Genomic DNA, 112,898 nt, shown 5'->3' with positions numbered 1-112,898 from the left:
ATCATCTGCCGTAACAACAATGCTGCGTGAACAGTGCGCGAAGGAATATGCCACGTAGGTCCGAGTCGGTGACTCCGTGAAGAGAAGCGGTGAGCGTATATATTTGAAAGCGAGTCAGATACACAACGATTGCGCCGAAGGGATGGGATCTTGTGCTGCATCGGAACATTTCGCAGTAAGCAGAAGACGCCCAGACTTCTTCGCAACTATGCCAGCGCGTAGGCGAAAGTAAAAAGGCTTCATGAGAAAGAATTTGTCCCAAACGCATTGGGCATCCCATTGCTATCATCACCAACATCGCAAAGAAGCCCCATCTTCCAAAAAAGCTAAGAATGAGTATGATTTCGCTAGTTTCGCTATGCAGTGCAACTGAATGCTTTCGCTCTTTCTAAATGTAATAACACCCAAAAACACCTCCTCAATCAAACAAACAACAAAAACAAAGATAACGCCGCGGTCCAGTTTTCCCATATCCAGTCAATTCGTATCATTAGTTCGTAGCAGGTGTATTGCTGTTGATATCACATCCGTCGTTCCGATTGGCAGCACCTCTGCTCTATTGACTCCTCCAGCGTTCATTACGTTCAGCGGCGTGGTAGTCGTCGCATCTTCAAGACTCGTTCGTGGGGCTGGTGGGATTGGAGAAGTTGGGTGTGGCAGGCGCGGAGTAAGTCTGAGTGATGGGCTCGCAGACGTTGCGGTGGGTCTTCCAGTCGGACTTTTGGCAGTTGCGGTCGCAGTAGTAAGCTGCCTTGCAGCGGGAGCAGCGGCGGCGAGCGGGTTCGCCGGAGCATGTTGTGCACGCTGTTTGCATGTTAGCATCAAGTTCACAGCATGATGAAGTTTGCATCAGGTGAAGTGGTGTTGTAGTGCGAGGCCAGTAAGGCGGCCGGCGATAATTGTGGGATAAAGTGGAGCGCCACATGTGCGCTAATGCAGCCCAGCGAATCAAATCGGGGTTCCTGCATCGCGCCACATGGGAGCTGGAGATAGGAGTCCAAACTTACGTTTGCTGTTGAATGCGCCGTTTAGGCTTTCGGTGCTGGCCATCGGACGCAGGGAATGGAAGAGTTCGGGTCGGTTGAATGCAGGGAGTGGTGAGGTCGTCGCTGGTGGTGTGGCTTGCGATGCGACAGAGCCGTCAGAGGACCGTCTCGGAATGTCTAGTTTGCAAAGTTAGTATGCATCGCAATAACGCTTTCAAAGTCTGCAATTGCAACTTCGAAAAGGACTCCAACATACCACTCTGCGCGCTATCCCTCCGGTCCATTATGGAATGTCGACCAGTGTTCACCGCTCCATTGCCATCGCCAAGACTGGACGTAAACACATTCAAACACACGCTTCGGGGTGGCATTTCCTCTTCTCTTTCTGTTTCGCAACGTCGTTTCCTTTCAAGCAACCGGTCAAGGGCAAGGTGTTCTAGAAAAGAAAGAATTAGGAGAATAGAAGGGATGTCTGGTATTTCAAGCAAAAATGCGGTCGCTGCGCTCCTGCAAAGTTTCGCTGAAAAGCGGTGTGAGGTGTGGAAGCACAGATCGCAAACTAGCCCAGGAACAGGCTAAGGCTTACCGTTCCGCTGAAACGCGCGGTCATGTGTCTCAGCCTTGGGTATCAATTCACCGTATCATCTTGGAGATGGACGTCTTCTCTTGCATCTTCTGTGCATTGTGTGGTTGTTGCAGTGCTTTGGGGCTTGAAAATGGTGGTTGTAGTTCACGTTGCGCGACTGAGTTCCGATCATCGCGGGATCTGCAAAAGAAATCTCCGACTGTCTGGAGCGCGATTGAGTTTGAAAAGCAAGCAGCTCGATGCACATCCCCATTAACGGAAACGGCGAGACCGCCAGTTTGTGGGGTAGTCAGCGGCTGACGGTCCCCGTGGAAGCTTTGCGTGTACATGTCAGCAACAAGCTGATCAGGTATTGAGTGTTCGCTGTTCATCTACAATCAACGCTGGCGCGACAGTAGTTTCTTTTGTCAAACGCAAGGGTGATGCCGGACGCGATGGCGATTGAGGACCCCTATTTCGAGCTCGACACTACTGGCCTGCCTGGAGATCGTCACAACGCCCGCATGCCGCGAAGTCAATTTCAGCTGACCCTGAGCTGCCGTTCACCGTGTTCGTTGTTCTCGAGAACAGGTTTGTGCTGATGAAAGGCCCAGCAACCGGTGAACTTGGTAAGCTTTGCCGCTTACTACGGGAACAAGTCAGCTTCAGATCTGGACAAGATAAGAGAATCGCGAAGTATTGCCGAATTGATCGCCTCTATCGCCAGTATCCAGTCGATTTAGTAAGCGCCACGTCCGAAAGTCAAGTGGTACGTGATGTCGCGCGGATGAAAGGGTGCGCACGTGACTGACCCGCTTCGCGTGGTCCCACAATCTTATCTGGACCCTCCTGCACTTGTCAGTTCAAATGCGGCTAGACGGTGTTATTAATCAGTCAAACCAATACTGCATACTACTCCACACTTTGAGATGCTAACGTACATACACTTGCTAATGTCACGAGGTACGTTGAACGCGAAGACACATGTCAAGGCCAGCTTCTAAGAGCATTGAGTGAGCGAGAGGTCACGCCAGCCGACTGGATTATGGGGCACGCCGGCATTCCGACGATATCCATCGCCTGGTACCTTATCCTCAGCTATGACGGCGACTTGTTGCCTAGTCTCTGGTAACGCAGATTCACCGAGGGCTTGATCCAGACCACGGCAGACCTACTCATATCAGCTGATCACAAATAACGGAAGATGCTTGGGCATGTTAGGAGAATGAAGCAGTGGAAGGATACTCCAGCGACGTGCGCATCGAAGCTTGTTTCCCGTAAGGCAACTGAGACAATTCACAAAAAGCGACGGAGCGTTCCATCCTCCGAAGTACGACATGTGGAGACAAAGATGCCGTAATTCCTAGGCTTCGTAAGACGCCTCTGTGGCGCCAGGGTATGGCGTATTTCTGGACATCGGATGCTAGTGGATTCTGGTCGCCATGCATCGTAGCCTTAGAGGGTCTTGGTGTGGCATGGAAGAGCTTACGAGGTGGGAGAATGACGACTGGAGTTTCTATCGTGTAACTAGCGGCATTGTGTGGCGGTGCAGAGCCGACGAACCGGTGTTTGCGGCTGTCATGATGAGCGACATGGCGCTAGAAGCCATTAAATCTCCGGCCAAGGCCAGTGACTTGATCATGTGCCACTAGAAGATGCCTACAAGCGGGACTGACAGTTTGATGGCTTGCTCCGACATACGGGGCGAGCCGACTGTCGAGTCGCAGTCGGAGTCATAGGAAAGCGCCAAGAGAGACACCGAGAAGTGCCAAACGGGGCACATTTGACTCACCGTTGGCAAAATCGAGCGACAGCCAGGTATGAAACTTGACTATCCAGGGCCCGTCCACGTGTTTCCCGTGATGAAACACTTCCGCTGTATACCGAAGGATACATTGGTAACCAGGGCCTGCTCAGCTCGGTGGGGTGGGCGCGAACTGCTGTACCAGCGCGCCGATAGTGAAAAGAGTCACCAGAGAGCCCAATTGACGAATGACGAGGTGTCAAACTCCGGTCAACCAGAATGAGAAGAGCTAATAGATCGGTGGGTGCGTAGCGCTATGCACGTTGTTCGGCAAGCGTCGAGTAACAGGGTGTCTGATGAGTCTTTTGCAGACACGCAAACAATTTGCATGTTCGGCGCCCTCGACTGGCGCACATTGAAGGGCGTAGACCCTTTAGCACAGCCCTAGGTGAAATGTTGTGGGTCTTGTCGTGGTTGCAACCGCCGGTCTGTAGCATGGCAGCCACGTAGAGTGCAATTTTGCAGCGATTCGCACAGTCGCACAAGGGCTTCAACAGCCACTCTGCGCTGTGCATTAGTTGACAGACGGGTTGCGGGAAGTTGTGGCTATGCGCGAACCTGTGTAGCGGTGAGATTGTGGGAGTGCTGCGCAAATGAGAAATCGATGGTGGGGAGGAAACAAGTCTAGGCCGGATTGGGTGTGGCTGATGCCTCGAGAAACAGGCAGCGACCACCCGCCCACCCCTCAACACCCTGCGAACGCGGCCAGCGACATGAGGCGCAGCGTCGAATAATCAGACCCCATCCACGGAAGCGGCCGACCTCGTTGGAGAGACAGCATAGGTGTTCTCTCTGCCCGACTGGACACGTTGACGGGCGCCAGGAGTCGGTGCGGCGGGTGCTGGCACTGCTGGACCCATCCTCCGACAGCAGTGCGCGAAGCGACAGCTCACCATCGCCAATGACAGCGCCCTCGAGCAGCGGCCGTTGGCGGCCCTCTGACTGACGAAACATGCGTCTAGCGGCGGTTCCCAAGACATCGTCGTCATGCACGGATCGAGAGGAACATTTCAAGTCACCGCCCTCGCTAGCCGGCCATGGCCCCCCCAGTCTGGGCACTAGGAGCAGCTAACCTAGCCCTGCTGATGGGCGCAGGCAACCCTGGCCTAGCTCAGGCTTCCACCCACACCCTGGGCATGCGGCCTCTGTACAGAGACAAGACATATATTCCATGGCACCCGCACCCACCATGGCCCCTCCATTCATACCAACTCACTCCAGACGACGACGACCTGCTATCTACATAACAACCAGTCTTCGCCTTCCCATAACGACCAAAGTCAACCAACGCTTAACAACACCACACCAATATCACCCTCCCACACGGGAGTGACTTCGCTACCATTCCGTACCTTGGCAACAACGTCACAACGGCTTACCCCAAGTCCATTTTGAAGACCTCACCCCCTTCATCGCCCAAGATGCCTTCCGCACGCACAAACCAGCCTACCATCGTTCACTCGCGGCCTTCCACGGCCAAGAAGGAGCGCGTGGTCGGCTTCTACGAGGACCCTGTCGACTCTTTCTCCCGCCCCGTCAACACTGCTGAGAGCTGGGCCGCCTACCACTTCGAGATGCACGCCAGGAAGTGTGCTTACTGCCACAACCCTTACGAAGTCCACCGCAACCACGAGCAGCTCTGCGACGTCGGCCACAGTCTCGCTCAACAGGTCGCTCGCTACATCTACCAGAAGTCCGATGGAGCCACCTACTCAACTGTCGAAGAAGACAACAAGCTCGTCCGTGTAGAGATCCCCGCCGGCTACATCGAGGTCTGCAGCCTCCTCAAGGCCATTGAGCGTAGCATCCGTCACCGATCCCGCAAGCCATTTGTCTCCATGGATCGCAGCTACTACGTTGCCCCCCGCACAGCACCCGCCTCTCCCCGACGAAGCCACTCCGTCAAGGTTGAGCAAGAGCCAAAGACCAAGAAGTCATCATCACGACGCAACAGCGAAATCGTCGACTGGCCACAGCACTCCACCAGCCGGCCGAAGCGTCCAATCGCCGAGATCAGCAACACTCCCAACTCCAAGCGCGGGTCGCTCTACGAGGAGGAAGTGGCTAAGCAGCGCCGGGCTGCTAAGCACTACGCTGTCGAGGTCCGCGAACCATCATCACGCGACATCCGCGAGCACCGGTCGTCTGGCTACTACCGATGAATGATGACTTGAAGACTTTCTTTGCGCCTTACGAACTACGACTTATTGAGTAATACGATACCCACAATACCATCTACGGCTACGAGGCCTAGCGGCCACGCGGTCAACCGATCCGATCCCACCACGACGACATCCGCGGGCGGACGCTGCAAAAGCTCCGCGCCGGTGCGCGCCACCGCCAAACACACGTTCATACATGCTTTATCGCACGCGTTGCTTATGCGTTGCTTATACATGCTATTGGGTGCTGGAGGAACGACGGTGGAATGATACCTGCAAAGGATCACAGTTGCATGCCTCCACCTTTGCGGTGTTTGAGGAGGGAATGGATGATGCGCTCCAGGGTAATGGACCCTGGATGATGCGGAGGAGACTTGGAATGACGTTAATGGGCTGAGACTAGAGGGTCTGGCTAGATAGCTAATAATGGAGACATCTCCTCATCACTCAACATCACTGTGCCATCATGGAGTGACTTTGCCCCATTACCCAAGAATAATACTAACATCATTTCTACAGCAGTCTAGAATGTCTTTGCGACAGATAACTACAAGATGCGCTATCGGAGCGCAAGTCTTGCTCCACACACACAGAATCCCACAGAACCACGCTACTCTGAAACAGTCACACACAAGACATGCTGAACCAACAATGACTCCTACAAGACACACACCTCGGCTGCTCCCCTCTGGCTCCTCCCTTTGTTACGCCTGAGACACGACCAATCAGACCCCAGGGCAGCCAGCAACACCTTGTCTTATCTCCAGCCAAGTTCCGCATCATGTGGCCAGGAATATATTGATCGCCGGCGCCGGATACGAGTGCGTGAACACCCTCTCTAACCAAGATTTCCGCGCGTGTGCGAATTGGACCCTGATGTCTGCCTGGCGTGCGCAAGCACCCTCCCTTATCGCCAGGCGAGGTGAAGTGGGTTTCGATACACCCTCCTGGAGTATCAAAGTGAGACTTGCATTTGCGCAACTGCTAGTGTATACCAAGGTTGCGCAAACATGTCATGCCGTCGCGGTTGATTTCAAATGTGCAATACTGAGCCACAAAGCCACTTTCTTACATACATGACCTCAGCCCCGGAGTGAAACCAGGACGACATCATCGTCAGCTGGACTGGGGCCCTGGTCGGATGTTTCTGATGACAGTCGGGATGCTGGGGGTCGTTTGCCCATGACGTCTTATCAACATGGTTCACGACGGCAGAATTCTGATCTTCGTCAGGGAGGATTCCAAGGTTGCGATGCGGGGCAATGATGGCAGACGTCAGGGTCCAGGCAGGAATCTTGCAATCTCACACGGGACGACGGAAGTCAAGGGTCTGCCAAGTTGGGGGCAGGCGACGGAGGTACCGTGATCGGTGGTGTTCGAGAATACGTCTACTGTGATCGTTGCCTTGGTAGGAGATTACTAAGAGTGGCCTGGATGGCTGGTAGCGATGGAATGTGGTGTTGCGGGGTACTTGCGCTGGACGGCAGCCGGCAGATAGGCAGCGGCCTCGCCGGCTGTGCTCGATCTTCAGCGCCGTCTGCCACAACCAGAACTCAATAGAAATTCTCGCCACTACCAAAAATACAACCCTGAATACAACGGCGATATTGCCACAAGCCGAAAGATCTCAATAGTAGGAGCCTCACGATAATAGCACCTGTCTCGCTTCTTCCCGCGACACGAAGATCGAACGAGAATGTACGAACGTTATTGCGCGTCCGCCGCAGAACGACCGAGTCCCCAATATCGGACGTCACATATCGTCAGCACATGTTTGTCATCGAGCGATGGTGGAAAGAGTAGACTGCAAACCTCAGGAGAGATGGAGAATTGATGAGCTGCACTTCGCACTGTCCAGCCCAAAAGGCCCCGCCAACCCCTCATACTAGCCAGACCTGATAGCGACATCTACAATCCAGAACACTTCTCCATCTTTATTATCGCGCATTGACAACTGTCCCAATATCGCGGCAGCTATCTGTTCTGATCAAGGACGTTCCCGACTGCGCATCCCCAGAGCCCGTGGGTGATGCCGGTAACCGCACTCCAGCCAGCCCCCAGCCCCACCCTGTCTATAATCAGGATGCCATCGTAACTGGCCAGCCCAGCACAACAACGACAGTTCAACGAATGCGCGACTTCATCATGGATAATTGTCGATTGCATATGATATGCATATTCTTATTCTCCAGTGGAGCAGGCCGCGACTCCATTGTCACCGGTCAATATGCAGCTAGCCCTCTAGTCCACGTCGTAGTAGGTGCAGCGTGCATGCACTGCAGCCTCACCGGTCAACCAGAACGAGTACCTGTACGAAACCCACAGCACACGACGGTCTCGAATCAACCATATCATCACAGCTCCTGCATCGACGGAGCTGCCCGTGTCAGTGTTTCAGGACAAAAGCAGTGCGCAAGCTGTATTGCCAGCTCACCAGCTCCCCCGCATTTACCAGGAGCTGCCCTTTGCCCATCCGGCGAGGCTGGTCTTGCTGGCCAACGTGTCTAGCTGGATTCCCGTGTTCGTGTCGACTCACACAGAACAGCGCCAGCGCCAATATTCTCCCTCGTCCGAACCCAACCTCATCCCAACCACCCGATCCGATATGCTTCCCCACAGTCCAATACTTTAGTATTTTCTAATGTAGTCCGGTGCAAATGTCAACGTGTCGACCTCGCTTGCTGGGGTCCTGCCCCCGAGGAGTCATAGCGGCCCTGCCCAACTGTGGACTTTGGTGGTCAATCTTCGCCTGCTATGGGCCCGTAGCCGAGTATTGATGGGTACGTCGCTGAGCTGGACAGGGCTACGCTGGTCGCAGGTACTGGCAGAAAAAGTGTAGGTCATTGGGCAATGGCTTTGTCGTCGAGGCAGGTGTTCGGTGGTCGATGCGTGGTGGTTTGTCGCATGTCCGCGTGTTGCGGGAAGCTATCGTTCGGTGGGTGGTGGTGGGTGAGGCGCAGCACCGCGTTCACAGGGCTGAGCCATCAGATTGTCGTCCAAGGCGTCAAGCCACTGGTTCGATGCATGACCACCGGTCAGAACACCATCGCACCTGATCCCGCGGCTGATGAAAATCGATAGCAAACATACTGCACCGGCGCCCTCCGACACGCATTTGTAATTCGTAAGCCGCAACGCGCCCATCTCCCCATCGCCAAAACGGCAAATGCGACAACCATTCTCAAGACCTCCTCCCTAGGGGCCAAGTCTCGTATTACCGCCTGGTCTCAGGTACCGCCGCCGCGCCAGCGCCAGCCTTATGGCCCCCATCCCATCGCGCCATCGCTTCCTTCCTTCCTCCCGTCGATTGCAAAAATAGCCCCCCGACGTTCATGCGCCGCATGCTGCGCCGCCTCCATGTCTGTTACGACATCAAACATTTTGCTGAGCCAATCGCAACAGCCTTTTCTGCCAGACATGGGTTCGGTTCCTGAGATGTGCGAGGCGCCAGGTACGCGTCGTCAGGGTCGGTTTACTGGGTTAAAGTCGCTGGGGTAGAAGGCGTGGGTGGTATGAGGATGGGGCTGGGAGAATTGGGGGTTAAGACAAGAGAGAGGGTGTGACGACGAAGACATCGATGAGGGGAATGATGTGCGTGGTTGCCTTGAGTGCTGATGTGGACAGATTGACAAGCTTTCGCTGGAGTGGACTCGGATGCTGGCAACGTGCGGGTGCTACCTTGGGCTAGGAAGTTTTTCGCACTTGTTCGATCACCATGCGGGTTCGATCGTCTACCATGCTTTACTGCTGTGCCTGACATGTGAGAAGCGCCACGCTTGATGTCACAGAAGCATGACTGCGCTCAGTGACGGTATAGGCTATGTGAGAAGACCCTGGCGTGCGATGCGCGAAGCTCATACAATCCCACTTGCGGCACTGCAAACGGCGTAGAGGACACCACTGGGCATGCACGATCAATTAATACCTGCATCTAACGTCCAGCATTCAGCCGGCATGATGGCAAGCTGTGATGCCGTACCCTAACCTAGCACCATGTTGTGTTAGAGGCGCTAAGAGATGTTGTATTTGTAATAAGTGCATGTCCACAAGACGTCCTCACTATGAACGGGCAGAGCCCCTTAGACGCGCATTTTCAGGTCTTCGATTACGTTTCAACTCGACGATGCAGAAACGAATGTATTGTGTATATGAAATGTGTGTTGTTCAAGTGAGTGTTGGACGCTTCTCTTTCGAGTGCGTATACCTGAGCGTCTCCTAGTCATGCCATCCCCTGCTAACCCTACAGCATCCTTCCGCAAGCCCTCCTGATTCGTGGCTAGAACCGCGTCTTATACGGCTGATGGTCTTAAGCAGCTTCGTCGACAGTAATGACACCATCGTTGTTCGTGTCGTGCCTTTATCAAGTCAACGCCACATCCAATAGCAATAACAAAAATATTAGCACTTACTCGTTAAACCACTTGACCCAAACCTCACTATCTCCCTCCACCGCCATATACTCCAGATAGCGGTCCAAAGTGATACTGCCCGTACCTTCTGTATCAGCTTCCATGAAAGCTGTCATGGTAGCGTCCGAACGATCAGCCAGGTCGAATGCCTCGGGAAGGTCCCGTTTCCTGTGACGACAGCCGCCTTTGCAGGCGCAGCAGAATATGTTGCATTTTCCGTATCCGCAGCATGGTGTACTTCGAGTGCCATCCGCACATCGGACGTCGTCGTCACCGTTACAGCATGCGGCGGTAGCCAAGGGAAGGAGAGCGGTGAGGCATGCGATCCAGGACAGGGACAACATCGTAACTTTGGGATTTCAGATTGTGATTGGGGTAATGTGGGTATGATAACGATGCTTTTGGTGTGCGGAGTGATTCTGTTCTTTGTGGTGGGAACCAAAGCTCAACGGCGAACGAAGAAATTTATACATCTTTCAGAGTGACAATTGCCGTCATGTTATTATGTTGAAGCGACAAGTCAGTCGCACAGGTAGCCCCACACAACACCTTTTCGTTCAAAGTAAATTGTGTTTAATTTGTTGCTTTGCAGCAACGACCCCAACAGTCAACATGATGGTGCTTCATTTAGGCTGAGTTGTGTTTACTTTATGACATTGCAGCGACGACCTTAAGCAGTCAGCATGATAGTACTTCATCTGCAGTCTTCTATTGGTACCAAATGGGCTGTCGATAGATCTATCCTACCGCCCATTGACCTGCAGTTCTTCTCACATGTCGCAGATTCGACGTTCACTCGTATCATATGAACAGCCTATGTCGTCACTGAGCGGGATACATTGCTTCTCGGAGGTAAGGGAACGTACAGCCCATGCGTTCGGGTGCCGTTGTATACCTAGCAGCTTGCTGGGGGATCGTATTCCTGGTCTCCAGACAGAGAGCTACCACTTCTGCATCGACGCGTTGAGTGCCTTCTAATCTCACTATCGCGATGACTAGTTTGGTAGCTGAGGGGAGGTATTAAATTGGCAATATCAGTATGAAGAGACACAGATTTTAGGCTAAGACAGCTAAGCACTGCGCTCCGCCACTAGCGCTGTCTTAGTATTGCGGCACAGTCTGCGGGCGGGCGGGCCTGTCCGCATGTTCTCCAGGAAACTTTCAATTTACATTCAAATCAGAATCCCGTAGACAGTCGAAATTGAATGCTTCGGTTGCGCTCGTGCATAACATCCAGCGCACAGGGGCAGGCGCACATCGTAATATTTTCGCAAGGGATGAAGGTCTTCTGCCGACGTTGGAAGCCTCAACTTTGGTAGCCACCCGAATAGCCTCAGCCACAAAAATGCAAACGCCGCAGAACCCTGAAGTTTTGAGCAATGACAGCCCGTTCCATGCGCGCTGTCTAAAGACTCGCACCAAGCGGTGCTTTCCCATCAAGCTTAAAGTACCCTGGTTGCAGGTTCTGGAAAACTTGCATCGGGTCATACCTTTGCGATATAGCGCTTAGTCTCGCCATGTTCTCCTCTCCATACCCGGAAACCACAGGCTCATATCCGCTGCTGTACGGCATGTAGTAGTACTCGTTATCGACACCCAGATCCCTAGCCATACCCTTGGACGTCTCAATATAGGACTGGGCAGCCTCCATCATCGCTGTGTCGTCGCTAGACTCGTTCCACGCCATATACACCAAGACATGGAAGAACGGGCCGTTCTCGGGGTACAACCCTAGGGCGTTACCACCTTTCTTTTGCATCGCTTGTAGCGCTGGCTTGGAAAACGCTTGGAATGCAATGTTCACGGAGACGGCAGGCAGACCAGGTGCTACCTCAAAGAATCTGTCGGTCATCTTCTGAATGAGCTCGGCGCTCATTTTGAATGACGCAGACCACATGGAGGTGCGGAAACCAGATGGCATATCGTCGCTTCGGTGTGGCGTCAGATCTTCGAGGGTACTGTTGCTCGTCTTGTCTTGCATGAATGGGATGCTGAGATACTCCCTGGCGATTTCGGGAGGGTTCGAGAGGTCGACTGGGAGGAGGTATTCGAGTTCGGTAAATGCGAGCTGGTAAGTATCGTATGTTGTAAATGACACTACGTGTGCGAGCTTCGTATCTTCTTCGGCATTATTGATGGCGTTCTCAAATGCAGTGATCAATGCGGGAGTGGTGCTGGGGTCGTGGATACGCATCCCACCCCACATGGGTGGTTGTACAATAGTCTCATATTGGAAGGTTGTGACAATACCGAAGTTGTTTCCGCCACCGCGTAGGGCCCAGTATAGATCGGGGTAGCGACTCGGAGACGCGTTGACAATAACGCCAGACGCGGTAACGACTTCGTAGGAAGCGACATTGTCGCAGGCAAGACCGTATTCGTTTGTCAAATCGCTGATGCCTCCACCTAGAGTCAGACCACCAACACCGACTTGTGCGGCCTAGAAGATGTAAGCGCACTTCATGGAGAGTAGCTTGGCGTCCGAATTGAACGTACTCGGCCACCGACTATCGTCAAGTTGTAGGGTGTGAGATACCGGTATGCATCTATCCACCGGTTACCTGGCCCAATAGCGACAGTCTTCTGGTCCGCAGACAGCTTGCGCACGGTGAAGTCTTTCAAGTCGACCGTAATACCTCCATGGATACTGGAAGCACCGGGAAACGCGGCATGCCCACCACTCTTTACCGCAAAGGGGCACTGGGTAAGGCGAGATATCAGTATCAAGGATGACACCTCAAGAGTGGCCTTGGGAGTAAAGGTGCAATACGGCACAACGGCGGCTTGTTGGTTCGACCAGTATTCGGCATTCTGTCCACGGGCAGTCTTTTCTTTACCGAAGACGACTTCGAGCGAGCCACACTGTCGTGGAAGTTAGCTTATGCTGCAGAGAAGCACAGCGCCAAAACTCACTGCGATGGAGCAGCCGCTTAAAGACGATCGGATGGCCAAGCCCGCCAATTCAGGCATTGCGGAAACATTGACCCCATTCTGGATCAGGGCTTCGGTTACATTGAAATCAGGTGCTTCGAACGTATCTTGGGCCGACGCCCCTACCATTACGGCAAGGGTGCCACACATAACCTTCTCAATAAATTTCATGGTGGGGAATGTTGTACAGGACTCCAAAATAGGATGAACGACGAGGCTACCTCGTGCTTTTACATTTGGCCGTTGACCACAGATGTATGTTCATGTACGAGTAAGTAGGCGAAGAAGTCCCTCGGATTAGTAGCCTGCATCTACCGACAGGAGGCTTCTGGCTCACACCTGCGTTCACCGTGGCTCTAGCTAGGCTTTTGTTAGCAAAAGGACATAGCTTCCTTGGATTACACCCAATCGGAGTGCAAGCCTCACTCCGTCGTAAGGGTTGACAGGATGCGAACCGATGCCTAGACAGGCCGGATGAGGGGCTGGGTTCATATGGAGACAAGTGTGAGCTGCCGGCCCTGCATTAGCATACGCTATAGGGTGCATATATTCCGTTTGTAGGATTGCCTCCTCAGCGCTGGTATGGCAAGAGTGGTTGAGTAAATGTGGCTTCCAGGAGGAGATGGGGCACATTGCTGGACTTCAGAGCCGAATGACAAGTCGCTCGTGCGTAGCTGTGTCATCATGGCGATAACTCTCCTGCGCCCAGGAGCAACTGGTTAAGAGGATGAGGGCGAGCGAAGGATTCATATTGGAATGAGATATGTGGAGTGGGCGAGCGGACACGGAAGGTGGGAAAGGCGCGGCTCGTTGGTTGAGGACCGTGCCGCATTGCCAAGGTGGCACGGACACCGGTCATCCGGCTTGTCGGGCTCCGGGTGGTGCGATATTTCAGTTTAAGCATCGCAACAAGACTTAACAACTATAGTCTACAAGCCTAATGTTACGCTGCAGAAGATATTATAGTGTATACTTATAAGCTTATTAATTACTAGTTTACTTAATTTACTTATTACTTTTATTTACTTTAAACTTTAACTAAAATATATTTTACTTATTTTTATACTTTTCTTTAAAATTTATTTATAAGTATATTAATAATTATTTTATTAGTAGTAGTAGTATTATTAGTAAAAACTCTTTTATAAAGTTATTTAAAAGTTTTTAGCTTTATATATATAAAGAGTTTAATAATATTATTAAAAGTATTATTAAAAATAAAGATAATAGTAACTTTATAATAAGTAATTACTTAAAGTAAAAATATATATTTCTAGTTAATAGCTTCTCTATACTTAGTAATATAGCTAAAATACTTTTTATTAAAGAAGTTAATAAGCTTAATTAGCTTATATTTATTAGAGCTAAGTTTTAATAGTATTATATATATATAAAAGTTATATTAAAGTATTTTTAAGTACTTAGATAGAAATAAATATAAAAAAATTAATAGTAGTATAAGTATAAAGATTTTATAATTTTATTTTTTTTAAGTATTAAAGTAGTATATAACTATAATAGTATACTTTAGTTATTAAGTTAAGATTTTTCTAAGTTTTTATAGTTAAGAAATACTAAAGCTTAAGGCTTACTTTAGATACGTAATATAGTCTACGAAAAACTACTCTGTTTAGAGAATTCACGCACTAATCAGGTTATACCTGTTAAGGTCTAGAGCAATGTGACAGTGCGGCCGGATTCACTTCACCCGGCGGGTGGCCCCTTCCGCAGCTTCGGCATGTCACGCACCGACTCCCGCATTGCGAGTGTACTTCCGTGGATGTGCTGCTCTAAACCATTTCCAAATTTTCAAGCGCTTGAGTAGCGAAGCAAGCCCAACTTCTATGAGCGCGCAAAGAAACGACATTAGCGAAGTAAAGCATGTTCGTCGACAATCAAAGCATTGCGCATTATCCTGCAGTTTGCAGAGAAGGGAAAGGCCGCCAAAGGCACCAGGAGACATATACAAAGAGTCACGAATAGCAAGCATTGCAATTTGGCGCGCGCTGTATAGCGCGTGGCGCCTACGATGAACATGGGCGGAACGGAGCGTCTACCACGAGAACTTGGCAGCGGCAGCACCAACAAAGGAACGCTCTTGACGATAACGCCATTTACCGGATCACTGGGGCGTCAATCACTCTTGCCGATGCAGGCATGTCTCAGACATCACAACAAGGAGCCTATAGCCCATATGTAAAATGTCTCAGCCGTGTTGATCTCAGGCGTTGATCATCACATATAGACTGCGCCCCATCACTCGTCTGTCTTTTCATCTCTATTCAACTCGTTTTCACCAACTCGTTTCCTTTTTTTAGATGCTTCAGGTCTTTTTGCACATCTATCACGATGCCAGACGCTCCGCTACCCAACGGCAACAGCGAGGGCATCAAGAAATCCAGTAACTCGTTCTCGCAGACGACCGTACTTACGGTTGGCTACGTCGCCGTATCTGTTGTCTTGGTGGTCATGATAGCTCGGATAGTGCTCCTTGTGCTGCGGCCGAAGAGGTTTGTAGCGGAAGACTACTGCGTCTTTTTAGCATACGCTTTCTTCGTTTCTCAATGCGCACTATACATTGCGATTGCGCCATTGTCAGACCGCGTCGTGGCAGTCCAAGAGGGAAGAGCGCCATATTATCCGGAACTGATCGATGAAGGTTTCTTGCTGGGAAGGCTGTACTTCCCCGCTCTTATCATCTTCTGGATAATACTTTGGCTGGTTAAGTTTAGCCTGCTGTTCCTGTATAGAAAGCTTCTGGTAGGAGTGCCAAGTGTCTACAACAAGATCTGGTGGTTCATCGTGGTGTTTTGTGCCATTGTAAGTCCCCGTACAGCTTCGACCCTGATGCTACCTGCGCTCAAAGGGATCGATAGACTCAAGTAGGGAACTACGTCTGCTATATCGAATCCTGCGAGACTTTAAAAGGGTTCTTCAACGGTGGCTGTCACGACAGGGTGCGTCAGTTCATGAGTGTCTGGTATTCTTTCGCTGCTGACACGCTGACCAACATCATGAGTACGTGCGAGCACACAATACATATACCATTCAGAGCTTCATCTGATCAACGCTCTTTACAGTCATTGCGTTTCCCATGCATCTGACGTGGAATCTTCAATTGCCACGAGGACAAAAGATTGGGTGGGTCATAAGCCGAGTTGACGTTCAGTATGCACTGCTGATACCCTCGCAGTATGTGTCTCCGCCCTCAAACTTCAAAAAACACAGCGGAGTTTGAGCCATTCAATGCTTGATGTTGCCAATCATAATGTATGATACCCTGGAAGCTGACAGACGGGCTAGGCATCAATGCGCTTTTCGCTAGTGCTGTTCTTTGCATCATGATATCTACACTCCGAGCCGCCCAAATTACCGCAAACACGATCAATACAGATGCCGACACAGACGGAACATGGCTCGCAGTTTGGGGCATGGCTGAGTGCGCCGTTGGTACGTCCGCTGTCCTTCATTCCACGATTTGGTTGAGCATGACTGGAAACTACCGATGGCAATGTCGCTAACCAGATCGACAGCCGTAGTCATCGGTCTAACCCCATCATTTGCTGTCCTGGTTCGCGCAGGCCGAAACGCAATAAGAAGACCTGATGCGGATGAGCAAGAAGTCCAACTCACTACCATTGGTGGCTCGGGTGGATCGGGGAACCGCAAGGAGAACCCATCAGAGACGTGGCTAGCGATGGATGATAGTAGGGAAGAGCTTGCGACAGCACATGACGCGGCGTCCGTAACCACAAGTGTACACCTTGAAGAAGGTAGCCTTGGCCTCAGACGGTAGGATTATAAGAGTGTCCGGCATGTACTATGATCTTTCAGTCTCGAGTGAAAGGAGGTTGATCGAAGAATGTCTTATGGTGCACATGCTATATCCCAGAATTTAGGTACATGGAGCCAGTAGTTGAAAGGTCGCGTCCTCAGCATACGTCTTACCTTGATGTATGAGTGAGTAGGCAAAAAGTCCGCATGCACTGATATTGTGCGAACGACTCCAATGCGGGCTTCCGGTCGTGCATTAGTACGCGTTGAAGGAGGTCCCGATCCCACTCATAGGATCGCTTCCCCGGCTCTGGTAGTTTGATAGCCGCTGGCCACGTTCACAGCGCCCGACGGATGACGAAGGTACACTGGTGCCTCCCGCGCGATGAACTTCTGGTACGCTTCCGAGACATAATGGCTATGGAATTCCTGTGAAGCAGCCAAGGAATCATGCAAGTCGAACGAGTGATTGATGTAGAGATGAGTTGAGTGGGGCGCGCGAGCAGACACGGCAGGTGCGACCTCGAATGGGCGCGTCGGCTGAGGCCCGTGCCGCTTTGCCAAGGTGGCCCCGTCCTCGCGCGCATCATTGCAGTTTTCCCCCTTCAGGACTCAATCAAAACATCGTTCTTTGCGACGCGCCCGCAAGGTACTGGACTGTAAAACAAGCATCCTTATCGACAGGGTAAAACGGCGAAGCACATAAGGCAGGTCACGGGTCGGGGCTTTGCGCGCACGCGGCGGCACTATGCTAGCACTCCTTACCTTCGCGGATGCATTCTTCCGCGGCATGAGCAAGTCACATTGTCGCGTCTGGACTATGGCTCTGCAACTCTATTGCACATACCGCTCTGGTAGCAGTGTCCAGATAGCTAACGGGACAGCATTAAGAGAGAGTTCTGCGATATTTCGGACACCTCCAGAATTGCCAACGGCCGCTCCTAACATCTCTCTAGACATCAAGCGCTCACGACCCTAGCATCTTGCCGTAACGATGCCACTTGTCGACGAGCCAAGACAATTTCACCAGCAATGACGAACAGAATGTATCGTGGTGTGGTGTACACAACACAGCGCCTTTGATGAGCGCGGGCGGTACGGAGCGTCTGTCGACCAAGCTGGGCACCAACACCAAGAAAGATTGCCTGGATCACTAATCACCTACCGGAACACCGGACCATCGATCGGCCTCACTGCTACAATCAGAACCTAAGTTGAATACCAAGAAGCCCGCACCCAATGTTTGAAGTCACATGATCGATCTAGCTTACGACCTCGCAAAGTGCACAGCGTGAACGTCGCGTATATGCGTCCTAGACATAAGCAACACGTATCAAGATTCAGATCAACATCTTCCATTGGATACCTTCTCTTCGCAGGATGGCGCTACATAGCTCAAGCCGACGATGGCCAGCAACCTAATCTTTACATCTGCTAGCCGAAGGTTCATGTCAAATAAGGCACACAACGTCGCTTAGCTATCTATATGCACTCTGCCGGGCGTAACAGGGACGCAACATGAACAACCACTCGTAAAGCTTCAATTTCCACAAGCTCGTCGCCGGATGCCGATTTACCGTGCAATAAGTATGCGACGGCAATGTTCGAGGCTCGATCGGGAGGGTGATGTACATGGACAGCAAGGCTTACAGCGAGATAAGGCATGTAAGCAGGATATGACAGAAAGTAACAATGGTACCGTACCACTCATTCATCTTTCCGCTAAACGTGGGATGCACGAGGAGTATTGATTTTGGCATGCGAGGGAATAGCAAGCTGTATCCAGTCCTGGAGTGACAAGATATGCCAGCGTTCGCTGAGATGTGCTATAAAAGACGGACGAGGAAGCTATGAAGGGAATACACACAGCAACTCAACCTCGGTGAACTCCAAGCATCGACTTCTTTACCCTACTCAATTTGCGTACACCATGTCTGCCATGGAGGGGACGTCGTCAGACATGGGTGAGAGCACGGATGTCTCTACACCCATCGACAATCATCCCACATCTAAATTCGTCACAAGCCCATCAAGGGCCGCAAAGAAGATCCTGTACCATGCCCACACCTTGGTCCTCTTCACGTGCGACAACCTAAAAGACGTGGTCATCCCTCCCGCAGTTTTCGGCGTGCTCGCCACTCTTTCCGGCCCGGCTTTGGATCTACCATCCCAAGACGGTCTCGCGGTGTTGCGAAGAGTACCAACAACGTTGACATGGCTTTGGCTGATGTTGTTGCCATGCTGCCTGCAAAATCAGTGTCATGAATCCTCACTCCAAGAAGACGCAATCAACAAGCCCTGGCGTCCAATCCCAACAGGAAGGATCAACACAGCGCAGACTACAATCCTGATGATTGCTGCGTACCTGGCACTTGCACTTGTCAGTTACCGCCTCAACGTAGTGCCGATGTACGTCGCATGGGTTGTCTTCAACACCTTGTACCACGATATGGGCGGAAGCGACTTCAGCGGCATCTCGCGCAATGCCATCTGTGCTCTTGGCCTCGTATGCCCTTTCAGCGGCGCTCTACGCATCGCCCTCGGCCCGGATACTACGATGAGCTACGCAGCATGGCAATGGATCTTTCTGGTCACACTTGGTATCATCGGCACAACGATTCATGCCCAAGACTTTCGCGACGAAGCCGGCGATCGAGCCCGTGGCCGGCGTACCATTCCAATTGAGTTGGGTAGGAGACGTGCGCTGTGGACTGTTGTGGTGGCCGTCGTTTTCTGGACATTTTATGCACCGCTGGTCTTCTTGGGTGCTCGCTGGGAGGCGGCGGTAGTTTCGGTCTCTCTTGGCGGGCTTTTGGTGGGTACGGCTATGCGAGCGGTCGCTATACAGGATGGAAGGTTGGATCGACAGATGTACAAGCTTTGGTGTTTTTGGATGTGCTCTTTTGGCGGACTACCGCTCTTGGCTACTGTTTTCCCTCTGCGAACATAGTCAGGGTCTTATCGGGCGCCGATACGAGGCATCCTCTACTTCGCACGTGCAACACCACCACCGAATGCAATGCTCATCAAAGCGTCGGTCTCATCTCGAAGCTGTAGTGACGGATCGTCTCTTCATGTTCGCGAAATGCAGTGAATATGAACATCTGCATCGCCTCCAAAGGGCAGGCAGCTGTATCGCGGCAATCTCCAAAGCGAGGCGGGGAAGGGCCGAGTGACCTAAAGCGGCAACGTTATGCGGCTCCGCACCTCCAGTCCACAATACCATCAGTATTGCGTGCGGTCGCACCACATATTGGGGCGGTTCTTTCTTGATCGGTTGCGCAGTCCCGTGAGGGGGTGATAGTCTCGATGTGGAACGCAGGACCCGTATATAGTGTGCGCCTAGGTACCTGAGTATCTGCGACTTTGTCACCCTCCAGATAACCTCAAACAACCACCTTTTGTTCCAAGTAAACCATCGATAAATTAGTGTTCATAATGCCGTCCATCCACCCCGCCATCGACAACGGTATCAAGAAGGGCGACCCCAACTTCTCCGGCGGCAAGCTCTACTGCCATTGCCCCACCAAGAAGGTCGAAGTTACCCTCGCTGGCAACGTCGCGCACAACCACGCCTGCGGCTGCTCGAAATGCTGGAAGCCAAAGGGCGCGCTCTTCTCCGTCGTTGGCGTCATTCCAAAGGACAACGTCTCCGTGACCGCCAACGGCGACAAGCTGCACATCATCGACGAATCAGCGGCCATCCAGCGTAATGCCTGCAAGCAATGCGGCGTCCACCTCTTCGGTCGCATCGTCGTCGACCATCCATTCAAAGGCCTGGACTTCGTCCACGTTGAACTCAGTGACAAGAAGGGATGGCAAGAGCCGCAGTTCGCCGCCTTCGTCAGCAGCATCATCGAGCAGGGTTTCAACCCAAAGGAGATGGACGCCGTACGCGAGAAGTTCAGGAAGGAGGGTCTGCAGACATACGATGTACTTAGCCCAGCGTTGATGGATCTCATCGCTACCTACACGGCGCAAAAGAGCGGGAAGCTGTCTTCGAAGTTGTAGGGTTGGGTTGCATGGTTCGGCGTTCCTGGTGTGGTCGGTGGGGATGATGTATTAGTAGATGACGAGGAAGACTTAGACCGAGGCTTGGTCTCATAGATGTTCAAGAAAATCGTGCACCCGAAATACTGGCAAGTGCAGGATGTTTGGTATTATATTGCATGCGACTGAGCACCGTGATCGCGCGCTAAACCTGTCTAACAATACACGACACCTCTTATTCATGGTATTCGTCATGTCACTCGAAGAAAATTGGAACAAACGGGCTTTGGAACGATAAAATTAGTCATTAAAAACTGGGTATCTACAACGGCGCACACTCTTGCTGCGTAAGCGCATTCGCATTAATAAACTCCACCTTACTCTCCCCAACCTCAATATCAAACGTAGAATCCAGCCCCCTCTCACTCAAAACCGTCGTCGCAGTGTAATACACATACTCCGCCGTCTCCTTGCCCGCAGGGCTCATCTCGACAATCGTTGGTGTAAGACGAGGAATAACAAGGCCCTGGACCTTGGTCTTCTTCGACACGTTGAGCTGTGGTGTAGCACCGCTCTGGAGGAGGGCCTTGGAAACGGCTGCGGTGATGGTCATCTTCCACTCGCCTGTTGTGATATCCTTGGCTGTGCATGACTGAGTTTGTTGGTAGAGAACGTTGGGGTTGATGGGGTAGCTGCCTGTGCCGCCGTTGTCGTAGGTTTCGTCGTTGACGCGGATGGTGAAGGCGTCGAAGACGTCGGTGGTGTTGAGTGTCTGGGTGAATTCGAACCACTGGAACACTTCGTCTAGGTATCCAGAGGACGTTCCTAACTTGTAGGTAGCGCGGTTGGCGACGATCTCGGCGGATGCGCTGCCATTGCGCGAAACTGGGATGAGAGAAGCTGTGAGTGTGTCGCCGTCGCGGCCGGTGACTGGTGTGGTTCGGACACGAAGACGTCCTGTTAACTCGACTGCTCCGTCCTTGAGTTGGTATGTTGTGATGTAAGGACGGATATCGGCTGGCTCCATGGGCTCCGTTAGTGTGACATCTCCTGGCACGAGGTGAATCAGCTTTTCGAAGGCAGCTTCACACTGCGACTTGAAGTAAGCCTTGTCTGCAAGCTTGCGCATAGTCGCGTTGTCGTCGGCAAGGAAGATGCGCTTGTCGGAGTTCAAAGTGTTGTTGGCGTTGACGACCAATGGGTTTGCCGTCGAGTTGTTGAGGTACTCTGTTACCACAGCGTTGTCCATTTCTCCGCTGGTGGTATCGAAAGTCGCCTTGTTCTCGGCGGTAACGGGACCGGAGACGATCTCCGGGTGATCGACTGAGTGAACACCTCCAATGCTGTGACCGCAAGCAATCAAAGTGATCATCTCCTTCTCTGTTAAACTGGCAGTTTCAAATCTCTTCCTTGTGGTGTCGAGGTCGGTGTGCGCTTCCGGTACGCCTTTGATGCCAGCCTCTGCCGCGTCCTTGCGGCCCAGTCGTAGAGGCACGCGCATGTCAGCGCAACGAGCCACAGACATGACCAATGACAAGGCCAAAACGTCGGCTGCGGAGCTCCGGATGTTGACTGAACTGGCCATATCGGATAAGGTGTTGTTCAACGCGGCACCAAGATTCTCTGTTCTATCGAGTTCGTATTGAATCGAGGCGTCCAAGCCTCCGATCCCCGTTGAGGCATCGTGGGTGACGGCGTCGTGGAAGTTCGTTCGCACCCATTCTGCGGCCTTTTGGATGCCTGGTTGGCGAGCGCCGAATGAGCAGGTCTGGACCTCTGTTGTTGTGTAAGTTGCAGGAGGGATAAAATGAGGAGTATGGGTACGTACGATCTGAGAGTTCTCCGTTCCTGATGTACCCAGATTGCAGATACAGTAGGTCATCGAGCTGGTCGTACTTGCTGGGCCAGACGTAGGCTTGACAACTCGGGGCAAGCAGCGCAAGGCTGATTAGTTGGTTTCTCCTCATGATCAGTGCGCTTGGATTTTCTAACGAAGGACTAAACGAATGTCAAATGATGATGGTGAAGACCGTTGCGCCGAGCAGCGGTATATAAGGCCTCTAGAATGCGCAATGCTATTAAAGGGTACCAGTACGGGGCTTCTTAAACGGCGCATGATCAATGCGCATACGGGAAAGGCTGCCATAGTGCCCGTTGCAGCGACTAAGTTCGTGTTCAGGATACGATGTAGGATGGAGCATGGAAGGTGTGGGGTTGCGGTTACTCTCACCGAAGAGCTAAGGACAGCTTCGTCTAGAAAACGATCTTAGACCGTTGTCATCTAATTTTGGCATCACGAACCATGCATGATTGGTATTTTCTTGTAGCCAATTGGTCCTGAAAATCTCCGGGTCGTGCACGCGACATGAAGTGGTCTGGGTTCGCCTTCTCTCGGCGGAATTGCTGACGGACACAGGTACCCATAATTTGGCGGAGCTGTCTACTCGTATACACAGCACAGTCTGTTCAGCACCACAACGACGACGACTGGACGGCGTGGGTGTTCATTTTTGTTCCTTTTCAGTATGTTTGCGACTACGCAAGAATGATCCATCGTGTATTTTGGGATGAAGGTCGTTGAATGGGGTACCGCGCGCGCCTGACTTCCGGAAAGGGGCAACATCCTCAACCGAGGCATGATGGCCAGCAAGGCTATGCATGCGACGTCCCCATTGTTCTCTGCTTTTGCTTATCGTATGAGGAGCGCACTAGTCAGACGTCTTTGGCGAAATCCGTTCGGCGGGTATCAGCGTGCATGTGTATTGTTGTTGCTTCCATGTTTGACAGCTTCTGGCCGGTGCGACAGCTGACAGCTGAAGTCTGGCATCACGATCCCGTATATTCGCAAGGAATGGCGATGCGATAAGAAGAAACGTCGCTGGTTTGCGCACTTTCTTCGGCGCTGGAAAGATGCCGGTGGTAAAATGGAAGCCCAAAGATTTGATTGAAACTGGTGGGAGCTCTGAGTGGAAAGACGCCAGGGTTCGGCTTGGCAGAGTGAGCTGAGTAAGCAAATCTCTCCCTCTCCCTCAAGGTCTGTCATCTGCCCACAATGAAGAGACAGGAATGATTGAAACATTAAAACATTGCTGTATATCCCTTTACTCATTCACAGTCGATTGTTCTAACTTCCACTCGATTCCGACGCCTCGTCCTTGCACTGAAGGTGTGAAAGGCGCGAAAGCTTGCTCTACAGCAAGCCAAATGGGAGTTCGCTGGAATATTCATGATTCATTGTATCGATACAAACATCAAACAAGCCTTTCACTCATAAAAGACAACATCTGCTCCGTTGGCATACGGGGTCCGACATGTCATCTCAACATGGAATCGGACGGGTATAGGACCGAACTACAATTTCGTCACACATACCTTGAATACATTATATAAGCAAGCCTCCGACAGCTACACTGATGGCTCAGCCCTATTATAGGACAGAGTCTGCGCATTATACCATGTCATCTGGAAAGTCATTATCAGAAAGGTACTGAGATCCGCGATGCATCTAGGCTATCGCTTTCACCGGTGCGAGCGCGAGGTAAACCGCAGGCGTTTTGATTCGGGTGAAAGTCGAGATGTGAGCTTCTGTGTGATCACTCCTCATTTGGACCGATGGATGGCGACCTTGTTCAGTCACACATCTCTCCCCGACACGATATAATCCCGCGAGCTCCTATATGATCACAGTCTCTCCACACCAACCGGCGACTCTCTACGACCCAAGCAAGGTATTGCAACCGCAACCAAGACCATCGCAAGATCCTGTCAATCGACATCAACCATGACACCCAACGCGCAACTGTCACGGTCTCCTACCCCCGAACCAGTCATCAACGAGGTGATCAACGAGATCTGCAGTCGTTGGAATATACAACACGTCCAAGAAGCACTTCCAAATGGCCTAAGCTATAGGCACACCAATGACATCGAGAGATGGGGTGAGGAATTTCTAATCCTCCTCCTGGATCTAGCGAGGCTCACGACAGGAAAGCTGGACGAAGTCAAGGAAAAAATACAAAAGCGTATTGATCAAGGGCGGAACACAAAGCTCAGTCGCGATACATGTACCACGCGGGGTGATATCATGGCATTGATCTGGCACTATGACCAGGAAGACACTGATGAAGACTACGTGCCTCCCGTGCCGAAAAGGGAACGTCGTTATAATCCTTAGGCTCAGAAGCGAGTCCAATTCGACTGGCATCTTTGCCTGTCATCTCGGCTTCGGTCAAACGTTCATTATGGCAGTCAACGGTGCGTCCCTCTTGAGATGAGAAAGAGAAGCCCCTCACGCGACAGCAATCGGCCGGTGATGGTACGAACCGAGCCTAGGAAAGGCTTACCGATGTTGGAAAGATATGGAGAAGATTGAGATACCCGAATCCAAAAGATTACAGTGAATTACTTGTATGATCTTGCAACGTGACGTCATGTATCCCAAGCTCTTTCCCTTCAAGCAACCTGGTAGAGGCGTGAGGTGAGGAAACCGCTCTAGATTCCCGCTTGACAGGCGTCAGGGTGCCCCAGTATGTGTGCCTGTCTGTAAGGGATCTGGTAGGATAAAGTTGGACCAACACGCCGGAAAGTCGTCCGGAACGCGTAAGTCGCCTGAACGTAAGCTCCTTGACATCGGGTCGTCATCGCGTGCTCGAGAACGCGTTGCGAGGTCGCCGGACCAAACGCGGTGCGTACCAAAATGCGTTTCTCCTAAGTCGATAAGGGCAAAGGTAGGAAAAGTCGAGGTACAGATGTGGGGTAGTTTTGGAGATCGTGAGCTAGCAGCGCCAAGGACCTCGGCTCAGATCCTCAGAACCAGCCGCCCCTCAACAATCACAGGCAAGCGGCACACCATCGTCATCGCGTTATAAGTTCCTAGTCCCGCAATGGAGCTCTCTTCATCTCTGTCGACACTGCCACGAGCGCAATGGTGGACCTCACGCAACATCCCGTAAAGGCCGTGTATGGGCTCGGCGCCCTGGGCTTCGAGCTCGTGCGCTTCCCTATCATCCTCATCAAGTTCCTCGTTCTCGGTCGCCAGCATCCCAGCTGGACTCTTCGACAGGCTATCACCGTACACGCCTTCTTCTCTGGTCTATGGCACGTGTCAAAGGTGCAGGTTGCTACGCCACTACCCCTGACGCCGGAGCAAGAGAAGGAGCGCTTCGTAGTCATCAAGCCGGCGAAGAGCGATGCATACAAGGGGCCATTGAGGAGCAACAAGGACATTGTGCCTGTGGAAATCGGGGCGACGTGGTTTCCTGCGCCTTTGACCACGGGCAGTGATAAGAACACTAAGGTGGTTCTCCATATCCACGGCGGAGCTTTCGTCACGGGTGAGCATGACGTTTCCACTACTCAGATGCGTCCACTAACTCCTTCTAGGGGATGGACGAACAGCAGCCAGCGGACCCATGGCAAAGAAACTCCTCAAACACACACCAGCCACGCACGTCTTCTGCCCGCAATACCGCCTCTCGACCCTGCCCGTCTCGAAGACGTCGAACCCGTTCCCAGCCGCCCTCCAAGACAGTCTGACATCATACCTATACCTGCTGAACGACCTCAATATCTCCCCGAAGAACATCATCCTCTCGGGTGACTCAGCAGGCGGCAACCTCGCCATCGCGCTCCTTCGCTACATCACCGACTACGGCTCCGAACTCGGTCTACCCGCCCCCTCCTCCGCGCTCCTCTGGTCACCGTGGACCAACCCTGCCGATACCTCCGGCTCCTACGTCCACGACAACCGAAACTACGCTACAGACTACATCTCGCCGCCCTTCACGGCGTGGGGCACAACCGCGTATGCGGGCGAGGGTGGGGACAAGGTGCTGTCGCAGCCTTATGTGTCGCAGAAGAATCGGACGTTCAAGACTGGGGTGCCCATGTTTGTGAACACGGGCAGCGGAGAGGTGCTATACTTTGATATTGTGGAGTGGGCGGAGAAGATGAAGGAGGCAGGCAATGATTTGCAATTGGATATTGAAGAGAATGTCCCACATGACATTCTCCTTCTTGGCCATCTTCTGGGGTTTAACCAGGAGGCTGTGAATATGGCTAAGCGGGCGGGCGAGTGGTTGAGGGGCAGAGTATAGGAAGCGAAGAGTTGCATGGTGGCGGGAAGATGAGGCTGGCGCATCGCAATCTCACGTGTGCAGTCTGCTTAGCATCAGGAATGCTTCGCAAGCGTAGGGGCTCGAGCGATGCTAATAGGCTGTGGTGAGCCAATGTCAAACCCCGCAATGTACATTTCGCTTCCCTACCTAATGGATCATCTCTAGGTAATTTGTCGCATGCATTGCATTGCCACTAATATTGTTTTGATGTCAGCTCCACTCAAAGGATGTCGTGGAGTCGTGTTCTTGCCGTCTGCGTGTGCCTTGCCGGTGTGGAGGCAGGCGCACCTGGACATCGCCAAGCACCAGAGCTCGTAGCCTCCAATCGTCACCAGCCAAAACCGCCACACCTCACCGGAACGATGCTTCATGAGAGCATCATTCTGCCTTGCCGAAATGCGCGCAGCATGTCGTGTCACCGCTGTCGTCCTCGCATCGAATCACGGATCGCCACACATCAACACAGCCCTCAGCCTGATGATGGTGGGGCCTGGAACGGCTGCGCAGCTGTACCGCTTCGAACTATAATTATGGTTGGCCGCGTCCCGGTCTGACACGCCTTTGCGATTCACTTCAAAAAGAACAATATCAGAATGGCAGAAAGTCTTGCTGCCATTGGTCTTGCCGGAAACATCATCCAATTTATCTCTTTCAGCTTTGTTCTTGTGTCGAAGACGAGGGAATTGCATCAGTCCGCATCGGGCACATTGGACGAGAATGTCGACCTCAACATGGTGTCTCGGGACATTAGGATTTTCAGTAAAAAGATAAATTCAACTACAGGCTCATCGTCTACACGGCTATCTGAGATCGCGACTCGATGCGACACCGTTGCCAAAGAACTTTTGGATGCGCTTGCGGCACTCAAGCGCAAGCATAATGTATTGGGACCTGAAGATACACCAAGAAGGTGGCAGAGCTTTCGGAAAGCTCTCAAGTCTGTATGGGGAAAAGCACACATCGAAGAATTGAAGGCAAGGCTGGCACTGCTCAGAGACCAGGTAACCATGCATCTGGTGTCTGACACAAGGTAACGTCTCGTCATACTATTCGATACGCGTCGTCATTACTTATGAAACGATGAAAATAGTGACAGTCAAATCCAGCTCATCCAAATGTTCAAAGAATTGGAACAGAAGAATCTTCAGGTAGCCTTAGACATCACTGCACAGATTCAAGCCTTGGCCTCTCAGCTCCAAGCTACTCAGACCCATGTTCTGGGACTCCACGGCGATAGTTTCTGGAAGGCATTGCATGATAGATTTTCTCTGCTTTCTTATAACGTTCATCAGGCCTCCCATTGTCATAGGATCATCGCCAGTCTTCGCTACGAGTCCATGCACACAAGACAAAGCGCCATCAAAGATGCGCATCGAAGAACCTTCTCTTGGATATACCGCGCTCGTGCATTTCAGTCGTCTTCTTCACAGCCAGATACGGGGTTCACTCAATGGCTGCGGTGTGGAAGTGGGATCTACTGGATCACCGGAAAGCCAGGTGGGTCCGAGTGGCTCACAGTCCGTCACTCCTTAACTTACCGCCTCAACAGGTTCCGGAAAGTCAACATTGATGAAATATCTCTTTGACCATGAACAGACTATACGACATCTTCGTGTTTGGTCCGGAGATGCACCGTTGGCCAAAGTGTGTTTTTACTTTTGGTTACCAGGACAGCAGATGCAAAAGTCCTTGGAAGGACTTCTCCAAACACTCCTACATCATATACTTCAAGTTTGCCCCGAGTTGGCTCCAAAATTATGTCCGGAAAGGTGGGATGCTGGGCCTCAATCCCAATCTCAACCTCAAGCTTATGAAATCACATCACTGAGCCCATGGACCCTTCCTGAGTTACAAAGGTCATTCGCCTTGTTCCGCTCACAACCCGCTATGAATACCAGGTTCTACTTCCATATAGACGGCCTGGACGAGTACTATGGGGACAGCTGGGACGTAATTGACACATTGCGAGACCTATCCACGGCTCCGAACGTCAAAATGTGTCTTTCAAGTAGGCCGTGGAACTGTTTCCAAGATTCATTTGGAAAGGCCACTCCACAAATGCTTCGAGTTCACGAGTTTACCAGGCCAGATATCGAGCTGTTTGCACGGGAAAATCTGCTATCGCATGGTTCCTACATGAGATCCGAACCAACCCTCCTTCGGAGTCTGGTACAAGATATTGGAGAGCGAGCGCAAGGAGTTTTCCTCTGGGTTCGCCTGGTAGTCAGATCGCTGCGCAACGGCATCGACAACGAGGACCCTATCCCCATATTACGAGAACGCTTACGTACGATGCCTTCAGATCTGGAAGAGTTCTTTGAGCAGATACTTATATCTGTAGAAGACATCTATCGAAGCCGGATGGCTGGTACCTTTCTTGCCGCCATGCGGAGCCCACATCCCTTGAAGTTGATCCATTACTACTTCCTGGACGACGGAAACACTACTTTCGGGTTCGATATGCCCAGCAAGACGTGGCGACACTCTGAGATCCAAGAACGTGCTTCTCTGACCCAGCGGAGGCTCAACGGTCGATTTAAAGGTCTCTTAGAGACTGCCTCCGCGGATGATATTGGGGCTCAGACTAAAGTGGACTTCTTACACCGTACCTTGAGTGACTTCCTAGCTACGAAGCGCATGAGGGACAAACTTCATGTGTGGGCCTCTCAGGAGCCGAACACCTTGATTGCTATAAGCCGCGCATTGATCGCCGAATCGAAGTTTATCGATGAGCATACGTGCACTACTACACTGAAGCTAGCGGTGGAGCTGGCTAGTGCAGGTGCTCTCGAAACGGGTGATACATCTCATTGTTTTGAGGTTATTGACCAGGCAGAGCTGGAAAATGGGCGCACAAGACCATCCCATATAATGTGCGGACTGGATTGCTTCATGTTGCGGTTTGCAGCTTCGCTCGGGCATGAAGAGTATCTGATATATCGCATGCACACAAGCAGTGTCGTGCTAGACCTCGATCATATCCTCAAGCACGCGATAGCGTGCCCGGTCGATGTCGACATCGGTGAGACATACGACTGGTGTTTACACGCCGTCTCCCCCCAACATGACATGTCAGGCCCACCCAGCGACAGGCTCAACCCATCCACTTCACGCCGAATTGGCGACGTGCCTTCACCGCATTTAGTGAAAGTTTTGTTTGGACTTGGAGCAGACCCTAATGCTGTCGTGGATGGCGCATCTAGCTGGACCATATTTGCAAGCCAAGTAATGAGCTTGATGGACGGCGTCCATTCAGAGCAATGCTTGACCGTCCTGAAGCTTTTCCTCGAAAAGGGCGTAGATGTGAAATTGGCAAATGGGAACTGGGTGGAGATACTCAATCGCAAAGTTTCTGACTCGAACGAGAGTCCGCTGAATACGTTAAGGTATCTCCGATATCTGTTCAGCCATGGTCTTGATCCCAATGCCCCAATACAGGGCACAACCTTGACCAAGGAATTCCTACGGATGATAGCGCGAGACTCTCCCCATTTACCCAGTGCCTCGCAGGAAGGCCATCACAAACTCTTGAGCGAATTCTTACGACACGACGCGGACCTTTCCTTGGTCTACAATGACAATTCCGATCTAGGATGGTTCTCAGGTGTGTGCCAAATATTGTCGCATCCCCAGTTGTCCTGGGGTGATTCGATGCTACCACGCAGCATACAATACCGCATTCTGCTTGATCATGGAATGGATCTGAACACTACGTGCGATGGTCGCACTCTATGGGAGAGTCTCCTTGAAGCTATGCACCGTGGCTTCCAATGGGGCGTCAGGAACGAAGACCCCAACAGTTTCCTCTCCTATATCTTTCTCACTTCCTTGCAGTACGGGGCGGACCCTCACGTTCCCAAAATCCAACAATTGTTGAGGAACGAACCACCCTTATCATCTCAAGAAATACTTGCGGATATGAAAATAGCGGTAAAAAAGGCATCCGATGAGCGGATCCGGCACACTCAGTCACAATTACGTTCACAACCGCGGATAGACAGTCCATCAGGAAGGAGATTAGCAAGATCTTCTGAGAGCCCACCTCCTACTGCTCGGCAAAAGACGCGTCGGACTAAGAAACGTGATCATCGATACACATCGCATAGCACGCATAACTCCATGTCTAAACGGGGTCGGTTCAGTTAGAGCGCAGGGAGTACTGAATCAAACCTGGAACTATGTCTAGACCAGGTTGGCACACTTCGCGGTCTTGAATAAGCCTGGCTATGACCATCATTGTGGCGATAGCAGATAGGAAGATGCGTATTCTTGGAATGCTGCCATGAAGTGCGAATTTTGAGGGATTCTTAAGTGGGTGCGCGGTGTTATGAGCTTCCTTTGGCAACGCGCCAAGCGTCATCCCTTCTGATTCTTGTTTTGATGTGACGTCAGAGCTGTGCCGCCGTCGACGAAGCATCAAAGGAGAAGGGCATGCGCCTCTCATCTAGACTGAAGCCTAAACTAATCCCACACTTGTCAGCGCGCAGTCTCTCTATCAGCCACAGATACCGTCAAATATAACCTGTTGGTGCGCAATCGTTGATCGCATTCGACAGCTACGAAATCCTTACCTTCACCCCAACACGCCTGTCGCTCGAATCTGTTCCAAATCTGGGCTACACGCATCAAGAAGCACTCGCTCAATATGACAGATGAGATCGGGTCATGATAGTAGCAATATCATATCCCTCCGGTTTGAGGCAGAGGAGCTGGAACCCAACGACTCGTTCCAGCTGAACCGCAAACAACGTCGTAGCCTTGGCCACCTCATAGTTACAACCCCAGAGACAGAGCGCCCGATAACTCTGTTTTGCAATGGTCTCACTGTTGTTGGAAGGGGGCGAAACACTGTCCTACAGGCATTAAGGTCTGGACTGTTCGAACTCGTGCAATCTGGTAAGGAAGATGAAGGTGTTATCATGCTGCCATCTTTCACGTCACCTAAGAAAGGCCAGTACAGCATACCCCCGACGGCATTTCCACAGTATCGGGAAGTGTCGATTGGTGTGTCAACTGAAACAACACATGTTGTGTGGAAAGACATCTTACAGCCCGGGCGTACATACGGTTTACGGTTGTCTGAGAAAGCTGGCGAAGTGATCGCATGTTATACGGATGAGTTCGATGGCAATCCTGAAAGCCTCACCTCAGCGCAGAAGCTGCCCGTTCATCGTGAGCGAGCCGGCACATACTACTTCACCGTCCACGACGACCAAGCGCCACCCAAACTTTTCGCCAGGCTGGAGATGCCCAGCAAAGCTCATCTCAATGGTCCAGATCCCTTCACCTTCGTCATCGAATACACGACCGACAGTCCCGAGCCCTTCGTGTTCGATAAATCACGCTCCCCACTCTCGGTCACCAACTTCTGCTCCGGAGACCTGCATTGTATCGACCAACTAATCGATTGTCGAGATGATGATACCGGAGAGAAGGTCGAATGGGGTGCCGTCTTCGTCTGCTACGATTACGATCCCCACCCAGTGTTCCCGGACGATGGTGACTTTGTCGAGATCTCAATGAACAGACCGTGGCGATTTGAATGTACTTTGGAAAGATTGGGCAACGAGAAAGAATATATTCGCAGTATGGAAGGGCTGAAGGCTGGTCGCACGTATAAGGCTCGAGTTAGTGGGCCTTCGGGCTTTAGACGGTGGCAGTACGGAAAGAAAGAGGACTTGCTGGCTGGCACGCGAGAAGAAAAGATGGAGAGGTGGGAGGTGGATATGGAGAAGTTGGGGTGTTTGGACGTCGAAAGGATCGAGGAGGACGTATATTTCAAGACTATTGCATGAGTAAGCGGTCGGTGTGCTTGCGACATGCGATGATTATCTGGAATGTGGATGTTGAAAGTAAAATATAATGTTACTTCAAAACCTACGCCTTCAAACTATCAGCATACTCCCTATATATCTGCTCGCAACTCTCGTCAAACAATAGCCCCATCCTCGTCGCATTCCCAAACTCCGCAGTCTGCGGCCAGCTATCCAACAACCTCTTCGCTTCCTCATCCACCTCCTCTCTCAACAGGCTCAGCTTCTCCTTTCCAACTACCGCCTCGAACGCCGCGTACATGTCTCCAAGCGTGACACTGATTCCCGGCATATACACCGCTCGGATATGCGAGGGCATAGCATCTGATGGGGCCTTCATGACGCGCACAAAGTTCTCGATCATGACGCGTGGCGAGCAGATCATTTGGCGTGCTGATCGGTCGCTAATGGGCACGATGCATTCGAGTCCGGCTAGTGGCTCGCGGAGTAGGCCGCTCAGGAATGCTGCTGCTGATCGCGATGGTGCGCCTGGACGGACGACGACGGTCGGTAGACGCACGGAGAAGGCGTCGATTAGACCGCGGCGATTGAGATCATCGATGTGCTTCTCCATTATGGCCTTGTGGGTGCCGTACACGCCAATTGGCGTCGCGGGCGTATCATCTGTGATGGGTCCTGTTGCCGTGTAAGGCGGTCCGTACACAGCCTGGGTGGAAGCGTAGACAATGCGGGGTTTGGTAGATTGTTGAAGTTTTGAGATGGATGTAAGAACGGAGAGCGTGGCGTCTAGGTTTACTTTGGTGGAAAGCGCGGGGTTCTCTTCGCAGCCGACGGACATGATGCCGTGGAAAAGGAAGATTGCTGACCATTGGGGGCGCATGGAGAGGAGTTTGTCGATGTCTGATTGTGAAGTCAGGTCTCCTGCCGTGAGCTCTAGGTTGGATGCAGAGTCTGAGATGCCGGCTGGCCGTTGGGGTGTGCGCAGGTCGGTCAGGACGATGTTGTTTGAAGGGTCTTTTGCCAACTTGGCGGCGAGCATAGGGCCCAGAAAGCCGGCGCCGCCGGTGATGAGGATGTTGTTCGACATTTTTGGTGGTTTGCTCCCGAGGTCTTCAAAACTCTTGGATGAGGTTTGCGGTGATCAGGGCTTCGATTCTGGAACTCACGATCTTGGATTGAGAGCTATGCAATGCGACGAAGAAGCTGAGAGTATATTGCTTGCACAATGAAGAGATGGGCGATGATAATGCGATGAAGATGCGGCCAATTGAGCATATATACGTGACAGCGTTGCGGGGATCGAGGCGAGTCATGCTCGTCTCGAGGCAGACCTGCTCGCTACGAGCCACAACTCAGATGCGCTAGCCCCAGAGCCTCCGGGAGCCGCATCTTTAGCCTGGGGAACCCCACATAGTGGTCTTTTACGGCCGCTCAGCCATATACAAGCAGGATGCCGGCGGTTTAGAAGTGGCTCTGTGGATGAATGCTTGACAATCCCCACTGTGGTATATTTTCGCCAGCTTTTTGTCCATATGCCACTCATTAGCGGCGCTCTGCAGGGTTTGACACGCCCGCAGAAAAATTTGTTGCGTGCAAGCTTTACCCCTCTCGTTCCTTTGGATATGAAATAGGATCATCAGGTATGAACGTTGAGATGACTAATAATACAAACTACTCTGTCGCAGCAGCATCAAGTCAACACAGCGTACATTACGCTCACGAAAAAAAGTTAATGACAAGCGCATTGAACATCTCCGGCTTCTCCCAATAACACCAATGGCCACCCCAGTCCACCGTCACTCCCTTTGCAAATCCTTCCTTTTCGCCTCCATTCACCAGCTCCACCACCTTGAGCGGTCCCGCAGCTGGGAAACATCCACTTCGGCTACTTGCGACAACCAGCACCTTAGTTTCACTACCGCTCTCTGGTCCGAAAGCATGAGCGATAGGATGTCGCCAATCGTTCGCCGTATGATCAGCCATGAGCTTCCCATACCACCACCCATCGCCTTTCAGGGCCTCAGCCAGGAAGAACGCTTCGTCATCTTCCCACTGTGCCGAATCCGCCGGAGGGTCTCGGGGTCGCGGGTGGGATCTGTAGCCCAGGCACGCTGCGATAGTACCGAGGTGCGCCTCTTTCGGGTTTGCAATCAGTGTCTTTTGCATCGCGTTCAGTGCTTCTAGATTGTTGCATCCGAGATTGCCGAACTCAGGACCCCAATCCTCAAGATAATTCTGCAATGGAGCTTGGTCCACGAAAACCACGTGTGAGAACGCACCAGTCGTGAACAATTCGCTGTAGCTCCATAGGATAGCTGCACCTAGGCTCGTGCCTATGGCTTTGATGGTACCGTCGCGGAAACCGAAGAACTCGATCAAGTTCTTGAGATCCATTGCTAGGCGTGCCACGTTATAACCGGCTTTTGGTTTACCGGAGTCGCCGTGGCCGCGCAAATCGGGAATGATGACATGATGAGCTTTTGCGAGTGCGGCAACGTTGCGCTTGAAGACTGCGCCTGAACCCGTGAAGCCGTGCAGCTAGCGACCAATGTCAGGCCTGGTGGCGGTACGCGCTCGATGGCGGGGAGCTCACCAAGATCAAGGGAGCGGCACCGGGAGAGCCATATGTCTCGTAGTGCAGATGAATACCATCGTTGGCTGTTATATCCGGCATTTCAAAAGGTCGACACAGCGGGGTGAGTCAATAAGATGAAGGTATGCATAGAGCGTAGAAAGTGTTCGCGATACTTAGTAAGCGCGATCCTGTCGCAATGAAGTTTAGCGTCCGAAAGGCTCGGGCTTGTCGCCGCGTACCTTCCAAGGTAAGCGCGCGTCATCACAACACTCCAACGCCCACCCACAACCATCGCGGTCTACAATCTTCCTCGCACGTCCACCTGTCTTCGTAGCGACTGCTTCTTAATTCATCTTCATGCTCTGAGACGGCTCAGCGCTGGCGATCCGGCCCCATCTAACACACATTCCGTGACAATCGCACGGCAGAGAAGTTCACCGTACCTATGAGGAGATTGTTCCCGTACCCGCACGATGTTTCCCTACAGACTACCTTGTCGTAAACGCCTCCAAATCTTCCTATGCCATGTAATCTCGAGGCATTCACACGTACTCATGCTCACGTCTGCACTTCACATCACATAATTTGGTATCATCTGTCCTTTAACACGGGGACGCAAATACCCTATCGATCAGAAGCGGCTGCCTTCTTCACTTCCATTCGAAACGGATCAAGCCTGGTCGATCCTAGCTTTCAGCGATAAATTCGAAGACAGACGCTATCATACCCGGCTACTTTACTGACAAGAGCGCAAGCTTCACCCCGATGGCCATTGGAAGTACAGCAAACCTGCGACCGTTACATCAAGTTATCATATGACAAAGAAAGGTCGCACTGCTGCCTTGAGCTGCTTCTGCTGCGTCGAATGATATGTTTGTGTTGACTTCCTTCGTCTCGCTCCCACGCGCAACGCACAGGGTAGGTGGTACAGGGAACACAAGCTCTTGTGTTGACCATAGTTCTCTTTTCGAGAGGACCTAATTAAATGGGTACATATGAATTTCGGAAGTTGTGAGTCGCTCGTCCTCGTAGCGTCACCGCAGTACCATAGGACGAAGATTACAGGGAACACAAGGGCGTTGTTGCCTAGTGATAGGCAACCCTCCCCCCAATCAAGTTGGACTACTCGCGAGTACACGTGATAACGTGTCATCTTCAAGCTCTTTCGACTTTTGCATATAAAACGCGCTCTTGCCTTTTACTCACAAACTCTACGTACACAGACTGCAGATATGGCTAGCAACGACCGCGACGACGCTCAGGCGGCTGATAACAATCCGATTGAGCCTATCGTTAAGGCTCTCCAGGATATACTTACACATTCCACGTACGCGTGCGGCGGCTCTCTCAGCAGCCCGGATGACGCCAACATCCGCCCTAGCTCGGCGATCACCATCCGCTGGGACTCTTCAAGCGCCATCGAAAAATTAATCCTACCTCTCCAAGTCGGCAGTAAGGGTGAAGTGGATGGTTCACTTGCGAAGCTCCTCGAAGGCACTGAGCCTGCTGGATTCGGATACAAGGGCAAGGACATCATCGACGAGTCGTATCGCAAGGCCTCCAAGCTCGACACCTCTGCCTTCTCCACCAACTTCTGTCCCTATGAGACCGGCATCATCGATGTTGTTGCGCAAGCGTTACTTCCACTGTCTCCGGATCAGTCACAGGGTGTTCGAGCAGAGCTCTACAAGTTGAATGTGCGCGCCTTATCGCTTCCTCCCATTCCAATGATCGAGACATGCTGACAGTCAACTCAGGTATACGGAGCACCGTCAGGTCTGTTCAAGCCACACGTCGATACGCCACGTTCCGAGATGCAATTCGGCTCACTCGTCGTCTGTCTGCCGTGCGCTCACGAAGGAGGCCAGCTCGTTGTCCGCCACAAAGGCCATACCACTACGTTCGATTGGTCTGGCGACGCCAACGTTGCACAGTGGGCAGCTTTCTACAGCGACTGTGAGCATGAGGTCCTCGAAGTCACTGCGGGTCATCGCATAACCCTTACATACAACCTCTTCGTGCGCCGAGGTCTTGGCGAGCTTGCAGGACACGCCGACGCGCTGGATTTCAAACAGCTGCCGCTCTATCGCGAGGTGGCGAACGCTTTGAACAGTCCGGAATTCATGGCCAAAGGTTTGTGATAAGCTTAATCACTGTGGGAACATCACTGACATCATTCCAGGCGGTTACCTCGGAAAGTACTGCGATCATGCATATGCTCACGCCACCAAGGAGGGCTCGAAGGCTCTACCCGCCCTACTCAAAGGCTCAGATTTTATGGCATATGAGGTATTTCGCTCGCTGGGCATCAAGACGCGCGTTCGTCCCGTACTTTTGACTTCGGGAGAAGACGAAGAAGACGAAGAAGACGACAGGTCGGAGAACCGTACCGATGAAGATGACGACCAAAAGCACCTACAATTCGCGCGTATCGGTAAGAAGCTCTCAGCCCCCGTCATGTCAAGTGTTGGTGGCGACGAGGATGACACTTGGAGCGAGATCTACGCCCAATACCCCCACGACAGACTCCATGTTCGATGGTTGAATTGTGCTACTACAACTAATCTACAGTTCGGCTTCCTTGCGGTGAGTAGTTTTACGCACGCGCTCTTGAACTTCTACTGACTATCTACACAGTACGGCAATATGGCAGACATCAACTACTCCTACAGCTCATGTGCTCTCATCTTCGAGATACCTGCTTACAACGAGCGGTGCAAGGTAACTCACCCCACAAGACTTCTTCGGCGCATGTGCTGTTGCTTATCTAGAGTAAGGTGACGAAGTAGCGCCAGACGTTCTACGAAAGCTCGGAGCCTGGATGTAGGATCTTCGCCAAGGTCAGGTCAGTAGTACGCGTTGTCAAGGTCATTTTGACTCCAGGAATTCTTATTGGATTGGACCGGTGTGGTAATATCGGAGCGCTGTAGCCGTCCTACAGATACTTTATACCACATCTGTCTCACGACATCATACTTCTCCTTCCAAATTTTTAGGCTTTGCCAACTCCACGTGATGACCGAGCCGTTCTGAACAATTTGATTGTCAAACAATGCCTGTTTAGTCACACTGTCATTCCTTTCACTCTTACTTTGTCTCAACGCACGGACGCCATTGTTCACAATATTACATCACTTCCACTCTCACGGTACTAGTGTCTAATACAGCGCGCGACACTCGTAGTAGTCGATACCTTACCGCGGCCAGCGTACGCTCAACCTGCTTGCGCTCCACCACAGGTTATCTTACCCGCGCAACACCATCGCCCGCAGCCCGAAAGCACTGGACGAGGCTCGCTACATTCGTTCGACTCTCCTGTATAATCGCCCGCTTTATTGCGTATACCTAGTTGTCTTGAACCGAAGTTCTCGCTCTGTTCTTGTGCACTGTACCATATTCTCGCTTATACTACTGTCATTAATATATGTAAGTCAGGACTTGCGTCGGTGATGTGAAGCACCCCTGACAGTACCTAGTCGCACTCTCACTACGAACCGCAAACATGGCTCCTCGCAAGGACGCTACCGGCGACGTCGCGTGCAAGAAGAACAAGGGCCTGAAGAACCACAAGAAGGCACAGAAAGAGAAGGCGCTGGCGAAGCGCACCGCCGCCGCCGAGAAGACTACCGCGAACAAGGCTTCGTATCCGCCGGTCGCTACCATCGTTATCATCAAGGCTGCACCTGTAAAAGGAGACGTTAATGGAAATGAAGGACCGGCGGCCATGGTAAAAGACTCTGCGCAGGTCATCGTGGAGTCGTCCCATCTTTCTCGAGACGAGTTGGCCATCCAAGAGAAGGCCGTCACCAACGTTGAGGCTCTTACTGGAACACACACCACCACCGGTACCAAGACCGCTACATCGCAACCGCAGCTCTGCACATATCTGCCCGTTGTTGTATCCGAAGACGTCCCTACTGGCTCCAAGAACAACGCTCCAACCAAGGTAGCCAGCAACCAAACCAAAGTCGAACAAGAGCCCAAAAGTATATCTTATCCCAAGACCGCTCCTTGTTCTCTTCCAAAACCCACCACCACACAAGTCAGCCTACTCAAGACTTCTCCTTCCCCTCCAAAACTCACCACCACACACGTCAGCATGCTCAACCCAACCGCCCCAGCATTCCTCTTCGGAAAGATCGTAGTCGCCCAAACTCCACCCGTCTCCATCACCCTCACAAAAGAAGACACCGCCCCGGGATGGCTTACCGAAAACGCAAAAGCGTTTGAAAAGGCGTACGGTGTTGTCGCCCAACGTAAGGCTCTAGAAGCCGCGCTGTACGAAAACATGGAGACGCCGCGCCAGAGGCTGATTCGCTGCAAGTACAGGGTTTCTGTTGACGCCGAGTTCCATCGGGAGGAGCCGGTGTATGAATTGGAATGGGCACATGCCTTGATTGGCAAGCCAGTTCGCAAGTGTTTTGACGACAACGGCTTTGTGATCACGCCGATTGAGACGGGCTTGACTGAAGCCGATTTGACGGTTCCATCAGCTCTCGACGAGTTGTTTGCGAAAGTCAAGGCTGAAGGCATCTCAAAGATCAGCGCTCCCATCTCCACGGGTTACAAGTCCCCCATCTCCGGTTCTGTATCAACAAAGCCGCCAATTCCTTCTCGCACCCTAGCGTCCGTCGAGCACGAAATGCGTCTCGCCGCCCCAAAACGCCCTTCCCACGCCCCCTCCTTCGCAGACCCCGGTATCATCAAGTACACCTTCGCCGGCCAGGATTTCGACAACGTCGGCAACCCGCTCACAGAAACCGTGAGCCAAAAGGTACTTGGCTGGCTTGAAGACCAACCAACGGATCCACCGGAACTCTCACCGGGTTCTTCGCGGCAGCAGAGCCGCGAGTCTACGCCGCTTGAGCCTGGGAAGGGAGTCGTGGCTTTGACGTTTTGTTCAAAGTCTGAGTCTGAGGGAGGACGGGTTTGGCTTGCGCAGGAGAGCTTGTCTTGGGGGGATGGGCAAGATGGGTATACGCATGGGTCTGGTGTTCCGGTGTATCCGTATGTTGCTTCTGTTGTTCGGGTTGATGATGTCCTGCCTGGTTCAAGCGGAGAGCCTGAGTAGCTGTTTTGCGGAGTTTTGTTGTCTTTTAATGCGTTTGTAACTTTATTGGCTGGATGGCCTTGTATATCATCTCTACGACTTAGCGACGGCGTTCTGGGCTGGTGGGATGTGTCACAGAGCTAGGTATTTTCATGTTGTGGTCTCCTTTAGTGGTAGCAAGATTAGCAGAATAATAATAATGTCTGGAGTCTACATTGCCTTGGTATGTAGCAAACCGCTGCTCGTGAGCTTGATGTAGGTTGCAAGACACCTGTTCAATTCTGCCGTGTATGAGCTGTACACATGGGTTTTTAGGGGCCATTGCCATGATTCGAGTGCACACAGGATCATGTAAGAAGCAGCGAGTACGCTTTGGAGTAGCTGTCACAGAACCATGGACGTGGGGGAAGGACCCATCGGGTCTAGACTGCAGGTGCGGGGAGGTGTTGCCGCACGGACTTGGGTGCCAGGGTTCCTGCAAGTAATTCGGCCAGCCGCAACGACCAAAGACTCCTCACATCGCTACCCAACATCGCTAAATAACGTCCAACTCCATACTTCGTTCTAGATACTATTTCTAGCACTACTCGTTATTAGTCATCATGCTCAAGTCAAAATGGGCTACCCAGCCTGACGAGACGGACCAAACAGGAGCGCCCGAGGTCACCGTCGCTCAACCAGAAGCAGCGCCAGCACAGGTATGTTGACTTATACACTCTTTGCCCCTGACGTCTCTCCTCCTTTTGGAGTAGGTCTCTGCTTCATATGCAAGACTAACTCCCGCCAGATGGACAACACGTCCTACGACCCCGCCTTCGACGACCCGTCAATAGATCCATTCGCTCAGACGGCAAGCACAGACGACCTTTTCTTCGACGACGACATCACACCTATCGCCGAGCCAGTCGTCGAGCAGAACCCTATCGAGCTACAAGCTTCCGCCCCCGAGTTCGTTCCCGAGGAAGTACAACCGCCGACCGCACCGCAAGCGCACCTCGCACCCCATGCGCCTCGTGAGCCAAGGAACGCCGAAAGAGGAGGTCGCGGCCGTGGTCGAGGAAGGGGCCGTGGACGAGGTCGCGGCGGGCACAACACCGACATTCGACTAGAAGAAAACGGCAAGAAGGCTCCAGAGGCACCGAAGGAAGCTGCGCCGACCGCGGCTGCCACTGCCGATGTCGCAGACAACTCAGCCCCTCCCTCTGCACCCACCGAGCCCAAGGAGAAGACCACACACGCCGTGCGCGGAGACAGAGGCCTGACTGGCGGCCCTGCACGCACGCGCCTGACAGAAGAGGAGCTGAACACGAAGCTAGCCAACATGCGCATTAAGAACGAAGCCCGTCAGAGCGCCCATGCTCGCGCCGAGGCCGACAAGGGCAATTTCGAGGCACGCGAAGCCGTCATGCAGAAGCAGGATATAGAGCGAAAGAAGGCTCTCGCAGAGAAGCAGAAGGCAGAGCGCCAGAGTCGCCAACAGATGATGGGCGAACGCGAGAAGAACCGCCAGCGCAAGCTCAATGCGCAAGGGGGCAGGGAGTGGGACTTTGAGAAAGAAGATGGCTTCTCTGGCACTGGAGACGAGAAGCGACGAGGCGCTGCACGTGGCGCGCATGGTGGCATCGCACCCTCGAGACCGGTCGACAACGGACACAACGGAGGCGAAGACTACCATGAGCCTGCCGGACAGTCTAGCCGCGGACGAGGCAGAGGTAGAGGCCGTGGCAGCAGGGGTGGCCGTGGCGACTACCGAGGATCCGATGAGAGGCCGGCAAACACTCGGGAAAAGCGCGACAACGTCCCGCCCTCAGCGTCAGACTTCCCAGAACTACCCTCTGCCAAGGGCAAGGCACCTGCAGAGGAGAAGGTGAAGGAGAAGGTGAAGGACACAGACGATTTCGGCCTGCCATCGCCCATGGAGAAGGGACGCAGCTGGGCTGACGAGGTCGGCTCGTAGGAAGAGCAAGAAGAGCAAGAGCCGGAAGAAGCGCAAAGCTGGGTGACTCGATTACAGGAGCGACATCGGAGACAGCATGTCGCAAGCCTGTGGCTGAAGCGTCCGGTCGAATACACTCACAACAAGCGGCCAGGTTCGCATCCCGCCTTCATGTCCGATGCAGAATTTGCGGCTCTGCCAGACTGGAAGGATGTGCAGTACAACAACGCCTACAATACCGCATACCATCCGTCGCCTCTCAGCTCGATGTCGCCTCTCGGCTCGATTACTGATTAGCTGTCAGCAACACATGCAGCAACGTCTCCGCCTGGCTTCGCGCCAACCCCACACTTCGTAGCATCCTTAGACAATTCATCGCAAGTCGCAAGTGGTCCAGCAACTGTCGTCGAAGCTCTCTCGTCGTCAGCCACCCCGCATACACCGGGAGCATGTGTGAACCCATCGCACCCGCAAGGAGCATATGTTAGCCCATCGCAATTGAACAGTGGTCAAACAACGCTCGTTGAACATTCGCCTGCGGCTCCAGTTGTTCCCCCCGTGGTTTCACGACTCAGATCAACACTGCAACAGCTTCGCCTTCTATCTTCAGCGTCGGCTGTGGTATTGAGGGACCAACGGAGATATGCTGAAGTTGTTGAAGTCGAAGGCCCGATGAGCCAGTCAGGCTCAATCGATTATGACATCTGCAGCGGTTCCGAGAGCGAGTCCGACGACCTTCACTTTGGAGATGGCCTTCCCCCACGAAACCCTACGCTGTCTACCATAGCGAGAACCCGAGACGGTCAAAGTCGCGCATGGATAGTCACACCAGGTCGCCTGCCGGCATCAGAAACTGCACGAGCGTATTTCAGCCATAGAGGCATCGCTCCTCAATACTCTCACTACGTCCAAACAGAGCCCTCTCGAGACGACATGATATTCATGCGTGGTGGAGCTGACTCAGAAGATCAGCTGGGCGCCCACAATGGCTCATCCCATACACTTCTCGATCCGAACGAGAGACCCAGGAGCCTACATGAGTCCTCAGCCTCATCGCTCGCACCTCCCGATCGCACTGAAGGCCGCAAGTCTGGTGATTCGAGGTTCACCGAGCTCATGAACGAGGATGGTAGTCGTCTGTATGCAGAAAGTTTGCGTCGTTCTGGGAGTGAAGAGTTGAGGGAAACTGAGGAAGTACCTACACCATCACCTTCACTAGCGCCAACAGCACCGCCAACTCCTTCGAATCGCACAGCACAGCCCGTCCCGGCGGCGCACCAAATCACTCTTTTGCCGCCATTGTCGTCCCAGCGCCCGGCTAATCTGGTGGTTCCTCACGTACCGGCGCGTGCACGTGATCCGGATAAGAAGAGATGGTATGTAGGCTGCGACCCTGACGGCTGTTGTTATCTATGTGATGTGGATACTGAATGTAGCTGTTCGGAGGCTCTCGTTACCGCTTGCTTGGGGTTCTGCCCTATGCAGTGATGGAATATGGGGGTTTGGTAGTGGATAATATATGAGTCTGACGGCTACGTTGCTGTGTTTGATGTGATTGTAAAGAGGTTGATGTGCATGTATCTAGCAGGGTGTAGTGTGAATGTGTGGATAGGATATAAGCTAGGCGGCGACGTTGCAGCGTTTGGTAGGTATACGAAGAGGATTGATATGATGTATCCGCCACGCTACACCTTACCGGATACATGCACACATGAGCTAGACGACGACGTTACCGTGTTTAGTCTTCATACGACGTAGAATTATACAACGTATCCGCTACAGTATACTTTACTAGATACAATTATCTATAAGCCACACAGCGACATCGTAGTGCCTGATATACATACTATACAAAACCACCCAACCCATCCACCACGCCCCACTTCCCCAAATACACACATACACTCGCCAGACAGCGACCTTGTTGCGCTTCGTGCATAAACTACGCGAAACCATACCGCGTATACGCCACGAATAACTCGACCACACCTGTCCGTACAGGAGCTAGACGGTAACATCGTCGTGTTACGCATGCACATGAAGGTGGCATCGGATATGTATCCGTCCGGCTTTAAGGGAAACTAGAGGTAGAGGTATAGTTAGGCATCTACACGTGAATGCGTGAATGAGATGTAAGCTAGAACGGCGACGTTGTAGTGTTTTGCCTTGTGTTTGAGATTGTGAATGGCATGTGTATTCGCTAGAGTCTATGATATCTGCCAACCCGAACGAGACTTGGTATCTTGTTTTTGTTGGCTACTAACCTGTTTATCTTAACATGCTCTCCCTGGACCTAAAGAGAATGTGAGCTAGACGCCGACGAGCAGCGTTTACTCTTGCATTCTGTTTGAGATAACATGATATAGGTACTAATTCTTGGTACATATCCCGCGGTTGACGTATAATTCCGGGTGGAAAACACAGCCTGTCTACGTCAAAGTATCTATTAGCGATGCGTTTAACAAAAAGGTATGGAAACAGGGAGATCAACTGCGGGGACAGACACTATAATAGTAGCTAGAACACGTTTGCTTCAACAAGCAGTCAAGCTCTCGTTAGGGGTTGGGTGGTGTGGTGTAGGCAACTACAAAGATGCAAATTGTGTTTCCACATTGAAACGAGAACATGAATGTCTTACATTTGCACAATATATGATCAAATTAATCCTATAGCGTAATGCATACCAGCCTACATTTAAGAGCCGGAAAGACGGAGACAATTACATCATCACCCCTCCCTCTCTCTCAATCGCATCCCTCTCCTTCATTCCCCCCTTCCCTCTCTCTCATCGGAAAAAGCCAAACCCACCGGAAAACGCCATCCATGCATCCCAAACCCACATCTTCAAAACATACTACACCAACGCTTCCCCAAGAAACCATGATCCTAGTCATCGCTATCATACTCGTCGTCCTCAGCGAGTAGCGCAGGGTACTGGCGTCTTCTAAGATCCTGTTCAAGCCCGCCATCACTCTCTGGGTCGACGTAGCCTCCACCTCCCACCAATGATAGGAGAACGGGGAGGAGAACAAGAGCGTGTGTTGAAGCCCAAAGAACGAGGGCGACCCAAACGCGGAAGTAGTATATCTCGAAGATCTGAGGAGTTGTTAGTAAGGGGGAACGGAAGGGGAAAGTGGGGATTTTGATATGACATACCTTACTCCTCGTGAAAGCCAAGACACCCACGCCGAGGATCTTAGTGATGGTAATACCGCTGATGACGCTGCTTGCGACGTTAACCATGGCGGTCCAAGCGCGGGCGTCACGACCGCGGAAGCGGTGTCTGGGTGCCTTCTCCATGGTAGCGCGGCTGGGGAAGGTGAATGCACGGGCAATGTGCGCTGTGAACTCAACGCTGATACCGACGCAGATGATGAGGTTGACGAGCGAGACGGCGTTGAGGGATACGCCGAGGACAGCCATGGAGCCGATGATGGCAGAGACTGTCATGCCGACCACAAGGGTGACGACGAGACCTGTGGCTAGGGAGCCGAGCATGATGGTGGTGATGACGAGGACGGCGGCGAGGGCGGAGCCGATGAGGGCGCCGGCTAGACGGACGATGGTAGTGTATTGGTCGAAGAAGATGTAGAACTTGGAGTAGGGGAAGACTTCCGTGTCGACGTCCTTGGAGATTTCTTTCGAAATGCGTCGTGCGGCCGTGTAGGCAGAGATGAAGTCACTCTGCGAGCGGAGCGGCGTGTGCGAAGTGCGGAAGTGTGATGCGGGGATGGTGAGGTGCTTCGAGTCAATGACTAGAGCGTCAGAGTAAGCAGCCTTTCCTCCTAGCGGGCAGTCTTCTGTAGTCGGTGCGTCGATCCAGAGTTGGAGATAGTGGATGAACTCCTCGCCTTCGGGCATGCCCGACAAAGTCATGTTCCAAGGTGGTTGACGACCCTGGAAACACGGCTTGCCTTTGTCGTCGACGCAGCACTTCTCGTTCTCGGGGTTGAGCCATAGGAAGAAGTCATCAAGCCAGTTGGCGGCTGAAGCTGCGAGATGCGAGACCTCAGGTCGCTTGCGCTCCGCTTCGATGATGTTGGCCAAGCTCTCTCGATCGCAGGTGGAGAAGCGTCCACAAAGCTCCTTTTGAGGCTTCCGTTCGGTAACGTTCAGCTCCTTGGTGACAAAGTAGACTGGCGGGCCGACATCTAGGTAGTCGTAAAGATCGTTGAAGTAAGGAATGAGATAAGAATCGCTGGGGATAGCAATGCGTTGATCAAGGCCTAGCTCCACACTTGGGAAGAGGGCGAGACCAGCCGTGAAGATTCCAAAGAATAGCGCAATGATGCCGACCTTCGTCTTCTTTCCCAATATCGCCGGAGCATAGGTCTTGCGGATGAATCGCTGAAGTGCGCCTTCCTCACCAGCGCCGTATCCCATGCCGCCGTTTAGGTATCCGGGATCAGCACGACCGACACGAACACACGGGAAGCAGTCAGCTCGGTTGTTCTCCACACGTTGCTGATTCAGAGCTAGAACAGCAATGAACATGGTGACTTGGAGGATAGCGTTGATGAAGACAGCGCCTGCAGCGTACGCGGCGAAGTTTCGCACGGCAGGCATCCCTACGGCACACCCAAGAGCGAATGCGGTGGTCTCTGTGAGCGCAGAGAGCAGAATAGAAGGCCCCATGCGTCCAAGTGCACGTGATACACGTTCTGGGATGCTGCCTTCGGGGTGGCTGATGTTGATGCGCTCAAACTCGTGTACAATGAGGAAGATGTTGTCAACACCAACAGCCAGAACAAGGAACGGAATAACCTCTGCGATGATCAGGGTGACTTTGATACCTGCTGCCGAGAACAATCCGACCGATGCAGACACAGACATGAGCACAATCAGAATGCCAACAGTACCGAGCATGAACTTGGACTGTACGAATGCGTTCGCTGGGTTGCGAAGAACAGATTTTACGGTGAGCGTGGTAGAGCCCAAAGCCAGGGATGCATACAGGAACATGATGATGTAGCTGATGACCACGATCTTGGCATCCGTGTTGGTGCTCTTGCTCAGCTCCTGCTCAAGACTGACCTCAGTGTTGAAACTCAGTCGGAGACCTCTCTTGTGAGCTTCATCAGACACGAACTTGAGGTAGTTCTTCATCTCGTTCTCAAAGTCCATGGCGCGCTGTTCTTCTGGGGTGCCCTTGGGAAAATTCTGCACAACCCATGTAACGACGAGCGCTTTCGCGTCCAGAACGGTCTCGTTGACGCCACCAAAGAGAAGATGAGGGTCGAGCGGCTGCTGGAAGGTTGGCAAGCACTGAGAAGGGTTGTCGACACATTGCAGTAGGTCGTCTTGCCAGCTGTCGGGAGAGACATTGGCAAAGTCGCCTTGGAAGTATCCAGTCACAGACTGAACAACACAGTCGTCGCCTACTGGCTTGAAGCAGACCTTGTCGAGAGTGACGCCGTGCTCGTAAGACTTAAGACGCTGGATCTGGTTCTCAACGCCAAACCACCAATCCAAAGTCTCGTAACTGAGAACGGGTCCGGCTTGTCCGTGGGTATCGTTGACAAGGAAAGCCTGTTCAGCACGGAAGAAGGGGCCGAATTTCTCATCGAAGAAGGTCTTCTCTTGCGCGGCAGCGGAATCAGGAGAGACCCATAGATTGACAGGGTCGGTCTCGATCTGGAAGCGCAACCATCCCAAGCTCATCAGGCCAACCACAATGACGCTGGTGACGATGGTAATGGCAGGGAAGCGAGCGCAGATGTAACCGAGACGGCTGAACATGCGATCGCACCACGTATTGATGAAGTAGTGCTTAGTGGGGCGATCCAGCATGCCAACGTTGTGTACGATATCGCCCTCGTCCTCATCGTCGCTAGGGCTCGTGTCCTGCAACAGGCGCATACGCTCGGTCTTGTGTTTCGAGTGATTCTTGTAAGCAACGTGTCCTGCGACAGCAGTGCAGAGCAAGCCGAGGAAGAAGGAGTAGATGATGATGACAGCGAAGGATAGGCAGGGCAGCAGACCGACGTGGCATTGCTTCTCCTCTTGCACTTCTGGCAGTTCAGTGCATGATCCACCACAGTCGAGGCAGGCGCAACGATACTTCTCGTCGTCAGTGTCGCATGGGTAGGCGTGTTTGTTCATGGCATCCATTCCAGGGAACTCGTCTTCGCTGGGCCGAGGAAAGTTGATTTGGAAGGGCGAACCCAGAAACTTCTTGTCGCCCAGAAACTTCAGGAATTGTGTATAGTTCTTTGCGCCACCTCCAATAAAGTCCATAGCCTTGCCGTTTGTCGCACCGAACTTGACATCCTTACAGCTGTCGTAGAAGGTTGACGCGTACTTGTCAGATACCAGGTTGTCTAGTTCGGTGACCAGGTACTTGTCTCCTTTGGGCTCGGTTCGCGTGACGTTGATGAAGGTGGATTGGTCGGGAGAGCAGGTGAATGTGCAGAAGAGGTTGTAGAAGTTCTCTTTGCAGGCAGGGCAGGCGTTGATGATGGGCGTGGCGCGGTCGAGGTTCGTCTTGAGGGCGTCGAGTTGGTCTTCGTCGCAGCAAATGTCGGTGTCTGACCACTGACTGCCGCAGATGTCGACCAGCTTCTTCCGCACATCGCTGTCCGGCGTCTTGGCCGGGCCGTTGTCAGGGCAGGGCAGCTCTGACCCGAAGAAGCTCTGCTTCCCGCATTGCCCGCGGATCGCGCATCTTCCCTTCTCGTGTTTGGACGTCAGGTCTGGCCCTGCGAGAGCTGATCCGGTGAGGATGGAGAGCAGGCCAAACGTCATGGCCTTCCATCCTCGCGTGCTTGGCTGCACCATCTTATGCGATGCGCCTGGGCGCTGGGGCCGGTCGCGATGCGATATCGTAAGAAGAGCTATATGCGACTGGATATGGAAGAGTGCGAAGGAACGGACGATGTAAGGGCGATGGTGGACGGTGGGTGGTGAGGACTACACGTTCGAGCCGAGGTGGCGGGCGAAGCTGTCGGAAGCTATGTACGAGGCGAACGCGATCCAGCAGCGTCTAGCACTCGCGCGTAGTCATGAAGCTAGTGAATGAATGCGCACGGAATGGGATGGCGTTGTAAAGGAACCGCTCGCTGTGGAGAATGCAGGAGTTGTTGTGAGGCGTGGGCGCACAGGCAGCCGCAAGTGTCTGGGGTGCAGACGTCACTGCTCCAGCTTGGATAAATGGCGCGCGCCGGCCCAGGAACAGGAAGCATGGGCCCCTTGTCACGCGTCTCAGCCACCCAACACAAGATTGTCACTTTTCAACACGTTCAAGTTCAGTGCAGTCTCTATATTGAACATTCATTCATTGCATGGTATCGTAAATCCGTATCTATATCCCATCCCACCATCCCATGCCTAAATCCATCACGTGTGTCTTTCGACGGGTATCCCTCTCTTTTAGCAAAACGAAACCTTCCTACTTGCGCAGATGCTGCACCAGCTCAACAAGCTGCGAGCGCGTCTCGTCCTCGAGCTGGTCCTCAGGCGGGCCGAGAACCTTCTCGAACACGGGCATCAGCGTAGACGTGAGCTGCTGCACCGTGGGCTCGTTGAGTTGGTAGAGCTTGACAATCATGCCGAACACAGGCTTGTTCTCCTCGTAGTCCTCGCGCAGAGGCAGGAGCTGCACCAAGCGGGGCAGTACCTCGGCAATGGGAAGCTTGCTGGGGTGTTTCGCGATGAACCGGCTGACGCATCCAGCCGTGTTGTCAAGAAGACGTGCTTGGTCCTGAGCATCGAGCAGAGGCTCGAGCTTGGAGAAGATGGTAGGCAATGACTTGAGGATCTCGTCGTCATTCGTCGTCTTCTCGCACAGGAGGCCAATACCGTAGACAGCGTTGGACTTGGTCTCTGGGTCCTCATCTGAGAGGCGGTGGAGGAAGAGCTTCAACATGCTAGTGGTGTAGGGAGTGCAGGCGGCACCCATGTTGCCGACACACTCAGCAATGGCGCCAACGGCAGCGCTGCGCTCAGTGGATTCCTGGCTGCTGGCGTACTTGACGATTGGCTTTTCGAACATTTTCCACAGTTCAGCGAACTGCTCGCCAAGTGCGACAGAGAGGCAGGTGACGGCCTCAAGGGCTGTCTCAATCACGAGCCAGTCGTACTCGGAGGATTCATCCATGATCTCCTCCTCAGCCTCGTCGCCGAGATCTTGCTGGCAAGGGTGACGCTTGGTGATGACAGCAAGCAGGTGCTGGCAAAGATCAGGTACAACGGTGCCGTTGTCGGTCAACAAGATAGCCGGTCCGCAGACCTTGAGCGTAGCCGCGACATCACGGTTGATGTCGGTGACAGTGCCACTGGAGAACGTTAGCCAGATTCTCAGGTATACATCGTGTATATGTAGTAGAGTTGGGAGTTGCTCAGTCGTGATTTCGCTTTCACCTCAAGTGCACTTTGGCATCGGAGTGAGCTGGGATTAACGACAGTTGTGTCATCTTTGCAACGTGTGTCAGGAAAGAAAGTTGAAGGCACTTACCGGTCCATCTCGTCTTGCCAGATTGTCATCGTGGCAGTCATGACGAGGTTACCCAGCTTCTTCAGCTCATCGGGAATGTCCACCTTCAGAGGAAGACCAGGCTGCCACTTGCCCATACCATCGCCCTCGGCCATGCCGAAGAGGCAGGCAAAGGTGCGCCAGAGCGTACTGATAGCAGCCTTGCGAATACCCTCGTAGGAGTGGTCAACAAGTTCGAGCAGCTTGGTGACAGTCGACTCCATGTAAGGGATGAATTCACGGCGGGTGTGGGTGATGATGTCTCCGAAGACTTCAGCCGCGATCTCCTTCTCCATGGCAACCGCGCTGACGCCCTCAAGGTCATCCCAGTCATCGTCGTCATCGCCGGCCATGAGAGCTTCGTTCAGGTCGCTGTCATCGTCGTCGTCATCGCTAGCAGCTGCGACCTTGATCTTCTGGCCCTGGATGGTAACTTCTTGGCCGGCAAGGTCTGCCGCCTCCTCACCGAACTCGAGATCAAGGTTGGTCTCCTCCTGCTCAAGGCAGTCGTTGAGTCCCTTGACGATGCCGGCAAGGTACTTAGCGAAACCCTCCTCGTAGACCTTGGCCAGGACACTCCAAAGGATGTAGCTGGTCTCCCTGAGACGGGGGTGGTCCAAGTGCAGAGCTTCCTCGGAGGCCTCCATTAGTGGCATAACGTATGGCTCGAAAGGCTCAGGGCCGACAGCGGACGCAATCTTGGCCATGGAATCGCAAGTGACACCGCGGAGATCGAGCTCGTCTTGGCTGTCCTTGATCCTTACGTATGGCGAAAGCTCTTGCATGGTCTGGGCGAAGAAGGGGATGAAGGCCGTCTCAGCGGCAGAGGCGATGGAGCCAACGGCACCGATAGCTGCGCTCTTCACCTTGAGGTCTTCGTGGTGGAAGAGCTTGCTGAAGCGTGGGATGAGTTCAGGTACGTACTTGCCAGCGTCCTCTGGCTCGAGACCCTCGATGAGAGAATCGATAGCATGGCAGCTACCACGGACAATAGAAAGGTTGCGCTCGTCATCCGAACCCTGCATGTTGTTGGCGGCGAGGTCGAAGTTCTTGATCATGGCGGGGATCAGGCGGGCGTGCTCCTTGCCAACGTCCTCGGCCAGGTCATCAGCCAAGCGAGCGACACCGTTGAGAGCGGCAGCTCGGACCTTGAGCTCAGGGTCCTCCAACAAGTGCAGGACCATGGGCATGATCTCGTTGAGCTGGGTAGCAATGAAGTCAGGCGCGCCCTCGACACACATGCCAAGAGCCAGAATACCGGCTTGACGGTAGTCGGGGTTCTGCGACTGGAAGTAGTTGCCAAGGTTCTTGAGAAGGGGAATGACAACTTGGCTGGGAGGTAGGCTTGAGGCAAGGATATCGAGGAGTCCAAGAGCGGAACGGGCAGGAGTGACATCCTCCTCCTCGCTGGAGAGGTCACCGAGCTCGGTGACGATGTGGAGAGCCTTCAGGGTCATCTCCTCACCAATCCTCAGACCCTGCACCTTGAGCTTCCTGTAGCGAACGCATTGCATGAGGAATGCGAGCGCCTGGGAACGGTAGTCGTCTTCGACGTTGGTGCTTGACGCAAGCTCGAGCATGAAGCGGACGAGATCGCCAAAGTGCTTTGCGAGAAGCGCGGACTCGCAGCCAAGAAGAGTCTGGAAGACCTCGAAAGCTTGCATGGCGCGGTCCTCGTCACCCTCATCGACAGTAGTCTTCAGAACGTTGACCATGCCAGGAATAGACTCCTGGAACAGAGCAAGCTCCTTGGGGCTCTCGTCAGGCTCAAGCAGCATGGCTAAGCGGCTGAGACCAAGCATGGTGTTGATCCTGACTTCAACGCTCTGGGGGTCTTGGATGGTGGAGCTGAACAGCTTGTACAGATCGGCTTGCTTGCCGGGGAACGAGTCGCCCGCTGACTCAAGCGTGGTGAAGATGATGTAGGTACCGACTTCACGGTGGCGCGCCTCGTTGCTGGTGGCAGCCTGCTGGAGGTAGCCGGGTAGGTCAGCCCACTCGCCATCTTCGAAGTCTTGCGACGCGATAGCCGAGATGACGCGGGCAGCAGAGTGCCGTGTGAGAGTCACGTCCTCGTTTAGTGTGAACTGGAACAGCTGGTTGCGAAGAGAGTTCTTCTGGTCCGCAGGCAGGTTGGCCCAGTGCTTCGTCACCAGCTTCCTAGCCTCGACGGCCGCCAGTTGGCGGAGTTGAGGCTTGGGGTGGCCGCAGAGGATCTGAAGGAGGGCATTGAGAGAGGCGGGGGAGTTGTAGTAGTTCTTGTTGAGGGTAGAGGTAGCGGATTTGACACGCTCGGTGTCGGCTGGAGAAAGTCAGTCCAGGTTCTGTGGTAGAGCGGGGTTGGGTAACATACGCTCCATGAGGCCCTCGAGCAGCTGGACAAACTGTTGCTCGTCCATGGCGATGCTCTCACGGTGTGGTTGTGTAGAAAGCAAGGCTGTGGTGATCTATCGCGGGGCAGCGAAGACCTTTGATATTTACAGTTGTGAAAAAGAGCGCCGCTCGATAGAAGAAGGTGGGATTTCAACTTTTTTAGTGGGTCCAAAAATTAGGGTCCAAAAGTTAGGTAAGCCGGTTCACCGACCAATGGCAAACGAGCGCGGCAAACTCGAGAAGCAAACGCTGCACGAGCACGTAGCAGCGCGGAAAGCCTTCGGTGGGGACTCTCCTTTCGGTGTTTCTGTTGGCTAGTGGTCGTAGAGCCTGACCTGGTGCGTCGGTAGACTGCGCTGGAGATCGACTGTGCGAGCTGGCAGAGGTTCTTGAGCTCGAGCATTGAAGCTGCTTCGTAGAGAGACCGAAGAAAAGCCCTATGGAGGAAGTAGTGTGTCAAATGCCGTCATCTGAAGTAGGTGACAGCTCTTCAGGTAGCTAGGAGACGAGGCCGCGGTGGCTGGCAGTGATGCCATGTGCATGCCCGGAGGTAACGCAGAGGGAAGCCATCTTGTCAGAAGCTTGCATGACAGAAAGGAGATGAAGAAACAGCGATACCATGAGAAAACAAAGCTCAATGGATGGAGGAAGCTGGGGGAGCTGGAGATGTAGAGGTTCCAGACAGCTCCAACGCGACTTGATAGGACGCGCTAGGCCAGGGTCTGTGCGGCGGAAAGCTGTTAGCAAAAACAGAAGGAGCAACGGCAGACCAGACAACTCGCCGCTGCCATCACTAAAGAGGAGGCTCTTCCACTACATTCTCTCTTACTCCGAAATTGTAATACCCCACCCTATCTCCGCCGCCCACCCCAGCCATCTGCATACCTCACCAGGACACGTTGCTCGACCCCTCCGCCTCCGACTCCATGGCTTCAGTATGTCTGGCAATTGCCGCTCCAGTCTGACACCATGTGACATCGATACTGACCTCATCCAGCAAGCTCCCAACCAGCCGCGCCCTTACCCAGGCAACTACCTCCCTAATGGCGGCGCTCCCGGCGGTCCCTCAGGCCCAGCGCCTGGAGCTGTCCCGCTGCTCCCCAACCAGGGCCGCGTGATCCAGCAGGGAAGCGTACGAGTGTTGTGCATTGCAGATGTCCGAGGTGAGGGCGATAACAACACCAGAACATCAGTTTCATCGCTAACATCAGCCAGGAAACCTGCAATCGCTAAACCAGCTCGCCGCCGACGCCCGCGCAAACTACATCATCCACACCGGCGACTTTGGCTTCTACGACGACCGCTCACTCGATCGCATCGCCGAGAAGACTCTCAAGCACGTGGCACAGTACTCACCGCTGTTGTCAGATGCAGTTAAGCGCTCTATTGCCACAGCCCCTCCGCAACCGCCTATCAAGGAGCGCTTCGCACGGGAGCACCTGCCACTCTCAGAACTGCCCCTCTTCCTCAACAAGACATACACCCTGAACGTGCCAGTATACACCGTGTGGGGTGCTTGCGAGGATGTTCAGGTCCTGGAGAAGCTGCGATCGGGCGAGTACAAGGTGGACAACCTGCACATCATCGATGAGGCGCATTCGCGGCTGCTCGATGTAGGTGGCGTCAAGCTGCGCCTGCTCGGCCTCGGTGGCGCTGTCGTCATGCACAAGCTCTTCGACAACGGCGAGGGCAGGACGACCATTGCAGGTGGACAGGGCACCATGTGGACTACCCTGCTACAGATGGGCGAACTGGTCGACACAGCCAACCGCGTATACGACCCGACCGAAACCCGCATATTCGTCACCCACGCATCTCCCGCTCGCGAAGGCCTGCTCAACCAGCTGTCCGTCACGCTCAAGGCCGACTTCTCCGTCTCCGCGGGTCTGCATTTCCGCTACGGTAGCTCCTACAACGAGTTCAGTGTCAACCCCACCCTCGACCATTACCGCGGAAAGCTCGCTGCATCCAAGGCCTCCTTCAACGATGTTTGGGATACAGTCAAGACTGAAGTCGAGCCCGCGGTCGCTGACAGCGAATCTCAACAACGCCTGCTGGCACTGGCACTTGACATAGTAAACAAGATGCCAACCGTAGCCAACGGCGGCAACCCATTCGGTGGCCCTGCTCCTGGTCCCCAGAGCGGCCAAATCGACGAGAGCGCTTTCAAGAATATGTGGAACTTCAACCTTGCGGATGCTGCTTACGGTTGGCTCGTACTGGATATTGACAATGGCAGAATCGGTACTGAGATGAGGGCCCAGGGATTCAACTTCGCTCACCGAGGCGGAAAGGTTGCACCTGGCCAGACTCAGCCCGCAGCTGCAAACACTAGCACTGGTCCCCCAGCTGCCGTGAACCCCAGCCCCTCCGCCCAGCCATCGCCTGCCCCAGGTCGTTCAGCCGGACCACCAGCGAACGCTCCTCAGCAGCCCCGCCCTGCCGTTGCGACCCCACCGGTTCCTCAACAGCAGAAGCAGAATGCCGGCCAGGCTGCACGGACCGGACCCTCGCCCGCCCCTGCTGCTGCACCCAAGGAGTCCGTCAAGGCCGCTACACCCCAGCCTCCGGCCAACAACACAGCAGCAAATGCTGCTGAAAAGTCCATTCCAAGCGAGGTCAAGCCCAATGGCACCGGCGCACCGGAGAAGGCTACATCTCCCGCTCCCCGGGAACCCGTCGAGCGCAAGGAGAGCAAGGGTCTCTTTATCGCCGGTGTAAAGGATGAGGAAGAAGCCAAGGGTCTGCTCGCAGAGGAAGACAGGTCCAAGGTCGAGAAGATGGAGAAGATCAAGCACTTCTTCGTCGCCCACTTCGCCACCTCGCAGGACATGCACGGTGCGCTTCGTCGCGTTGCGGACGATGTCAGGAACGCTAGGGGCGGCCCAGACAACAAGACCGTCAAGGTGTACAACGAGCGCGGCCCTGGTCCCAACCAGCCTAGGTACGGAGCCGGCAGCTGGCAAGCCAGCACCCGTGGTGGCGTCTCAGGCGGCGGCTACCGAAGTGGAGGTGCCTCAGACAGCGAGGGTGGTCGCGGCGGTCGCGGAGGCCGTGGCGGTGCTTCTCGTGGTGGACGAGGTGGCGAGCGAGGCGCACGCGGAGGCCGCGGAGGAAGGGGATCATTCAGAGGTGGTGAAGGTGCTCCCGCAGCATCAACAGGAGGCGAGTCATAAACACTGCCTGACCGCACCTCCACATCCTCACCGACTCTGATACCCCTTCTTTCTTCTTCGGTTCCGTGCTAATGGCTGCCATAGCAAACATGACGCGGTCTGTTCCAGGCGAGTTCGTCTCTGGCGACATCCGCAACCATGTGCTCTAGCTTTTATCATGTTTTCTGGGAGCGATTTTCCATACCTTCTTCGTAGCGGGCGTGGGTTGTGCGGGTTTTCCTTTTCAAGTCCCTGTTTAGATGGGACCAGGATGGGTGGATCGGCGCTTTATGTGGTCCTTGGCTTCCATGTTTTGGATCGCTGGGGCAAGGCTTTCGATGAAGTATGGTATCCATGTACTGTAATCACAAAACATTAAGAAATATGTCGTGAGCACTGGTTATCGGTCTGTTCATGTTTTTGATGCATCAAATAAGGAAAAACTTGAACACTCTGGAGCCTACCTTTACGTTGGGTAGTTACTTTCGTATGTTTCTACGTTAGTGTAGGCTGCAGTCCTGTTCAAACTTGTCCTGTATGAGGTGGCTGTGGCGTATATCGTCTTTTGGCTATACCTTGGTTGGGGCGTACCGTCTAGTCTAAACCCAGCGTGACTGCCACATCTTAACCAAGGTACGTTAATTCATCAGTTAATGTTGTATATATTAGAGAACACCAAGTCCTGCCCTCGCCTTTCGTTATGTTTCTTGAAGTCTTACAGCATACTACCGAGTATCCGCCTTTCCCTCTTCCATCATCACCGCTCTCGATACCATCAAGATTATCAAGACCGCTTCAAACATGCCAAAATCAAACATTATGCAAGGCAAGCCAAATTCACAGCCAACACCCCCTGTAGACGAACCCGCATCAGTCTTCAATTCCTTCGACTCCCTTCCCGCAGAACTCCAAACCCGCATCATCAAATACGCTTGGAACAATGCCATCCATGCATCTCCACGCCATCTCCACGCCGACATAAAATTTCGCCGGCCCAATTCCGCAGCCTCTGTACTAGCAGCAAGCATTCCCTACTCAGTAAATTACAAAGTCCTGCCCTCTGTCAACCGAGACATCACCTTGCACCTAACCAGCAAATTCTTCTCCGCCGAGTGCAAATTCCTCGCTAAGCCGCATCACCTCCACCTCCCCGTTTCCAACTTAGATGGAAGCGGATCTGTGACGACCAAACCCCTCCTCTTCGTCCCAGACAGAGATACCCTACACATCAACATCAAAAGCGAAATAACTTACAAACTCACCGTCCTCTCCGCTTTTGCCATCCTACCAAAACCTATCCGGGAGATTGTTAAACACATCGACATCGACTACACAGACGCACACGATATGCTCGAGCTCTGCTTACAGCTAGGCCCGAAGGGTAGTCTTACGAGCTTGATCGCCGGGCTCGGAGCGCCGGAATTGGAGACTGTGACGATCTCGGTGTGTAGCTTAATCGTGGAAGGGAATCAAAGGATGGGGTTTTTGACGATGCCTGGGAGGGAGGAGAAAGTGGTGGAGATGAGGGTTAAGGCAGTGGATGTACGGGAGGGGATGACGTTTTGGGAAAGGATTATGAGATGAATGGGGTGGTGACCACTTGATACAAGGGAGAAACTGAAAACCGTAGAGCCGACGTTAACGTTAGGTCCCCTACTTTGCATGTTTTCATCTTAATGTAGGCTATAGGGTGTTTAGTTTTTCTCTTTTGTAAGATAGTGTTATATCGATGGTATGCCCACGTTTAGGCATTCTATCAATGTACTCCTGCTCTTCACAGTAGAGGTAACGATGCCAATGTCAAAGACGCGCGAATTCACATGTCTGGAACGCCGTGGAAAGGCGACGTGGCTGTAGAGTGGGTCGCTTATATAACCGTCTGATGCGCCGAGGTCAGTCCCATCCGTATGCCGCCATCGATGTCACCAAGCCAACCCCATCTTGCCATGCAGCCGCCATAGCTCTTCCGCATGATGCCCGCGCTTATACAAGACATTAGACGTTTGCGACCCGGTCCCTGAAGGCCGCCTACAAAAACTTCGCGTTTGCCACATTTCATCCACCAATGGCGACGCGACGTGTCTGCGGTAGATCAACGGCAGATACTCCTAAGCCTCTCCAACACCGTAGCGCCGATGGATGATGCTTGTTGAGACACGACTACCGCGACTTTGGCGAAGGCGAACCAATGCATGACGCAGAAGTCTGTAAGGTGGACCGTCGGACATTGTTGATGCGCGGAGGCGGCTGCCAAACATGGAGATGGTGCCGTCTGGGGCTCGGTGACGTCTCCGACCCCTCCATCCCACCTCCGACAACTTTTTCCCCAGACAACGCTTAAAGGTCCAGAACATCCACATTTGAGCACTCACAAACTCTTTACTTTTTCTTCTTGATACCCCAACTTCACCAATTGCAATCATGTCTCTCGGAAGGAAGGTTACTCTCAACACTGGCGCTGCCATTCCGTGAGTACCCAAACAAACACCCCGCAGACATACGTAGCAATTGCTGACCTTCCCAGCCAACTTGGTTTCGGCACATGGCAAGCTGAGCCTGGTCAGGTCGGCGCTGCCGTCCTCGAGGCCCTCAAGGCTGGCTACCGCCACCTTGATCTCGCCAAGGTCTACGGCAACCAGAAGGAGATCGCCCAGGCCCTCAAGAAGGCTTTCGGCGGCGAGGTCCCCAACCTCAAGCGTGAGGACGTCTTCATCACATCCAAGCTGTGGAACTCGCAGCACCGCCCCAAGGACGTGCCCGGCGCTCTCGACGACTGCCTGGCTGAGCTTGGCCTCGACTACCTAGACCTTTACCTCGTCCACTTCCCTGTCGCTTTCGACGAACGCGGCGATGTCCACAACAACCTCTTCCCTCTCGAGGGCGAGGACGTCAAGATGCTCGACGACGTCTCCATCGTAGACACATGGAAGGCCATGACACAGCTGCCCAAGGAGAAGGCGCGCGCTGTCGGTGTCTCCAACCACACCAAGGAGCACCTCCAGGCCATCATCGACGGCACCGGTGTCACTCCCGCTGCCAACCAGATCGAGCGCCACCCCCGTCTCCTCCAGCCAGAGCTCATCCAGTACTGCAAGGAGAAGAACATCCACATCACCGAGTACTCCGTAAGCCACCTCTTCCCCTCTCCCTCCCTAACACTTACTAACCCCACTCCCAGGCCTTCGGCAACAACATGGTCGGCGAGCCCCTCCTCGTCCAGCACCCCACCATCAAGGAGATCGCCACCCGCATCAACGCCTCCCCCGCACAAGTCATCCTCGCGTGGGCCCAGGTCGGCGGCCACTCCGTCATCCCCAAGTCCGTCACCGCATCCCGCATCCAAGAGAACTTCAAGGAGGTTGATCTGTCGGAAGACGACTTTGCAAAGGTCGAGGAGATTGGCAAGAAGGAGCCGCGTCGCTTCAACATTCCTTACACGGCTAACAAGCCGAGGTGGCCGGTTAACATCTTTGGTGAGCCGGAGGAGAAGGATGCGCCGCATAAGGTTGTGATCAAGGTCTAGATTGGAAAGTCGGATCCTTGATGGCGCTTAGTAAATGAATAATAGAACAAATACCCCTACATGTTGTGACGTCTTACGCGAGCTTGATGTGTGAACTGCGTGTACCTTGTCGAATCTCTTATTCAGGTTTGCTCTTATTGCTATTATTGTTGCGTCTATGCCAGCCCCGGCTGATTTTCATGTCGGAGTATGTCGGATGGTTTTATTGGCAACGTGAGAGTTCCAACGTTGAGGGAGATCGAATGTGATATGGTTGGTTAAGTGCAAGATCCTGCTAAGTTCTAACATTACAGCTATCGTAATTACCGTATACCGACAGCCCGATCTAGGAACTAAAATCAGTCTGAGTGCAAGGTACACTCTATTCTTTCTGGTTTCTCTGCTAATTCTAAGCACGACAGATGCGAACACGTGGAAAGTTGCTTGACATCGAATTTAGAGCCCTGCATGCACATCGATAATCCAACCCCGATCGTGCAACCAGAGCTACTCGCGTCACGACTAGCGCAAACAGATGAGAACCATCGGGGCAGGAACGCGATGACCCGATAATGCAGGGATGTGCACGCGGGTAGACTAGCCGTCATGACGTAGTGCTGGTCTGGAAACTAACGCGCTTCACCTCGCTGCGTCTGCGCACTTCACATCCTAAACTACATGCTACATCGTGATTTACCTAGTGCTATGTCTGTAACTCAATCCTCTTTTCTAATTGTGGGTTGTAGGTCGCTCACTATGATTCCTGGTGCTGTGGACCCTGGTCGAGCCATGTTGAGCCTATTACGACGCGATTAATCACTTTCTGGCTTCAAACGTCTCGTTACCGTCTTTGAGATTCCCAGTCACTTGCTCTTTGGTCTTTCCGCTTGCCTGCGTACCATGAGGACGAACACATTCTCACGGGGTCTTATGGGCCTGATGTGCTCTGCGTCATTCGTCAATAATCACTTTCTCGTCTCCACCATCACACCTGCCGCGACAGCAATAGAACTACCTGTGGAAGCAACACTGCAGCGGTTGAAGACCCTTATCTACTCGCTAATCTGACACGCGAACGTTACAAGAACTCTCAGGGTACCACTGCACCTCTCTACACACACGCACAATCTCAATCCTTAGCAGCACATTCACTTCGGCTTTTCGTCATCGCTTATATTTGTAGACAGACTTAGATTTTACAACACCAAGACTTTCGCAAATACAATCCAAAGCTCCACAATCCCGCCCACACTGCGCAACCGTCGCGATGCCTCTGAACAATGGCGCCAAAGCGGCGAACGAGCACCTTATCTTCGTTAAAAACGTCCCCGGCTACATCGAGACAGACGAGTTAAAACGAATGTACGAGAGCTACAATCCGACAAGCCTTAAGAACGTCTATCCGAATAGCAATGTTACCACCATCGTCGTCGGCTTCCGCACCAAAGCCGAAGCAGCGCGTGCTCAAGAGGAGACAGACCAGACGCGCATAGCAAACGTCATTCTCAAAGTGGAAATGTACAATCAGCGGCAGTCGGTGAGATACCTGAGGGATCAAGGGCAAGCGAGTCGGCCGCTGGGAATGGCGGAGCAAGACGAACCAGGATACTTCGACGAGCCAGCGCAAGAAGACGCGCCCGTCTTCACGCCACCGCTGGAACCATACGTCGCGAGAGATCCCGCGGCGGCGCCACAGGGTACTACGTGGGCTGACATCGCTGGCAATCGAGCTGCTCCGATCAAGCACACGGGCAAGCTAGAAGAAACAGACAGCCCAGCTACCGTACCATCCACACCGAACTTCACACCCCGCATGCCAATAGCTGTCCCGCAGAAGCTCCTCCCAGCCGGTCAACCGCAGCCAGGTAGCTCACCACCCCCAGCAGCCGTCTCACTAGGACACAGCACTCCCGAAGCCCTGACCATCCCGCCGGCCGTCACCGATATGAGCACCGACAGTGGCAGCGACACCACCGATGAGACCGAAGAGCGCGACAGGATGATTAGCGATATCGCCATCTGGCAAGCGACTGCACAATGGGCGACCGAGACCGGTGGTTACCAATCGCCGGGTCAAGAGCCAGAGCCTCTCGATACTACAGCGCGGATTCGGCAACGACATTGTCGGGACTGCGTGTTTTGTCAGATGCGGAATCGCTCTTAGGAGGAAGATGAAGAGCGAGAAGACAATGGTCAAGATACAGAGTCTATTCCGGGGATGGGAGAGGTGCCGGCGTCTTGCGTCGGGCAGACTTTGGAGGAATTGGAGATACTTGGAACCCGCCTTGGGCAACATCTGATGGAATCTTTGGGCTTTTGCTAGACTAGTCGCGATAGTCGGAGAATCAGAAGCTTGTGAGCAAGTCTTTTTCTGGGGATGTGATTTTGGTGATGCGTTATAGAGTAAGGGCGATAGTCTGGGCGGGATGTGCTGGCTGCTACCCCGACCGCATCTATTCCAGCTCGTACTGATGTCGGTATCCGAGTATACGGCGTACCAGTTACCCTCTGGTCGCAACAACGGACATAGTACGCTTTTGGCTTGGGCTGAGACTTGGAGTTGGTTCGCGCCCGTCACCGACCTCCGCTGCGAATTAACCGCGATGAGCAGATGGCTTTCATCGGCCGATGTGATCGAATAAAGAATATATGTTGGGAGGACAAAGACGCGTCGCGCATCTGGCAGCGACGACGCGACGGATGCGCGGGTTAGCTTTGTCAACGTCATCGTGGCTTCCGTTCGTGTTAGCGCACCTGCATGTGGGCAGGGGCTTCTTGCCTGGTCCGCCATCCTCAAATCATCAACCTTCATCGCTTTCATCATCCCATCCATCACAGGTGCTTATATATCTCAAGCTGCATCGTAGCTCTGGCGGCGCCTATGGAAATTGCGCAGTACTCACGACGACTACCCCCAGGCTGTCGTTCACCCACGCATGACATTAGGAGACGAAAGCTCACGCACTGGAATCTTCTTTGATGACTTTTCATTCATATGTAAGCTTGTACGCTCAGCACCTTGGAAGCTTGAAAGCTTGTAAGCTCTACAGACCCGTGCTCTACCCATGTTGCAATGCTAGTGCATGCTAGATGAAATCGCTGACATGAAATTCAGGGACGTCATACTGACTCCCATAGCTAGGCTTCTCAGCCCGCTCGCGCGATGTTACCGACCATAATCTCGTGCCAAACTGTCCACTAGATCATGCCAGCTGCAGGCGCCACCTGGTTCCAGTTGCAGCCCTCCGGTGGGTTTTTGAGAATCCGAGAGACAACGAACTGGTGCAACATGTTCACATCCTGCACATCTTGCAGGCCACGGATTCCAGAGTCTAACAAGAGAAACCTTTTCCAAAGCTCCTTGTACTCGCGGACGTGCATGGGTGTCCTCGCATCTGGCTCCATGGCTTTAAGTTTCTCGCGATATTTCTCGGCCGAGCTACGGGCCAAGTCCGCATCGACGACATCACTGTAACAACGAAGTCGTGCATCAAACGCCAACGCCTTTAGGTTTGCGATAATCGTTTGTCCGATGGTCTTAGGCTTCAGTGAGCATATCGCTGCGATTTCCTCTTCGGTCAAGGGTTCGTCATCCCAAGTCAACTCTTCAACTGGGTTGGATAGCCCGGAAACGATCGACGAGGGAGCATACAGCTCAAGAGCCAGCGATGAGGTCTTTTCTATGTCGCAGCTCATGCCAACATCTTCCAAAGCGCTCGGTCGGTGAGACGCGCGGATCATCTGCTTCTCATGTATTGGAGCCTCCGTAGCGCCGAGGACGGATCCGGCAGGTAGTGATGAGGATATCTGGTCGCCAACCAAGCTCATGCAGCTTTCAACTGTGGTACGGTTGATGAAGTTCTCCTGGGCTTTTGAAGCGATGAGTGCATCTTTCATGTACTCGGGCATGCCCGCGACCGCTTTACCACATGCTGGATCCACGGAAGCCACATCACGTGTGCCTAGCGGATGGTGATCAGCAATGGCAGGCTCCGCAGCGACAGGGTTGATCGAGTCCATATCAATATGCTCTGCTTCGGCAGCTAGCGCCCTTTTGGAGATGAGCTCCGAGCACGCCCTTATAAAAATGATCGCGGACGCCGGTTCCAGAGCGCCGTAGATGTCCATGTCTTTAGTAGCATGGATGGTTCTTGACTCGTCCAGGTTGATGACTGATATTTCGTTGCCTGCCTTCGGATCTCTGCACCATCCGACCTTGACGACAGGGTGGCCATGAGCGTTCGAATTGCTAATCCCCTCCGGATACAATACTCGCAAGTACTGCTCGTGCTGAGCTGCGGTCAAGTTCGCATCGCTCGGCTTGTCTTGTCGAGTCATCCTCCTGCAGTCAAAGGTCCATGTCTCTTTGTTCACTGAGAAGACGATCCAGGGCGCGGACTTGAACAGGTAAAAACCGTCGGGGGTGGGGAAATATCTGGAATCATCGGGTCTAGCATGAGGGTTGGTGGTCTTCTCTGAGTAGATCTCCCTGATTATCGTACCGGACTTGATCTTGTTGAACTCCTCTTCCACGGCCTTCTCCTTGATCTTGGTCCAGCCCGGGACTAATTGCATCTCTTGGCGGACTGCTTTCGCGAGGGACTTTCCGTCTACTTTGGATGGTTCAGCTTGGTTGACGATCTTATCGCGTGTGGTACGACCGGCGGGGTGCCTAGCAGCAGTACTTGTAGCCGGTGGATGTACAGTGCGCCCTGGAGTCGACACCGTATAACGGCCAAGCCTCGCCGGTGTGTGACCGTGGTTTGCTTGCGGGAGACCTACTCGACTGTTAGCGCTGTCACATTCACAAGAGATTCGATTACTCACGAAGCACATCTTCTCGAAATAGCCGATGGGTTTGATGGGCTTGGTAGGCCGGTCGCCTATGCGGCTGACCTCTCTTCGTCTTCTTTTCTCTAGGCATGTCGAGACGACGCGCTCTGGTTTTGTCGATGCAAGTGGATGATATCGTTGGCTTATTGGAGGAAGCGTCAGCAACCCGCCAACTGGGTCGTCGACACTTTGGGCGCAAAAGACTAGCAAATCGCTCAACGCGTAGTTGAGCTGAGTTGGAAGAGCGATGCGGGCGGAGTGGTTTGCGACCGCTGTTGCTAATCTTTGGAGACTAGGGCGCTGAATTGGACTAGGCGTATGCATTCATTGCGTACAAAAACAATGGCCAAAGCGCGTTCGACCGCAAATGCGAATTTCCCCAACACGTGCGAAATCAACAGCTCAGTGAAAGCTCAGGCAGAGCTTGCAGAACGGGATCGCGTTTCGAGCTTTCGAGCTTTCGACCTCCTTACACCAACATCGCGTTCAGTCTGGATTCACACGCGGGCACATCTCGTCTCGAACGGAAGCTATATAAGATCACGCTGTGGCCAAACCCTTACGTACTTGTTCAGTCTTCCCAGCCGTACTTCCCTGGATTTTGATACGACAGGGACAAGTTTTCGCATCAAGCTGACATCTAGTGGCTGTGACAACACTGGAATATAGCGATGAAACAGTACATGCACTAAAATGACAGCTGCCGCGAACATGCGAACTAATTACGAAGTATGAGCCACGAGCGTCTGCACTGCGGACAGCTCGTCTTATCATGAGCCCTCCCGGGCATCCTGAAGAGAGTAAATTTTGGCGCTTACCAACGACGCAAACAAACCGAGTCTAGCGGCTTACTCACCACTCATGTGCATCAATCTAAGCTCATGAAGCTGTCTTCCGGCGTCAACAATGAGTTCCAACCCCTTACTTGGAAACAAAGAACCATGCATGTCGTTGAAAGATATCAACAAAGCCACTAGGCTATTCGTGGGACGGCCTTTGTCTCCGAATTCCCGATACACAAAGTAATTCGCTGAACTTCAGCCCGATGCTACCCTGGCCCAACTCGCGCATTCTAGGCAGTAACGTGTTTTCGGAAATTAAACACTTTGCACTCCTGAGATTCCAATGTCCGCATCAAACGGCGAGCAAGTGTCGAACACGCAGTCGAATCACCCTGAGACAGAAAACCCTCCACCGCATAGTCCACATTCGGAGAGCACAGAAGACCAAAATGCCATCCCAAGGACAGTCGAACCATTGCCAGAGGGATCCAGACTTTGGCCGGTCGCAGAGCGGGATGAAATGTCCAGTGAAAGTTACAAAGCAGGCTCGGCCACCTTGATTGAGGTTCCTGTCGACGGCAAGCCAGTCATGGCGCTTCTTCTCTCGCACGAATTGGGCCAACGAATGTTTAAATCTGTGGAGCTACAACTCGAATTTGGAGCACTCGAAGATCGGTCTAAAGAGGAGATCCCAGCGATTGATCACAAAATATTTCACCTCCAACAGATAGTCGATTCCACAAAGTCGGGTCTAGCAAGTGTCGAACGCATCCAACTTGGCTTAGTGAAGCAGCAAGACCCTAAAGTTGTCGCAATGCAATCAAAGGCAAGAGAGGAACTACTCAAGGATGAGGAGGAGCTATCGCTGCTCCAAGAGGAAAAGGCAGAGCTAGAGCGCAAGGTTCACGACGCGAACGAGGAATGGTATAAATTGGCGTGGAATGTATGTGTTCACCACCATATTGCTTTCATCAAAGCAGGATTCAAAGGAGAAGATGGGGACAGCGAAGATGGAGAAACATCGAGCGCGGAGTCTGAACCAGGTGAAGAAGCCAGTGGCGCAAAGGAGTCGGAAAGGAAATCTAGTCCAACGGCAGCGAAAGATGCACTGCAGCCGGTGGCTGGAAACGAGATGGCTATGGTGCTGTACACCGGTAACAAAGCAAAGCAGGATACCACAACCCGGAATGCGGACGTTCCCCAAAGCAAGCCCCCTGATCTCACCATGACTCGATTCACAGCAGAGGATGAGATAAGACTCAAACTCCTCGCAGCAAAGAAGGCTTTTAGCGAAGCTGACCACGCACACGATAAACACCGAAAATGCTACGAACTTACATTCCTTAGATACTGCGCACAGTACCCGACCAAACCCGAGGCTGAACTTGCCGCTCAATTTCCCCGCTTCTTCATCAAAAAGGGACAAGAGCTCATAAACGCATTACGTGTTGCGGAGAAAGCATACCATGAGGCAGAGAAACGCGCCATGGATGTGAACGTTTTCACCATTCCGGACGAACTTATCGAAGCAAATGTTAACCCATATTTGGATATCGATGATCTGGAGGCGATGATGAAGCCATGGAATGATAAAGACCGGGCGCGCATTTACAATTGGCGGCATGTCGAGGCGGGTGTTCTTACTCCGCCGTCTATTCATACGATAGATACGTTCTATGACGCGAGTTCTAGTGGCGATGACGACGGTACTGGGAGTATTGCGAGCGCGCAAGGCGCCGAGGTTCAAAGAATAGAAGCCGCTCAACCGTCGGCACCATCCGCGAACAACAATGTCGACACCAACGTAGCAACACCGGCGCAAGATGAGACCGAGCCTCGTCCCGAGGAGGATGACATCCCAGAGGGAGTAGTCCTATTGACCAAGCCCAATGCAAGTCAGAACTCCTACTCGTCTACCGAATTAGCGTCAACAATAGATGGCGCAGCTCCAGCTTCTTCCTCCGGGGTGGAAAAGCGCAAGTTCTGGGGTCAGGTACATGGACATGATAGCTTTAGTGTTGCCGATATGCGGAATAAACGACAAAAGATAGATAGATGGCAGCGGGATTGCGCGCGGTGGAGGGCTAGTAATGTACATTTCGAATGAAACGTTCTCTCACTTCCGTCTCACGCAATTCTTCATGGATATTGTGTTGGTGCCGTTCCTTCATACATCTTCCACCTTCGCAAACTCGAAGGGCACCCGGTTTGATCGTTGCTGTAACATGTACCAGTAGGGGCCGATACGGGGGTGATAGGCTCGCGTCCCATGAGGTAATGTCAAGGTCATCATCTGAAAATCACTAATAACATAGTAACATGAGTAAGATCGTGCCGCGAGATAAAGCTGTTCTCGGTGAAGAGGCATTCACTCATCACGGATGCGCCGGGCCAGCTCACGCTTTGCCTTTTTCGGTTAGTGCGGGATCGTGATTGGACCCCGACTTTCTCTCGCAAAACACGCAGGTACTTGCAGCCTTGCCATCTCTGTTCCCCATCTTCTGAAGTCACAACCAACGCCACGACGCTGACTCAGTCATGCCTCTGTCCGATTTCCAGATACCCGATTCCGTTGAGGGCCTGAAGGCAGCCCTTAGCAACGTCGATGAAGAGTGAGCAACCCGACATCTAAGAAATGGACAACTGACTGACGTTGGCTACCAGCATATATAGCACTGAAGACAGGGAACGCGAACAAGCCCGCTTAGCAGATGATGATCTACGGTTGCTGGGCGCGAAACGTCTTGCCATACGCATGTAAGCTCCTAGGTATACAAGATTGGAGAGGCATAATCGTCCATACTGACAATTATAGACTCTTGTTGTCGAAGAGAGACCAGCAGTGTCGAGAAGTTATACAAGAGCTACCAAATGCGGTCTTGGAGAAACTACCACGTGAGCTCCGGGACATGATCTACACGGAGCTGTACCGCGGAAGCCAGGACGAACCGTACGAGATTGTCGAAAACAACTCTAAGCACCCATACGACCCCTTGTACGAGTTTGCGCCTATGATCGAAGCATATGAGCCGCCATATTGGATGCTGGAACGTGAGGTCGGCCCCGAGTTCGCGCGCGAAGCTGTGGAGATTTGGTACAAGTGCGCAGATCTTTTGGTCGACATAAAGCTGCTACAACCACTATTGCAAGACGACGATGGCGTCTTGTATGATAGCTGGTCGCCTTCGGTCCGGACATGCGATTTCCTTAGGAAGCTGGACATCGCCATCGGCCCCGCGTCACCACCGTTGCACACAGGAGAAAGTAGGCCATCAAGTCGAGCAGTACACATCCGACAGATATGTCGGTCACTCTCTACCTTGTTGGAAGAATCAAGTGTTGCACGGAAGGAGGGGTTCAGGCTGCACATTGCCTTTCAATGGGATATGTCCGACGATTGGTCCGACTACCTGAAAGCAGTCTGCCCAGTGGTTTATCGTTTGAAGACCCAAGGCTTCGTGGTTTCAGGTCGCCAAAATTATGGAGAGTATATTCGACACAAGTGCTACGAAGCCGGCTGTTCGTGCGAGTCCTGGCGACTTGGAGACATTGAGTGGTACAGTGGCGCTATCGATGATTGGTTCGACTGCTCGGAGGAGGAGTGTATGGAGAGGATAGAAGAGGAGAGAAAAAGACACTGTAATGAGTAAGCGTCAGTGATAGGAAACAACGCACGGAAAGTGTATTTGGAGCATGAAGCCAGTCGGTGATCGGGATGGCTGGTGCTCGGGCTTTTCATTGTCACATGAACTGAAGTTCATCCGCATCTAGACGCCATGTTAGAACCATAAGTCCTAGTAAACACCTTGTTGTGCCGATCATTGTGACATCGTTGCAGCTAGCTCCCGAACCAAATGCGCGCGTTGAGTGAATTGTCGGTAATGGCGCTTCTAGGTGCGTGTATCGTGAGCTGAGGATGTACGACCAGGCGCGAGACGCTGGCTGCGCATTATGGAAAGGCAGTCATCTTCAGTAAAGCGGGCGAAGGCACGGGAAGTGAAATTCCGTTCGTTGACGCGTCCAGGAGAGAGTTGGTCACGCCCGTTCAAGATCAACATTACGGCCCTCTTATACTGGCCAATCGCGCTGCCCATCCTCTCGCAACAGGGGTATCGGCTCCCGCAATTGCCGCCCTCATCTTCGCCACCCAAACATCAACACGGGCTTGATAAGGCCTGTCGCATCCCGCGAGTCCCTGCATAACATCCTTCCTGCGGCTATATCTTTTGTCTTGCAAAGTACAGCGAATAAATATGCCCAAGTTCTTTAAGCGCATCTTCAGCGATGCTTTGTTCCGGAGAGAACCGGACGTCAGCGACATGCAGCGATCGCGGCGCGTGCTCGTGAGGAGCTCGGGGGGCATGCCGGAGGAACAGACGAACTGGAGAACATCGTTTTTCGATCTTCAGGTTCAGGATGAGGAGCGTCGTGCGTTGAGGGATGGGGCAAGTGTAGCCGGTAGCGACATGCATGCCGCCGAACGACCTATTCTAGCACCGAGCCACGAACAAATACCAACGCGCAAACCGAGTCGCGCGCGGAGGAGACTGAGCAAGAGGCATCGAAGGCCTGCTTGAAGTGGTGTTTGAGGTATGTATGTTGCATGCGACGTCAAGTGCTCGATGCTGACACGTCTCTCTAGAAGGTCATCGCGGCGTCGTTGCGACCACATGCTGGCATGATGGGAGTACAACAATATGGAACTAAAAGAGGACATGATATCTAGCACAAGCGACATCCCCCAACGCAATGGATTGTGCCATGATCAAAGCGGCTACAATAGTAGCATCTCTGAGGCAGCCTGGCAGGCCAGCTACGTACGGCGGTGGAAGCGGACGGAAGGATTCCCACATTATACCACTCCAGACGATTTTATCTACTCTCATCGTCCATCTAGCATACCAGCGATTTACTCGCAGCGTCAGCCTCCTTAGGATAAGACGAAGGATCGATATAATTGGGGCTGGTCACGTGTTTTGCCCCTCACCCAGGCTTGGCTTGTCAGCGATTCCAGGTTTACGGAATGGAAATGGATTACTGAACATCAAACGTTGTCTGACTTCCGCATCTCGTCTTCTTTCCTTCAACATTCATCACCTTCTTTTGTTGTCTCGCTATCGACACCTTTGCGGCGCTAGCTTCTTTCAATTATCCTCTTTCGCCGTTCGAGAACTCATCAGCCTAATAGCATCGGAAAATTCTCACTCGTCTTAGGCCACCATCTTACGTGGTACTTTCAACTAGATCTGCCTAATCCGCTGACCTTTCCGTTGGCAGAGTTTTCTGCAATTGCTATACGACTTTTACGTGTTGAGGAGGACTTGACGAATAACTTGAAGCTCGACATACGCAGCGCAGCCTGCTCGGAGCTTTAAAGACATGCGATTATATACCTCCCTTCTCTGTCTTCTCTGCAATTCATCGCACAGCGACGCGGTTGGCCAGCCGTGCAAATGTGTGAGTTGAGATTGCGCACCCGCTGAGTACGGCTGATGCATACCCCAGACACCTGGTGATGCTTGTTGGCCTACTATCAACGAATGGAGCAATCTCAACACGACACTTGACGGCGCACTTATCCGCAGCGTTCCACCAGGAGCAGTCTGTTACCCGTCAAGGCCGGAGTTCGATCGAGAAGCTTGTGACTACGTGACGTCGCAGTGGTTTAACTCGTCATATCACGCTGCGCATCCCGTCAGTATCGACTACCCTATATGGGCAAACGACTCTTGCAATCCAATTTTTCCAAACGGAACCAGCATCACCGGTAACCCACATGCTGAAGTGCAGGGATGTAATATCGGCAATTACCCCGCCTACGTAGTGAATGCTACCACTGCTTCTCAAGTCAGCACAGCTTTGGTTTGGGCAAGTGCAAGGAATATTCGCGTTGTCGTTAAGGCGACTGGACATTCATACCAAGGTCGCAGCACTGGTTATGGCAGCCTGAGTATATGGACGCACCATATGCGCGGCATCAATTACGTTGCATCGTTCAGTCCAGCGTCTTGCCCTTCCGAGATTTCATTGACCGCTGTGCGTGTATCAGCTGGCCACACGAACATTGAAGTACAAGAAGAAGTAGCTCAGCATGGAATGGCGATTGTAACAGGTGCCAACCCCAGCGTCGGGCTCATTGGGTGGCTCACAGGCGGTGGTCATGGACCGCTTTCGACAAGCTACGGGATGGGGGCCGACAACTTGCTTGAGGCCACCATTGTCACACCGAATGGTGAAGTCGTCCTCGCAAACCCATGTCAGAACCAAGACTTGTTCTTTGCTATACGAGGCGGAGGTGGCGGCACATTCGGCATCATCACTGAAGTCGTCGTTCGCACTTTTCCAACCCCAAGAATTACTGCACATACCTTTCAAGTCCGCTTAAAAGACCTAGGCAGAAGCGCGGATTTCTATAAGTTCTTGGGATACCTGCACGCCGAGATGCAGCGGCTGAAAGAAGGCGGCATGCAAGGGTATTACCTGGTTGTGGGACCGCCTATTGTTCCCACTCTATCGTTCTCCTGGACATTCTTACTTTACAACGCTCCAGGCGGAGCGGTTGAGCTACTCATGGAACCTATTGAAGCATATCTGCAGGAGCGGAGGCAGGCTTTTGAATGGCAGTCGATATTATCGCACACGGATACGTACCTGGAGATGCACAAAGCTAATTTCACGAACGAGCAAGTCGCAAATGGTGGCTCGGCATATGGGTCGAGATTGCTCAGTGCTGAGAGTCTGGCGAACCCACACCTGACGGCGATCGTATTTTCGAAGATCGGCCCAACCGATGATGCCTTTGAGCCAAATGTAAAGGACCTCAGCTCTGGTTGACATCTGTGATCTTGGCTAACATACCCATAGGGACCAGTAACTAACCCACTCCTCATCGGCCACATGATTGGTGCACCGAACGAACCAGCTTACTACCCTCTTCAAAGCAGTCTTAACCCTGCATGGCGGAACACTCTCACGCACCTTATCGTCGCATCGCCGTTCGGTGACATTGCATCCCAAGCCACCATCGATGATGTGTATTCAGATATCACACGCAGAAAAACCGAGGCACTGCGGCAACTCAGCCCCGACACTGGCGCATACTTCAACGAAGGGGATAGCTATGAGCCGGAATGGCAAGAAGCGTTCTGGGGCGAAAGGTATTGGATGTTGAGGGGAGTCAAGAGGAGGGCCGATCCAAAGAACGTACTTTGGTGCCGCAGATGCGTTGGGAGTGAGGCGTCGGTGGAGACTAAGGATGGGCGGTTGTGTGAGATGAATGCGGAGGGCCACGACGAGCTCTGAGGCAGACCAGCCGAAGCATTGGCGGCTTTGAGCTATGTATATTTGAACTTGTGATTAATCTGCATCCATTTCTCATGCTGTTCACTGCTGATCTTGAGGTGTTTCCCTCAAAGTGTTGTCTAGATGGCTTCATAGAAGACGATCTGGACGCCGGAGATGAAGTTATTTCCGGGCCGAGATAGAGCCGCAGGCCACTTAGTCATCAATGACATTGGAACATCGAACGCGCCCCCTGTCTCCTACGCGAACGCGGTCTACAACATCGCTCAAGCCACCGTACTGCCTAATGTTGCCATTGTCGATGCAACCCTATCAGTTCTGTCTGAGCAGCTCGACACATCTTCACTCAAATATACCAGTCTGGCCCGACCTTTGACCTCGCACCGCGTCCATCCCCTCCAACACCGGCCTCCCATACTCGCTGGTCGATTGCCAGACACAACGTACACTGTCTGATCATGTGGTCCAGGTGATCATGAAATTAGGCAAGCTAGGAATAGTCGGCAAGCTATCAACCGGGTACATGGCGAGTTTAGGAAACCCCTAGACTCGACGCGTCGCATAGAAAGCTTGCGCGACTGCTCCACGCGTACAATGTCAAGCTGGCAATTGGTCAGGGATATGCCTTGGTGTCTCTTTGAACAACACAGAGGCAAAGGGATCCAGGATAAGAAGCCAGCAGCACATCGCAAGCCGGTGGTTGGTCGGAGAACACCGCTTTGACGCGGAGCAAGACGGTGCCAAGACATACACACGCCCAATTTCCAACCTCGTCTGAAAAGATGGTACGTGGTTATCTTCACCGCTCGTTTACGTTCGGGTCTTCTCTTTGGAGAAACGTACGTACAGACATATCAGGGAGACACCCTTCTGAAGACATGCTGGTCGATGAGTCAATGTCTGCGATCATGAGTCGTGGTAGACATGATCATTCGAGGTGCTCTAGACTGCAATGGCGCAGTTTGCAATCGGGCATTGTATCCAGGTTGTCTGGATATGTCTCGCGGTGTATGACTTCCAGCAGGCATCGTTACATCAAGCTTAACCCATTGAGATTTGGTTGTTGAACACGGACTCCTCTGAGGCCTTACCCACAGACCGTCATCGTACATGAACACGCTTCTAGATTGACTCCACTCTGTTCTCCCAGCCTTCTTTCGGATCCTCGCCTCCAGCCTTTTCATCCTTTCAACGGCTATTCACGTGAAAGACCAGAACGCCCTCCGAGCTGACTAGCAACTGAGGGTGTATTGCAAACCTAGACAGCACTGCCTCTCTCATGCACAGGCCTTGGAATTCCCCCACAGTGCTTATTACACATCACCATCATCCGACTTTTCCCGCCTTGCGGCCAACTAATAGGGCTAGCTGCACGTTACAGAAGCCCCGCGAGAGCCACTTTCTACTCGCACTCGGGTTTTCTGGATCTGATAATGTGGCGCCGTCGCTCATTGTCATGCCAGTGGCCGGTAATCGGGCTAGGTTATTTTCCTTCGCTCGCTTAGATGTTGAGCATGAAGCTAATGACGCACGCTGCTGCGCACGCAATTGACAAGTGCGGACTCTCTTCCGAACTAATGGCTCAACTACTTGCAGCATGATAGTGCTTGTTCATTTTCCTCTCCGCCGATGTTGTTGTTGTTTACGTCAAAGTGTTGTGGGCGCGTAGGGAAACGACGTTTCGTCAAGCGCTGGGTCGCGATGACGGCCGCAACGGGGTTGTCGCACAAAGTGTGCTATCCCTCTGGTTCCATAGGCTCTACTACTATTTCTTTGTTGTTCTCGTTTCCTTGTTCCCCACACTTACACTGGTGGGTTTGAGCTTACCGTGCATGTCATATCGGTCCTTTTGCTACGGTTTCGTCACCGCTCATTCGGTTGAAGGACGATGCGACCAACGCACCTTACACCCCGATCGTGTGGGCATATCCTTGTCATGGTAGCAACTCCTGCCAATTGGATCAATGCGGCGATTTTTGCCTTTGTTATAGGTGTAGCTTTGCGAGCATCATACTGCTTCAGAGTTATGTCGCCGGCGGCCATTTATCTGATGCGGATAGGCCACTAATTTGGAGTAAGGTGCGATGTCGTAGGTCACTTTCGCCCCACATACCTAGCTTGTATGTCTCCAATTGCTGGTACCGAGTGTCATGTTCAGTGCGTGCGACGTTCAGCCGCTTTTGGTCGACCATATCAGCAGTAACTGCCGCCATCTGAAACTGAGAAATGCATGGAGGCTCGCCTCAGCGTACCCCTCTTTCTGCGTCATCAGGCAAAGGTAGGTTCTCGAATACTCGTCTACGTATGCCTTGTTGCCGGCGCTTTCCTTGTGGCAGCCACGTGCACGGCATATAGCCTTTGGCAGCCCCAATCACTGCTTGTTGATGTTTTTCCGGATCAGCACATTGTTGTCCGGCCATATCAGCGACCCAACACGGTTACGATAGCCAGATTCATGCGTAACACCATCCTTCCGCATCCTTCGCATGAACAACACATCGTCGCTAAAGTTCTGCTTTCTTTGTCTCTTGTCAGTGTCTGCACGCCTTCATCGGTCTGACAGGCTGCTCGTATAGTGGCCAGCCAAAGGATGTCCACGGCATCAGCCAGACCATGAGCTTGTCCCCTGATCCCTCCTCCTTTGTGCATATGCGGCTAGAGGTTGGTTGCATGCAACAGTTTCCCGTGCTCGAGCGAAACCTGCCAGTGCCATGCACATGCTCTCTCGGTGGTCAAGCGAAGACAAGGCAGGGCTTTCAGCCTGAGGTCCCGCCACTTCGGTCTTTTCACGTTTTGCACGGGGTGGCCGCCATCTACTGCCACACTTGCTTCAGGTATTTGTCGTAGCTTATCCTTCATGTCACACTTCACTCTGTTTCCGTCATCGAATACCTTGCTTTGACTAAGACGTGTGACCCGTGGAGTGATTTGTGATGTCCTCCCAGGCAATCTTTCGTCATCCAGTCTGCGCTGGTCTCGGCATACATGAACGTTCTCATCCGCCTTGACCAACCATATTCTTCTTACGCGGGGACATGTAACCTGGCTGGCCAGAACGACTTGACCCACCGTGAAGCGGCGCCCACCAATCCGCCTCCACACAGCTTAGCCTCGTCATGCACAAAGAGCGCCGGTGACCGCAGCTCCGGCCCACACAAGCACAGCACTCGCTCGTCTCGGGATCAAAATTGCGTGCGACTTGCCATCTAGTTCCATCGCTGCCCATGTACTCGCGGCGTACCCAGCATCGCCTTGCTCTCACATGACGAGAAGTATGCGCGGAGTGCCGCGTAGCAAATTCCAACGTCGAGCCTTGATGAGACTGAGGTTTGCGTACTCAAGGAGCGCAATTCTGGGCATTTTTGCATGCCAGGACCATAAAAGGCCAAGTCACAGCGTCAGAGAAACCCAAAAGAGGTGGAATCAGCAACGGGTCGATTGATTGCGCAACTATTTGCAAGGTTACTTATGGTCGCAGCAGTGGCCGCAGTTGTCATGTTAATTGTGATGGCTGGTGTGTGGTTCCGTGCACGACGCAAGTCCGTCGTTGGGCCGGATGACACCACAAGGACACCTCGCTTTCTGCATCACTCGATGTACGCTCACTTTGCCGCACTCATGCCATGGATGCCCAGAACACAGTTGAAGAAGATGGTTATGATTTTACAGCTCAATCTAACTGAGAGCAAGCAATTGGCTCGGTAATGTGGAATTGTTGCCTTGTTCGACGGCAAGGCAGACTGATTGAGTCGACTTACGAAAGCACACTGCATCATGTTGCCACTGCATTGACTACACAATATAGCTCAAGCCTTGTTTGCCATCCTTTTGGGCTCACCGGTAAAGACGGTTCTAGTGAAGAAAACCTTCCCATAGGCCCGGTGGAGGCATCCCTCGCTGAGTATGAGCGGAAAGGCAGGCGAGCCAACGCGGATGTGTTCGTAAAAGCTATGACAGATGGCGAGACAACGCCAGGGATACGGCTTCTCCTTTGCTCAACCATATACCGCTCGCCACGTCAGAGGATCTCCGATGGGGCATGCTTTGGCTGGTTCTAGTGTGTGTCCGGGGGCCCAGATGATTACCGTGATATGCGATGGCGGCTTAGGTTCCGCATTAACTTCACGCCATCCTGTTATCTAGGATAGGAATGCCTGTCAGCGTGCAGGGCCTAGTCAGTCAACAACGGACCGGCCACGGGCAAAGTCAGCCGTTGAGTGGGGATATCGATCAGCTGAATGAAGGACCCAGTCCGTGCTATGCAACATGCATGCGGATGTTGCTAGCGTTCCATCCCAGTGGCGATGCTGGGTGACCAGGTGCGAAGGCGAAGACGCATGTCTGCAGCAGAACAAGATAAGGTGACTGGCCAACAGCGTTTCGAGTCCATAGTGGAAAGACCGGCATGTTGTGTGTCAGCCAAGCGGTAAAGGTGAGGATCTCTAGTGGACGCAAAAACCAGCCGAGCACCATCGGTGAAGCTCAGTGATGCTACACAGGTTGATTAGCGTGACCACAAACGGAAAATTTGGGGTCGAGCATGTAGCGTAGGAAATGAGAAATGCCCGAAGTACCGTGACGACATGGCGTACTAGTGCGTAAGGAGACAGCGATGCCCAACCGCAGGCGACGATGCTGCTTATTCTCCAGGGCCTGGTCAGTGCATCTTGTAACGGTTGACCATAGCTCGAGGTGAAGGGAGTGGAACCTAGAGACTCTCAAGGTTGGCCCGTGTATTGCCTGGTGGCATTTCCGCTGAGGTACCAATAGCGGGAGCCATTGGCCAATCGCTTACTGGACCCAGGAAAATATTCTTGAACCGGACTGTAACTCGGCATACACCAAGCAGCACGTGATCGTATCTCGGTTCACGAATGCTCCATCTCATATGGCATGAGAGGCCCGGATTGCTCGACAAGGACACACCATAACGACCCCAAGCGCCAACTAAGGCGTCTTGACAAGGAACATGCGGGATTTTCGCATCTGGAACAAAGGGTTACGTGGTTGAGGAAGCCACGACACGTTGATCCCCTAGCAAATGTGATAACTGTCTGCAGCTGGAAACGCCGGCACGGCCTAGGGTATCATTTCAGCCCGTCTCCGCATTACTCTAGCGTCAGAGTAAGAGGGATCCGTGAATCGTAGCGATATCGTTGGATGGAACCGGGTGGGGTGCTACCACGTCGATGAAAGGATAGGCCACGGCATCAATTTATGGCCTGACAGCGAAGCGGGCTCGGGTTCGATGGATGGCCGGCGAGGCCGGCGAGAGGAGTTCGTTTCGAAGGATAAATAGCGGTACGCTGCTGCCAGAATATCAGTCTCTTCACACTCAGTCCAAAGATCTCTTCCAGTCATTGACCATAGACTCTGATCCTCAGCCATCTTTTGCAACACCGGGCTTGACCAACAACACCTCTCTTGGGTATAGACCATAGCCGTCTTTGCCAAAGCCCTCCTACCATCCAACCATTCTGTATGTGTCTTTGAGGCTCAAGGTTGAGGTGACCCCTGAGCTGACCCACTTCCAGGAACGCGATCGCTGGCCCTATCAAAAAGATCCAGTGTTTGAACGAGCAGTAACAGGTAGGTGTTCGAGTGCTGCTATCCAAGCGGTTCGTGAACAAGACTAACGTGTTACCGAACATCAGACGTCCAAGCTCTTCCAGCCTGAAACATGTGCTTCTACGACCAACACAGGTTCGTCTGCGGCGACTGGAAGTGGGGCCACTTCCGACAGCACTGCGCCAAGGAGTACCGAATCGGCGAGACGTGTGGCATGAAGCTCATCATGCAGACAATTCCTACCGGAACATACTGCAAGCTCTGTGAGAAGATCAACACCAAGATGCGCCGCCGAGCCGCTGAGGTGGACCGCATCGGGCGCTGGCAGCGAGAGCCTCACAAGTTCGGTGCTTCGATCGAGAAGTCGATGGAGATGATTCGCAGTCTGGATGGAGAAATCAATGAGCTGTCTTGCGAGCGCAACCGTAGACTGCAAGCGGTCTACTGAGGTTACAGCGGTCATGGCGCGGGCGTCTGCGGTTTCGTTTCATGTATACCGCTTCGGTATTTTCTTTCAGTTTGAGGCCATTCATTTCTTGGGTCCAGAGGCGGAATGATGCACGCAGAGCTGGCATTGAGCGATGGCATACGGAACAGGGAAGGCCGGGCGTTACCTCTTACAGTCGCTTCTTTCTATTCCTGAGATTCTCAGTATTTAATGATGCAATGACCATTTCCAATTTGTATGATTGGTTGCTTCCTGGATTGTGGTGATCGTAGCCGCTGTGCTTGAATTGGGGGCTGAAGCTGTCCAATCCGTGACCGTCGCGTAGCCGCGAATAGAAGTGGAGAGCTCATGGTGCACGGCCCGGCGAGAGACAGTACGGCGCTTTCCCCTCAGTCAGGGAAGGCTAGTCGAGTGTCCGGGCGAAGAGTTTGCGCAATGCAGCAAGGTCGCCCATCGTGAGATGAAGCGGGCGGAGGGTCGGATTCGGTGGTGTTGTTGTGTCGGAGGACGGCTGGTGGGGTAAATTTCGCAGCTTGGCAGACACGTGACGACGCTAGGGCTCACTCGGATAGTGCGAGCGGGTAGTGCCGATAATGCCCCGGTCTTAGTTGCCTATCCCATAGTGTCAGCTGGTCGGCCTGCACTCACTCTGTCATCTTGTGTACTCTTTCTTCCACGTCTTTGGCCTGGCTTGCGTTGTCTATGGACACCACGACATGTTCGTTCGTCCGTAAAGCTATCCTGACAGCAACCCGCATGGCCTACGGTCGATCGTTCCCCCTGTGTGGCCGAGCCCATGCGGCGCAGATATGTGTGGGTTCTGGATTATCGAGGGAAAGGTGCGTGAACCGATGCGTTGATCAGGTGGGTGTATGCAGCGGTCTGCGAGTACTTCGCTCACTTTGTCGGCGTCGCTCTGATGATCATCTGTTCTCGTGGGCGATCTGTCGTGTTCCGTGTGTTCCATCGTGCTTTTCGTGCGGGCTGCACGATGTTCTTTCTCGTTCTTCCAGTTGAAAAAATTGCTTTCGAGGTCAGCTAAGCTATACAGTGGTCGTAGTAGGTTGCAACAGTCTCAAGAGCCAGGAAGGAAGGTTAGAAGAGTCGACTTACGTGGCGAACGCTAAGTGGCCTGAATAGCGGCCGATCGCCTTCATACGTCTTCAAGGCTCGACTCCACCACGTTTCTTCTCCGCCATCCGCTCCCCGTATCGTTATCCAGACTTGGTGACTCACCACCCGATGTGTGTTCGTGCGAAGGAGAGCGCGGATCGTCCAGACAAGAGGATCAAGAGCGTATGGGGCTACCCAAGGTTCTTGAGTATGTCGCGAACGAAACCCTACCACGGCGAGTAGGTTTAAGCGCTCGTGACATACGACAGGTTATCACTCGTGTACTACCGCTCCTCCCTCGGGCTGAAAGACGCGGTTAGGTGGACACCTGAGGGGCATACGTTCAGCTCGACGACCAATGAGCCAGCTCGACGTGTTGTCAGCAGGACCACTCAGACATGGTTCGTACATGACTTACGACAGAAGGCATGTCTAAAAGCCGCACTTTGGATGTATTGGGCTGCAGATGAATTTGTGTGCATAGCCGGAACACATGTAAAGCACCGGTTCGACCAATGATATCGCGAGACAGCACTTTTGGATATGCTGGGCAACCAACCCAGTACTTCTCTCATCTCGCTACAGTTCGGTAGTGGGCGACTAACTAAGTTGCATGTACTGGCGATACGTACCGCTTGACGCTCATTCATCCAGCTCTTTTCGTCGTCGCTACAAGCCTTGCGCATAGCGACTTTACCCTTTTGGGTCGATCTTGCTTGCCATAGCGCTCCCGCATATTATCTGCACATCGGAACGGACGCACTACGTGTCCCGCGCCAATCATGACAATATCGAGGTTCACAGTTGGATCCTGCTTTCAAGTGCTTTCAACGTTTTCTTGTCTTATCGTCGCAGCAATTGTACCCGTCGACAGTCTACACCCAGCGTCCAGGCTGCCGTCCTAAGATCTGTGTTACCAAAAACAGGTGTAGACTAGTATTCACGGCGACAAAGGATGTATTGCGTTCGATGCAAGGCCTGTCATAGCCTATGCAGACCTTGTAGGACATGCGAATGTGGTACGTTCTTCGCCAAGGGCTTGACCAATCACAGTCCAGAAGCGGCATTCTGCCTCGATCGCATGCCGCCGACTTCGCCCAACGAAAACCTTGGACAGCCACGAAGTATGGCACGCTAAACTGCTTCCATGATCGTTAAGATTACCTTGATTTTTTGTACATGATGCAGTAACTCGGAGATTGCAGCTTTTCCAAAATGGGTTGTTACTCCAGGTATTGTCGACGGTTCTGTGCCCAATAGCGCGCGCTCCCACCCCCACCGGCGGCTCGTCTCGCAGCGGACGTCTAGGATGGCCCTTGCTGGTCGGCGAAGGTGTTCGAATACCCCACGTAGGTCTCGCAAGAAGGGCAAGATCATCTAACATGAGGACAGTACCAGAGGTTCGTCGTGTAGCAGCTGGACCAAGCGCCTGCAGGGGATGCGAACCAAATTTGGAATACCCCGGCTACTCTATCTTCCATCCCTACGGCATCGCTCCACGGCAACTCGACACTGGGCGCGCTGCTACAACTACACCCTGGATAAGTCTCGTGGCTTCTGGGTATAGACTTCCAGAATCTACCTAGAGACTTCAATCAAGACGTGATTGGCCGCCTGAGCAACCTGAAAAGAAGCACCTGGCCAAAACCTCCACCCAGACCACTACTACGTCTATTCTAGCCCGTGCCGACCTCAACCCATCCACCAGTAGACCTCTGTAACTTCAATGCAAGCTTCATGAAATACCCCACAAATGTCGGTATAGTGTATACCACGAAACGATATGCAGTTCTTTCTCATTTCCACAACAGGGGTGTTAATAAATAGCTCATCCGCATCCCCGGTGTTTGACCTCTACGTTCCGTCGCTTTGAGACTACACACGAATCAACAGTCTCACGTTGCGAAAGGACCAATCTTTACCCCTAGATATTGGCGTCGAGTCGGTTGGGAAAATCACAATAATGGTAGTGGCAAAAGTTCGTTCAAAACATCCGTATGCATACACGCCATAGGGCATGTACAATATTACATGAGCTTCCAAATGCGCGTTCCGACGATATCAAAATCTACTCCCATTCCAATCATCTACAACCTATCTACGCCTTCTCATCCCCCCCAACATCCCTCAACCTAACCCTCAACCCCCCCTTAGGCCTCGCCGTAATCCCCCCTTGAATCCCCACCACATGCCCCTCCACCTCAAACGCAATCTCAAACCTGCCCACAAGACTCGCCACAAGACAAGCAAACTCCGCTTTAGCAAACTGCATGCCAATGCAACTCCTTGGCCCATGCAAAAACGTCGTAATGGCATAGTTCGACTCCGCGCCGCCGGTATTGGCAGTACCAGGCTGCATCCAGCGGTCGGGGTTGAAGGAGCGGGCATCGGGACCCCAGAGATGCGTGGACGTGTTGATGGCCCAGGGGCAGATTACTACGGTTGTGCCCGCGGGGACGAAGTGGGATTGGATGGTGGTGTCGTGGGCGGTTTCGCGGAGGGTGAGGGGGACGGGGGGGTAGATGCGCATTGTTTCTTGGAGTACGGCGTTTAAATAGGGGAGTCGGTCGATCTCCGTAGAAGAGATCTGGCCACCTGGTTGCAGTGCTTCAGGCAGCTCGGTGCGTATCTCCTGTCGTAGTCGTGTTTGCACATCAGGGTTCTGACAGAGGAGGTATACGGCCCATGACATGGCTGAAGCGGTAGTTTCGTGGCCCGCGGCGAGGAACGTCATGAGTTGGTTTACGAGGTCTTCGTCGCTGAAACCACCGGATTCCATGGCTACGCTTAAGATGTCCATGCCTTTTGCTTCGCCGGATTGCAGATTCTCGCGCTTGTCGTGGATGAGATCCCGGGCGACTTTCTTGATGGTGTCGACGGCGTTGCCGATGATGTCGTTGCGTGCCAAGGGAAGATTTACAGCAACCCAGTGGGGGAGCAGATTGAGCAAGACTTGGATGAGTTGAGCACCACGCGCGCCGGCGAAGATCTTGCGGTAGGTTTCGTTGAGTTCATTGGACGGGTTGCTGATGGCATCGAAGTCTTTGCCCATTCCTGCTACACCAATAATGTCGAGGGTGGCGCGGGAGGCCCAATGCCCGATTTCGACTACAGATGACCCATCAGGGCTGCTCTTGATGGTTTCAGCCAGCTTGTCTGTAAATTCCTGGGATTTACTCCAGAAAATCGGGTACAAGTCTTTGACGTGTCGGAAGTTGAACGCAGGCATAAGTGCCTTTCTCTGGCGCTGTAATCGCACATACATTAGTGACCATCTTCTTGAAGTGGATGACCTGTATCAGAGTACAGCATATACGCACCTTATGTTCATCCCCCTCCGCCAACAAAATCCCCACGCCCAACAACCTCCCCAACCCCTTCCTCAACCTCCCCGGCTTAACAAACTCATAGCTCCTCGTCACCAACACCTCGCCAATCGCCTTCGGATTCGTCACCAAAATCCGCGGCTCATTGAACAACCACCGATAATACAACACACCGTCATTCGGCACATTGTCAATCCAATCCCGCTGCGGCTCACCCGTCGGGTCCTTGTAGATGCGTCGGAAGTGGCCGAGCAGGAAATGGCTGTCTGGCGGCGAGGGTAGATGTCTTAACGGACTTAAAAACAGTGGGTAGACAACGATGGACCATGCCAGTTGAACGAAGACTGCGATTGCGAAAAGCGCAATGGTGTTCTTGATATAGCCTTGCGAAACAGCGACGGCAGGCGCATACCGCTGACTAAACCACGTCCACGCCGCAGCCGCAAGCAGCAGGAAGCGTTTCGGCACCGCCATTTCAGGAACTCTGCGCAAGGGGCGCAGTTGCAGATGTTCGAAAGGGATTGACTGTTTGGGGTCGCTCGACCTGCGTGGATGTGGCGAAGCGGCGAATCAAGGTGTTTCGGTAATGGATGACGTAAGGAAGTTGTGTCTGCGCCACGACGGGGGTTGTTGAGCGGCGTGGTACTGTAATGCCAAGTAGTAACCAGCACAGATGATATATCGTGAGAAGAGAGAATTGAGGTTCAGCAAGCTGTCTTAAGCATTCAGCTGCTCGCCCGCACATGCATCGTTTCGATTGCGCGTAGCTGGTCCGAGAAGGTCCGTGCGCAAGAGTCGGCATGTTGTCTTCCCGAGAACGCCCACCTGTTTAGGGCACATTTGCGACTGGCTGGCGGGTTTGTTGTCCCGCGTTAGCTGAGTGGCTTCAAGGCAGCAGGAATGTATACGGATCATGGGGTCGCAATCTGCAGAAGCAAGCGGACGAGTTTTACGGGATGACGTTGGAAATCTATGTGGTGTGTGTTTCATTAATGCGATTCGCGTTGCTGTATCGCGATACTACGTGGCCGAAAGCCCTAATTACGTTCCTCCCTAGATAGCAAGCTATGCTCATTTACGCTTCGTTGTCCTGTCCTCATTATCGCTTTTCCTTTCTACGGCCGTTGCAGTTGCCTCATCTGTTTGCTTCGTCTTCTTGTTTTCGGTGTCCTTGTCTTCGGTCACCGGGTCTTCGGTCTCCTTTGTCGCCACATCCTTCTTGACATCCTCCTTTGATGGCGTCTTGGACAGGTGCCCTGCAGTCTGCTTCGACCAAAGCTCCGAATACTTTCCAGCTTCATTCTTCAGTAGCTCTTGATGCGTGCCGCGCTCGATAATTTCGCCCTTCTCCACGACTAGGATCTGGTCCGCATCAGCAATCGTGCTGAGACGATGCGCGATAACGAAGGTGGTGCGACCCTGGCTAAGTTTGCGGAACGCTTGTTGAATGAGCGCTTCGATAGAAGAGTCGATTGCTGACGTGGCTTCGTCAAGCATGACGATCTTGGGATTCTTGAGGAGTACCCGCGCGATGGCTATGCGCTGGAGTTGACCGCCTGAGAGACGAACACCACGTTCGCCGACCTTGGAGTTGTAGCCGTCGGGGAAGCCAACGATGTCGTCGTGAATGGCAGCAGCGGCGCAGGCATCTTCGATCTCCTTGTCCGTTGCGTCGAGTTTGGCGTAGCGAATATTTTGTCGGATGGTCTGGTTGAAGAGGACAGGGTCTTGCGGCACAAGACCGAGAGCATTCCTGAGGCTGGCTTGCGTGACTGAACGTAGATCTTGACCATCGATCATGATTGAGCCGCCGGTCACGTCGTAAAAGCGGAACAGCAATTTCAGCATTGTCGACTTGCCGCCTCCTGTCTCACCAACGAAGGCGATGGTCTGTCCGCCTTCCGCCTTCAGATTCACGCCCTTGATAATGGGCTTACGCTCGTCGTAGTGGAAGTCGACGTCCTTGAACTCGACTTCACCCGCGGAAACCACGATGTCTCTTGCACCGTCTTGGTCGGCAACTGTAGGTTTAGTATTAAGTAGCTGCAGAAGGCGCTCGGCATCAATAAGCGAGCTGGAGATGTGGCGATAGCTGTATGAGAGAACGTATAGGGGCGATGTCATTGTGTGCCAGTACATGATCAGAGTGACAAGATTGCCGACTGGCTTGCGGCCAGTGACAATCTGCGACATACCAAAGACGCAAGCACCGGCGAACCCGAGAGTTGTCAGAACGTCCTGTGCCGCATGGCCGCCCATAGATCGGAAGTAGTATGCGTATTGAGCGGAGATGGTGTTCATGATGTTCTCGGCATAGCGCTTGTGTTCGAACACCAATCGGTTGAAGTAAGCGACCGTCTGCCAGTTGTGGACAGTCTCATTGACCGTAGAGCTTTCAGTACGCTGCTTTTCGACATAGTCTCTTCGCTTCGGCTGAGAGAGCGTCGTGAAGTAGAATCCGATTACGATGTATGCTGCGCCCATGAAAAGAATGATGAAGGCCATGTAAGCGTCGAACAAGTGCGTTACGTAGTACATGGCTACGAAGAGGTCCAACAGAATGGGCGCAATGTCGAAGAGAACCATCTCGATGAGCGAGTTTAGAGATGACGCCTGTTCAACAGCTTTCAGAACCTCCCCGGAGTCTTTTGAGGTGTGGAAGTCCATGGATAGACCGAGGACATGCTCATATGCGAGCAAGGTGATGCGCCGATACGCGGAGTTCGAGATGACTAAGTTTGCGATGCCATCGATTATGCCGAGCCCAGCATAGCTGTTGATGTATGAGAACAAGATCCAGAGGCCAATATCCCTCCACGGCATGACGCCACTCTGGGTCTCATAAGAGTGCTGTAGTTTGTTGGTGATGATACCGATTTGGCGAGGAGTAAGCAAGTTCAGAACACGCTCTGTCAGCATATGAATGAGTCGTAGACCCAGGCATGTCATGACTTTCCAGTCGTCTCTCGGGAATAGGTAAGGCAAGAACACGGCGAAACCTTTGAGATATCCGAACCAGCCACCCTCCTCTTCGAGACGCTTTGCCTGTTGCTCTTTGATGTCCTTGTCGTCATCTTTCGGCGGTGCTTCCTCATCGTCGCTCGACGTTCCAGTGGGTATGGTGCCATATCCAGCGTTGCCGTTGGGTGTTGATGAACCATTCGCTTGCTTTCCTAGCAGAGACTGGCGTTCCTCGTCCGTGCTGACCACCGCCTGCTTGGTGACCAGAATGATGAAGGCGTCAAGAAGTAATATGAGCGAAGCCAACGCCCTGACGCAGTCAATCACGAAAGGCGCATTCTTCTGCCGACCCTTCTCCGGGATGGGAAATGCCGTTATCAGGCATGTCGTAGTCTCGAAAGCGAATTGCAGGACAAATGCGCCAAAGTAAGCGTGCCACCGTAACGCCTTACTCGACCAGAGTATGTATGCGAGGGGGCTCCAGACCAGTATCGATCCTAAGCAGCGGATTGCTGCAGGTTGTGGTGCCTCGTAGTCCCAATCGCCCATTGACCGGCTGAAGTAGTAGAGTACCTCTGTGATGTATGCGACCAGTATTGTGAGCATGGCGATGAGTATGCTCCACCGCCTCTTTGCTGATACTAATCGTGGTTTTTGCAATATGCACAAACTGAATGCGCAAGCTCCCATGTAGTAAAAGCCAAGCGTGGGCGCATGCATGTAGTTGAGGAGAGCCATGGCCGGGTAAAGCGGTGTCGCGGTTTCTGGCTGATCCATGGTCGTAGTCGTGATCGTGAGCTCGTTTCTTCGTTGATGTTCCTGTTCTCGTAGCGTCTGTCTTAGACACTTATGGCTGCGCACAGATACACGGTCTGTGCAAGGTCGTGGGAGGCGACTTTATCGTCTCACACGGTTGTTGGAGGCCTGGGAGTAGGTCGCACACCAGGTCTCGAACTGGCAAGGGCAGGCTGCCGAGAGGAAGGTGCTTGGTGGTGTGCGAATCCGGCCGCTGCGAGGAGGCAGAGGCTGCAGCCCCAAGCTTTTGATTTGGTGATATGGTCTTCAGCCGCACCGCCACAACGCTCTTCTCCGCTTAAGAATACCCGGCGAGCTCAGCCAGGAGGATCGAGTATGTGTATGCTGTCGTGATGGGCAGGGTTGTCTTCGCTTAAGGCCTGGGTTTCGAACAGCCCGCGACGCGTACTCTGCGACAGCCTCCAGAGTTATACGATTGCGCGGCGCAAACTTCCGCGCAGTCGACTGTCACGCGCGCTTGATGATTTTGGCGGTCTGTTGATGGACGCGCGATGTTTGGTTGTCGCGCTTTGCGCATTCCGAACTGAAGAAGCTGCGCGCCCTTGTTAGCCTAGTCGGTGTGGCTAGTGCCCGCTGCTAGGTCTACTGCAATCACCATGCAGTCCACTCACCGCCGTCTCCAGCTATCTGCTCTTGCGGCGTACAGCGTACGGCGACACTCCGGTGCCGCCGCTGCTGAAGAAGCGGCAACGATGTATATATAGCGCTGCATTTTCCCAGAGAGTCGCCGGTGAGGCCGCACACCCCCAAATTTCTCTAGAGCCGTCATCAAGCGGCGAGACCCCGCTCTAGGCAGAAGCAAGCACCCAACACAACAGCCATGGCGGCAGAGCGACCGTCGGCGCTCGAGGCGGCAAAAGAGATTCGGGAAAATGGTTCACGGCCCATAGCGGGGTTGGACTTGGTGGACGATGCGGCTCCTTGCAGGTGTCACATCTGCAAGATGCGAGTTCCTTCTGCGCCGGATTGGGTAAGCGAGGCTGCACTTCCTCAGGTACCGTGCATGCTTTCTGTAGATCCGCAATGCACGACACGTCGACTTGAATACCATCAACGGCATCCACTCCTAGCGTTTGATCTAGCTTTCTTATCAGACAAGCACACCGCCCAGTCCTCTAGCAGCTTTGCTAGTGACCACGAGAGCCTCACTAGCGACTAGCAGGAGCCTCACGCCGTTGGTCTGGGAGAATGCTGTACCGAGCTTTCGTCGCCACGTCATGACTACGACACCGCGTTTGATATCAAGACTGACTGTTGTCCACGCTCAGAAGCGTCGCTGATGCTGTTAGGTTCCACCGAGCACATCTGCATCCTCGGTTCCGAAGTCTGGTCCAGATGTCAAGCACGACTTTGTCAGTACCAGGGTAGCATCGCAAAGCCATCGATTATGCAATGTGGCACGACATCCAACAGATCTAGATCCACTGCGAGATCGGCCCGCAGGATCCGCACGTTCGCATGGCAAAGATGGGGCCATCCAACGACCACGGCCATCCAACAGCGACCCAGCCCAGGGTCTTTTGGCGACCGTACCAGACCCCACCCAACATGTATACAAGTCTCAAGAAACACTCCAGTACCTCGTAGCTGCAACATCACCAAATCAGACTCATCTCTTTGCAGGCTTAGTAATCATATTGCGGCGGCTGTGAGCGGCTCATCACTTCAAGACATCTGAGTGCACGGAAAACCATTGCAAAGTCACACAACTTTACAACCAGATCAAAGACATCAAATTCAGACTACACTACAATTATCCAACATCTCCATCCCCACTTACGCCTTGAACGACCACGATTACCCCATCCAGTAACCCGACTTTCCAACTTGCCATCTCCACCGTTTGTCACCACCGTACCACCAACGCACGCAGCTCTCCCAGGCCCCGAACAGGTGAATGCTACGCAACATCCCCTCCAAACTCATGACTCCAATAACACTTGTGACAGATGTGACAGCACGAACCCGCGCCCCGCCATGTCACACGTTCTATAAAGAACTATTTCCTCTTCACATAATCAACAATGACTGGTCCTTCGTTCGCCTCCCGCTTCTTGTTCGTTTTGCAGTCCGCTTCCGTCGTGTATGTAAGTCGGCTGGCTATCTCTTGTTCTTCTCTTCACATAGCGCGTCGGAAGGATTGTATATAGCTTGGTGGTGGTTGCGGTGGTTGTCTTCTTTCTGCTCTTTGCACCTGTACTTGTACATACATTCCACTCTCCACCCGTCTCTATCCGTCTATCCCAAAGCCACACCTAAGGTCACGCCCAAGACCCCAAACAGTCCCAGTCCCAGTCAGTGAATACTCCCTCGAACGAGCAACATTTACCCCTCGATCCCTCGGGATCTCGCCACCCATAACCCTCAGTCACCCCCGTTTGAACCCGCTCGCCCCGGATCCGACATTCCATTCTGGTTCGATTTCTACAACTCTGGCGCCTGAATCTCGCGTCATTGTGCCCCGCGTTAGTCCGAGCGTAAAGCACCAACGTCTATCAGATTGATCAGAAGTGGCGCCTTTTTCACATTTGCTTTCTACCGTCCACACCTATTGCGATCAATACCTTTCTGAATCAATCTCCCTTCGTACGGATTTGAATCAGAATATAACGGTCCGAGCGGCAAGTCACCGACATAGTCTCAGGCGACTACTGAGACCCTTTTTCAGTCTCAGATCTTTCAAAGTATATATCCCCCACCGTCGACTTTTCTTCCGGCGTCCACATTAACAGTTCAAAGTACTGCGATACAATCCTCAGTACACTCATCCTCCGCAAGGACAAGGCAACTAAACAACATGAGCGACACAGCAGCCGACCCACCCCCACCCCCACCAGAGCAAGCAGAGCAAGGCTCACCACGTGGCGCCATGGATCCTCCAGCGACACCAGGTCCAGACGCGGGCCTTCACGCTAAGGTACCAACTGCAACAACACCCGTACCCGCGCCTTCACCCGCACCGTCCACACCAGGCCGACGTAACCGCCCCCTCCTCCCCAACACCCCACGTTCATCTAGCAGCCCGTTCCCCACACGCGCGCCCCGCACTCCAGGAGCATTATCGGCAATCCAGCCCTGCACTGTCGACGAGACGCTGTTTAGCCGGGTGACTGTCCACACGGCCAAGTGCACAGAGTGCGATCAGCGTAACATGGATACTATGCGCCGCTGTCCTGGCTGTACGTTCCAGGTCTGCCAGCCGTGCTATGAGAAGCGGGTTAAGAATAACAAAGGCCTTCTTCATGGTAATATGGCGACGCCAGGTGCGGCTGGGGTTGGCGCCGGTACTACTCCTGCGGGTAGGACGGTGAGGCGTAGGCCGGTGGCGAGCAGCACACCCGTACGTGAGAGCGAAGAGAAGAAGGAGGATGAGGTTAAGGCAGAGGAGGGTGAGGTTGTGTCCGCGCCGAAGGAGACTACTGCGTCTGCACAGAAGTCGTCAGCGAAGAAGCGCTCGATCAGGAAAAAGCCGGTTGTTCTCGACAGTGAGGTCGACGAGCTCTCTTCCGAAGACGACTTCGAGCCAGACGATCACTCACCTACACCCAGCAAGAAGCGCAAAACTGAACTCACCTTCGCCGAGAGCGCCCTTGCTACCGCTACTCGGACACCGCCTGCCACACGCGCGACTCGACGATCAACCACCGCTCCTACCTACCAAGATCCGCCATCCCCGCACTCGGACCCCGTCGACGGCAGTGTACGCAGTGGTGGTCGGTCAAACGGCTACCTAGGCGGCGACTACAAGGGCGATCCAGACCTCTACGACGCTGCCATCGGACCATACGACGAGCCGCTGTTGAGTCGCCAGAACCCCGTCTTGTCCAACCCTGCCTCAAGGATCCCCGAAATCATCAAGCGAGGTGGTGTACCGAGGCCACAGGGTGAGACGTACAAGTACATCCAGAAGCATCTCCGTGAGAAGATGGGATTAGAGCAGACAGGCGAGACGACTGGAGAAGAGACCGTGGCCTCCTTGGCTGAGCAGAGCGTAAGTAACGGGTATAGAGCTGTGATCGACGACGATAAAGCTGACACAACGAAGAACGAGGCTGACCACGCTGCCAATGAATGCACCGTTGGCGCTTTCGTAGAGCAGATGGCAACCAAGTACCTGAACGCCGACACCATGGACGGAGACGACAACAAGGCCCTATTCAACGCCATGGAGAGCGCGGCTTTGGTATGGGGCAAGAAGACGTTCAAGAAGCTGGATCCAGAGAAGCAGCGCATGGTGCAGCCAGGCTTGAAATTGCGTCTTGACTTCATCGACGAGAAGTTTCGGGAGGAGTTGGCCAAGTTGATGGACGAGCGCGCTGGTAGTATGCTTGCGGAGTTGGGTGTGAGTGACGAGAAGCCTGCGACTGGTCCTCCTGACTTGTTGTTCAAGGCTGTCTAGGGTAGGTGATGGCGGTGATGGTGTTGCATTGGCCTGAGCGATGATTATCTTGGCCTCCTTGTTGCGTTGCTAGACGAATCAGCGATAGACAGAGTTGTCGGGACTTTCATCAGTCCATTCACATGGGTAGCGAGTCGGCATTGGTTGGCTTCGTCTGACCAGCTTGGCATTCGCCTAGGATAGCGAAGTACTATCGTAGGAGCTTGTATCTAGAAACCAATTATATCAAATCAGTAATGAAGAAGAACGCGCCTCGTATAACGGCATTGCCAAGCCAACTCTTGACACGCATGAACGAAAGGAGACGAGAAGACATTCGATGCAGACATGATTATGCTACTTGAAAACGTACGTAAACGACCCCGTTTCGAGGCGTAGGAATAACAAAAGGAAAAGATTATGGGTATCCGTAATGGCGCTGATGCAAAGCAGAATGCGACAAACAATGAAAAGGTACGTAGAGCCTCAGCTGGAAAACCCGTACAAGGTCGAAAGACATCGCCATCCTCGAAACCCTCGGTGCAGGTGTCTACCGCTGACCGAACTGAATCGTCAGCTTCCCCTTAGCTGGCTTAATCTGCTCCAGCTCATCCTCGCCCTGATTGCCCATGGCGTTCTCGAGCCATGTCGTCTCGTCGTCGTCGTCGTTGCCGGCGGAAGACGGGCGCTGGCTTCGTATCGACTTGAAGCGCTCGTTGAAGAGATGGGCGTATTCGTCGTTTTTGGACGGCTGTTCGGTGACTTCGGGGAGGGCGCTCGGTTGGGAGACGGGGATTAGTTGCCTGTAGGGATTAGCGCATGTCCTACTGAAGATGGATAATCCCCAAGGGGCTTTGTGGTCTTTAATTCGGAAGGTACGGACTCTTCTGCGGGAAGGTGCGAGCGCCTTTGTGGGAAGGTGCAGACTCCTATGCAGGAAGGAACGCTCGAAGATGAGGAAGGCGGCACTCACTCATTCGTCTCCGCGCAAATGCGCTCCAGGTTCTCTCGCTGGCGTCGAAGCTCCTCTGGGTCTGGCTGGGGCGCGTTGTGGGTGCTGCTGGCGGTTCCATAGTTCGGCTGGTACTGGTCTCCGAGTAGGTGCGAGGCGTCCGAGTTCTATATGAGAGTATCAGCGATCCGCATATGGTATATAAGCATCCATGTTACTCACGTCAGACTCAGAAGTCCTTCGCCCTCCCAGGCATGACGAGCAGACACCCATCGAATGGGCGCGACGGTGGTTGGCGGAAGCGGTGGAGCTGTGTACGCGCTAGTATGAACGGAGGTCTATAGTCTATACGCAAGCGACGAGCAGGTGACGAGTGACTACACAGGGCATGCTGTATAGCCCGTAGAGAAGAAGCTGGCGCAGTTGTCGAAGTTCACGAGCGATGCTTCCTTGAGTTGTGATGATCGGCGCCGGCAATCTCCGGGGGTCTTGGCGGGCAAGGAGCCGCATCGTCGCTTGGGCACCCTTCCACCTTTAACCTTCGCTACCTCGCCTCATTTGATGGCTCGCAGCTTCCATCTCGTGTCCATCAGATTGTTTGCAGCTTGATGGTTGCTCTCTTCTCTACGGCAAGCACTCAACTCCTCTTCGGCAAACTATCGTCTCTCACGCACGACACTATCCACCGTCGGTTCATCCTCACGCATCGACACATATACAACATAACGTCATTTGTATATACACACATCAACTGTGTTGGCTAACCGAGACGTATTACAAAGCCGACCCTAGGTCTAGAGCGCCGCATCGTTCATGAAGTGTTGATCTCATCAAACTTCACCGATGAAGACGGCGGCGAACAGCCAAGAACTTTTCCGCCTCCCATGTCTTGCAACAAAAGAAAGCCCGCTCCTTCTATTCCGAATCACTTGAGCATCTGTCTACAAAGAGTTTGCCTTCTTTGGATGATCAGCCCGCCCCGTTTTGCTCATTGGACACATTCCTCCCCGCTTTGTTTCTTGAGCACAATGCCACCTCATACAAGGAAAAAGCTGAACAGGCCTGCAGATTACATCAAGACAAGAATCTGCAAAGTGGTTGACCCAACGTCAACGTAGGCTCTAGGGTGTTCAGTTTTTTCCTAGGTTGGCGTGATGCGCTGCTCACTGTGAACTGGAGACTAGTGCAGACGGATACCCACCACGGCTCCTCCCACATCGCCTCGAGGACCCTGCCAAGCGCTCTAATAGTTCCGCCGTCGACGGGTGGCATTCGGCGCCGGAGGATCATCACCATCGCGCGAGCGCTTTAACCTCGGCCCTGTGGGTGGTTGGGGTCTTGGGTCCCTCAGCGCGTTCGTAATCCTCGTTGGTGGTTGTCGAGGCTGATCTTGCGGCGCTGTCGAGCGAACGTCCGTAGCAACGGGGCGCCCGGTGCGAGGTGGATTGCGGTCATCCGGTGCTGCCTGAGCCCTAGGCGGACGGGCATCTGCGTCCGTGTCGTCATCGGATGGCTTCGGCTTGTGTAGAGCATCGAGATATGCGAGACCAGCTTTCATGTACTCGTCTAGGGAGTCGTCCGCGGTCCGCAGCTGTTTTAACGCATCGACGTCCAATCCAGCGTTTCTTGGGATACGATCGAGCCTCGCGGCAGCAGATCCAGGAGATGCTATGAGGAAATCGCTCAGGCGTTGCAACGGCCAATAAAACTCAGGTTCGAGCTGACCCCAGCGATGAGGCCTCGATGGGAGAGTGACCTTTATCAACTCGCCCGCGAAGACATGGGTCTTCGGCTTGAGATTTCTCGACTGCACCAATGGCCTCACTTCGAGTAGGCTGTGCGGACTGTCATTCCCGAGAGATCCATTCGAATGGCCTTCAGTAGCGATCCCCATGTACTTCGCGTACTCCGACTTCGGTATTGAAGGCGTTTCTTTCAAGCCGCGGCCACCGCTGGTGTGAGCAGCCCAACCAAGGAAATAGCCGGGCTCTACGCGTTTGATGATGAAAGGCACATCTTCTTTGACGTTGATCATGCCTTGCGAAGACGGTGTGAACTTTTGTCCAATTATCGCTTGAGTGTCAGACGAGAAGTCGCAGAATCGAATAGAAACCATATCGGAAGTGCGAAAGTGCTTGGTCAAGTCGTCGTATGGCTTGCCTGGAATTTCTCCGTACCCGGAGTTGAACCAGTGCCTTTTCATTGCGAGGTTGTCATAGATGGTAAAGCCCGTGCTGGGAGATCGTTGTCGAGGTTGCCGTCTCCACGAGGGCTCACGATGGGAAGAGCGAGATGGTACCTCGCGCCTTTCTCGCTCTCGGCCACGTTCAAGGCTGGGGGCTCGGTCATTCCTTCTATCATCGTCTTCATGTCGCCTACGAGATGTTTCCGTACGTTCTCGTCGCCGACTATGATATCTATGCCTTATGTCCCGCCGTCGACTACGAGATCTATCCGTATGTTCTCGTCCCCGGCTATGATTTCTGTGCCTTGGGCGTCGACTACGAGACCTGTGACTTCGTTCTCGGTGCTCACTGCGAGATCGGCTGCGATGATTTCGACGTTGATTTCGAGGGGGTGATCGTCGAGGCGAGCGACTCCGGCGATCTTGGCTCCTGTCGCGATCGTTGTCACGCCTTCGTGCGGGCACATCGCTGTAATGTGGATCGTCCCTTGATTCAGTGCCGGGGTCAGAGTGCGTATGATACGGGTCGTGACGGCCTGTAGGCGCGTCTGCCAGTCGATTCGATCGAGGCATGATGAGAGTTGACCCCTCCCGTGTACACACTTGGGATTTGGAAAGCTCCGGTTTGGTTGAGTGGGTTGTGCTAATGGGGCGGTAACGACTGTAGCTCCATAGGGGGCTCCGATGAAATAGAGGCAGGCCTTGCGCCTGCCCTGACCTCAGTGAATCATGGAGGCAATTACGTTGGTCCCGCAGTAGGTTGGCTGCCGAGGCACGGCCTCAGTGATTCACATCAAGCATCTGTCAAAGTCATGCGAACTCATTGATAGTAATGCCAAGTGACGAGGACTACCAAGCCCAAAGGTCTCAATGAAAGAGATACGTCTCTTTATTGTACTCATACTACGTTTCATTTGTTGTTATATGTGGCGCTCTAAACTTCCTTTGTTCAAGCCTATATCATCTTGCTCATCGCCATCAATGTCATCATTGCCATCTTCAGATCTCCAAATCTCCGACATGGACGATATCTTTTGGTCCAGATATAATCCCAGTCACTTTACCGACCAACGAGAACGGATCTACGATGACTGGACAGTACCTGGAAAGGAACAGTTACGATTGATCGATGGGCCAGCAGAGCTCGTAGATTTCCGTGATGGCCGAAAGCATGGCACAGCTTTACTGCTTTCTGAATCGCTAGCAGACGGTATACACAAAGCCTTATGCATAGCTCACTCGTATTGGACTCTACCTGAGAAGATTGATGAGGGAGAACAGACTTGTTTCGAGAATGAAATAAGAATGCAGTCCTGGAACAAAGAGGTGGGGCACCTCATCCAAATCACAAAAGATGAGATGAGAAGGAATGGAAGGGCAACACGCGAGCAAAGAGACCTTCTAAGAGAGCTTTTTGTGGAGCAAGAGCAATGCCAAAAAGGGCTGAAAGACAACCAACGTCATCGCCAGAAGCTCGAAGATACAATCAAATTGGGTAAAGAGAGGTGGACTAACGCTTGGATTAAAGTCCAGCACGAACTCGAACGTGTATGGGTGGGTGCAGGCCGAGTGAAGGAGTTTCGACATGGCCGCGCGCACGAAAGAGATGCTTCAGTACCCAGACGCCGAGAGCCACGCGCTCGCTCAAGATCTCGAGATAGAAGACATCGGCGTCGGGAACGATTGAATGGGCGAGATAGGGAAAACTCTAGCCACTACTCTCCTTCGCGGTCACGAAGGCATGGTCATACACGACATCGGGCCCGGAATCCCCCGCATCGCAATGCTGGTCACAGAAATCGACCGTCTTCGCCAGCGTCATCTCATTCTCATGCTCAGAGTGATGCGGAACTGTGGCGCATGGAGGAAACTATTTGCGATACGGACGAGATAGCCCCGGCACTCCTAGAGATTACGACAAAACTGTCGCATGACTGCAAGAGATCCAGCGGGTATCAAGATGAGGACTGTCAGGTTGCTGATCGCGACATGACGCCATCGGCGAGTATGCCAGATGATATCGAGCAATCATTTAGCGATGTAAGCATCGACGATAGCGTCGAAGCCATGGCAGAGCAAGGTGTTAAACACTCCGTACCAATGTCGCAACAGGCTCAAGACTTCGAAGATGGCCTGCAACGATTAGCGCTGGAATACGACAAGAGAGAGACGCCATCTCCAAAGCCGACCGAACCGTCTGAAGACTTGCCTTATCACCCCAGTGGCAATAAGCGGAAGCGGGAAGATCGGGAGCTCAGTGAACCAAGTGAAAGGAAGTCTAGGAGAGTAGTCGCGTCTCGAAACAGTGTGCGCGAAACCCCGTTACGTAAAGACTCAGCTATCGAGTGGCTCCAGGAAGAAACGCGTGAGCAGGCAGTCGTGGAAGGGACTCCAGAGTCGATGAGAATGTCGATTCGCGACTTCTTTAAGCCGTATCAAAGTCGTGGCGAGAGTCTGTGTTAAGCCTAGTTATAGATAGATGATTGTACTTTTGTAGTCTGACACCCAAATGAGCTTTTTCTGTTTTCATCCGTGTTGAAACGCGGCCCGGCAGGCGTGATCATCACCCGTGAGAGGTGCGACTGTGAGCTCGTTTCCGGCTTTCGTTGAAATCTGCGCCTTCTCTGCGCGGAACGAAAGCTCTAATCGCTTTCTGTATCTGGTCGGTATTGGCGGAGTTGCGGCGCGCTGAAGTTCAGACGATTCTGTTGTTGTGATGTTCAGGTGGCTCGAACCGCGCGCCGGCTCAACTTGCGGCCCGGCATAATAATTGCCTTGGCGTCTACAAGTCCCTTATTAACCTTCTCTATCTTTTGCGCTTAAGCCTAAGAGGTCTTTCTATATACTTTAGTTATATATATTAAAAAAAAAAAAATTTAGTAATAGTAGTTTACTAAACTATTTATTTAAAGTAGTTATTTTTATATATACTTATAATAGCTAAAAATAACTTTATAATAAATATATAATAAGTTATTATAATAGCTTATAAAGTAGAAATAGCTTATACTATAAAACTAAAGTTAAAGCTTAATAATATATTTATAAAAGTATATTTACTACTATTTTTATTTTTTTATTATAATTATAAATACTTTAAACTTTTAAATTTTTTTTAAATACTATTTTTTTATTTTTACTAATAACTAAATAGCTTATTTTACTTTTTTAGTTTTTACTTTAAATTTTAAACTTAATATAATTTACTATAAAGCTTTATTTATTAAAAAGTTATTAATAGTAGCTATATATATATAAAAAAGCTAGTAAATACTTTATAAGCTTAAAGTAAAAGTAGCTTAGTTTATATTTAAGTAGCTTAATAATAGTATATAATTTACTTAAGTAATAGTATAAAGTTACTAATATTTTAGTTTTTAGCTTTTTTAAGTTTTATACTAATAAGTTTATAAAGTTAAAAGTACTACTTTAAAAGCTATTTTTAGTATAGCTATAACTTATACTTATTAAAAAGATTTTTTTTTTTAAATAAGTAAAAAAACTTAAGTAGTAAATAGTATTAGTAAATATATTAATTAATTACTATAGTAAGTAATTTTAGTAAAAGTAAAAGTAAAAAAAAAGCTAGTATTATAAGTTAATTTTATAACTTTATAATATTTACTATTTATATAAGTAAGTAGTATTATAAAAAGAAAAATTTACTTTTGGACTAGCGCTTTAGTAAATAAAACTAGAATTATATTAATATATTAAGGCCTTATTAACCTTAGAAGAGTCTAATCTTTACGCTATAATAGAGTAGCTAGACATTCTTTACATTCTAATGCAAGCGTGTAAGCGAAAACATAAGCGTCGCCAGGATGTTCGCTCGAACTCGCACCATATCGGTTCAGAAAGGGCTCGTAAACAAATCGTCTATGGCGGCACTCGCGTCTACACGTTCACTTTCATCTACACTTGCACGCCCCTCTCAGCCTAGTCCATCGACGGATCGGTCTGGGCTGCGCGCGATGTCAGGTCCCGCTTTCTGCGCAACATCGAAAAACTTGAGCTGATGTGCAATTAGAAGCCAAACGTACGTTGCTTTGAAGATATCGGTATCTGAAACATATCATCAGAATCGAGAGACTGCAGTCTTGCGTACATTAGCGGCGGTGCAATCGGATCAGCCTGGCTACCACCATCTCATGAGAATGATAGATTCTTTCCATATCAGTGGTCCAAATGGAAACCATGAGTGCCTGGTGCTAGAGCTGTTAGGACCGAGTGTGGCCGATTACCTCGACGCGCATTTCATGGGAAGGCTTCCCGGAACGCTTGCGAAAACAATTGCGGAACAAGCTTTGCTTGGTTTGTGCTTCCTGCACGAGCGGAAATTTGCGCATGCAGGTACAGTATGATGCCAGTGTTTGAAGCAATTGCTCATCGTCCTCAGATCTGCACACCCGCAACCTAGCGTTTACGATCCCTTCGCTCCAAGCCTTGCGAAAAGACGATTTCCTCCAGAAATTTGGGCGACCCGAAACGGGCGCTGTCCAAAGAAAGGATGGCCAGCCAATAGTACCTAACATGCCCCGATATCTCGTCAGACCTACCTCCTACCCTATAGACATCAAGTCATCCTTCAGCTCGATCAAGATCATTGATTTTGGTCAATCTTTCTTACACGACGAGTGTTCTGGCGCCCTACGTACTCCACTTCCCGTGCGCGCCCCGGAGATTATATTCAAAGATCAGGTGGATTATCGTGTAGATCTCTGGAGTATGGGTTGTTTGGTGAGTTCGGCTTTGGCAATATAAGCCCCAAGATAACTCGATGGAAAGCTAATGACTTGTGAAGCTTTTCGAGCTCGTTGTCGGACAGCCGCCGTTTGACAGCTTCATGATAACGCCTGCGACCCTTGTGCGTCAGATGCTTGAGACAGTCAGCGACGATTTGCCGGATCGTTGGAAGATGGATTGGCATGCCATGAAAAAAACCTTGGATGAGAGCGATCCTACTTGCTCACTTCAAGAATGGTTAGAGGAAATGTACTTTGATGGGGAGAGGCGCGAAGATATGAGCCGAGAAGATCTTTTGAGAGTCGGCGCACTCATCGGAAGCATGCTACGAATGGAGCCTTCTGCTAGGGCATCTGCGAAGGATGTTGTCCAGGATGCTTGGTTCCGGGAGGAGTAACATGTCTCAGGCATTATTAATCTAGTAGCACGTCGCTGTTGCGACCAGACTCAATACGTTCATACCATCGTATGTAGTCGCAAATACCTAGGTAGTTAATGTAATTACATTAATGCGCACCTAACCTTAATTATAAAATTAAGTAAACCTCTAAATACCTTAATATATTAATATAATTTTAGTTTTATTTACTAAAGTACTAGTTTAAAAGTAAATTTTTTTCTTTTATAATACTACTTTTTTATATAAATAGTAAATATTATAAAGCTATAAAATTAACTTATAATACTTTAACTACTTTAACTATTTTAAACTAGTTATATACTAAACTTAGTAAGTAGTATATTTACTAAGCTTACTTTTTACTACTATACTTTTTTTAAAAACTTTTTTTTAAAAATTATTAGCTACTATTTAGTAGTAAGCTAAAAAACTAGTACTTTAATTATAGCTAATTTTTATATATAAAAGTAAAAATTACTTAGTACTATAATATTAGAAACTTTACTTTAAAGTATAAACTAATTATATACTATTATTAAGCTACTTAAATATATATAAAATTATTTTTACTACTTTTATATTTTAATAAAGTAGCTATACTACTATTATTTTTAGTTTTTTAAGTATTACTTTAAAAAAAGTAAGTAAGTAGTAAAAGATCTTATACTATAGTAAAGAATTAAAATATAAATATAAGAATAATACTATAAAAGTATTAAAAAAGCTAAAAAGTTAATAAATAATAAGCTAAGTATTTATTATTATAATAATTTAGTTATTTATTATTATAATAAAAAGTTTAAAAAAAAGTAGTAAAAAATATATATTTTATAAACTTACTAGTTAAGCTTTAACTCTAGTTTTATATAAGCTATTATAAAACTTATTATACTAATTTATTATAATAACTTATTATATATTTATTATAAAGTTATTTTTAGCTACTATAAGTATATATAAAGATAACTACTTTAAATAAATAGCTTAGTAAACTACTATTACTAAATTTTTTTTTTTTAATATATATAACTAAAGTACTTTTATAAAAAAACCTTTTAGGCTTAAGCGTAAAAGATAGAGAAACCTCTAGACATAGTTATTGCAAGACTGTGCGTGATGTTATGACGCGTGCTTAGTGTCACCGTGCGCCTCGTCTTCGGGTTAGCTTCGGGCGATCATCTCGGAGTTCTCGCCCCTGCGCCCCTCGACTCCATTTCCCTCTCATTATATCAAAACCGAAACGGCCATCGCACACTCCTTCGCCCTTCAGATGAATATCGTTTCTTCTGCGCCTCAGTTCTCGTCGCATGCGACATGTGTGGACACAAGCCCACGAGAACACGTCTTCATTGGGACTTTCGAGTCCCGAGTCCGCCGCGCCAGCAGAGTCCGAAGACTTCACTTATCCCGAATTAAAGGCTTTACGAATCTATGAGGACCTCAACTCGAGATACGACGAGGCCTACAATTTGTTTGAAACCAACACCCGACAGCTGTCGACCGATGTTGCGACCGCAGCAATTAGGCTTGTTGGACCATCGTCAACGCAGTTATCATACGAACAGCGAGCATTGACTGAGGCTATCACATTGCGATACCCCTGTTAAAGCTCGCATATACTGTCTTTTAAACAATGAGGTCACTTAACGTAGGGTCTTGCAGTCAGGAAATCACACAAAGAACCACGCGTATATCGTCTCGTCCCTCGGTCGTCAAGGGACGTCGATAACAAAAGCTTGAACAAAGCACATCGCGCCATCAAGAATCCTACACTTCATTGTTTTACATCATTTACAATGAACAAGGCCTCGCTTTATATCTCGGCAGTAACAAGCCCATTTCCTCAATCGAAGCTCAGCGTGAGGTATATCGAGAATACCTCTTGAGATGAGATACCGACATCGACCCATTTTGGTTCGGATGCCAGAGTAACAAAGACGCTTCTTCGTACGAGAGGCCTCTTGTACTCTTAACCATAGTTGAGCAAATCCCCGTTCTGGTACTCACCACCCTGCTCATGCCTGCCACGACCACCATCGTCCTCGTAGTGTTCACGCTCGGGACGGCGGTCGTGGTCGTGGTCGTGATCGCGCCGCTCAGGATGCTGGTACTCGCCACCCTGTTCAGCTCTGTCACGGCCACGATCGTCCTCGTAGTTCTCACGCTCGGGGTTGCGGTTGTCGTCGTGATCGCGCGACGCATGGTTATGGATAACGTGAGGCTGATATCTTCCATCTTGCATCACGTTGTTTACTGGCATGAAGACAGGACGGTTGATATTGTCGCCGAGACGCGTGTCGGCAGGGCGGTCGTGGCCTTCTTGCTGATGAATTGGTTGATCAGGTTGCGCTGATCTACCAGGGTAACCTCGAGCATAGTCTCCGTTTCGGTCGGCTTGACGTTCACGAGGTAGTGGACTTCGCGACCGACTACGTTGCCTTCCAGGACCACGTGCGGGACGATCGCGAGGCCTACCGCCACCTGTGCCACGAGGACCATTAGGGATCTGGGGAGATGAAGGTGCATCTTGGAAGGCAAACACTTCTCCTCCCGGTGCTGGGACGTACGGGGGAGGTGCTGGCATTCGGTACGCTGCAGGGAACAGCTTTGGCTTGATAGAGCCGGTTGGTTGCTGCCGCGGATAGTGGTTATCCTCCAAACCTCGCCGTACTGCACCCTCGTCGACTCCTAATGGGGTTGGAGGCATGTACTTAAGCTCGGCAAGCCCAACAAAAGCGGCATTGCGAACCCACTTAACCATACCAAGACTGTCGTCTGTGAGATATCCTGCGAATATGAAACCCTGAGTGGGTATGACTTCGTTGGCAACAAGTACATTGAAGTTGCAATGTGTCTTCAACTCCTGGACTGACCAGCCTTCATCTTCCTTTGGATGCATGAGGATATTGTCATGGGGGCTATGTTTCCTTGAAACATCTTCGGGCCAACCTCGACGGTCAAATGGAAGTAGTCGCATGAATTGCCAACGGTTCCCAGGGTGTATCTTGTCCAGATCATGGCCTTGAGAAGTCCGGCCCCAAGTAACTAGGACTACGTTGGGGAAGACTTTCTGGACTAAGCAAATCCTCCATCCTGAGAGAGCTTTGCCATGCGCAGTCAAACCACATTTGTCCCCCAAGACCTGTTTTGGGTCCACCGCGTACTCGGAAGTACGAAACCAAAAGAGCATGCCTTCCCAAAACACCTCGTCGAGACGTTGCCGGATGGGTTGTGGTACATGAGTGGATTGCTTAGACATGATCATCGTTGTCAAGCCATCATATTGCGGGAACAAGAGCCCGGCAAGGTCAGGCATTTCGAGACCAAGATTTCCGCGCTTTATGCAACCGCCATTGGAAGCCCACCAAGAAGCGAAGTCTTGAATAAGAGCCAGCATCTGCCTCTGACCAAGTGGTGTACTGAAGTCAACGATGAGGTTTGGCCTTTGTTGTGCGCTTCCATACGCTGCTACGAACTGCATGACTTTGCTTGTCTTGAATGTGTGCTCGGTATCCGCTTGTGGAATGGTAATAGGTGCATCGGTGGAGCCTAGGGGTGGCTCTCGCACGGCGACATCTTGGTATGATTGACCCTCACGACTACTACCACTAGGGCTGAGCTCGACTGGAGAGGGGTGTTCAGACGGGGGGCGAACGGTAGTCGCATGTACGTCTCCTCGGTTATTGGCAATCGGTCCTCGCGCTTCATGAAGCCGTGCGGTCTGGTCTTGGGGAATGGCGTCCAAGCTACGCTCTTCCTGACGAGATAGTGGAGGAGCTGTGTTGGTACCCGGACGAGACTGCAGCTCGGGTGGCGACGGGCTGGTTGTTGGCCTACCATGAGGGCGTGTAGGTTGCTCTTGGGAGCTAGCAGCAGGTTCGCGCTCTTCCCCGGGGAACTCCGAAGGTGTATGATACCCGTCTTGGCTATCAACACTCGCTTCGCGTGTTTCCCGTTGTGGTTTTGGAGAAGGGGCGTGAGTCGGCTGCGGTGCGCGCTCGATCTCTTGTTCAGGGTGCGAGGGAGGGCTGGCCGGGCTCAGTGTCGAGCTTTCCGAATCGGCGACGACCACTTCCTCGAGTTCATCGAAGGTCTGACCAGAGTTCTCTACATAGCCTCTAGGGCGTGTTACTCGTGATGCCTGCGGACTGTCTTTGTCTGTATTGATTAGGATAGTTCTGGAAGTTGTAGACGGGAAAGGCTTACCTTCATGACCACGACGACCCGACATGTTTAGCGGATGCGCAAGTGTTAAAGGGTTTTGGTAGGTGTAATGATCGAAACAGTTGTGATATTTCGGTTGAGGGTTCGGTTGAGAATTAGTTTGTGTAGAAAGGTCTATCTGGGAAGGATCAGTGAAATGCGCACTTGATGTAGTCGATTTCAGCGCAGTGATTCGCAACAGTAGCGCAAGCTCTACCCCCTCCGGGTGGATCAATTCATCGTAATCAGAAAGTTCCTGACGTAGTGCACTGCTGCATTGGGGCGATCCGTGCAACGAGTGAGTGAATGTAGCATGGTCATCTAGTAGTTGTGTCTGCCACTGCCACTGCCCCTTGGATGGAACCAACCTAGTGGGCATCCTTAATTGATACAGAACTGGCTGCTTTTGAAAACTTGGTGTATATCTAGATCCCACTTCCGAGTTCTGGGATGTACGTGGACGATGGTGTCTTGCAATAGCCAATCAATTCGCGCAGTCGTACACTGTGAAGTCTTCCATAATGAATATATTGAAAGTGGCGTGGCTGCTAGTACTAAGCAAACCTTTGTTGTCAACTTACAAAGCAGCGTTGCGGTCAAAGAAATCTGCTAGCTTTGTCATGATGCTTAAAAGCAGGGAAGCTTCGCGCATCTTGTCGCAACGAATCCTATCTTCCAAGACGATAGCCATGTACGACGATGCAGAATTGGATAGGACTTTCTCCGAAAGAGCTTGTCAGATATGGGTGCATCCAACGGCACACAGCTCGGGATCGAGTACCTTGCGGCCGCGGCTCAAGAGAGTACGAGATGGTAGACGCGAGGCTTTGGCATTGGTTCTAACAGAAGAGCTTGAGAAGAAGATTCAGACCGCTCTTGCATTGGGTCGTGGTCATATTCATGCAGTACAGGACGTCAAAAGATGGAAGCACGAAACGCGCTTGAAGCAAGCCGATAACAAAGGTTCTTTGGAGTCGTTCACTCATCGCTTTAACGCCAAGTGCGCAGAAATACAGCCAAACAAAGAGCCGACCGAGGTCCAAAAGAAGACTTTGAAGATGTTAGCCCAAAGTGTCGAGCGAACGAAAGCCAACCAAGGTATCATGGATGAAACGATAGCGAACTACGATAGGGATCTTGCGCGCGGTTTGAACAGGTGGCGGAAGGCTTGGGCCGACATAGACAAGATTCTAGCCAAAGTGTGGACAGATGCAGGGCGGCTAGTACCCGACGACGATTCAGATGCGGACAACGAAAGGCCACCTAGAGCGACTGAGTCAAAGAACAAAGCCGGAAGAAACGGAGGCCGGGCGAATATACCTGGCGACAACTTGCCGTTAGCTGCACCGGAGGTAGAGCCCGCTCGACAAAGGCAGGCGGGAAGACGAAGAAGCGATATCTCGGAATGGCAAAACAGTGTCGAAGCCCATAGTCCCACAAACCTTGATAAGGGAAAAGATGCAAGTACACATCGCAGGCAGGCTATTGGACGCACCAACAACGCTGGAGATCGTCCGACATCTTCTCGCCCCTCCCGACACTCTAGCGAGCATCGGCGAAGATCGTATCGGGCATATTCGTCGCGCCCGCCGCCGCCCCCACCACCACGTCATGTCAACGATGTCTCCATACCCAGCTACGCGCGACAGCAAGCGCATGATCATGACGAGCATCGAGAACGACGAGACCGAAGTCGGTCAAGCAGTCCAGGACGAGAACGAGGTACATCTAGAGACGCACCAGACTATCGGGAACGTAATCACCGCGAAAGTCAGCAGCGTAGGACTCGCGATGAAAGCGCACGGAGGATAAGAAGTCGAAACCCTCCTGAAGACGACAGGGGCGGATGTGGTAGATGGGGTGCTTTGTGAGGATGGTAGTGTTAGTTATGAGTAGAACATCGTGTAGTAGGCCAGTATCGTTGCTTGGTTAGTTTTATGAAAGGTCAATCACACTGTGATCTAGAGAAGCTTTTCGTTGACGAGACGAGACCTGCGAATATGAATCAAGTGATGGTACTATTGATGAATTCAAGCTGTCATGCATCAGATCATGACTTGTTAGGCGACAGCTCGCCCAGACAACACTGGCGGGACACTATATAGAAAAGAAATCCGAAGACTGGCTATTCCATGACGCACGGTGAACAAATTCGTTCCTGCTTTACGAAGCAACACAATGATTCACCTTCAAAGACCACTCCGTGGCTACGAGCAGAGCTAATCATCCCCATCGGTACGTTTCCTCTCTGGACTGGATCACGGGCTCGATACCGGGTGGTTGAGATTGAGGGACTGGTTCTGCTCTGTCACATTGAGGATGGCATTGGTCATTACTCCATCGTGCTGATGTAAAGTTTGTGCCATGGCAGGTTGGGTGGTAATCGAAGCGATCTTGGGCATGGTGTTAGCATGAGAAGAGGCTTCTCGGTGGCCGATGGCTGGTGTACCGGCCTTTTCGCCCCGAAAACTTTGACCTGCCCTCACCGCACCCGTAGCATGCGCTAATGCACGCTGTTGCGGGTGCGATACTGGGCTGAAAAGAGTGGGAGGCATGACGTTAGACGGACTGACCTTGCTGACGGATCGGCTTCGAGGGTGATCAACCGAAGACCGGGCTTGTTCCTCATTGGAACTTGTCGTTGAGTACGCAGAGCTGAACGCGCGCGACTTTTGGAGAAGATTTGCGGAATCTCTCACGGGATCTTTCGCGGTAGTCCCTTTGGAAGGATGGATGCGCAGTTGATGGAACAACCTGTTACCTGTTCGCTCAGCCTTTGGAAGAGGCATGGCACTCCGAGGATAGGGGTCTACCAGTTCAAGGCCGCGCTTCACCGCAGCCTCATCCATCCCTTTTGGGTGTGCGACAAGTTTTCCATCTGGGCTGTTTGCATTGGCTTTCAGTCCAAGGAAAAGGTCGCGACTGTCCTTGTCAAGTTTTCCCACAGGTAACATCTCCTCGCTAGGGTAGTGTGGTACTACATCTATTGCAGAGAAGTGTGTGTGTGCACCGATAGCCTTGTCATCGTAATCCGGGTCGGAAATATATGTCAGTGACGCGTGAAGTGAATCGTTATGCTTAGCTCGCATGCTTCGTGGCAGTCTTCCGTGTTTATAACTGTGAAGATGTAAGTACATCCAGATGTCGTCTTTGTCTAGACGCGACAGCCCCTTTCCGCCACTAAGTCGGCAGACCGTCGTCCAAATACAACGTGGAGTCACTTTTGTGACAATGTGCAGACGCCAGGCAGCACAAACTAATCCTTGTGGGCTTGGGGCGGCCTTTATACCCGGCTTCAGGTTTTGGTCGGCTGCGAACTCTGTCGAGCGATCCCAAAACATATCTCCGATTGCGAAGTGATGGGTATAATCGAGTTCCAACCGCTTCGGAATGCTGCTGGCATAGGGCGACGCGATGATAGTAAATATACCTTCATACTCGAGCGAGGGATCTACTAGAGCTGCAAGCCCAACGATCTCAACACCCAGGACTCCTATGTCGCGGACCTCAGTCACGCAAGGAACAAGCATACCAAGCACGTCTCGTAATTGACTCAGTACGGCCTTACGTTCAAGGTCACTGATTGCCGAAGATGTATCTTCCATGGATGCAACAATCTCATCAGTGACCGCTGCAACGTCCGCCATGATCCGGAAGATATCCGGGGTCTGTCCGCCGGAGTGTGCTAAAGGTGGTGTGCGTAGGCCATCCGATGTTGATGGGCTTTGTGGCGTGTTGTTGGTTTTGACGCGGACTCGTTTCTCGTCTTCGTCAGGTTCGTGTTCGTGAGGCCGTTTCGTGGAAGTTAATTGAAGGCCTGGCTGAATCTTCCTGACGGTCGACTTTGGCTGGTTGTTGCCAGTGCTGTCATTCGACTCGTGGTAAGTAGCTTCGCTATGCTTCAGCTCTTCAATAACGAATACATCAGTTGTGATCTCGGCATCATCACCCGAATTGTCAGCCTATGTTGTGTCAGTCGCTTTTGATGCGTGTGCTGGGAGATGTATATGCAGTGCAGAGATTGAAACAGTCAATCGGGTGACTAGAACTTTGTACGTACCGAAGACTCATGCCCAGATGTTTGCATACTAAGGCGGGTGTGCGGTATCCACTGTGTTGAATATTGGTGACCAGAAGATAGTGTCTCCTTCGTATCCGTATTTCTTGTTAGACGTTGGTTGGGTGGTGGTGTTTTGCCAGCGTTGGCTGTGTAGTTAGGCAGAGTACAGAGTCATTTAAAAGACCCGAGTAGAACTTCTTTCGTAGTAGAGTGGAGCGCAAACTGGGTGTGGCGCACGAGCACCCGTGCCCTGTAATGAATTCGAGCGTTCAGCGCACGTGACCAGAGTCAACGGTGCTCGAGACTGTAGTGAAAGTCGTACCATACTTCACGTACTGCAGGTTGCGCTGTTTTGACAACCATGGGTAATGATTGGATGTAGCTCGTCCAAGGTAAGTAGTTCCCATACCAGGGGCATATTCATAACGGAAATGGTCGCCGAGGCTACATCAGACTTTTGTTTGCGTGTTTCAGCGGGAGCTACCCGAGGCACCCGCATCCAATATTGTATGGAACCAAGATCGAGGCTGAATAGCTCCCATGAAAGCATGCTTTGTCTTGTTCGTAGTCCTTTGTTCGCTTGTCTGAACTCTTGTTGCCGTATATAAAAGACCGTCCGTTCCGTTCTTTCATCGACGAACTTTATCTTAATTGACAGGAAGAAGAAATCTCACCATCATCTCTACGGCCAGAACCAGTGAAGATGCCTTACCATGCAGGACATCCGCCCACGAAAGAAGAAGCTATCGTCGCCCGTTGGGCGGCCCCAACCGCGGCCCGTAACTACACGCGAAAAAGTCCGAAGCTGACAGAGATCCAAGAAGGTGATGATAGCACCCTTGCTTTGACACTCTGTCGTGATCTGGCAATGAGGTTTCAACGAGCGCTTTCCTTGGGCCGGCAGCACAGATTGTCTACTCAATTCACTAAAGCTAAGATGAAGGAGCTCAAGACAGAAAGACTTGACAACGCAGGTCTGGTCGAAACACTTGAGTTTGAGCTGCAGCTCAAAAAGAGGGAGCTTGAGCAAGCTCTTGTGCCAAGCGACCGGCAGAGGGAAGAGCTTAGAATCTTGGCCAAAGACTTCCATCGCATGCGCAACAATAAGGACGTGATTGAGAGAAATATCGTCATTCTAGACGAAGGTGACAAGAAGGAGATAGAGAGATGGAGAGATGCGTGGTTTGAAGTGGATAAGCTGCTAGATAACGTATGGATGGAAGCTGGTATATTGAAGCGATATGAAAGCACCGGCGAGAATCGACCTGGAAGACCGGCGGCCACTTTTGACAATCGAATCAATGATGAACAGGGCCAGACTCACGGCGATGGGACGAATGGCAGAAGCCGCGGAGAACAAAGGGATCGATCCCGTTTCAGACGCAGAGAATCGACGGAAGCCGCGACACTTCGAAGAGAAAGACGCGCGGACCGGACGGGAGTGATGTACTACAGCGATCGGTCGGACGAGCAAGATGACAGTTCCGATCAAGTCGAAGAAAATCGCCAAAGATGCAGCCGCACTGTGGAGAGGAGAAGAGAGCAACGAGTTACTAGGCAAGAGCATGAAGGTGGAAGAAGCAGCAGTCCACGCCTACGCTCGCGAGAAGCTGTAGATCGACGAGGGGAGACCGGGCAAAGAACGAGGGATGCTCCGAGGCTGAGAAGTCGGAGTCGGAGTCGGAGTCGATCACCCTCCTTGGATCAGAATCGAGAGAGACGAGAACGTGGTCGAAGAGATTCTCGTGATGGCCTAGAGAGGGGAGAGTATCGTGACCGCGACGGCGTGGTCCGACGCTACCCCCGGTGAACGCAGGCGTCCCTCAGGGGATCACCGTAGATTGGCCATCCAACCCTCGTCAGTCGCCGCCTGAGAGGCGAACGCAACCGGAAACTGCGCTCAAGCCACGGACTGGGTGACAGAGATTGGCTTCGTCTTATAGACGATAGCAATCAACGCCAGCAGAGCTGTACGCAAGCGGAGGCGAGAGGATAGCCCCCAAACACGAGGGTGGGAAGTGGTGCGTAGCAAATGCATCATGGACTACGCAAACTGTCGAGCGCGGCAGAAGCTCATCGCCATGTATCCACCGGATGCACTTCCAAGGTATGCTACTATCAGGTGTGGTGCGGTACGTAGGTCGAAACCGAGCGGTGGGGTTCTACGAGAAGCGAAGTTGGTGACAGGATGGCCCAAGTTCATCATAAAGCGGTGTGCGACTTGAGTGGACTATCGGACGAGGATTCGACTATCATGCTGGTAGGAGATAGCGAGAGCTCCTGGGAGAGATCAGCACAAGTAAAACGACACCCCCATTCAGAGCTCTACTGAGGGCAGATAGCAGTCAAAGTAACATGAATTGAAATGAACGAAGAGCTTACGTCTTAGTCCAAGGCTCTGCCCAGGTGGCTCAACATGACACCGAACTCCAGGAGTCTTTCGATGCACGCGAGCCTCTGTGCTGGGCGCGCAAACTTTCGTCTCCTTATGGCGATCATAATGTACAGAAGGAAGTCATTGCATCTGATTAGAGACACGACAAACCGGTTGTGAATGGAAAGTGGATAAGTGCAGTGACAATGCCAGTGGTGAAAGAACCTTGGAATGCTGGATTCTCGCTCACGCGTGACTTTCGCGTCATGGCCCGTGCACTGACGTCACCAACGGCCCTTCTCTGCCCGTTCTCCATACACAAGCAACTTAGCATTCACTCACAAGAACATTAGGTGTTATCTTCTATTAGCAACAATGCTACTTTACACAAATCCGACCAGCTTTGCTTCCAAAGTTTTGGGAAGCTCATATCAGCTGAGTCCGCCTTAATGCAGGACATGTCCGACGAGCGCACTGAGACGAAGTGCTTGAAACACCTTACCTTACCCAGGTTCCAACAAGTTCTTCCGTCTCCTCTTCTCCATATACCGTCGCGATTCCTCCTCGCCAGAACCCTCCAGGAAGTACTGAATCGCAGCATTAGGAGCGATCGTAATAACCACCAAGGCCACGCGATCCGGAAGGACCTTCGTCGCCGTTCTTGCGGTCAGTCCGGCCTCTAGCCTCCCGGCAGTAATAGTTGGGGCTAATGTACACACTACCGGCCGTGATGCCATTAACAGCATTGTTCCAGGACTGATCAACGCGGTCGGTCCGGCCTGTAGACTCCCGGCCGTGATAGTTGGGGCTAATGTACACACTACCGGCGCTGATGCCTTCAACAGCATTGTTCCAGGACTGATCAACTTCTGCGGTGTGGTCCCCACGAGGGGCATCAGCCTTGCTTCGGTCAACGTCGTCATATTGGACGGCCCTCTTTCCCTGGGTCGGTCGCGGTTGAGAGCTCCTGGTATTCGAACCACGAGGGCGCTGTGGCCGGTCTTTCTCGTAAGATGCGGTGTTTGAGTAACCACGATCCTGTCGAGATGAATCCCGATGGTTTCGACCTCGTCGATCAGAGCGGCGGCGATGATCGGAACGCCTACGATCTTTGTCGGACTCGTCGTTATCCGGATGATGTTGAGGAGTCTCTGTTTGACGAGGGGGTGGCCGCCGGTCAGGTCGTGGATACGCTGCGAGGCCCATGGCGTTACGGCCATCGTCTATAGCATCCCAGTTGATTGACTCATAGAGTCCGTGATTCAGTTTGTCGTTTTGCTGCGATGTTGTCACTCGCTTTCCAATCGTCTCCAGCAGAGAGACACTGGCTTCATCAAGATATCCGGCGAAATCCCAGTCCTTCGTAAGTGTGCATCGACTGGACGCGCCTGCAAGCACGTATGACATATCCGAGATGCGAACTGGCTTCGTTGCCTGGCTTGTGTCCACCTTGAGAACGCCATGAGGACCATGGTTGGTGGGGTTTCGGTCGCGAGCATCAGCTACACGTAGCCACTGCCAGTATGTATCCGGCGATATGGACGGAGCGCGGAGCCCTCGCTCACCATGAGTCTCCACACACGTAGTCAGAAATTCGTCGTCGCCTACAATGGCGCGAACGATATGAAAGCGCCGTTTCGTGGATACCTTTCCCAGTGCAGTACCAGCGGCGTCGTTTCCGAGAGGAGCACCTTCGTTATGGGAGAACCCCACTGTTCGCTCCCTAAAGACCATACCGACCTTGGCTCGATGTTCAAGAGGCATCTGGGGTGCACGCGGAATGCTCACGGCTGATTTGCTGAACATCATGAATACGCGGTCGTGGAATGCTGGGTTCAGATGGACAGCAAGGCCCTTGATCACCGCACCAAGGTTAGTATGAATGAAGACCACATTGCGCCGCAGTATCTCGGCAAATTCTTCCGTCATGAGGTCGCTGAATCTGCCAGGAAAGGAGGTGAGGCGATCGGTCATCCAGATCTCATCTGTCTTTGCTCGGCGTGTGAAGTAGGATGCCTCCGCCGCGCCCCCGTGCTTTGTGGTCCTTGAGCGTTTGGCTGGATACATCTCACTGCCAGTCAAGACGGCGCTCGGGTCACCCTCAACTTCAGTATCGCTAAGATCGTAGGACTCCTCGTCGAAGTCATCAGAGGGGCCAGTAACCACTTCCGTGTGTTTGCGCTTTTTTGAGACATCGGGCGTAGTTCCAAACGCGGGGATAGCAGGGGCTATATCATCCTTCAATACATTAGCTTTGCTCGTGGTGTTAAGTATATTGCTTTGACGGAAAGGAGGTCCGTGAGCGAAGCTGGGTTGATGCTCAGGGGAGCTTTTGTTGATAGTGGCGAGATGTCATCGTACCTCGTCATAGTTGAGTTGGGGTGTCGCAGGCTGGTACGATTGAACCAGGGGAAGTTTCGATGCACTGAAACCTGAAAGCATGTCAGCAACATTGAGAGAGTCATGTAGTATATCGTACCTTGTCCGCGACCGTCCGGATCAGTCATCTTGGAAGTTCGGTCTTGTGTACTATGATTGCAAGAGCGAACAAATAGCGCTAGCAGGGTGGGGTGGTATCGAGCAAAGGGCGAGCACTTGACTACATATACCCCCAGAGGAGTTGAAGCCTAAACCACGGAGTGAATTTTGAGAGGCCAAAAGACTTCGTGGTGCCAAGCCTGCACCGTGACCTTGGAAGTGAGGAAATTGCGCACGGCCCCAGGATAGTATGGTGTTGATAACCTTCGGATGACGTTGAATTACAAAAAACGCTGTACATGGAACATGATTACGTCCATGTCAAGGTGGCCAAGAACGTGAGTTCATGTCCTTTGTTGAGCGACAATACTTGTGTCCTTTGTTTGACTACACGCCTTCTT

The 112,898-nt window shown here is 52.3% G+C and overlaps 30 protein-coding genes across 30 annotated transcripts; 16 read left to right on the top strand and 14 right to left on the bottom strand.

Annotated features, from left to right (window-relative positions):
* Window positions 1-4,776: 4,776 nt before the first annotated feature.
* J4E83_009775 (uncharacterized protein) lies at window positions 4,777-5,517 on the top strand (the record flags this gene model as incomplete). Its single annotated transcript, XM_049336660.1, has 1 exon — window positions 4,777-5,517. The coding sequence occupies one exon, from the start codon at window positions 4,777-4,779 to the stop codon at window positions 5,515-5,517; it is 741 nt and encodes a 246-aa protein (XP_049184242.1).
* Window positions 5,518-11,331: 5,814 nt separating this feature from the next.
* J4E83_009774 (uncharacterized protein) lies at window positions 11,332-13,028 on the bottom strand (the record flags this gene model as incomplete). Its single annotated transcript, XM_049336659.1, has 3 exons — window positions 11,332-12,366; window positions 12,423-12,788; window positions 12,840-13,028. 3 exons carry the CDS (start codon window positions 13,026-13,028, stop codon window positions 11,332-11,334), a joined length of 1,590 nt encoding a protein of 529 aa, XP_049184241.1.
* A 5,953-nt stretch (window positions 13,029-18,981) lies between these two features.
* On the top strand, window positions 18,982-20,642 carry J4E83_009773 (uncharacterized protein; the record flags this gene model as incomplete). The annotated part of the gene is made up of 2 exons (XM_049336658.1): window positions 18,982-19,321; window positions 20,062-20,642. The coding sequence occupies 2 exons, from the start codon at window positions 18,982-18,984 to the stop codon at window positions 20,640-20,642; spliced, it is 921 nt and encodes a 306-aa protein (XP_049184240.1).
* A 301-nt stretch (window positions 20,643-20,943) lies between these two features.
* J4E83_009772 (uncharacterized protein) lies at window positions 20,944-22,588 on the bottom strand (the record flags this gene model as incomplete). Its single annotated transcript, XM_049336657.1, has 2 exons — window positions 20,944-22,397; window positions 22,450-22,588. The coding sequence occupies 2 exons, from the start codon at window positions 22,586-22,588 to the stop codon at window positions 20,944-20,946; spliced, it is 1,593 nt and encodes a 530-aa protein (XP_049184239.1).
* Window positions 22,589-25,545: 2,957 nt separating this feature from the next.
* Window positions 25,546-26,716, top strand: J4E83_009771 (uncharacterized protein; the record flags this gene model as incomplete). Its single annotated transcript, XM_049336656.1, has 2 exons — window positions 25,546-25,954; window positions 26,004-26,716. The coding sequence occupies 2 exons, from the start codon at window positions 25,546-25,548 to the stop codon at window positions 26,714-26,716; spliced, it is 1,122 nt and encodes a 373-aa protein (XP_049184238.1).
* A 4,673-nt stretch (window positions 26,717-31,389) lies between these two features.
* On the top strand, window positions 31,390-32,532 carry J4E83_009770 (uncharacterized protein; the record flags this gene model as incomplete). Its single annotated transcript, XM_049336655.1, has 1 exon — window positions 31,390-32,532. The coding sequence occupies one exon, from the start codon at window positions 31,390-31,392 to the stop codon at window positions 32,530-32,532; it is 1,143 nt and encodes a 380-aa protein (XP_049184237.1).
* An 82-nt stretch (window positions 32,533-32,614) lies between these two features.
* Window positions 32,615-33,598, bottom strand: J4E83_009769 (uncharacterized protein; the record flags this gene model as incomplete). The annotated part of the gene is made up of 1 exon (XM_049336654.1): window positions 32,615-33,598. One exon carries the CDS (start codon window positions 33,596-33,598, stop codon window positions 32,615-32,617), a length of 984 nt encoding a protein of 327 aa, XP_049184236.1.
* A 629-nt stretch (window positions 33,599-34,227) lies between these two features.
* On the bottom strand, window positions 34,228-35,185 carry J4E83_009768 (uncharacterized protein; the record flags this gene model as incomplete). Its single annotated transcript, XM_049336653.1, has 2 exons — window positions 34,228-35,049; window positions 35,105-35,185. 2 exons carry the CDS (start codon window positions 35,183-35,185, stop codon window positions 34,228-34,230), a joined length of 903 nt encoding a protein of 300 aa, XP_049184235.1.
* A 1,133-nt stretch (window positions 35,186-36,318) lies between these two features.
* On the top strand, window positions 36,319-37,711 carry J4E83_009767 (uncharacterized protein; the record flags this gene model as incomplete). The annotated part of the gene is made up of 3 exons (XM_049336652.1): window positions 36,319-36,783; window positions 36,844-37,219; window positions 37,269-37,711. The coding sequence occupies 3 exons, from the start codon at window positions 36,319-36,321 to the stop codon at window positions 37,709-37,711; spliced, it is 1,284 nt and encodes a 427-aa protein (XP_049184234.1).
* An 877-nt stretch (window positions 37,712-38,588) lies between these two features.
* On the top strand, window positions 38,589-40,157 carry J4E83_009766 (uncharacterized protein; the record flags this gene model as incomplete). Its single annotated transcript, XM_049336651.1, has 1 exon — window positions 38,589-40,157. The coding sequence occupies one exon, from the start codon at window positions 38,589-38,591 to the stop codon at window positions 40,155-40,157; it is 1,569 nt and encodes a 522-aa protein (XP_049184233.1).
* Window positions 40,158-40,738: 581 nt separating this feature from the next.
* Window positions 40,739-42,093, top strand: J4E83_009765 (uncharacterized protein; the record flags this gene model as incomplete). Its single annotated transcript, XM_049336650.1, has 2 exons — window positions 40,739-40,834; window positions 40,924-42,093. 2 exons carry the CDS (start codon window positions 40,739-40,741, stop codon window positions 42,091-42,093), a joined length of 1,266 nt encoding a protein of 421 aa, XP_049184232.1.
* Window positions 42,094-44,958: 2,865 nt separating this feature from the next.
* J4E83_009764 (uncharacterized protein) lies at window positions 44,959-48,849 on the bottom strand (the record flags this gene model as incomplete). The annotated part of the gene is made up of 2 exons (XM_049336649.1): window positions 44,959-45,168; window positions 45,229-48,849. The coding sequence occupies 2 exons, from the start codon at window positions 48,847-48,849 to the stop codon at window positions 44,959-44,961; spliced, it is 3,831 nt and encodes a 1,276-aa protein (XP_049184231.1).
* Window positions 48,850-49,459: 610 nt separating this feature from the next.
* On the bottom strand, window positions 49,460-52,941 carry J4E83_009763 (uncharacterized protein; the record flags this gene model as incomplete). Its single annotated transcript, XM_049336648.1, has 3 exons — window positions 49,460-50,345; window positions 50,525-52,844; window positions 52,896-52,941. The coding sequence occupies 3 exons, from the start codon at window positions 52,939-52,941 to the stop codon at window positions 49,460-49,462; spliced, it is 3,252 nt and encodes a 1,083-aa protein (XP_049184230.1).
* Window positions 52,942-53,841: 900 nt separating this feature from the next.
* On the top strand, window positions 53,842-56,091 carry J4E83_009762 (uncharacterized protein; the record flags this gene model as incomplete). The annotated part of the gene is made up of 3 exons (XM_049336647.1): window positions 53,842-53,850; window positions 53,913-54,078; window positions 54,131-56,091. 3 exons carry the CDS (start codon window positions 53,842-53,844, stop codon window positions 56,089-56,091), a joined length of 2,136 nt encoding a protein of 711 aa, XP_049184229.1.
* A 2,400-nt stretch (window positions 56,092-58,491) lies between these two features.
* Window positions 58,492-59,593, top strand: GLD1_2 (mitochondrial glycerol dehydrogenase Gld1; the record flags this gene model as incomplete). The annotated part of the gene is made up of 3 exons (XM_049336646.1): window positions 58,492-58,538; window positions 58,595-59,195; window positions 59,249-59,593. 3 exons carry the CDS (start codon window positions 58,492-58,494, stop codon window positions 59,591-59,593), a joined length of 993 nt encoding a protein of 330 aa, XP_049184228.1.
* A 1,246-nt stretch (window positions 59,594-60,839) lies between these two features.
* J4E83_009760 (uncharacterized protein) lies at window positions 60,840-61,736 on the top strand (the record flags this gene model as incomplete). Its single annotated transcript, XM_049336645.1, has 1 exon — window positions 60,840-61,736. The coding sequence occupies one exon, from the start codon at window positions 60,840-60,842 to the stop codon at window positions 61,734-61,736; it is 897 nt and encodes a 298-aa protein (XP_049184227.1).
* Window positions 61,737-62,770: 1,034 nt separating this feature from the next.
* Window positions 62,771-64,496, bottom strand: J4E83_009759 (uncharacterized protein; the record flags this gene model as incomplete). Its single annotated transcript, XM_049336644.1, has 3 exons — window positions 62,771-64,350; window positions 64,400-64,411; window positions 64,469-64,496. 3 exons carry the CDS (start codon window positions 64,494-64,496, stop codon window positions 62,771-62,773), a joined length of 1,620 nt encoding a protein of 539 aa, XP_049184226.1.
* Window positions 64,497-65,707: 1,211 nt separating this feature from the next.
* J4E83_009758 (uncharacterized protein) lies at window positions 65,708-67,294 on the top strand (the record flags this gene model as incomplete). The annotated part of the gene is given in 2 exon segments (XM_049336643.1): window positions 65,708-65,714; window positions 65,733-67,294. 2 exon segments carry the CDS (start codon window positions 65,708-65,710, stop codon window positions 67,292-67,294), a joined length of 1,569 nt encoding a protein of 522 aa, XP_049184225.1.
* Window positions 67,295-67,725: 431 nt separating this feature from the next.
* Window positions 67,726-68,837, top strand: J4E83_009757 (uncharacterized protein; the record flags this gene model as incomplete). The annotated part of the gene is made up of 3 exons (XM_049336642.1): window positions 67,726-67,799; window positions 67,852-67,944; window positions 68,003-68,837. 3 exons carry the CDS (start codon window positions 67,726-67,728, stop codon window positions 68,835-68,837), a joined length of 1,002 nt encoding a protein of 333 aa, XP_049184224.1.
* A 2,317-nt stretch (window positions 68,838-71,154) lies between these two features.
* On the top strand, window positions 71,155-72,021 carry J4E83_009756 (uncharacterized protein; the record flags this gene model as incomplete). Its single annotated transcript, XM_049336641.1, has 1 exon — window positions 71,155-72,021. The coding sequence occupies one exon, from the start codon at window positions 71,155-71,157 to the stop codon at window positions 72,019-72,021; it is 867 nt and encodes a 288-aa protein (XP_049184223.1).
* A 6,148-nt stretch (window positions 72,022-78,169) lies between these two features.
* J4E83_009755 (uncharacterized protein) lies at window positions 78,170-78,505 on the top strand (the record flags this gene model as incomplete). Its single annotated transcript, XM_049336640.1, has 1 exon — window positions 78,170-78,505. One exon carries the CDS (start codon window positions 78,170-78,172, stop codon window positions 78,503-78,505), a length of 336 nt encoding a protein of 111 aa, XP_049184222.1.
* Window positions 78,506-81,716: 3,211 nt separating this feature from the next.
* On the bottom strand, window positions 81,717-82,883 carry J4E83_009754 (uncharacterized protein; the record flags this gene model as incomplete). The annotated part of the gene is given in 2 exon segments (XM_049336639.1): window positions 81,717-82,859; window positions 82,878-82,883. The coding sequence occupies 2 exon segments, from the start codon at window positions 82,881-82,883 to the stop codon at window positions 81,717-81,719; spliced, it is 1,149 nt and encodes a 382-aa protein (XP_049184221.1).
* A 1,132-nt stretch (window positions 82,884-84,015) lies between these two features.
* Window positions 84,016-86,682, bottom strand: J4E83_009753 (uncharacterized protein; the record flags this gene model as incomplete). The annotated part of the gene is made up of 1 exon (XM_049336638.1): window positions 84,016-86,682. One exon carries the CDS (start codon window positions 86,680-86,682, stop codon window positions 84,016-84,018), a length of 2,667 nt encoding a protein of 888 aa, XP_049184220.1.
* Window positions 86,683-89,518: 2,836 nt separating this feature from the next.
* On the top strand, window positions 89,519-91,120 carry J4E83_009752 (uncharacterized protein; the record flags this gene model as incomplete). The annotated part of the gene is made up of 1 exon (XM_049336637.1): window positions 89,519-91,120. One exon carries the CDS (start codon window positions 89,519-89,521, stop codon window positions 91,118-91,120), a length of 1,602 nt encoding a protein of 533 aa, XP_049184219.1.
* Window positions 91,121-91,649: 529 nt separating this feature from the next.
* Window positions 91,650-92,324, bottom strand: J4E83_009751 (uncharacterized protein; the record flags this gene model as incomplete). The annotated part of the gene is made up of 3 exons (XM_049336636.1): window positions 91,650-91,902; window positions 92,073-92,218; window positions 92,274-92,324. 3 exons carry the CDS (start codon window positions 92,322-92,324, stop codon window positions 91,650-91,652), a joined length of 450 nt encoding a protein of 149 aa, XP_049184218.1.
* A 970-nt stretch (window positions 92,325-93,294) lies between these two features.
* Window positions 93,295-94,254, bottom strand: J4E83_009750 (uncharacterized protein; the record flags this gene model as incomplete). The annotated part of the gene is made up of 1 exon (XM_049336635.1): window positions 93,295-94,254. One exon carries the CDS (start codon window positions 94,252-94,254, stop codon window positions 93,295-93,297), a length of 960 nt encoding a protein of 319 aa, XP_049184217.1.
* A 7,097-nt stretch (window positions 94,255-101,351) lies between these two features.
* J4E83_009749 (uncharacterized protein) lies at window positions 101,352-103,613 on the bottom strand (the record flags this gene model as incomplete). The annotated part of the gene is made up of 1 exon (XM_049336634.1): window positions 101,352-103,613. The coding sequence occupies one exon, from the start codon at window positions 103,611-103,613 to the stop codon at window positions 101,352-101,354; it is 2,262 nt and encodes a 753-aa protein (XP_049184216.1).
* A 714-nt stretch (window positions 103,614-104,327) lies between these two features.
* Window positions 104,328-105,397, top strand: J4E83_009748 (uncharacterized protein; the record flags this gene model as incomplete). Its single annotated transcript, XM_049336633.1, has 3 exons — window positions 104,328-104,388; window positions 104,432-105,049; window positions 105,222-105,397. 3 exons carry the CDS (start codon window positions 104,328-104,330, stop codon window positions 105,395-105,397), a joined length of 855 nt encoding a protein of 284 aa, XP_049184215.1.
* Window positions 105,398-106,696: 1,299 nt separating this feature from the next.
* On the bottom strand, window positions 106,697-107,672 carry J4E83_009747 (uncharacterized protein; the record flags this gene model as incomplete). Its single annotated transcript, XM_049336632.1, has 3 exons — window positions 106,697-106,702; window positions 106,843-107,547; window positions 107,646-107,672. 3 exons carry the CDS (start codon window positions 107,670-107,672, stop codon window positions 106,697-106,699), a joined length of 738 nt encoding a protein of 245 aa, XP_049184214.1.
* Window positions 107,673-110,619: 2,947 nt separating this feature from the next.
* J4E83_009746 (uncharacterized protein) lies at window positions 110,620-112,526 on the bottom strand (the record flags this gene model as incomplete). The annotated part of the gene is made up of 3 exons (XM_049336631.1): window positions 110,620-112,257; window positions 112,381-112,451; window positions 112,499-112,526. The coding sequence occupies 3 exons, from the start codon at window positions 112,524-112,526 to the stop codon at window positions 110,620-110,622; spliced, it is 1,737 nt and encodes a 578-aa protein (XP_049184213.1).
* Between the last annotated feature and the right edge of the window lie 372 nt (window positions 112,527-112,898).

This window comes from Alternaria metachromatica (assembly GCF_023757995.1).
Source record: "Alternaria metachromatica strain BMP 0045 chromosome Unknown scaffold_36, whole genome shotgun sequence".
NCBI classification, from domain to species: Eukaryota; Fungi; Ascomycota; class Dothideomycetes; order Pleosporales; family Pleosporaceae; genus Alternaria; species Alternaria metachromatica.
Note: the sequence above shows the minus strand (reverse complement) of the source record. Positions and strands in the feature narration are given on the sequence as shown.